General features: G+C 41.6%; 8 protein-coding genes across 13 annotated transcripts in view; 2 read left to right on the top strand and 6 right to left on the bottom strand.

Annotated features, from left to right (window-relative positions):
• LOC110963506 (signal-induced proliferation-associated 1-like protein 1) overlaps positions 1 to 34,039 on the bottom strand; it is a 37,472-nt gene extending 3,433 nt beyond the window's left edge. Inside the window, exons 1-17 of one of the 2 annotated variants that reach the window (XM_022211901.2) lie at positions 33,744 to 34,038; positions 14,923 to 16,042; positions 14,355 to 14,844; positions 14,096 to 14,226; positions 12,696 to 12,884; positions 12,374 to 12,548; positions 11,436 to 11,539; positions 10,450 to 10,607; positions 6,485 to 7,064; positions 5,270 to 5,544; positions 4,907 to 5,158; positions 4,657 to 4,800; positions 4,412 to 4,566; positions 4,225 to 4,304; positions 3,106 to 3,524; positions 1,946 to 2,170; positions 1,180 to 1,342 (exon numbers count right to left, since the gene is read on the bottom strand). In XM_022211901.2, the coding sequence (XP_022067593.1) occupies positions 1,180 to 1,342; positions 1,946 to 2,170; positions 3,106 to 3,524; positions 4,225 to 4,304; positions 4,412 to 4,566; positions 4,657 to 4,800; positions 4,907 to 5,158; positions 5,270 to 5,544; positions 6,485 to 7,064; positions 10,450 to 10,607; positions 11,436 to 11,539; positions 12,374 to 12,548; positions 12,696 to 12,884; positions 14,096 to 14,226; positions 14,355 to 14,844; positions 14,923 to 15,846 (4,464 nt within the window). In that variant the 5' untranslated portion in view covers positions 15,847 to 16,042; positions 33,744 to 34,038. Of the gene's footprint in view, positions 1 to 1,179; positions 1,343 to 1,945; positions 2,171 to 3,105; positions 3,525 to 4,224; positions 4,305 to 4,411; positions 4,567 to 4,656; positions 4,801 to 4,906; positions 5,159 to 5,269; positions 5,545 to 6,484; positions 7,065 to 10,449; positions 10,608 to 11,435; positions 11,540 to 12,373; positions 12,549 to 12,695; positions 12,885 to 14,095; positions 14,227 to 14,354; positions 16,043 to 33,743 lie in introns of both variants that reach the window. The other variant, XM_022211900.2, reaches the window with a different exon arrangement.
• Positions 34,040 to 36,150: 2,111 nt separating this feature from the next.
• gpx2 (glutathione peroxidase 2) lies at positions 36,151 to 38,335 on the bottom strand. Its single transcript, XM_022211902.2, has 2 exons — positions 37,899 to 38,335; positions 36,151 to 37,489 (listed from the first exon to the last, which is right to left on the bottom strand). The coding sequence occupies exons 1-2, from the start codon at positions 38,118 to 38,120 to the stop codon at positions 37,136 to 37,138; spliced, it is 576 nt and encodes a 191-aa protein (XP_022067594.1). The 5' UTR covers positions 38,121 to 38,335; the 3' UTR covers positions 36,151 to 37,135.
• A 304-nt stretch (positions 38,336 to 38,639) lies between these two features.
• Positions 38,640 to 47,800, bottom strand: LOC110963505 (ras-related protein Rab-15-like). The gene is made up of 7 exons (XM_022211899.2): positions 47,598 to 47,800; positions 41,896 to 41,956; positions 41,748 to 41,808; positions 41,586 to 41,663; positions 41,311 to 41,400; positions 39,713 to 39,778; positions 38,640 to 39,584 (listed from the first exon to the last, which is right to left on the bottom strand). The coding sequence occupies exons 1-7, from the start codon at positions 47,719 to 47,721 to the stop codon at positions 39,426 to 39,428; spliced, it is 639 nt and encodes a 212-aa protein (XP_022067591.1). The 5' UTR covers positions 47,722 to 47,800; the 3' UTR covers positions 38,640 to 39,425.
• Positions 47,801 to 49,658: 1,858 nt separating this feature from the next.
• Positions 49,659 to 56,301, bottom strand: LOC110963504 (protein max-like). 2 transcript variants are annotated; one of them, XM_022211897.2, is made up of 4 exons: positions 56,105 to 56,301; positions 53,482 to 53,589; positions 51,258 to 51,396; positions 49,659 to 50,997 (listed from the first exon to the last, which is right to left on the bottom strand). In XM_022211897.2, the coding sequence occupies exons 1-4, from the start codon at positions 56,138 to 56,140 to the stop codon at positions 50,813 to 50,815; spliced, it is 468 nt and encodes a 155-aa protein (XP_022067589.1). In that variant the 5' UTR covers positions 56,141 to 56,301; the 3' UTR covers positions 49,659 to 50,812. The 2 variants fall into 2 exon arrangements, with proteins under 2 accessions (XP_022067589.1, XP_022067590.1); XM_022211898.2 differs by having other exon boundaries at positions 51,258 to 51,381; positions 56,105 to 56,298.
• Positions 56,302 to 58,638: 2,337 nt separating this feature from the next.
• Positions 58,639 to 66,139, top strand: LOC110963500 (sodium/bile acid cotransporter-like). Of its 2 annotated transcripts, XM_051945704.1 has the most exons (7): positions 58,639 to 58,677; positions 58,775 to 58,905; positions 61,782 to 62,218; positions 62,334 to 62,538; positions 62,988 to 63,166; positions 65,469 to 65,668; positions 65,807 to 66,139. In XM_051945704.1, the coding sequence occupies exons 3-7, from the start codon at positions 61,830 to 61,832 to the stop codon at positions 65,827 to 65,829; spliced, it is 996 nt and encodes a 331-aa protein (XP_051801664.1). In that variant the 5' UTR covers positions 58,639 to 58,677; positions 58,775 to 58,905; positions 61,782 to 61,829; the 3' UTR covers positions 65,830 to 66,139. The 2 variants fall into 2 exon arrangements, with proteins under 2 accessions (XP_051801664.1, XP_022067583.2); XM_022211891.2 differs by having other exon boundaries at positions 58,658 to 58,905.
• Positions 66,140 to 66,263: 124 nt separating this feature from the next.
• LOC110963498 (sushi domain-containing protein 4-like) lies at positions 66,264 to 77,216 on the bottom strand. Its single transcript, XM_022211888.2, has 11 exons — positions 77,031 to 77,216; positions 75,636 to 75,777; positions 73,943 to 74,134; positions 73,504 to 73,695; positions 72,955 to 73,146; positions 69,460 to 69,660; positions 69,022 to 69,213; positions 68,431 to 68,625; positions 68,210 to 68,342; positions 67,682 to 68,076; positions 66,264 to 67,597 (listed from the first exon to the last, which is right to left on the bottom strand). Exons 2-11 carry the CDS (start codon positions 75,751 to 75,753, stop codon positions 67,572 to 67,574), a joined length of 1,836 nt encoding a protein of 611 aa, XP_022067580.1. The 5' UTR covers positions 75,754 to 75,777; positions 77,031 to 77,216; the 3' UTR covers positions 66,264 to 67,571.
• Positions 75,825 to 113,842, top strand: fsip1 (fibrous sheath interacting protein 1). Of its 3 annotated transcripts, none has more exons than XM_051945702.1 (10): positions 75,825 to 76,608; positions 77,663 to 77,729; positions 77,806 to 77,975; positions 79,144 to 79,222; positions 79,324 to 79,413; positions 80,056 to 80,195; positions 80,416 to 80,529; positions 84,912 to 85,073; positions 99,301 to 99,453; positions 113,497 to 113,842. In XM_051945702.1, exons 3-10 carry the CDS (start codon positions 77,874 to 77,876, stop codon positions 113,602 to 113,604), a joined length of 948 nt encoding a protein of 315 aa, XP_051801662.1. In that variant the 5' UTR covers positions 75,825 to 76,608; positions 77,663 to 77,729; positions 77,806 to 77,873; the 3' UTR covers positions 113,605 to 113,842. The 3 variants fall into 3 exon arrangements, with proteins under 3 accessions (XP_051801662.1, XP_022067581.2, XP_022067582.2); XM_022211889.2 differs by lacking the exon at positions 75,825 to 76,608 and adding an exon at positions 77,304 to 77,584; XM_022211890.2 differs by lacking the exons at positions 75,825 to 76,608; positions 99,301 to 99,453 and adding an exon at positions 77,387 to 77,584.
• A 2,851-nt stretch (positions 113,843 to 116,693) lies between these two features.
• On the bottom strand, positions 116,694 to 124,880 carry LOC110963503 (thrombospondin-1-like). Its single transcript, XM_022211896.2, has 22 exons — positions 124,703 to 124,880; positions 124,532 to 124,615; positions 123,723 to 124,282; positions 123,548 to 123,626; positions 123,359 to 123,448; positions 123,138 to 123,247; positions 122,652 to 122,777; positions 122,119 to 122,215; positions 121,857 to 122,030; positions 121,586 to 121,762; positions 121,329 to 121,502; positions 120,951 to 121,231; positions 120,646 to 120,864; positions 120,434 to 120,541; positions 119,870 to 120,029; positions 119,651 to 119,769; positions 119,002 to 119,236; positions 118,649 to 118,876; positions 118,284 to 118,555; positions 118,100 to 118,197; positions 117,851 to 117,990; positions 116,694 to 117,754 (listed from the first exon to the last, which is right to left on the bottom strand). Exons 2-22 carry the CDS (start codon positions 124,590 to 124,592, stop codon positions 117,747 to 117,749), a joined length of 3,516 nt encoding a protein of 1,171 aa, XP_022067588.2. The 5' UTR covers positions 124,593 to 124,615; positions 124,703 to 124,880; the 3' UTR covers positions 116,694 to 117,746.
• Between the last annotated feature and the right edge of the window lie 16,619 nt (positions 124,881 to 141,499).

Here is a 141,499-nt window from a genome sequence, read left to right as displayed (position 1 = left end):
TGGCTCCCAACCTTCTTCATCAGTATCCCAATAGGGCCTGGATGAGCTCAAGTATTGCTTCTCGACTGTCATCTTCCAAATGTGTTATCAATAATTAAGACACAACTCCGGTTTAATTAGAAACTGGACATATTTACCGTTGTATAACTCTATAACTAAATGTGCAATATTTTTGATACAACTTTAATATTAATATATAGGTTACCTTACTCAAGGCTACATTTGTGCTTCTTCTACTCCAAGTGGCAGAAGATGAATATTTAAAGCTCTTGTCCATTGGTTTTAGATAAGACAAATCTTTGTTATTTTTAGTAAATCAATTAAAATGCTCAGCCATTACTTTTGGGGCTGACTACATCAACTGTATCTGTATTAATTTTAGCTATTTCAACTATACCTTAATTACCTTCAGCTAATGTAGGTTTGGCCAATACCTTTAGCTGTTGAATTTACATTTGGTCAACTATTTAACTGTGTAATGACTGGCTCCAATTAACTATTTACTAATTATATTCAGTCAAATATTTCATTTCATTTTAAGTGCATTATATTTTATTTCAAACATTTATCTATAACTTGTAGTAATTCAACAATTAATTAGTTTTAGCTAAATATTTTAGCTGTACATTGAATAGCTTGAGCTAACTATTAGCTGCCAATATACATTTGGCTTATAATTTCCCTGTGTGATTATTGGCTTTAAACAACTATTTGTAATGCTTACTTGCTTTTTGACTAACTTGTAGCTCTGTATTTCAATAATGTATTAGTCTTTTCTTCCTAGTTTAACTGTATATTCGCTACCTATATCTAAATATTAGTTGCTGATTTATATTTGGCTTACTATTTTAACCGTGTATTCAGTTTTATAGGTGACTATTTCAACTACTTATCCGGTACTTATAGGTAACTAATTCAGCTTCTCTGCTCTTCAGGCAACCAGTTTCAGTATTAGTATTTATAATCCTGTTTAGCTTTTATTTTCCTGTTTAACATGTGGATACATTTTCAAAATTAAATCTTAATGTACTATTTTTATTTTGTATTTTTGCAGTCGTGTGACCCTAGTACACCACTTACAAATCCCCCTAGGGTACAAATACCCCAGTCAGGAATCAAATCACTAAACTGTGTTATTGGCTCCAGTATAAACAGTGAAGCCAAAGCATTTCTCAGTACCTTCTCTTCACTTGTAGTGGGTGGAGGGCTGTCAAGAGTGATGAGCTTCTTCAAGTCTTCTTCCAAGCTGGACTTGGCAGTGTGCCGCTGGGGTGACTGGGAGCCCCGGAGATTGGCCCTGAGCTGGGGCTGCCCCCCCAGCAGACCATCACTCTGGTGCCGTCTGGAAATAAAAGCAAACCCCAATTTAGACAGAAAACTCTTATATCTAAGTAAAACAAATTATATAGAAAATAAGGAGGTAAAGGGAGCTGCCAGCCAAGATTTCAACACCAGCCATCAAGCTAACAGAGAGCAGATGAGAAAGTCTGCAAATGACAAGTAACCAGCTGCTCGACAAGACACAACCATGTAACTGCTCCACCAGCAGAAACTGTGGTTTGTTGAGAAACCGCATGCCATGAAAACAGCATTTGTCATCCACCACAAATGATGTGAACACCAGATCGGGCCAAATTCAAAGACATATGTTACCTCGAAAAATGAAAAAAGGGCAAGGATGTCTAGTCATCCTTTCCTGCTAACCACACAGTATTGATTTGAGAGAAGCTTCACAGCTCACCTACACCACATGGTGGCACTGCTGACCAAATCTAAAAAAACCTTTCAAGTAAACTGAGAGGTCTCTGGGACCAATATGGCTACATCACTGACGGCGAGATGCATTTCTACACTGAATCACAATCTTTTTACGACATGCAGCGCTGTATCAGAGACACAGTTTTAAAGATGAACAGACGTTTAATAAAAACTTTTCCTATCTCACTTGCGAGTGCTGCCAAAGTCCACAGAGTTGACAGTTCCCCCAGGTTTCCTCCAGCCAATTAAGTACTTTGAGGTTGCTCCCTGACGAGGGTAGAAGCTCTTGGTCCCCGGGGACTGAGAGTTCGGAGATGTGGGTGAGGTGGCTGCAGCACCCGCCTCGTTCTGTGGCGACATGGGCCTGCAGCCCTGTCCCATCGGACTCCCTGAGTGACCAGAACTGATTGTGCTGGAGGCAGGATGAGAGAGAAGGGCACAAAGGTGAGAGAAGTTTGAGTAAAGATAGGTCTGATGCTCATGAAGTCACGAAAAGACACAAACTCTGGGAGCAGATTAAATGAGAGCAACATTGGCACTCCGGTACAATGCATCTGCAGAGTTTCAGCTGTTTAGTTTTGATCTTGGTTCAATTTATATGACTGATGAAGCACCAGATTTTTAATTTCACTAAGAACAAATTCCTCCACATGACCACTTTTCTTTAAGTTCAAAGTGTCAAAAATATTTTAGATGTTGCATTAAGACTGTGGGCAAACAGTCAGACTCTCTTAAAAAAACAATAGTAAACTTATTCCATCATTTCTCCCACCATCTATGCAGACAGGATCAACTGATGAATCATAAATAGAAAATAGGACACAGTGTCCTTGCACTTCATTTCAGACCCTTTAAATAACATTTCCGCATAGTTTGACGTGAAAGCTGGAATTTTCAAACAGCAAGTTTTGTGTGTGTGTTAGCGCGCATGTGCCTGCAAATACTATAAAACAAAGCTGCCAATGTACAGGACTGGTGAAGCTGAGTTATTTCTGGCTGAGAGAAGAAGAGAGGGAGGAAAGCTTTAGTTGATTCAAAGGAAGTGGGATTTAGAAGAGGGGGAACAGTGCTGAGCTCACAGTCTGCATTTCTAGCAACTTCAAGCACTTCCTTTCTAACACGGATACCAGGAGACGGAGATACATACAAATGCAAAACCACACACACATTTCATTCTTCCCCTCTCCCTTTGTTAATGCCAAACCGCAGAGCTTTGGACTTTTCCATCGGGGACGGTACAGGATATATCTGGACTACAATGAATCACTGTCTCTTTAATGAAACATTGATGCAAAGGCACATTTCTCAGCTGCCTACACAGCTGACTGGAAGAGAAGAGCAGCACACCTGGAATGGGAGGCGGCATCGCTCGGGCAGTAGGAGCCGCTGTCGGCACCTAGCGGAAAGGCTGATGGGCTCTTTGCAGGGATGTCAGTGCCTCCAGTGGCGACAAGAGAGTCTGGTGTCGGAGGTGAAGCGTCAGTGGCCCTCTGATTGGCCGCTGGGTCATCCTGCCATGGGATTTTGTCCTTGGCCCTGAAGGCACCGGTAGAGGAAGCTGTGCTGCTTTGGGTGGCAGTGAAGGAGCTGGCATCGATGCCGCTGTCAGTGGAGGCGCCCTGAAGATAGCCGTTGAGCTCTAGTTCGCTCCGTACCCCCGAACGGGAACCGACTTCGTACCACTTCTCATCGCTGTGAGCGGAGCTGGAGGCGTTGCTCGACAGTGTGTTGCTGCTCGACTGGCTTGAAGAATACGGAGCATCTGCCTATTGGTAGAAGAGAAATCAAATGATGAATTTTAAACAGAAACAAGATTTTGTTTAAACGCTAAATATTTTCCAAAAATCCAATGCATTACTTGAATGACTTGGAGACCTCACCGTTGCTCATACCACTGTAATAATTAGGCTAGTCTTGCATATACACACCTATTTCCACAGAGTAGGGGACTAATCTGGCTACATCTCTTTATCCTAATTCTATACGGAACAATGTTCTGCTTGTTTGCATTTCCTTAAACCAAACACAATTATCTTGGGTGGTTTGAAGCCCAAAATGTAGCAACGGTGCCCCTGAAAAATACGGGAAATTGTTATTTTCATTTTAAAACAAACAAGCAGCACCGCCTTACTGCACTTTATAAATCTTAAGGAAAGCTTCAAACTTTTAGTATGTCGGTTGCTTCTCTGAGATGAAAGCCACATGAAATGCATTGTGAAATTGGCAGGTTTATACCCAAAGTCTACATCCGGTGAGGCAGGCTGTACTTAGGCAGATGTTGGAAACATTTTAATTACTGCCCTTGGTGCTGGTTGGTGTATGCAAACTGTTGCTCTTACTCGACAGTACATGATCATTACCAGTCAGTAACAGCAACCCTTTTTGTTACTATGGGGCCTCCCTTATCAGTTCACAATCTGAAAACAGCAGCAAGGCAATTACATACGGTTGTTGATCGTTGCTCACCTTAGTGCTCTTGTTTGGAGACATGTGGCTGCTCTGCTCTGACGGCTGGAGTCGAGGAATTGCCTTGGAAACCACAGCGTCTATAGGATGTAAAGACATACAGATAATGATATTAGATTAGTTTTAGCGCAGTAAAAGTCATGTGTTTTATTAATCTCTAACATCAAGTTGAGAAAGTCTGGCTTACCTGAGCTGGCTTTATCTCCCAGTTTACTAGCTGATTCACCCTCCCCAGTTCGGGACCATCCAACACCTGCGCTAGAAGACCCTTTCATCCCATTGGCTCCCTCACCTGCCCCTTGGTGCACAGATGACACAGGGGACTGGCAGTTGTTGTTAAACCTGGAAGGGACATAAAGAGGATCCTCTTAGTTACAATGAGTTGTTTTCTGGGTACATTAAATTTAAACTGTGAGGGGCATATGAACTTACCCATCAGGTGTAGATTTCTGCCTCCAGTGGCTGGAGCCCATGGTGTCCGTGTAAGAGAGGCTGGAAGGGGAGTTTGTGTTGTGCAGTGTGCGACCCATTACGATGGAGCAGGCAAGAGCATAGTTGTCGTTCCCTGGGGAATATCTGCGAGGACACATATGGAAGCCATCAAAGACACATGCTGCAACCAGACAGATATGAGTTCAGTGCGTCTGCAAGTTTCATAAGAACATTATGTTTATTCTCAGACCTTTTGGGGTTAAGAGGTCGACCATCGCTGGATACACTGCGGGGAATAGCAGCAGAGTTACTGAAGTCTGAGAGCGGAGCCTTGATCAGGGTTCCCCCTGAGCCAGCAGCGCGTGTTTGAGGGCTGGATGAGGTGCGTGGCCACTTGCTGTTGTTGTTGGTGGGGCGAAAGGGGAACTTTAACTCATAGGGCATGCCCTCCTTGTGGTTCTTGTAGTCCACAAGCGGCATGTGGTAGATTTCTGAGCAGCCTCTGTTGGCACATAAAACATTCACAGTCAGAATAGTCGAAAGACAGCCGTGAAAGAGCTTCAAGCCGCTGCTTTAACTCTGTCTGCTCATTCTGTCGATCTTCTATATCTACCTGCGTGGTGTGGAGTCTTCATGTGGGGGAATGATGACCACTTTGACAGTGACGGAGGTTCTGAGCAGGTCAATCATCTGCTCGTGGGACAGTGAGGCCACTGCCACCTTGCAAATCTCCACTAATCGGCTGCCCTGCCTGAGCCCAGCCTGCCAGGCATAACCGTAGGGCTCCACCTCTGCTACAATGCCCTCGAAGTTGACGTGAAAGCCCAGTTGGCCCAGGGCGTTACGACGAAGGGTCATCTCTGTTGTCTGACTGCCCTTGGTTAACAGCTATAGAGGTTATTACAGAGGAGACACAGAGGCAGAGGGAGACAGAGTGCAGGAAATAATGTAAAAAACTTTACCAACAATGTGTTTCAGAGTCACATTCTCTGAATACAAAATATACAGCGATGTTGATAAATTATTTGGTATGCTCCACTGGAACTGACTACTTTAGCACACTCTGACTATGCCTCTCTCTACCTGTTCCAATTCCCTACTGTTCTGATGTCTGTCATGTTGCCAACAACAAAGGCCAAGGACAAGAAAAGAAGAACGTGTCAGTACTCGTAGCAGGCAACAGTCATCTTTTACTTTATTTACCATTAACCAGGGCTGCACTGTCTGATGAATAATTCAAATACCACACCATAAGCACTGTCTTACCTCCACCACATTGTAAACCTCAGAAATGATATCACTATAAGGAAATTACTATGTATTATGCTTTGTGTGACTTATAATCATAGAGTCAACACAACAGCTGTGGCTTTTTGCTGACTGTATAATTGGAGGCTACGCCCTTATGTTGCTATAATAACATGAACAATTCTTATTTTTTTGTACTACTGTCAGGGAAGTGGACAGAGTCGCTATTATAGGACTGGAAGTCTCTGAAAGACTTCAATAAGCAAGCTTTGCCTTCATACTTCTTCACAAGCTACGGGGACATTCCAAAACTTTCTGACCTTTGCACTCATTGACTAAGACTTGTTACATGATTTAGAAGTGTTTATTCTGCTTTGTCACCGTTATCTGTGCCTCCCTGATAAGTACCTAAAATGTAAATATGAGGTTAGAAGTAATAATGCATTCATGATAGTTAGTGTTCACTACAAGGTGCTTGTCAGAGACGGAGAGTTTGGCTCAGCACGACCCCTCATAGCTACAGCAGATGGTGTGAGCTAATGACATGAACTGTTATAGACAGTAGCGGTGCCACACTGACCTCCAGTCTTTTGACAACCTCTCCAAAGTCCTCTGTGTTGTTGTTAATGGAGCGCAGTGATACGCTCTCCCCTCGCTCATAGTAGATCTTCATGGAGGCGGGGCTCCCCGTTGACCAACCAATCACATCACGTGTGGCACAGTTAAACACGACTGCTTTGGCCTCTTGATCCAAAAGGATGATGAAGTCATTTGAAATGGCCAACAGACACTCGCGTTCAGCACCGGCTACCTGATCTTCAGCATGAACCTGCCAAGTTACAGCTCCCAGACTCCTCAGCTCCGCCCCGCTGTACGGACGCACCTTCTCCCGTCGTTTGTGTGCCAGAGAGATGAAGGGAAACTTCCCAGTGGGTTCTACTGGTGTACTGGTGACATGACGCTCTGCCAAGTCCCGCAGATACTCCTGACGTGTGCGTGTTGCCATGGCTCCAAACTTATCCGACTTGTGGGCTGCGTTCTCAGCGTTGATGACTTTAGCCAACAGGAAGTCCCTGAAGACGGTGGACTTTGGGAAAATCACGCCCTTGGGGATTGGTGGGCCAAAAGAGGGGACGTCCTGGGAACGGGTGACAGCCACACTGCAGAAGAACAAGAAAGGTGTGGGGTCACTGCTAGCACATTGAAATCAATGAACATCATCAATCAAACTACTACTTAAAAAATACAGTGTACTTGCAAAAAAATACAGAAAAATAAAAAAAAGATACTTATTACAAAAAACACAGTAAGTGATATGTATAAACAAAGACACATACATTTAAATAAAAATATATAAAATATAAATAGCACAAGAGACAAATAAGATGCTTCATGCATGAAAGTGAAGACAAAAAGTTAACAGTTTTGCATGATTGTCCTATAACTGGGGGTAAAGTTATCATGCAAGGACAAACAGCACATGGGCTTGTTAAAAAGCATAGTGGGGACATCTTTACATAGTTTTCCTTGAGGTATTGTTGCCTTTGACCTGTTTCACTTGTGAGTACAAAGAAGGGCGTTAAAATTCCTACAGGCAAGGCTCTCCTCCTGTTACCCTCTACTGCTCCTATTCCATTTGCACACAATAGCTGCTCTAGAGTTAAATTACTATAAATTAGTAAATAGGTGTACGTAGCACTGCCTCATACCTGTTGTTCATAGGAAACTTGGCTCACTGAGAATGAAATTAAACAAAGGGAGGCTTTAACATATTAAAAAGATTTTACACTGTCAAAGCTTTCTGTAGTATGTTTATACTCTATACTCCACGCTATATGTCTGCTTAACCGCTGATGTAAAGGATGAAGTCTACATGGAGGAGGTGTGTGCATGCATACATACATACAGTCAGTAGCATATACACTAAGAGCCCACAACAAAGTGAAAATGAAGACTTGGTCGCGGCTAAGCCGATGCGACAGTCCTGACAAGTCTCCATCCAGCCCATTAAACAGATAACAGAGCCATTGCCCGTAGCAGAAATGTTGCGAACCATGCCTGACTACACTCAGTGTATAAATACTATACATCCAACCACAGATGACAAGCCAGCTCCCAGTGCTGACACCCTGCCACTCTCTGCTACATCATGGTATGGAGAAGCAGCGCGGTGGCTCAAGCTAGCACGCTCTAACAGCAAACATTTCCTAAACAAAGATCTAGTTATGCAATCCGCCTTGTTGGCCCCGTGTGACTTTGAGGCAGCGGTTGAAAGCAGCAGATTAGCACCCTGCTGGCCTCAGGCCACTTACTCCTCTAATGCTCCGGTCTGGCTCAATATGACCTGAGCATTATCCAAATCTCAGCAGCAGGCAACAGCAGGCTATTAATAACCGGATGACTCAACAAATCATAACGTACTATTTATTAATAGAGATTAGAGAAAACACTGAATGACTGACATGTTATCACGCAAAATATAAAAGACACGAAGTCATAGGAAAGGATGATAAAAATCAAAAACAAACACTCTCTGTGAGTAAATCAATTTTCAAGCTGGTATATGTGATGTAAGAAATTATGGGAGTGTGTTTGTTTGCAAAGGTGGAACTGGTCATCAACAAACAATCCACATATCTTTGTAAGGACAAAGTGAAATTACAGCATGAGCTGTTCTGCATTGTTTTAACCAATACACCGCAACATGCCATCATCAACACAAACAGCTACAACTTACCTCCAGTCTTCAGCGAAAAGCAACCATGACCTTCAGATCATTGTTGCAAAGCATCCTGCTTCTTTGTTACAATCAGTGCAATGTGGTGAAATGATTAGCTGCACCAGTGCTAACTCGGTCCTGTTTTGTAGTTACAATATGACACTCAGGATACACCACTCAGTAGGCTGCAGCAAATCCAAGAAACTGAGCTCTCTTGTGCGGATCCAGATTTTTTCCAAACCATGAGGGAAAGGCATTCAGGGAAAAGCTTGTGACAAACAGCCAGGAGTGAAGTCTTAACACATGGTGCCACAATCCACAGAATATGAGCAGAAACCGAAGGCTGAGACTGTGTAAGTGACTTTGGGTGGGGTAGGTGGGTTGTCCTCAAGGATTCTGTGTCTTGCGCCTCTCCATTTCATCCATTAGGTAAACCAGGAGAACCAGCATTCCACCCTTTCTCTTTTCCCAAGAAAAAAAAAGGGAAAAAAGAAAGGCAAAAAGCAAACTGAGGCAAAAAGCAAACTGAATGAAAGTGTCCACTCGTCAATGGGATGGAGTTAGCTGGTCAGCAAAAAGAGAACTTGGCACAGAGAAAAAAAAAGGGCTCAAAATAAATGAGCCCAAATGAGATGCTGGTCCAAGCCGAGAGACAGAAGGCTGGCCTGACCCGTCCGCTCCTGAGGTGGACTCTGTGAGCTCTGAGGAGCAATGCTCTGAACAGTCCTCCCCACTCACATGCATGTCCGGGTGAAGAGAGCACTTCATGTGCATGGCGCTAACTCCTTCAGACCACTCCGACTCACACTGCCCAAAGGCAAAGTGGCAGGCAGGGAGAGGAGAAGATGGGGGGTTGGGACTGAGTGTGTGAAGAGTGAGCTTTTGAGCGAATTAGCGTATAAGGGCAAAAAGTGTGTGCGTATGTGTGCGTGTAACTGTGCGCATTGTGTGCAAGTGAGCATGAGAAAGAGGTAAAATGGAGAAATGGGAGTACGAGAGTGACCGGGAGCAACTATGTGTGCTTAATATCTGTGTATTCAGAGCACAGAAAGTGTGTTTGTGGTGGTAAAGCAATGCACAAGTGTGAACACCACAGAGCTGCAGCCTGGTCATCACGAGGCCGAGAATAAGTCGGCAGAGGAGAACTGATCGATTTGACAGCGACTGCAGAGATAATGGCTTCTGTTTGATCATAATCAAACAAATTTAAGCTCATGTAGACGTACAGCTGAAACAAACGTGCACAGACCTTGAAGACTGGACACTGGTCAGGCAACAGGCTTTTATGTTTGACCCATGCCTCCCGGTCAGTGCTTTTGTCTTAATGTTACTGCAGGTACCTGCATGAAAACATCACTACTAGCACTCTTAGAGCTCGGCAAGGGGCTTTTACGTGTCCTGTATAGAGGATGTAGTCCAGCGCTGACCAGATTTGGTCAGACTGGCCTACGTAAAATTGGAATGAGCTTCCTTTGTCTGAACATACATTCATGTATATTTAGCAAATAGCTTGTGAGCCAGTGTCAACCTCAGTGTCTCACAGGCCCGTGAGAAAATTCTGTAAGACTGAAAACTAGAAACGCTTCCAAGTCTGTGGTGGGCGGATTTTTACACACTTGTGTTTTTACTAGATGGTTAAACATGCCAACTTTTTCTTTCTTCCTTCTCACCTTCAACAAAGACCACCATATAACATGCAGATGTGTGTTGAAGAAAGAGTAATTTCCATTGCAAGCTTAGGGTCAGCTCAGTGAGTTGCTCATCAAATCACATTGACATCTTTTTGTCTGCTGTGTTATCTCTACTGTTCAAGCATGAAGACCCACCTGTAGCATGTGTTGTCAGAGCAGGGGTTGTGCACCCGTACGATGATGAAGACATGTTGAAAGTGAGAGCGAATGGCCTTGGGGGTGAAGGGATGAGCTCCAGGCTCCTGGAATACAATGGTCACTATGTCGTTCCCAATGTGGCGCTTCCTCAACAGCTAGTCACAAAAAATAATGCTTATTTAGACAATTATAACATTTGAATTTAAAAGCAAGGTTTTATCGGGCTTTTGGTAGATTCCATTCAATGGCAATCAAAAATATGGCACTCAGAAACAATAAAAACTAGAAAAGCACTCGGAGAGCGCATACCTCCGCCATGCCGTGTGTCTGTTTGTTTGTCTGTCCGTGTGTGTGTGTGTGTGTGTGTGTGTGTGTGTGTGTGTGTGTGTGTGTGTGTGTGTGTGTGTGTGTGTGTGTGTGTGTCTGTTTGTCTGTTAACAGCATAACTCAAAAAGTCATGGACGGATTTTCACCAAATTTTTACAGGATGTCCGGAAGAGCAAGAGTAACAATCGATTAGATTTTGGAGGTGATCCGGATCACCGTCTGGATCCAGGATTTTTTTGAAGGTCGAAGGACAATTGAGAGATGGCCGCCAGGCCAATTGTCCTTCGACCTTCAAAAAAATCCTGGATCCAGACGGTGATCCGGATCACCTCCAAAATCTAATCGATTGTTACTCTTGCTCTCCCGGACAGCCTGTAAAAATTTGATGAAAATCCGTCCATGACTTTTTGAGTTATGCTGTTAACAGACAAACAGACACAGACACAGACACACACAGACGGACAGACAAACAAACTCCGGTGATTACATAACCTCCTGGCGGAGGTAATGAAATAGAGTAAAAAGTAGACGTCATCATGCATTCCTGATAAGGACAGAATCTCTTTTTAGGGGTTCTTTGGTGCATCTGTTTACAAACAAAGGAGTTTTCTATTTCCTGATCATTTTACCACAAAAGCCGTGCTCTCCATCTTTACCTGTTGTTTGTTGTTGGGTGTGTAAGGCAGCAGCGTCGACACATGAAACATGATCTCGTAGTCCTTGTATGAAGTGTACAGGGAGTAAGTGCCTGTGGAATCCGCTGCAGGAAAAACAGCAATACATTGTTGAGACCCATTGTACAATTACTGCCATTCATCCTTCTCACATGTGCATTCAGTGTTTTCACTGCTTTCTGTGCAGGACAGGATGCAATTTCACCACAGCCTAAACAACTACACAATGGTGCACTGTGGATCAATGTCAGCCTGTCAAAGCTAAAGCTCATGCAGAAAACAATTAATTGTTTTACTTCTGTATCCCGTAAGTGGAGCACTTTACATTTTTGCTTAACATTGCAGTTTAGAACAAAACACAAGGCATCTAAATAGCCTAAAGAACTAGATATGTGGATGAAAAAGGCAGCTTCCATCATTGAATTAACAAATCTGTGTCTATTTAAGTCAAGCCAGACGGCCAGTAACTATTGATACATAACAGTATATTTATGACTGGTAAAGCTGTCATTTTATGCACTCAGTAGCAGCTTGAGAGAGTATTTTATTGGATACGCTACAGAGAAGGAAGAAAAAGTGAGGCAAGGCTGTAGAGTGAATATTAGGTCCAGTGAGAGGAAATAAAGAATGCAAGATAAAGGGGCAAAGTACAAGAACTATAAAGTGTAATATGAGGTAGGGGAAAGCCAAATTGCCATTCAAGAATCAAGTTCTTACTTTCACTGCTGAAACTAAACGTAAAAACTGTGGCCACAGGCTAAGCAGTAAAATACACATTCTCTCTGCAGCCTTACATGTGATCTTTAACAGGTCAGCGGCTTTAAAGGTGCATCACAGCTTAGGTCAAGAATGTATACGAGCGCAAACTCTGTGAATGCTGTGTGCATGTGTCATCTGTGAGTGTGTTTTGCTGTTGTTACTTTTGGTGTCCAGCTGGGCTCTGTACTTGGTGAAGCCCTTGAGGCGAACTTTCTCCCCCAGCAGTTGGAGGAACTCTTCGAGGGCGGGACCGGCCATCTCGTTGTTGTACATTTCCTCCTCTGTGCTCTGCCCTGCCCTGCAGTACATCACCCCCACTTTCACCTGAAAACTCAGCTGGGAACCAGTAAAAGACACAATGTGAGACACTGTATTTATTTAATAGACTACTGCAGGACTGAGTAGCTTAGAAAGACTTCAAAAAACAAAAAAGTAATTCACACAATTCTAAATCATCTGGAAAGTTGTGCGGTATCCTCCTACCCCTTGCTCATCCAGTTTCATCAGCTGCTCAGTGACTTTGGGTGTGTTGAGGGCCAGTCTAAGGCAGGACAGATCCAGTTCTGGGAGGAGGTACTCCAGGACCTCTTTAATGGGCAGCCCTCGGGTGGTGCCGTGCTTAGAAGTGGAAGGCACTGCATCCTCCAGTATAGATCCTCGCAGGGTTGTGAGCTGGAGGGATGGAAACCGAAAGAAAGAGGAATTTACAGTGAGGAGTGTGAGAAAGGAAGGAATGCACCTCAGGAATTTTTGATTTACTTTGAAGTTCCTCGTGGAGATGAGACACACTGATAGCAAAATTATCTGCTCTGACATAAGCAAAAAAAAAAAAGATATATATACATGGTGGTGATACCAGCTTCTTATTTTACCCTTTAAAGAAGTTAAAAACAAACAGTAAGACAATTATGGCTCAAAGCTTTGGGTAACTAGAAAGTGGAACTGAGGAAGAAGAGGTGGGAGGGTTTGTCTGAGCATTCTGTGTACACAAAGTGCGCATTGTGCTGAGCTCTGGGACTGAACTCAATCACTCGGCTATCATAAGCAGCTGGAACGGACGGAGGCTTTCTCTCTCCTGCAAGCTTGAGGCTGTTCTGGGCCTGTGTTTACAATGGACCTGTGTTCCTCATGCTTGAAAGGTAAAATGGAAGGTGGGGGGGTGCTTAGGTACCTTAGTCTAATGTGTGTTTCTTTTTTTTCTTTTTTTTGAGGGAGGTGGGGGTTAATCGCATGCACCTGTCCTACTTCCATCCACAACAAACAGCCTCGGGCAGATGCCTTTTCCCTCTGTCTGGGAATGCATGTCCGCATAACAAATCCCATAGCCCAAAATTTAAAACCCAATATCCGAAGCAAAACAGGGAAGACTGGGAGGCAGCGCTGCAACTAAATATGACGGTCTATTTTTACTGAAACAGAGAAGTAAAGCTCTCCACACAGCGGTTTTAGGTTGTTGACAGGCCTTGGAGGCTGGAGGATGAGTGCACTTCCTGAAGTTTCTTCACACATTGCTGATATTGGGAGACAGCTGAACAGCCCAGGGGCTGGTTGCATAAGAGGAAACGAGGCTGGTTTTACCTTGAGCTGGTCTTCCTACAACAGCATGTATAGTTGTAACTGAGCTATGCACACTGTCTACAAAGCAAGATCTGACATAGATAAAGAAGATATAAGTTGCAAGTTTGCTGTGTTTAACACTAAACAGCACGAAAGATACTTTTCTCACAGCCAGGCAAAATAATTCTCGGTTACCAAAAATATGAGAGCATTAAAATAATAATGGGTTGTGCTCTTAAAAAGTGCAATTACGGCACAGCTGGAAGGAATAGTGTGATGTGATGCTGAGGTTCAGGGAGTAGGCAGGATGAGGCACCATGTCTGACCTCGCTGCTTCTGAAAATGAGGCGGTAGTTATACTGCTGGCCATGCTCCTTGTCCTCCTCCTGCTTCTCTCTGCGTAAGCTCACTGCCACTGGACCCAGCGCCTCATCTATCCCAAAGTAGTTCCAGTGCTCTGAGGTAGAGGAAGCAGGACAATTAAAACAACATCTGTTCAGGGAAATTTAACATTACTGCTTTGAACAGCAACCACATTCATATGCTGATAAGTGCATGTAATGAAGGCAATTAAATGCATCTCACCCCTAAGGTAGAAGAACTTCCGATAGTAGTAGGCTCCCAGGTCCACATGCTCCACAATGTATTGTTTGCCCTTTTCGCTGAGCGTGCTAGGGCCCTCCTTTGGCCCCTCAAGGACTGCCACTCCAGCATTGGTGCAGTGTGTGCTCACAGATGTTTCGTACAAGTTCGCCTCCACAGTCAGAGTTCCTGAGCCGCTGCTGCCAGCTCCACCCCCCACAAGCCCGTGATACCCCGCTCCACCTGCTCCTAACTTGCGCCTCCCATTGCCGTCAGCACCGATCTCATTGCGGAAGCATGGACAACTTAGTAGCATTTCGTTGCTCTGCTCTTCTCCTGCGTCCAGGCTCGGACTGTCCCTAGAGTTGAGTTCTTCCTGGCTGCCACTGGGGGAGCTGTAAGGCAGGCTGTGGGTGGATGACAGTGTGGAAGTAGCTGACGCTACAGCGGCAGCAGATGCCCCCGTGGTGGTGTTTTTCCTCTTGCCTGCAGTCTGTCGCAACAGAATTACTTCGTTGAGATCAAAAAGTATGCTCTGAACATCATAGTGCGCAAACCCTTTCTGACATACCCAGGGCTTGAGAGGGGGACCCATGTCATCTGTCCGGCTGTCCTCCACATCAGACCCCGCTCTGGGAGAATCCGACTCACCTCGCACGTTCCTAAGTTTACGGAATATAGACTCACCTCCTGTCTCAGACTTGGTGCGTCTCTTTGGAGGTTTATCTCTGTCCTTAGTTTTAGGAAGCTGGCCATCTGGGACATCCTCCTGAAGTTCAATGAGGCCCTGCTTAGACCCAACATTCAGCATGTCTTCCAGTTTTTCTGGAGCAGGGCTACGCTGGTCAACTTTGTCCCCTTGGTAGCCCTTAAGCATTTCAAAGAAGCTCTCTCCCGGTACTCCATGCTGATCTATTGAGGATGTGCTGCCATATTCGCGGTGAATGGGGGAGAATTTAGCTCCCAGTGAAGGACCCCAGTCCTCTCCACTGTCGCCACTGCCTTCCATCTCACTGATAGTCATGTCACTATTGCTGCGCTGACGGATGCGTCTCTGCCGTGGGGTTCTATGTGCAGGACCTCTGCAGTCTCCTGGGGCCAGATAACGGGTGTCAGGGCTGTAATTGTTAGCCTGGGCCTGGGCTCGATTCTTCAAAGTATTGTGGATGTTACGCAGCATTGATGAGTCCTGAGGGCTCAAAATAGAGCCTAACTTAATGTGACTTTTTCCAGCTGAGGACACATAGGAGTTGTCAGATTCTGTAGATGAGTGCCACAGAGCCCCTGAAATGTCTTTCCTTGGGGGCCAGTCAGCCACCCGAGCCCGTACACCCATTTTAGGCACTCCTGTGCTCACAGTGGCATGGACATTGTCTGTGCGGGTTGGGACAGCCCCTCCATTGGCCATACGGAGGTGGCGGGTGTAAAACTCATCAGTGGCGGGGATGGAACCCCCAACGGTGCGCTCCATTGGTGGGCGCTTCAGGCTGGTCATGACACCAGTGCCAAAGGCTAAAGGCACTTAGCAGGTGGACATGGCTGCCTGGGGTATGGGATGCTGCACCCTGACTTCATCAGCAATATGATTGTCTGGAACAGTAAGTGGAGAGGCAAGCCCACCTCTTCAGCACTTAAGCCTGCATACTGCTTCCTGCGGTGACGATACCACTGGGCATTTTTCTCACACAGCCCTGGAGAGGACAGAGGGATCAATTAGTACATAAACTAAGTCATGGCTTACAACACTTTGAGTGCAAATGAGTAAAACCAAGCAGGGTGACAGGCCTTAAATTAATAAGCTGTTGAAATAAGATCTTGCTGTGAGAGAACCACGTTGTACCACTCTGAAAAGTCTTCACATTTATACCTTATCAGCAAGACATCTGAGCAATACTGTGGTTTTAATGAGTCTAGTAAAAATAATTCTGGTATTTACCCTCACACGAGAGTGCATGCTCTTGTGTGAGGGTAGATACCAGAAATTTCATGTGCAAGGACATCTTTACAAATGCACAAAATGTTTCCAAGAGTGATATACAGTATGTGGGATGCACAAATGTGCTTGCAAAACAGAATGCAAATGTTTATTTTTCCTTTTTCCAGTGTGGGCTTTTAATGAGCCAGTGAAAAGTCACTGACATCTTCAATTTCAGATAAGGGAGCCTGCTTTTCAAACCAATTTCAGCATAAGCACTGAGGGGAAACATGGAAATTCAGACAAATTAAAAAATGAGGTTAACAATGTATGTCATTTTTTCCCTTGAAAGTAGAAGCAAAGTGATGCATTTTCCTTAATAAGTTCATTTATCCAAATAGAAGCTGACTTGGCTGACAATTTAATAAACTGAGGTTACATATAAGTGACAGAACTATCTTCTGGATCTATCACGGAAATTCAAAATCTTAATCTGGCAGACCTCTAAACCCCTCTCCAACCCTGTCACTGCCTCTTGGCTTGTGACTTCCCTGACGTCTCCTCGCGTGCCCTTTCAGTAGGCAAACATTAGTGATTTGTATTGCTGAGTTGCAGTTGTCGAGATCAAATACGCCAAGCTGCACATCAAAAAGCAAAGGCGCCCTTTGAAAGTCATCTGAAAAGTGGGTGATGATCCTCTGCCTGACAAATCGGGCCAATTTGGCAGTGAGACACTGGGGGAGATTAAGGCTCCACTCTCACTTGGCCCTGCCTGGTTGTGGCTGTGATCACATTAGCCACCAGCAACGAGAGCACTGTGACGGGCCTACAGCACAGCCACCTTCACACTGCATCAAAACCTCAGGACCAACTTTATGCTTACTAAGACTCATTCATTCTCTAGACAGAGGACACTCAGCATTAGGTTCAGCTTTAGAAAAAAATACACATCAGCCACAACATTAAAACCACTGACAGGTGAAAGTGTATAACATTGATCACCATGGTACAATTTTAGCTGCAATGATTAATTATGCTGTTGTATGAAGTATTTTGATTATTGGTTAGTCACTCTGTGTAATTTTCTTTCCGAAAAAAGACAAAATTCTGGACAAAACAACACATCTGAAGACTTTATCTTGGACTCTGAGAAACACTAACCAACATTATTCAACATTTTGTGCCATTTTATAGACCAAACAATTAATTAAGAAAACAATTGACAGATCAATCAACAATGAACATCATCATGTCACCTCATCCCATGCCAGTGCAACAACAGTACAGAGCGATGTCTGTGTAGGTTCTCATTCATCAGGTCATGGTTATCCAAAGTTGTTTAAATAAATCCACTGGACTTTAAGAAAGTTCCTTGAAGACGTTTCACCTCTCATCCAAGAGGCTTCTTCAGTTCTGGTGGTGGTTGGTGTTGCCTCAGCTTTTAAACCTCTGTGAGGTGTGTCCAGGGCTATTATTCCAACGAGGAATACCAAAACTCGTCTGACTACTCAACGATAGTCGTTGTGCGTATCAGTGGGGTCACAACGACCATCGTTGAGTAGTCAGACAAGTTTTGGTATTGCTCGTTGGAATAATAGCCCTGGAAAGTACAGCGCTTTAGTGGCGGCAAATTATGAGGCAGATGGTTTAAATGTCAAAGCAGATCTTTTTATAAACATAATGAAATTGAAGTTTTCTATTCAAACAAATAAACTACATTTTGTTTGGAAGCAGTACCATGTGACCAGGAACAGTCAATTGAGAGATGGGTCAAATGTTCCCTTGACAACGCGGTTTGTTTGATATATCAACATCAATTTACAAGTCAGGCAAAGAGTGCAAGTGTAAAATCTCAAGGCTCTGCAGATGATTCGGTTTTCAGAAAGCCTGAGGCAAAGCATCCCCAGTCAGCCTTACTTCAAAACAGAAGAGCGTTTTCTGACAACAAATCTTTAAACCTGTAGGTATTATGCAGCAGACTGCCCATCTGCTAGTCCAATGCTGTGCAAAAACAAGCAGCATTAAAGCTTGCAGTAAGAATCACAGGCATAGTTCTTGCTCTAACCCAAAAGATATAACCCAAAATATAATTTAATTTGCAATAAAATTTGATTGGAAATTTGAAAATCACAAACTATTATAGTTAACAAGCTCAAAATGTTGCATGTGGAGCCTATTAACCTTACAACACTGATAATAAACCAATCAGAGGACCGTTTTTTGGAGAAGACTACCAAATGGAAAATTTCATGGCCATTTTCAGATTGAAACTCCAACAGCTGCATGGTTAGAAGGTATAAGCTTCAGCTCTCACCAAGATGCCCCTGGATGACGTTATGCTACCCTCACCTTTTGAAATCTCCAGGCAGAGAAAATTCTAGTAAGATGAAAGAAAACATCCCCACTATAAGCTTCCACAAGAAGGATATCCTGCTGAACACTCAAATGAATGGGCAGCTATTCTTTAGGGCACAGCAGTATATTAAATGTCTGGAGCAGATTAATAAAAACTCTTCAATTAATTAAAAATCCTCATTCATGTCCTACTAACACCAACACACTAGCACTTTCTTTGGCATGAATGAGAGTGAAAATAGTCACAGAATGTAAGCTAAACGGCAGGTCCAGTCCCAGAGGGTGGGGCATCGTTCTCTCATGCTGTCGAGTGTCCGCAGAGACAGGAAGATGAACCAGAGAAACAACACACAACACACGTGTGCGCACACATACGTCCCAGAAAGCAGGCCTTTAATCTCCATGCTGACAGACATGCAGACAGACGGCTGGCTTCGTGGTCTTGTCAGATTAAAAGGAAGGCTATGGCAGTGAAACTGAGAGATTGTGTATGTTTGTCGGGCAGACAGAGCGTTTGGCTGAAGGCAGGGGAAAAACTAAGAGCAAACAAAGATAAAAAATAAGAGCTGCAATATACCGCAGTCTTCAGCCAATAGATCCCAACCGCCCATGACTGATTTAGCACTTTTTCCTCATAGGTCAGTGGGTCATGTCTAGACAGCTCCAGCTTGTTGATTAAAAGAAGTTATCTTTCATAAATTAAAGCTCTGACTACCTACCTGGTCTATAAGGCCTATAAAAGATGAGCAAAGTGCTGGCACAGATGCAGACATAGGGGTGGTGATGTCATGACACACCTCTGAAGAGCTACAATTTGTTGTTCTGGTTGTAAAGATTAGACACAGAGGACTGACAGAGTAACATGAATACTCATCCAACAGTCAGTCAGTAGGACAGATGAATTATGTGATGAATCAGAAACATGAACCTCCAAGTATGAGCCTTTCCTGAGTCATCATCAAAGCACAGTTTGGGCTGCTAAACCAGGTTCTTCTGAAGGAGAGTCCTATTTGCTGAGCTAGCTTGGCTAGCTGCTGTCCCTGAGAGAAAGGGAAACATGCTACAGTTGAAAGAGTCTTCATCCTGAGTCTCCAAACAGAAGAGGGAATGAAGTTTCCCAGTACACTGGGCAAGTGTTTCCAAAGTCGAGACAAAGACGCCGAAGGATTGCTCTACAAGCTTGTAATTACCGCGTGCTTGAATGGGGCTAAAGGGCTGTTTGCCTGACACCATTGCCTTTCAAACAGGCACCCTACCATTTAGTCCATTGGTTCTCCCTGTCTCCTAATCTTTCCCTGCTCTAAGGGCTGACTGGGCTGTTGGGCAGCAGGCACAAAGGTCCCTCTGTCCCGGCTTGGGCAAAACTGGGGCCCCATTCCAACACAGTGAAGTCTTTGAAAATGGCCTGGCACTGGAACCTCACTATGGTTGTGTATATGAGGCCTGCCAGGAAAACCAGATGAAATAAACGCAAGTAGGGCTGGAGAGATAGAGATGGAGCAAACACTGAGCCAGAATCTGGAAACAAACACATCAGAGAAATCGGGGGATACGTATGGGATAAGCTGGGGAAACTAGACGAATGGTTCACCTGGACAGAAAAATAACAACAAGCCCTGCAACAAAAAGCAGAACACTGTCTGTGCTGAGTGTGCCTGTCTGGGAATAATGTCAGGATCAGTTAGCTGTTCTGTAATCCACTGACTCACTGTTGCAACATGTATTAACTGACAGATGACTGAGATTTCAAGAAGTGAAACATGAAAAAGCATTTCCAGGGAATATACATCACATTAATGACAAAAAGAAGCACGTAAACACAGGCTAAAGGCAGATCTGCCGTTAAAGCAAAACCTCTTCCAGAATGAGCAAGCATGCCCACAAGCTTATTCACCAGTCAGACAGAATTACAGCCTCAGAAGAGATAAAAAAAATCTGTAATACTAGTAAATCCACTGACTCCTACACAACACTATTTCCTGTCATGTAGGGAGTGTGAAGGAGTGAGGGGTAAACTGAGGTCTCCGCACATCCACAGAGGTGCAGCCAGGCCATCGCCGCCCATAAGCACAACAGATGCACAGGAAGTAACAAAGCATCTCTGCCACTCCCCTCTCTCTCTGTCTGCTTCGCTCTTTTTGACTCTTTCCCCGTCTGCTCCCTCCTCCCCGCTCGCATAGCTGGCTGAGGACCAGGTACAAACCTGCCCGTCTGATTGAGCAAACCGAAGAACCTGACACCTTTGGGGGAAAAACAGGCAGGCCTGCTGGCAGACAAACGACACAAGCATCATCCAACCGCGAGCTGAGATCCTGGAATTCCACCAATTTCAGTGGAGGAAGTGATGAACGTCTGTGCGAGGGGTGAAGAGAAGCAGGGCATGTTCGGGCAAATACTGAAGAAGAAAGTGCAACACTGGCTGTCAAAGTGATAGTGATAGTTATAAAACACGTTTTATGGTACTCTGCTGCCATGACTTAACAACTACAGGCTTGTCTTGTATCTCTACACTTTGATCAATAAGATACCAGCTTCACATGAAGTAAAGCACCACAACGAAATGAGAAACTGGATCAATGAATTGCTCAAGTGGCCACACAATGCATTGCAGTCCAAACACCACATGTAGTGGGAGCATTTCAAAAACTGGTGGCAGTGTATCGGCATTCATCACGTCCATTGTTCTGTGCTCCTGCTGCTGCTCTGCCCTAACTCTGGGCCCCTCACTATCACTGCAGCACAGTTCAGTGAGTAATGGGCATAGCTAACCACTGGCAAAGTGAATTTCACTCACAGCCTTACACGAGAAGACAGTTCTAGAGGAACGCTGCAATATACTCATTGCCATTATTTCCAGCAGGGTGTCCTCGATCCTTCCTTCTCTTCTTCAGAAAGCGGTCGGCCAGGGTTTCACGTGGGAGAGGCGGCAGAATAAATAGACACTTGAAGCTCTTGACATAGTTTATAGTTAGCAGTGGTAAACCTATTCTATTTCCAATTATCTGGGTGCACCGCAAGTTTGACAAAGAAAGCTTTTGTCCAACTCCTTGAGGGCCATTTACCTCGAAAAAAAATGCTAATTGCACTGCTCACAGCTTCGGTGGTCGACTTCACCAGAGTCGAGAGCAATTACCACTTCTTGCACTCCAATGCTGATGATAACCTGTCAAAACACAAAAATAAAAAAAGATCCACAGGCTTATATTTGATTAATTTAAAGTATATAATGCTACCCACACCATTGTGTGCAGTTACTTGACAACTTTATGGTCCGTAAGTTCATTCAGCCGGAAAAACGGAGCCAGAGTTGGTTTATTAGGCACGCTGTTATAGATGAGTTGACTTTATTGAGAAGGTTCAGATATAATCTCATCAGCATTTAAAAGTTGGGGTTATAAAGAGCAATGGAGACGAAGCAGTGGGCTGCTGCCTGAAGAGGAATGTAAAAAATTCTAATGAGGTGGCTGTCTAGCTGCTGAACTGCGGCGGTTGGGAGCTGAGGTTTAAAAGTGGAAGTCTGCTCTAGGCTGCACTTTCCCTCTCCCAGCCCTGACTCCCTGCCTCCAACCCTAAGACTCCATTAGAGACAGTGAGCTCCAGATGCACATAGACAGGTACATTCACAGACAAAGATCCTCACGCACATGACAAAGCAAAACCTATAAAAGAAATCACCAAACTGTACAGAAGCAACACCAACACAAACCAGGCAATTTGGTTAATGAGAACAATTTCTGGGAAGTCATTACACAACACCTATTTTTAAAACCAAACCACTTTTTGTTTAATCAAAAACAGCCCTTGTCTGTCACATGCCAGCTCGCTGAGAAGACATTTCTGGAAAACTGTTCTCAAAATACCTTTTCTTTAACATCTCACATTTGAAATGCAAGTTATGGTCTGTGCAGAGTCTGCCAAGACCAAAAGGACTGTAGGACTCAATTAGCCTCCTCAGTCTCTCTTCTTAATACAAACAGGCCAGTCACAATTATTACATAAACATCTGAATGCAGTTATTTGAGCTGACCATGATCATTATCTATAATCTTTTCCATTTACCTGTATAAAACAGCTATCTGAAACTAATAGAAATGTCAGATTTCAGTCACTATTACCATTTTGTTTTTCAGTGTTTGTGCCCTTTCTTCTGCTGTGGTTTAATGGCACCAACAGTTTAGTCAAATCACTAAACAGTTAATACTGAATCAATGATTCCCAATTTATATTAACGTCCTTGATTTAGCCGCAAAGTCAAACACCATAGCGCTGTGGACACATTTTAGAGAGCCCAGCAAGGTGGAGGCAATTAAATTGTTAGTTGCAACTATTTGCCTGTAAATGAATAACAAAAAATCCAAAGTATTAATATTATCTAGGGAAAATTTTGCATGTCATGTGGCTTTCTTCTGTGTATGAAATGACTCAATTATATCCTAGAATGCTGCAGTATATCCCTATATGTGCACTGTTATTTTTCTCTATTGCAAACTCTGAAGTGTTCATTTGTAATGAGTATTAGTATATTTCTAGAGCTCAGTAGTAATGTTATATAATATTAGTGTGCACTGGTAACAAATTAGGGGTATTAGTAGTAGAAGGGTGCAATGAAGTATAGTTGCAGACACTGGTCTTGTTAGATCACTTGTGGTCAGAGTTACAGCTGTCACATGTGGATGAGTCAGACATACTTTAGGTTGATCATTAGCAGGTTCAGTGTCCACAAACACAGATGGGCTTTGTAAACTGATGGAGCACCATAAAAATAACTGCAGGAAACCTTGATATGACTGGTGGCATGTCGCCAATATCTGATGATGAAGCCCAAAGTTCACTGTTGACTCTAGCCAGATGCTCACCTGCAGGTACTTGACAAGCACAATACTGTTGACATTTGGTCTGTTGCTACCAAGTAAAACCATCCAAAAACTAATCATATCACATTTTAGATCAATAGTTTTTGATGGTGTTATATTGTGACTGATGGAAAAGATGGAACAACACAAGCGCACACAAAGGGCGAAGGCAAAGCTGTGCAAAATTAAAAACAAGTTTACATTGTACAATCAATTATCTGCTTTTGTTTGTACCTACAACTGGTTATATATTAATTCAAGTGTAAGGCTGAATGTTCATTTAAGGCCACGCTGCCTTGTAACTAAACAGTGAATGTGTCCTTGGCCGCCTGCAGTTTCGACAAATCTGGAAAATCAACCTGCTTAAAGGCAAACACACTTTGATATCAGATGGCAAAACCGAAACAGAGGCTTCAAAAACACCTTAACAAATTTACTTTGACAGTACAGCTCCACACAGAAAACACAGAGACACCCAGTTTCACACAGGCAAACTGCCAACAGTGTACCTTTTCCCAGGAACCTACTGCACCATTTCCTCCGAGCGAACACGATCAGTGATTTACATGGGAAAGTTTGCCTGTGATGTACTGAGAGAGAAAGCTTTGGATCTCAGAATTAACCTTTAGCTCTCTTTCACTTTCTCTCTGACAGTTCCTATAAGGGGCTGCAGGGTGACTCCTTCCTTTGCAGTAATGCATTTGAATTTAACAGCTGTAGTTTCACTGCTTTTATTTTTGAATGTCTGCACCTTTTGCACTATAGTAAAATTGCAGATATTATTTGTGTTTGCCTTGCTGAACTGAGCAACCAGGCCACCAATTCAATGAGAGCATTTCCCAGCAGTGTGCCTTGTTAAACAGGACTGTGTGGGCCGGGCCGGGGAGGTGTTTATGAGGGAACTGTGTTTCCTTTAGTCTCCCTACAAAAGGTAAATTCCCTCTCTTAATATTTGAAAAGCGCTGAACCTATTTGTTACCAGAGAAATACTCCCTCGCTCAGCATGGGGTTGGCACACGCAAGTCCTTGTGCTTAAGTGTATGTGGTGGGATGGAGCAGTTTCCATCAGTTGAGGATTAAAATAGAAGGATGGGAGAGTAGCTGCAGTATAATTAACAGTGTTGATGCAAGGAGGAGGGCTGAGTGAATAGTTTGTGCTCGCTGTCTATAATTCAGCCTCTCCACGCGCCAGAAGACGGGGGATGGGGCTCAGCCAGGGGGCCCGACAAACACTTCCAAGCCTGCTATTACTTCATTCTCCAATCACAGGCACTCGTGAGCACAACAAATCAGAGGAAGCCCACTTTGCTCCTCACACATCTTGTGTATCCAGCGTGCTCGCGTTCATTTCGACTGCTGCGCCGGATCAATGTCACATCACCGTCAGTGGCAGCGGAGTTGTGGAGCTGTGTGAAAGTTTGAACAGGGCTAAACAGAGCGGGTCACGACACATCAATCTCTGGTGCCGGAGATGAGAGTGCAGCGTGCCCCGGTGGCCGCTGGAGGCTGGGGGCATCCAGTGGTCACACAGTGCATGCCAGGGAGCCATGCTGTGTGCATGCGTGTACCCATAAGCGAGTGTTGGTGCCCAGTGCCTGTCCTAGCTGGACACAGGCCAATAGAGCCATTTACTCTGGTGGCCCATGGCTACTAACGGTGACAATAAAATGGAGGCGGTCAATAATATTCCTGAAAATAACCATGCTAAGAGAACTAAAGCATGACACATGAAAATCTATAGTAGGATACCAAACATGTGCCCCTGTTGCTCCAATTGGAAACACACTAATCAATGTTAAAACGTTCACGTTGCTGTCACAGCCATGTTTGGAGTCTGTCCATCCCCGTCCAGTCTGTCCTCCTCTAACAAGGATGTTGTAGCCTTCACAACGTTGTTGGCAAGGCGGCTAATATTATTGAGATGGAAGGCTCCACATCCACCAACTCATTTTCATTGGATTAAGGATGTTTTATACTATTTAAAGTGTGAAAAGATCAGACTTGATGAATGTTTGTGTTTATTTGGAGAATTATATTAATGTACGCTCTCCCTTTTTCTTTTCTTTTTTTTTCTTCCCAGTCAGTTGTGCAGAATTTAGCATGTACAGAGGTTCGGGGTGGTAGCTTAGGCTTTTTTTTTGTTTTTTATTTTTATTTTTTTGTTGCTGTTTTGTTTTTGTTTTGTTTATTTCTTTGGAAAATATTATGTCACTCTTGTTATGACTGTATTTTGTAAAATGGGATAAAGCTTTAATAAAAAAAAAAAAACGTTCACGCTGCTAGTGAGAGCTAAGGGCTCTGAGGATGGTGACGTTAGTTGATTAAACCAGATCAATCTGTTTGGTGTAAGCCTTGTTCTACTTGCCTTCACTATTTTCTGGGGTTTGTGAGCTCCCGGGTCCAAATTAAATTGAGCTGTGTGGATCCCGCTTGCAAATCCAATTTTCTGTATTTATTACCGTGTATCAAGATGCAAAAAGTAAATGAGAGTGTATTTATGAGCGTTTGGGGATGAGGATGAGGTCAGGGGGAAAGCATTTTTGTGTACAACTGTGTACGAGCAGCAAGGTCAGTCAATAGCTTCCTGACAGATTCTCACGGCAGAGGTGTCGATATGACAGATGCCTGCATTGTTTGGAAGTCATCCACTGCCCTGTCCTCTCACATCCTCCGCCTGATTACACAGGTAGCAAACAAGCCAAATCACAGCGAGCTACGAAGAAAGAATCCTGATTAGGTCATCCTTACCACAGTAAAGTGAAGCACATTTTAATAATAAAGCACTAAGCTCCTGAAGAGAAAATTGCAGTGTGTTCCCACGCAGCAACAACATTTTATCTGTTGCTAAAACACAGACACATTAACTGAATGCTCAGATCAGATAACAGCCTGACAGGAAAAAAGCATGAAAACACAAAGAAATAGATAGCTCTCAGAGAAAACTAAAAACACAAAAGAAACTAAAAGTGTGGCGGAAATTGCATTTTAAGAATGAAATACTTGGAAAGGAGCATGTAGGTTTGTTCTTCGTTTTGACGGGGCTGTATGGGCATGTTGTGGCGAAGTGGTGTTATGGAAAACGAGCAGCTGGGACGCTTTGATTAAGCAGTTTGGGAAAGGACAGGACCCCTGTGAGCAAACATGAGGAACATGAGCTCCACTGCAGCAGCAGCACTGACCACAGGCGATTTAAAAGGTCCATAGAGAATGTAATCAAATCCATCATAAGTTGCCCTGCTCATCCTTTAGGGTTCATTATCATCAGTCAAACTGATATTCCGATCGATCAACAGCTGCTCGGCCCATAAGTTTATCTCTGCAGCAATCAAGGCAAAGCACATGAAGTCATTAAATTATGCAGACGGATTATGGGATGCATTTCAACTGAGTGGATTCCCCACAGACTAACATGTGACAGAGGAGCATGAGAGTGCTGCTAGGAAACAACAGGATCCTGAGCTGAGAGAGGAGCAGTCACAAGGAAAGCACAGCCAGCCATCATGGGATGCCAGAGTCAAGGTTACAGCTTGATTAACAACCCCTCACACCGGCCAAATACCTCCTCTGCTGCTACCAGACATTAACTGTGCACCTGAAGTACACAATTATTTTATAATTAGCCTCTTTAAGTTTGCAGGGAGGAGGAAAACTAAGGATTGCTTTTTGCCCCGGTAAGCACTTAAAGAAGGTAGCACAGAGGGCTGCAGTGCTGAGGACAGGGGGAAAGCTTAGGCATGAGTTGACACGAGGACCAGCACAGTAAAGGAGGAGGGGCAAAGCAGGGCCCTCTCATTATCCAGGCAGAAAACCTCAGGGGATTCTCTGCCGTGTCTCTGGAGAGGCCTGGCTTACTGTGTTGTCCCCTTCGGCTTAGAGGGAAGCCTAATTCCCAAACTGAGGAGTCAGTGGAAAAGCTCAGGTGTGCCTCAATAATCAGCATTTTATGTTAGAAATAGCAGGTAGCTTCTAACTGCACTGTTCTGCAGCTGGGACGGCTTGATGAGGACTCAAAACCCAACAACAAAAGCAACACACGTAAACTGTTTCCAGCCATTGATTTTGGCATGTGTCCAGTGCAAAGCCGAGTGCACTTCCAGTCCAATTATAAACAGTCAGGCCGCAAAGTTAATCAATTCATACAGTCATTTGGACACGATAAGTCAGCTAGTGTTGCATAACAGTGGTGCCCTGCTAAATCACAGTCTGCCAGAAAATCATAGTGCAAACCTGCACGGCACGCTGCTGCTGGCTTGTACTGCACTGCACTTATTGGCACACACTCACGCCAGCACTGCAACTGTGGTCTGACATGATCTCCAGCCAGTTCCACGCAAACCACATCTCAATCCAAGCTGCGGTTGAGGGCGCTGGGCTTTCGAATACTTTTCTTTCCCCGAAACACGCCAAAAAATAACACACGCGCTCAAATGCACAACAGCAAAATACAAGCAAATGAGCATCTGCTTTGTTAATCAGACAATATCAGAGTAACTGTCCCATTGTTCCTAATGTATCCACTCCAGCTGGCAATAATCAGGCCTTTGCATCCCCACAAGCCACAGAAGCGGTCAACAGGAGCTTTTTGTGTGCACCTTCCACCGTGTTTGTCTAGTTACTGTTGGGCATTTCGACACCTGATTTGGGTTTTTTAGGTCTGTTGAAAACCAGGCAAAAGGTGAACATCGAGGACAGCGGGCAACAATGTGCACAGGTGCAGGTTTTCCCATTCTAGTAACAAACAGCCACTGGTGACTTCCTCCTAATCAGCATTCAAGTCAAGTATGAGTAGCATGTAAACACAAGCATGGCAACAACAGCACCTTGCCTCCTCCCTAAATGTAATCACAACTGCTGAACTAAGCACCGAGTCTGTTACACAAAGAAGCGGGAAGAGTGAAAGAGGTGGTTAGCACGAGGTAAAATATTCAACTCCGAGAGCACTTACATGCATCTGTTATACAAGCACATGCTTCATATTTACAAGACGGCATTCGGTTTAGGCTGTGCTCCTTGTGCGGCAGAGCTAGGCCGGGTATCCAGGAATACATCAATGAAATACACAGGAAACAGGCAGCAAGAGAGGAAAGGCTGGGAAAGCAGCCATGTTTGTTATTAGCCGGCTCTATCTGCCCTTTGCACCTGAAGCAACATGGAAAAAAGCCTATGACCTAATTTATCACACTGCATGAGCATAAATACTGACTTTTTTCTTTTTCATTGCAATGAATGACTAAGATAGTAATAGTACACAGCTACACATATAGATTATGCTAGAAGTGAGCAGGGAGCTTTCCTCCACACTTCACTCAGTTCACCTGACACTTCTATTTGTTTAAAAAGTCATCTGAATCTTACAGAGGGAGTCGTCGGTCGACAGTGGTCTCATTCTTCCCTCTGAGCTTTACTTAGAGCAGGGCAGGAACTCGCCGGGTGGAAATGGATTCCCTGCTTCCAAAGCAAAGGATGTGGAATTTTTGAGCAATATGAAGAGGGATTTTTGGGGAGTTTCAGTACAGGAAACGAAGCACAACACAAACTACAGCAAGAATGCTTTCACTCTGCGAGAGAGCTTTAAGCTGTTTGGTTGAGAAAAACCTCACGCAGCAGCACACCGTTGTGCCAGCATTCCTGCCTTACTGCACGTTACACGAGAAAAGCAGTTCCTGAAAGTCATGATAACAGTTGTAAGCATGAACAGGAATGAGGACAAGCTGAACAGACCTGTCTACGCACTGAGATCTGTTTTGAGATCAGCCATGACCAAGCCCTCGCGCATTCCTGCCTGCTTCTCAGATTTCTGTCCACAGGAGGGGACAACGGCAAAACCTCTGTGGTTTTTGTATGTGGAATTATTTTCCAAAGCTGCCCACATGAGCTCTGCATGAGGCTCGGGGGGCCTGCAAACTCCACTTGATGTTTTGATTCTTCTCTGAGCAGAGTTCTGTAATCCTTTCCAGAGAGACTGTGCAGGCCAATACAGAGAGACAGTGTAGCAACTGGCAGACATGTCGAGACAATGCCGAGCACGTCATCACTGTGTGGCAGCGGAGATAGCCTGCAGCAACACATCATCATCAGAATCCCAGATTTCATTATGGAACTTTTTTTTTCCCTTCTCTCGCTTTCATTTTTTTCAAGTAGTTGTTTGCCAATTATTCCTTTTTTTTCCCTTTACTTTCTCGTCTCTGTTTTCTGGTCTCCGTCCCATGTCGGACTATTTTCAGCATGTGTGAGGTTTGATGGGAGCAGAAAAGGGGAATTACACAGCGTCTGATCTCGGCATGACTGTGGGTTTTGGTTTAGGGTTGAGAGCTGGAAACGGAGTGAGAGAAACCAGTCCTGTTGCTTTACTTCGTGCACATATAAGTAAGCGACCACCGACAGGGAGACCCAACCATAAGTCAGGCAAAGATCACAGCCAGTAGCAGCACTTTGCACCTGCCTCACTGCTCAACTCCCAATGCTAGTCTCCCGCAGAGGTAATTAAAGTGTCCGGAATACTGTACATTTTTGCAAGGTCAAAATTCCCCAAACTTCATTGCACGTGGGATGAAGAGGAGGGGAATTTTCCTTTGTCTGCACGCATTTGCTCTGTGACAGAGCACTGAAAGGGGGATTACATCATCGCCATTGTGGCTTCCGAGCCCTCTGCTTTCCTCCGTCGGTTGGTATACAGCGGACTGTCCAATCCAGACAAAGAAAGAGCATTCCAACAGTTTAGTAAGCAGGAAACGCAGACCCATAGTCACACCTCATTACAGTCAAACTCATCAACCCTCTCAGTCACCAGTCAAAAGGCCATGAAAAAACCGCCAGAGGCCATATTACCATCAAGTCATTTGACTTCTGACTATGGGCTGACTAATATCGGTCAGATGCATCAGTCATGATAAAACTAGATGGAGCTTCCCGTTTTTTTTCTCCAAAAAAGGTGCTATATTTCAAGCTGTCGCTGAAGGTTGTGTCAAAATTCAGGAATACGTGACTCATTTTGGTGTCTGTCATAGAATAAACACGCAAGAGGGAAATCAGCTTTGTGGCTGACATCGGTCGTGTTGGTACAGCAGATCATCGAGGGCCACTTCTTAAGGTCTGTTTGGCTTCTCGTCCAGTCTGTCATCAGTGACAGGTGGCGAGAGGTGGCTCAGGATTCACAGGAGCCACTCAGGTGGTGTTGCACTTTCCCTAAAGGTGAGCTGGGTTTTTCCTGCATGGAGGAATTTTGGAGGCCTCCCCCAACGAGGTTATAGCTGGCGGCAAAGGAAAATCACCAGTGAAAACATATCTTTTAACTCAAATAGTTAATTGGGGCACACATATTTACTAATCAAATGGACCGTCATGTGTGGTCGTCCAAATTCTGAACTAGAAAAAACCTTGAAAAGTTTGAGAACTTACACAACCTTAAAGTGTGACTTTAAAGAACACGCAGCACGTCCCTATGAAAAGAGCTTAGTCAAAACCTACTTTAATCACTAAGAGCACCGAACCCATAAAGAATAACGCACTTTGACCTTGAGCATTAATAAATAACAATATTCATTACGTAATGTACGCAGTTAATTTAAGCATTTCATGATGGCCACTTAGCATAACTGCAGCCCACACATTCCAGAGTGGCAAATTATAAAGCAGCACAATGCTCCTCTTGTTGTTGCCTTTTATCTTTGCTCAAGCTATTCCCTTCGAGCCAATGCACAGGAGACAATAGAAACATAAGCTCAACTTAGCAACAGGAAGCATCCTTCTGTGAATGTGTGGGCACGTTAGATAGACTTTACTACGAATAAAGAACAATAACAATTGTGTGAGAGATACGATGCAAAGTGAAAATAGAAACACTGTCCTTCAGTAATAAAGCAGGGGGAGGACTGTTTACGCCGATAAAGAACACGAGGAGCGATGTTTTGTTGCCTCGAGTTTGCATCTAGATTTATTCTAATAGCAGTATCACCAGAATCTCTGGACTGATCTTGTCAACCTGCTGTTACTCATATCTCACGCTGCTTTGGTTGCAAACTGGTCTCTCGTCCCCAAATGAGCTGTTGTAGGCCCACGCAGTACTGTCAGCAGATTAAAACAGGGCCAGCGTTCTTTCCCCAATAGTGATATAAAGCTGCTGCATTTGGATGAGATTTATCCTCTATAAAGGAGAATCCGGTCAAAAAAAAAAAAAAAAAAGCAGGGAGCTGTCCGGTGTTTGGCCATTTGGAGAAAGGCAAACGGGACAAAACTGGGATCAGACTCACCAGGAAAAGTGGAGCTGTGTGATCAGTCATGCCCGCCACGGAAGGTCAGCTAAGCCTATCAAGAATGCTAAAAATCCTTGATCCTTGCCCAAAGATAAACTCCAAGGCTTCCTTTTTTCACCTGACTCATGCCAAGCTATCAAGCCTGCTATGATTCATTTAGAGTGCAGCCAGTGTTTATTCTCTTTATTCTCTACCTTCAAAGGAGCTTTTACTGTGAGAACCTGCTATCACCTAATACTACAGATCTCTGCAAAGAAGGCACAAGAAGGAGAAAAAATGAACCAGAAAGCAGGAAATTAAGTATTTGATGCTCAGCTTTTTTTTGCAGGAGGATCTTCAGATGTTTAATGTAGAAACAAAACCTGCATAGATCTCATTGGTTTGTTACAGTTTGATATTTTGTAAATATGTCCCTTTTGGACGCAAAACTGCATGCAACAGAATCTTTTAGGTTAGCACCATGATCTGGTTGTGGCTATCAAAACAAAACTTCCGTCCACATTACCAGATCCTTCTCCTCCTTGTCTCAAGTTGCCACCACTGCACTGATATGTATTCTGTAACAGCGTATGTGACCACAGTGGACAGGGCTGTCTTTGTGTATATTCAACACTGAGCATAAATAAATCATGAAGATGATCATCTGATCAAAATGCCATCTTATTGAGCATTCAGTAAGAGCCATGAGTGCTAGTCATGTACAGAATTTCAAAACCGGCCAAGCTGGCAGTTTTCCACGACACTCCAATTGGGCTTAATGACTGTGGCCGACTGCACTGTCCAGGATCTCCTCCAGACCTCCAACACAGGGGAGGCTTTTGAGAAAATGGATGAGCACAAATTGAACCCAGGCTTGTAAATTAAACTGTTATGCAATAGATGTTCTCACTTTGAACCATAAACACGGTCGGGTTAACCTTTTTGGGAGCCCTGGGGCACAGATTTACTGCTGGGGCCCAGTTCAATGACCCTCCACTACACATGACATGAGAGAAACAGCAGTGATGTTTCATTACTAGCAGATAAACAATCATAAATAACACGCCAGTCTGTATTGATTGCTGTTTTTGAGGCCACAATACAAAATCAAAGGCTTAGTATAGCAGTATCTTGCCTATACATTGGATATGGATCCACCCACATCTACCAGAGACCCAGACATCAACCACGACTTTGTGCTGCAACAATTCCTGTGGGTCAGCTAATTTATTCTAACCTATAATAAACATCTTAACTAGAAATATGTCTGATACATGAACAGAACAGAAGGCATCTTCGCAAGATGGAATAATGATGCAGAAATTCAAACTGAGATGCAGACTTTCAACTAATTTGTTATTGATCTACGGTGAACATGAGGGTTTAGGGGTTTCCACGTGGATTTGAGCAGCCAAGGGGCATAACTCTGGTTTCCCCACACCACAAATCCTCATAGATCCGGAGTTACAGCTTAACTCATCAGTATTTTTGATTGCAATATAAACAATTAATTACAAAATGCATCCCATCAGCGTGGCCTAATCTCTTTAAACCACATTCAAGAGCCAGGCGGGCTGTAAACACACCAGAGCTCTCAGGGTCAGACAGATGTGGCATCAGGAGATCACCAGGTCCCTGACATGCCCCATGGTGTGGCAGCAGCACGGTCAGAGCACGCTGAAACCCCGGGGTGGTGGTGGGGACATCCGTACATGCTGTACGTAGGGATGCCACCTGTGAAACGCCTCCCTAAAGCAGAGCAGGAAACAATGTCCTTGACATGCAGAGCGACGCCGCGGTAGCATAGGTTTTGACAGTCGGGAACAAACGCGTCTAACTACCAGCAGCCCTGTTAGTTCAAAAAAAAAAAAAGGAAAAAGAAAAAAAGACACTGGCACTGACTGCGCACTGGCTTCTCCCTGCACCTTCACCCAGCACAAAGATGAGCTTTGTCCTCCTCGACAGATGTTGTGTTCAGGCACCTTGAGCCGCCGACACCGAGCCCAGCACATGACCAGCACGGCGTTCCGTGACTCACCTTTTCTCCTTTTTGGATGTCACACAAACACGAAGCGGGTTTTCCTCCTTTTGTCTCAACTCGTAACAAGGTGCTGGAAGTCCGAGGTACAAACTACGCAGCTCTCTTCCCTGCCTTCAAGGGGGGAAACGCTCCGGTTCGGACCCAAAACGCCCCGGTGTCCTCCTCCGAAAGGCAACTTGGAAGTTTGATAGAAAGTTACGGGTTTGCCTCGCTGCGGTATGCAGCTGCTGGAGGGATGAGATCATTCAGGCTGCCTCCCCTCTCTCCGCTCTCTCTCACTGCCCCGGAGTCTCGCGAGAAGGGCTTGGAGGGGAAAAGCAAACGTTACCGTGGCAACAGCGCTCACCTGTAGTGGGCAGACCGAGAGGAGGGAAACGAAGAGCTCCCACTCTGCGTTAGAAACACAGGTTTAAAGCTGTGTGAGCTAATGCTAGGCAGCTAAAGGCCTCCAGCTTTCAGTTTCAGCATATTCGTGTATAATTAATACACTTCTCATGTCTTACCGTGTTCAAGTTTAGCTTGTATCTTCCTTGGTTTCTCAGTTTTTTTGCTTAAATTTTTCCTACAGAATATTTGATCACCTAGCTAGCAAATTTGTTTATTATTATTATTATTATATTATTGTAATTCTGTGAACTGATTACAGTCATCTCGGGCAGTGCTGAGCAAAGGCTTGGGTGATCATGGGGGATTGTTTTGGAACCTTTGCACTCAGGGAGATGAAAACTGTCATGAAAATGGTTAATTCATTTAAAAATAAATTCATAAAACTAGCAGAGTTGCTTTTGTATTACTGCAAGATCAAAAGATCAAAAACAAAATGGAAAGAGAAAGCTGTGTGAAATGCACAATCAATGGCAGGCTTATATCTAAAGTCTACATCAAGTCACGCTATTCTGTCTCTGCCTTTAAATACATCTGACATATAGTGCTTTTTTCCGTGTTGATGTTTACATTTTTGGGTCATTTGGCCAAATAGTACTTCATATTATGTATGTACCACATTGCAGAGGGTAACATATGATGGGATAGCTGTTTGCTTCATTTGAGTCCGATTCGCTAGATGTAGATGGGAGGTATAAGCATCCCATTGGCTACACATTTCACGCAGCTTTCTCCTCCATTTTTACTATCTACATTTTACTAGTTTCAAATTCCTCTTCACTATAAGACAAATAAAGATCAACCTCAGAGCAGCAACTTACCACACTGAATTTCTTTTGCAGAGGATTTGGATTCCACAATAAGGCAACCATTCTATTCAGAGAAGTAGAATTTCATGGACAGTCTTCTTCCTAATTAAAGAAATGCAAATAGACCCAAACATTTTGTTCCCTCGCTTATAGCAGAATGATAATGACGTGTAGCCTGACCATTCTGCAGAATGTTCTGACTGCAACTACCTTACATAAATTAAGACATTACGCAAGTTAAGTTTTATTCTATTGTTTCAAACTTCACTAATCGAACTGAGTGATTCATCTTTCAAATGCACACTATCTTTGATGATATTTTTCTGCAAGCTGTGTGTAGAGGGGAGCAGTGCAGAGGGTGCAGGGGAGGCCCCTGGTATTGTTCCTCCAATATTTGCTTCTCCTAATAGGCAGCATTGCTCTTCTTACAGCCAAACACAGACCAGCAAGGCCAGTGGGAAATATATTAATCAAATATCCTCATGTTTCATTACAACACAAATATTGAAATTTGATACACAAGGCCAGTTAGTCGGCTACAGCCACCAGAGCCGCTACAAGGTGAAACAGAAAGCTGTCAGATGTCAGTGATTTGAGTGTTTCTCTGTTGGTAATGTACCCACAGCAACCTGCCAAAGACATTAGGGCAGTGCCAGGCCTGTGCAGCCTGTGGCTCTGACATCATCAGCCGATATCAGCGGATGTGCAGAAAATCCAGTGCTAATCTGCAGACCATGCAAACAATGCATGCAGTGCATCGAAAAGTAAAACTGGATGAGAGCACATCACACAGTAGTCAGGTCGATGCTTTCCTAAATGCATGATTTAGGACTCATCTTTAGGTGTCATTGTGGCAGTAAAGCATTCCAGCAACTGCACGACCTAGTGGTATCAGCACATTTTACTTGGAAATGTACATCTAGTGAATTACTGTAGAGCGAGGACCCCAGTGAATAAAGAAGGAATCAGCAGGCAGGAGCGTGCATAATGCTGAGGAATAGCCTGTGAGTTATTTTAAAGGCTGTTTAAAATAATTCCACATCCTTCTTGCTGTATTTCAAACCTCATTATTATGCCTACACTGAGCTGGTTCAGACATGACAAATCTATTTTTGTCAACCTTGCATCAGAGGAGCTCATCTTAATGGGTGCTCGGTGCCTTGCAGTGTATATATGATCCAATTAAAAAACACACTTCAGTGAGAGACCACTTTAGTTTTTAGGGTTTTATTCCAGCGCAAACATTTAGTGAGAGTGTGTGTGATGAATGTTAATTAATAAAAGCATAACAGAAGTTATCAGCCTGCACCGTTTAATCAGTTGCACCATCTGCTGGCCATGCTAGCACAGAACAAGAACATGCAGGGACATGCAAACACCCAAGTGACCATTTTGCTTAAGTGCATCCCATTTATTTAACCCTCGTGTTGTTCTGCAGGTCAAATTGACCTGCTTTAAAGTTTAAAAATGTGGGGGAAAAAAACAAACATTTTCGCAGTGAAACTTCTGATGTCCACATTTTCAACATTTTTGGGAAATTTTTGAACATTTTTTTGGTGGGAAAAAAGAAATGTTAAAAATGTTTCTTAAGAACATTCACAAAAAAATCAACCAAAATCCAGCAAAATTTGGTTGATTTTTTTGTGAATGTTCTGAAAGAAAATATTAGACATTTTACTGATATATATGTAATTATTTTAGGTATCGTTTTTACTCATTTTTTTGGAAAATTTTTACTCATTTTTTGAAAAATATTTATAAGAATTTTCTTGCCAAAATTTGGGGGATTTATTTTTCAATAAAATTCTTAAAGGAAACTTTTAAGGAATTCTTGGAATTTTCTTCTTGAAGGTTTTGCAAATTTTCAGAAATTTTGGGATTTTTTTTGTTGAATTTTTGGATCTTTTTCAGACAAGGAAACAATATTTTCTGGTGCCCGTAAATGAGGACAACGGGAGGGTTAAACTTGAACTATACTGTAAAACTCCTGTTATCTTTATGACAATATGTTTCCACAAAGTTTGAAAATACATGAAATTATTCATCCACTACTTTTAAGCACTTATAAGGCCTCAGACAATATTCCCTTAAATTTTCAGAATATCACCCTCATGTACTAAGACTTAAAAGTGTGGAAGACAGTGTGCCAGCTCTGACAGTTATGGATGAAAAGTCATTAGGAGGTAGAGGCTATTCTTAGCTCTTAGTTAATCTTAACAGTCTTTGAATGTCAGGCTCTATGTCAATGGTGGGGAACTTTTTGCTGTATCTTTTAAAGGGCTCTCCTTCTGGCCCGATGAGGAACTTCTCAAAGTTCCAGGATACGTCTGCCCTGCTGATCGGACTCCAAACCAGAAATTTGGGATCCTGCATGAGGGTGGTGGGGTCATCATCAGGATAGGGGAGTTTGTCTTTCAGATAGGCAAAGACCGGATGTGTGTTTGTTCCGTTGACATCGCACTTCTCAAAGATGGTGAAGTTGGGCGTGAAGCCGCTGCCGGGACGCACATGATGCAGGGAGTTCAGGATCTCACCGTTGGAGCAGTTCTCCTGCAGAACACCAGTATTCACTTTCATGAGGACATTTATGGTAGAGATTTAAAATCTTACTGCAGTATCACAGCTTAAGTACAAGATGCAGTTTATATGCTATTAAACCCCGCTGTTATTTTGATTCATTTTATTAAGTCATTCTCACTGAGTGAAGCAAATGTGGCAATTCTCAGAAGTGAAACTTGGACTAGCTGGGTTATGGGAATAGATCCAACATTTGATCCGATCAAATAATGGACTGGACTTCAAGTGTAGCTTCTGTTTTGTAAAAAACAAACAAAAAAAAAAAAGTCTTCCAAATCCACAAGTAGGCATGACATATGCCATCATAAAGGCATGTGAAGTAATTTATTTCTTGAGAAAAGCACATTAAGACCAGACTGCCTCAGGAAAACCATCAGCTCACCTGGTATCCAAACTGATTGCAGGGAAAACCCAGGACCACCAGCCGATGGGGGTACTTGCTCTGCAGCTGGTGGAGCTCGCTGAAGTCCCGGGTGGTGGTGCCTCAGAGCGAGGCCACATTCTCGATGAGCACCACCCGTCCCCTGAACACATTGAAGTCCACCGAGTCTCCCTCTAGCGTGGTGGCCCTCAGATCGTAGAAGGTCTTGGCGATGAACGTCATCTTGTCCACTGTGCTGCCACACTGGAGGCAGACGGGATCTCAACGTGCGACTGTATCCGAGCGCTTGGTCAGCTGACTCACTCAGGGCAGAAAGTTGTCTTTCAGGGGTGTCAGATGACGCTGCAGGAAACTGATCTCCACCTGACACACGATACTATTCACAAGCTAGAGGGATGTGACTGATTGTAAAACCACACAGGTACATGAAGTATTTTTCATGATTTACAGCAAGTGTGTTATCCAGTTTAGGAAGAGCTTTCAAAAATGTTTATATTTTATACCAAATAAGTATACACCGCATGCTGTCAATCACTATCCTGACAGTGTATTTCATCCTAAATATTCAAGTGTTTTAGAGATGAAACCAGTAAGTTTTACTGCATGTATTCAGCTTTAACACATCCCTTTGACATGTATCCATTTTCTTAGTCATCAAAGATTCAACATGTGATCCACTGTCCTTCACAGCATGCAATGAAAAATGAATGAATCTGCTATGTGAACTCTCCATGGACCCAATTTCACTCTTCCAGCTCTAATTTAATGACTCAGCAAAGCTCAGTTACACAATTCACTTGTTTGAAACATGAAAATTTACTTTTTTTTTGCAGTAACCTGCACGCATTTGCAAACATTATATTAAAACTCATCTGTGGCACGTTGGCAGAACCTGAACATAATATTTTAAGCAGCAGCAACTCCGCTTCAACGCACAGCACACAGTAGGCAACACTGGTCACATTCATAAAACAAACATTTACATTCAGAATGGTGAATAAGCATGCACTGCATTCAGACAGATCGCTGAACATGGCACAACACTGTCTCCCTTCAGGAAATAAGTGCATTGTGTAAATGAATCCATCCCTGCTTGGGTTGAGTTTCTACATGTAAATAATTCAGCTCTGTCCTCGGGCTACTGTGCTGTTGCCTCTGTAGCCTTGTCACCTCAATGAAAAGATTCGTTGATATGCATCCATACTTTACTTTGTGCAACAACCAAATAATGAAAAAAAAGTACAAGATAGCACACACGATGGAAAACAGTAACTGATGGTGTAGATGTAGAGCGCAAAACTGCATTTTAAGGAAAATAGTGGAGAGTGTGTTTTGATGGTTTTGCACAGGATAGGCCCTCTGCTGGTAGCTGCTGCAAACTGCATCTATCACCATGGAATTTCATCAACTTGCAAAAAGTGAAACCAATCCAGCGCCCTATGGCGGACAAGTCAAAGAATCAAAGAGGGTGAAATTAAGTCACACGTCTTCAGCTATGAGTCATGGCACTGAGAAGGTCCTTTGTCTTTAACAGGTGCAGGTCCTTCGAGTGTTTCCATCATTGTCTTCACTCCGGTTCGCTTCCTCCTGAGCAGCTTTATCCAGATAATCATCCAGAGAGCCGAACAAGTTGTCCACGTCTCTCTTGTGAGCCTGCAGCACCAGTTCTGTCACACGAAGAAATGACTGGAAGAACAAGGAAAGAAAAAATAAATGCACAGACAGATTTTTTTTAAAAGGATCTTGCAGGACGTTCACCACAAAATGTGTCCTTATTTCTAATGTGATAGAGGGTTTGTTTGGAGTTACTCTACCTCACTGATGTTACTGTTGGTGGAAGCGCTGGTCTCAAAGAACTCCATCCCAAAGGTTTCTGCCAGCTATTAGATTCAGATGGATATAGTTAGAAATAAGTTGACAAGGGGTGTTTCATAGCTTCGGTGCTTCTTTTTTCTCTACAAGTAAACAAACCCATAGGAGGCTAGCTGGTAGGGCTCAACGATTAATTGGTTTCAAATCAAAATCGCTATTTGAAACAATGCAATTAGCAAATCGCAAAGGTTGCAATTAATGATCCAGGTTATGCAGTGCTTTGCATCCACTGTTTAAACTGTCTTGGTTTCATGAGGTGACAGTCAAGCTCACCAATTCAAAGTAGTCCACCAACAACATGAAACAGGGAAACATTATATTCATGATGCAGAAAAATGGCCTCCACTGAGCCCAAACAACACCGGGAAAATTGGGCCTGGAGAAAAGCTGGACTTTGCTGTTCTTTTAAGTCATAATAGGATGACCCACTACAGAAAGGTCCTACTATCTTCTTATTTTTTCTTTTTACTTTAGCAAATTCACAGCTTTAGTCATTCTAGAAGTTGCGCACTCTTGGGCCGCCTTTAGCCTTTAGCATTCAGCATTCGCTTTTGCATCGTTTCGATAAGCTTCTGCAATGTCACTGCATTTATTTCTGTCCAGAGATGCGTTCATTTTCTACCAAGATCTTTTATTGATGATGGGAGAGTTGGATCAATGTGCAAAGTCTTCTGCAGCACATCCCAAAGATTCTCAATGGGGCTGAGGTCTGGATTCTGTGGAGGATAATCTATGCGTGAAAAGCCTCATGAATCATCAGCCATTAAGGAAGAAAAACTCCATCGATGTAAAGACCTGGTCATTCAGTATATTCAGGTAGTCAGCTGACCTCATTCTCTGCAAGCATAACGTTTCTGAACCTGACCAACCCCAAATCATAACCCTAACAACCACAGGCACGTGGGCACTAGCCATGATGAGTGCATCACTTCATCCACCTCTCTTCTTACTCTGATATGCCCGTCACTTTGGAACAGGGTAAATCTGAACTGATCAGACAACATTTGTTCCTGGAAGATGATAGTTCACCACTATCCTTCCAGGTTTTAATAACGCGTTGGACAGTTTCTTGACCTGATTTTAGTAGTTTCAGAAATCTCCATAGTTGTTTTCTTTGCTTGATGCAGGCCAATAATTTGACCTTTCTGAGACAGATTAACATCCTTTCTACGACTACAGGATATGTCTTCTGACGTTGTTGAAGAAATGAGAAGCTCTTCTCTGCATCAGTTAGGGTTAAGTTGTTGCAGCTGAAACATATTCATCACTGCAGTGATAATCCAATGGAAGGCTCTCCCCTATTTGCTTAGTTAAATCCAGGTGGTGACTTTTTTTTTTGGCCAGGCAGTGTATTTTGATGGTATCTCAGAGGCTTATGCTACATCACATATTTTAAATCTGTTACACAGTGGCTTAACCTTGAAAAATAAAAAAAAGTCAAATTGCAATTAGATGTTTTCCCAAATCATTCAGCCCTGGGTGGTCTATTTAAATGCTAACAAACACAATCTGTTCATACATAAAATAGGCTTCATCAAACCTTGCTTCCTTGGTCCTTTGTCACTTTCCTCCTGTGCTCCTCATCAGACTTGTTTCCTACTAGGATTGTCTGCACCTTGTCTAGAGCATTCTGTAGGAAAACAGACAAAACAACAAAACAGCACAGGGATAAAGGACTTCCTCATCTTGTCACTCACACTAAGCCACTGAGTGTGCAGCATGCAGTGACAGTTCAGTAAGCAGGAATACAAATACTGGATGACTGTGAAGGGCAGCGAGTGCAAAGGAGTGACATGAGAGCGCTTATTGCCTTACTTCATCCACATCGCTGGACCACTTCTCTATGTGCTGAAAGGACGACTCGCTTGTTATGTCGTATACAAAGATGATACCCTGCACACGAAGCCACAAGAGAAATGATTAAAGATCACACGCAGCATTAGATAAATGTAAGTTTGTTCTGGTGATTGTTCACACCTGAGCCCTCCTGTAGTATTGTTTGGTGATGGTCTGATAACGTTCCTGACCAGCCGTGTCCCTGCAAGAAACACAAAACGCACCATGTGTACATGGGATACTGGAAATGTGTTAAAAAAGAATTATAAATACACCGTTTTCCACATACCAAATCTGTACGCGGACCTTGACTCCATCTATTTCAACTGTTTTCATCTTGAAATCAACTCCTAAAAACAAGAATAACACATTTTATTTCACGGACAAAACAAAAACACAACAAGACCTTCACCAATACAAAGTCAAGCTGGGATCACTTCAGCAACTGTGACGAACTGGTGAAAAATCTCACTTGGTGCTACTTTATATGGACTACTGTGCGTTTGTGAGTGTTGCTCGGAGGCACTATTATCTCTAATGAATAGCACGCAGCACCATGTATAGTGTCCACTTTTAAATCACTGTGTCCTCACAAAGGGGGTGTGACTGATGTGAACTACTATATTATGCTTTCTTCTAGTGCTTGGAGACAGAAGAAAAGAAGTGAAGAAATGTGACTGAACAGCACTGGATGCTGCTAAACAACATCATTCAGTCACTAAGAAGACATTTATTTCTACTCTTCATACTGTACATATTTGATGGTTTTTACAATGTATTTTTTAAAAGTGTTTAGAGGTCTCACCAGCATTGGAAAAAAGATGGCTCCACATGCTATTTAGATTTTTACTTTTAAGGGTTTTAAGATACAAAAGAGCTGCAGCTAACAGTTCTAACTTGATTAGTCAAATCCGCTTTTTAATTATTCCATTAAGAATGTCAGTAAATGGTGAAAAATAGATAAGTAAAGCTTTTGTAAAAGCAGTTTGATATCACATTAAGCAAAAAGAAGCAGCAAATCCCGAGAACTGAGGAGCCATAATGAGATAATTATTGGCATTTTTGCTGAAGAAATGATGGCGTAATTGCAGGTCTTTTCAATGCAGATGCTTTGACTTGACACAGCAGGTGGCACTAATAACATTATTCATTCAAGGGTTACGTTAAGCCACGGCAGTGTCACGGTGAATCAGCATCAGCAACACCCTGAAAACTGAAGCAGCTAAATGGAATCCCGCCTGTTACACCCGTCTTTGTCGCACAAGAAAAAAATAAATGAACAGATTATTTCATGTCACGTCAACTAGTCGACAAAACATTTCGTTTGATTTTGCTACAGCAAACTACAACATAATACACTGTACATACATCCGTGTTTGCTTTTCCTGCTGTGACAGTTTATAGTCCCCATGTGGGATCAATAAAACTTCATCCCATCCCAAACACTGTCGATCACGTGACACTGGAATAGTGACTCAACTAGCAAGCAGGATTTTGTTTGAGACATTTAAGACCTCTTAGTGAGTCAGAAAATGTACCTGAACAAACCAGTGCAATGATGTTGTGTTCGCTGTCAGTAAGTGAGTTGCTCCTGAATTTGCTGTCAGACAACATCATCACTGCAGCCTGTCTCTGATGCTTTTTTTAAGCAATACTGCACTGTTAGTACTTTCCCTCTTAAAACAGCAGCAGTGTTGCTAACTTCTGTCCTCAAACACATAAAGCTTCTCTATCATCTGACACAAGTTCCCCATGTTAAGGTCTATCATTCCGACTTCATTTGTGTATGTTTATGCTGTATATGCAAAGCATGGATGCTCGGACTGTTCGGCCTACATGTCAGTGCTGTCTTGTTCCAACAGCTCTGTCACTACTTGAAGCAGATATAAAGTGACGACTGAGGCTGACAAATGTTTATCATGTGATGTTTTAATCAGGGTTGAAATGAGAATGTACAGTGGACACCCTGAAAATTTTACACAATCTCAAATATTATCATGAAACATTTGTGGAAAAATCTTTTTTGTGTTCCAGAAGGTGTGGCTGCATTAGACAGATACAAATACAAATTAGATTTTTTTGGTTTATTTTTTACAAGAAAAATTAACTAAATTAAAATCTTGACACTTTCAGTATGTCAGTTCTCAACATTGTCGGTATCAAAGTCAACAAATAACAGAGAATGTTTTCAAAACTGAACAAATACTAAACAAACCATCACATCATTAAATTAATATTTGGTAGTCCTGCCATTAGCAGCAGTAGAGCTCTAATCCTGGCTGCCATGTTTCCCACGAGCCTTTCACACTGTTGAGGGATAATCTTGTCCTATTCTTCTTGAATTACTCCTTTTAATTCTTCGGTGTACATTTTCAAACAGACTTTTTGATAATCCACCATAGATTTTCAATGGGGGGGCTCATGTCCTGGGATTGAGCTGGCCACTCTAAGACCTGGATACTGTTCTCCTGCAGACAAGTTCTACTGACTCTGGATGTGTGGCAAGGAGCATTATCTTGTTGAAACATCCAGTTTTGACCTGGACGGAAAAGTGCACATGCAGAAGTGAACTTGTGGGTTTCGAGAATGGCACAATACTTGTCAGAGTGCCATGTGCCATCACAGACAGTGAGACGACCAACACCAGCAGCACCATGATACTGCCTCCACCATGCTTGACAGTAGGTACTGAACATACTGGAGATAATGCTTCTCCTGTCCTTCTGCACATCCTCACAAAAGCAGGAGGAAGATAAAGCTGGAAACTGGACTCATCTGACCACAGAGTCTTATTCCAGTCCCTGGCTGTCCAGTTCTTGTGTGACTGGACCCAACAATGCCGGGCTAACCCCTATCTCTTATTGATCAGGGGCTTCTTGACAGCCTTGTAAGACCTTAAGCCATGATCTGAAAGTTGGCCATGTACAGTGCAGGTGGAACACTGGACACCAGGTTGGTTGGACCACTGCTGCTGAAGCTCCTGTGAGGTGGTTTTCCAGCACATGCAGATCAGGATGTGGTCATTTCTTGTGGAAGAAACTGTTGGACGCCCATATGTTGGTTTGTCTTCCAAGCTGTTGGTTCATCTGTATTTCTGCAGAGTCTATCCAACTGCTAAAGGACTACATCTGTGCGTCCTGGCAGGTCTCCCTGCATGTACAGTCAAACCTCTACAGATGATCCAGAATGCAGCAGCACGTCTGGTCTTCAACCAGCCCAAAAGAGCTCATGTCACTCCCCTGTTCATCTCCCTTCACTGGCTTCCAGTTGCAGCCAGAATCAAATTCAAAACTCTCCTCCTGGCTTACAAAACATTTACAAGAACGGCCCCAGCCTACCTGGATTCCCTGATCCAAGTCTACTCCCCTTCACGCCCACTTCGCTCTGCATGTGAGAGACGCCTGGTGCTTCCAGCCTAGCACGGCTCGATATCTCTAGCCAGACTCTTCTCCTCTGTTGTTCCCAAACGGTGGAACAAACTACCAAACTATGCATTCTGCTGAGTCCCTTTCTACTTTTAAGAGACAATTGAAGACTCAATTGTTCAGAGAACACCTGGGTACTTAATCCGACTCCACCTTAGGGGTAGAATAAGTCAGGTGGTCCAAAACCCATCACTTATTTAGCGCTGACAAAGTTGAAAAAAGGTGGGGGGGGGGGGGGGGGGGCACTTCGTCTGCAACTTAATGGCAACACCTTTGACCAATCGCACTCGAAGCACTTTTTGCACTTACTAAAGTTTTTTCCTTATGTCTGAATTCTTGCTTGTGTTGTACGTCACTTTGGACAAAAGCGTCTGCAAAATGAAATTGTAGAATTGTAGAATCTGGCGGCAGCTGTACCCTTCTTGGCTGAGAATCTGTATCTTCAGGAGTGTTCCCTGCATTAGGTTCCTTGTTGTAGCCATTTTTGTCCCTGAAGAACAAATGTGCTGGCTTTATATAGACATGAAGCACGGCTACAAAAATCGTGTCTTTTAATAAAAAGCATGCTCTTTATTAGTGGATCAGTGGTACCAAAATAACCCAATACTCAAAATGTCTAATGTATTTTTCTGAAAGCAGTCAATTTTAAGTTTTTAATGGCTTTTTTAGGAATCATTTAGCATTTTGGCTGTGACTGCACAAAAATAATTTGCACTGACGACGACCTAAGAGTGATTCTTTATGCTCATAAAGTAATGATATCAAAAAATAATGCAATGTGACAGTCAACCACGCACTGCCGTCATCAAAAATGTTGTGATTATAGTCATAACTAAACTTAACAAACTGCCTTTATTATTACTACCAGTTTAAGAGTCACGGTGTGGCTTTCTAATAAACTGTCTATAAATGACAGATGTAGCCGCTGTCATAAATCCACTGGTTTGAGGACTACTGTTTTGGACTTTGGAATTGACAGTCACCCTCTTGGTCCTCTGAAACCAGGACACTAGGCCAGCTCACACAGTAGCAACTCTATTTGACTCTAAATGGGAGCACGGTTCACAAAAAGAACACAATGCTGTATTGAAGGACACATGAAACTAAGAGATGAGACCACTGACTCATTAGGAAAATGTTTACTGAGGTAGCAAATTAGGTGAGAAGTAGAATAACTTCTCTCATAGATTTCATTACAAGTCAAACATAGAGTCTGTGTTGGCATGTGGGGGACTTAAACATTCTGAGCACTGCAACAATTACAGCAGTGTAATACATAATTAGAGATCACTGTATAAATTATAAATAAGAAGTTCAGTAAATTAGTTTATTTGGAATAAAACCAACAAAAAGTAATGTTTAACTGCATCATTGTACAGACAAAAAGGAGAACACACACACTAGGTAGAGGCAGTGAGGCATCAAGGCAGAGTCCAGTGGGTATGATGCAAAACAACATTTCAAATTTAAACCACAGGAGAAGAATCTAGATCAGAGAGAGGATCAGCCACAGATGACGATGTTTACACATCCCAAACTGAAAATGATTTGCAGCTTCATAGCGCAACACATTCTGTTGTTGGCTGTAAAAAGCGCCATCTGACCAACCTGTTTCAACACATATGTGGGTTTTTTGTTGTTGTTGTTGTTGTTTTTCTGTTTGGTATGACTTCAAGTGTACATCAGTAAGCTATTTAAATGGGGGAAAATCTGTACAATTCACGGACATTCTGTATCAGTTGACATGTCTGCAGAATGGCAGGAAATAAGTCTTCAAATTTGAGACTTCTCTATGAAGCGGAACACCACCTGGCAGATTTGGTGCCTCTCTACATCAACTCTATGGCTACAGCCTTGGCAATAATCACAACTCCACCGATCTGAAAGCGAGGAGATTTCACATACTATGCACTTTTTCAAATAACTGGGTTTATAATCCTATGCAAAGCCTCTCTGACCCTGAATTATGCTCCACTCCACACTACAGTGCTTTCTATTGTAGTCACAGCCGCCTACAGCGTATATTCTGCCATTATGGTATGTCCAGAAGACTTTGTGTTTTTCTGAAGAGGAAATAATCTTCTGTGCAAACCAGCCCCACCACCTTCCTGAAAGTCATTAGTCTGTGACAGAGCCAGGAAAAGAGGCAGCACTGATATGAAGCACCAATTCCTCATCAAGCCCATAAGTTTCATTGTGTGAGGAAGCAGAGAATATAAATGCATCTCCATCCAGTCTACCTTCCATCTACTTTCACTGTCATATTCTCCAGAGTGGTATTGGCTTTCAGAAGGTGGTATTCTTGTTTAGCTTTCAAGTCAGTTGCATGGCTATTATAACCTGAGGCAGTTTGCACTAATCCTCCTGGCTGAGTAGGTCAATTGTTGCACTCTGAACAAAAAGGAAACCTGCAGTGAATTGTGCTGAAAATTCAACTAAGAAGAATTCCCTGCATGCTGTCAGAAACTTCCCCGTGGTGTTTATCTGGTTCAACCTGTGGCTCCCAAACCGCCCCTATGGTGAGTTTAGAGAGAAGCGTCAGCTGGAAACTTGTTGGATGACTTACCGATGGTGGAAATATGCGACGGATCAAATTCACTCTCGGTGAACCTGCGCAGCATGCACGTCTTTCCGACCCCCGAGTCTCCGAGCATGATGAGCCTGAACAGGATGTCGTACTGTTTGGCCATGTCCAAACACTAACATATAGGAGAGAACATGACTGTTTCATGCGGCTCCTGGCTGGCTGATGTCCTCTGCTCTGCTGCCTTCATGGCCCCTCGGAAATTATAACTCTCGGCTCGGGCACGAATGTGTTCTGATAGCAGCGCGACATTTTACAAAAACAAAATTATGTTTGTTTCCATATTTTTATGGTTCATTGTGTTGTTATCAATATAGACTGAAATTATAATATTGATTTCAATAAATTATCTGAGTTATACATCATGTTCCTATGCGGTCTAATACGTCATTCGTGTAATTTCCTACGGCCCTCGAAGGCAGCATACCACCTGCATCCTTGAAGAGGCTGCTTGCTTCCTGCAGCAGGAGTGTCAGGAAACATCACACTGACAGAACTGAGTCTAAATTCAATATTTAACCAGTGAATCGTGTCATTTATTGACCCAATGACAGCCTGAGTAAAGACACATCTCTCCTGATGCTCTGACAGCATCTAATCATCTTTTAAAACATTGCTAAAAACTTTCTATCATGAGCCTTTCTCTAAATAGATTTTTTACAATCATAGTTTTGTGTATTTCTCTGTGTTCTTTGTGTAATTGAGCGTGCTGGTCAACTTGTTTTAGGTATACTTTGCATTGCGGTTGTTTAAATTTTCATCGTTTTATATGCTTCTGTGTGTGTCATTTCAGCAGTGGCACCAGGAGTCAAAGAAATCTAAACAGAAACACTTCTGAAGGTTAATATCCTCTAGTGTTTTAATTAATTGTCCATCTCAGTTCTCCTAAATGTTATGAAAACATTCCAGAATATTTAATTAACTGGAACATGAAACAAGTAAAAGAACCCCTCCCTTGGAAATTGAAGTTTTATTTATCTTGTTAACGTGTCCATATGGTGGTTTTTCTTTGCTGACTGACCTATCATGGTGGAGCATTTCAACTCTGATACTGCAGAGCGCTGATTACTGTCTTAATCCTTAAATGCATAAGTGGGTCAAAAATAACCCGGTGATGTTGTTTACTTGCAATATCTTTGTAATGAAAAGATTTTATCATTTCATATTCCAGCTATTCCTCAAAAAATGTTTTTTATATCATTCCATTTTAATTTTTAAGTTCCCTTTAAGACTTGATATTTGAATTACTACCTCAAGCTCTTTATCACTGATAATAATCATACAAGAGTTGATGCAGTGCACAGACTTGGAGGAACGGAGAGCAGCAACAGCTGGAGGAAATGAGTGGGGAAAAGTCAACAAAACGGATGTGGACATTCTTCTATTGTTGCTCTGTGCACTATTCTTCTTTTTCAGTTATAAAAATGTTCAAATTCTGTCATAATCTGAAAAATAAACCATTTCAAGCATGAAATCTTTCTTGTGTGGGCAAAAGAATAATACAAACAATATTACAAATGATTACTCTTATCCAAAATTTTAAAAAATGTCATAAAAACACACTGATTCTTTTACGGGTCACTTTTGACCCACTTATGGGAGTGTTGGGTCCAATCATTTTAAAACACAGATTCTGACTTCAAGGTCTCATTACACAACAAAACCATATTCTTCAGAATCAGGTTTAAACATATAAGGCTGAATTACGTTGTGTTATATAGGACAGCGTGCTTTTACAGTGTTTGAGCCACACTGTGGGTGAGCTGGTGTGCTCCTGCTGCAGTGAGTGGAGAAAGAGGCTGGAACTTCCTCTATCTGCTCATGCTAAAAGAAGCAACAATGTAGAGCTATATGTAAGACTTTTAAGATAGGGATTATTTTAATGGAAAAGATTATCTAAATGCAGAACTTTGATTCACAGAGGTGAGTTTTTAGTGTTTAATGTCCAAAAAGGGACATTAACTCATAACTTCCTTTTAGAAGCTAACACTGCTACACAAACAATGCCTTGTGAAATGTATTGAAAACACGTTGAGTCACAAATACATCCAAAAAGGATAAAATAGTTTTATTTATAGTCTCATAATAAAGGTATGCCTTAACTTGCAAGACAACCGTTGGCAGTATGTACAACATACCTGTAATTTCCATGGAATGGAACAAACAAATATCGATTACGTACACACTAATTTACCTCTGCAAAAAGGAGAAAAGAACAAAAGAAAGATAAACGTTCCCAGCACAGGCAAGTATTTCAAGGGAAGGCTTTTTCTTTGCAGAACTGACACCATTTAAGAGTATACAGTGTTATATACTACACACTGAAATGGACTTCCATTAACAAAAATAAAGATCACTGCCCTTTAACTGCATTGTGTAACATTCAGTATCCATTAGGGGATTTTTTTTTTTTATACCCACATTTTATTTAATAATATTAATAAAAACAGAGGATTGTTGAACCTGTGAAAATCCACCAAAACAGCAGGTCAACTCATTCATCCTCCCATGTTCTCTGGAAAATCTCAAGCCAAACATAATGGAGATCAGACATAAGAATATATATATAAGGGTAAGAAATTAATTTTGGTGCAACACTATAAATAGAGGGATTCATTTGATTACACAAACATTTCAAAGACAAAAACTTCAGCCACCTACACTGAATAAGGAGGGTTGTATCTTGCATAACAGACAGTCTTTTCAAAAGCAACTTCACATTCTTTTTCTGGAAAAATATGAATATTAAAAAGGTAAACTATCCCTAATTAGCATTTTTCAAAGGCGGGAAAGTTTCACAACTCTAACAGATTGCAGAGGCTGTTCAAAACAACCAAAACAAAGAAAAAGTGATTTTTTTTTGTAGCTTTACTAAAGCCTCATACCTTGTCATTTCCACATTTGATTACGAATGGATAATATGAGGTTTTAAAAGCATCGGGTTCTTCAAAACTGCAGAGCTGCCTCACTTTGGGGATCTTAAAAGTCGTTGCTGGGCCACAAAAGGAGTGACGGGATGCTTGCCAGGAGGATAAAGGAAGGTAGAAGCGTTTTATACATAACAGCACCTCTCTCACACAGTCGCCACCGTGTCTTCTGGACTGGCGTAAGAAGGCAGGACTCAGTGCGGACAGGTCAGAGGAGCTGGGGCTGGTGGGTAAAAAGAGTCTGTCTCAAAAGCTGGAAGCCGCCCGAGTCTAGCTGGCCTCCACGCGCAGCTTCTTTCTGTTGGGCGTCTCGTCTGGCTCTGATTCAGAGCTGGAGTCGGACCCACCGTCGAAGGCCGACACAGCGCTCCCTTTACGGTTTGTGTACAAGCTGCTATCAGAAGAGTAGTTTGTCTGGAGCTGAGTGTTCCCCTTGGCCTTCTCCAGTGAACGAACTGCAAGGAAAGACAACCAGAGGTAAAACACAGTGGCATTATACTGCACATTGTACCTAAAAGACAGTATCAGGGCACCCTGGTAGCTCAACAGGTTGAGCAGGAGACTCATGAACAGAGGGTACAGTCCCTGACACAGCCGCCATGGGTTCGATTGTAGCCCCTGGCCTGTTCCTGTCTTACAATCACTACTGACCCATCAACAAAGCCAAAAAAGTAACTTAAAAGAGAAAAAAAGAACAGTATCATCCTCTACTTACCCTGCTGCTCCAGCAGTGCATTCTGCTTCTTTAAATCATCGATGTCTTGCTGGTGGGTATGGTTTTTTCGCCTCATGTACTGGATGTACTCCGTGGCTTTGTCTAGAATCTGTGCTCGGGAAGCCTGTTTAACAGAATTCTGTCAGCAAAAAATTCACAGAGCCATGGGGCAATGCAGCAGTGTCTCTTTGTTCAGGCAGAACATGATATTCTCACATCCTATCAAGTGTACAGAGACAATGATACAGATCACAGTGTTACACATGCATGCTCTAATTAGATTGAGTCTGGATTATATAAAAAGGTTAATAAGAACTATTCCAGGGTTCATTCACCTTGGACAACCATACCAACAATGGAATATTGCAGAATAGCTTCTGGCACGAGGGAAAAATATTTTTCTTTGTATGCTGCATAACAAATTATGCCACTTCCTGTTTCGCTTTTTTTTTTTTTTTAACCAATTATCGGAATTAACTCAGCATTTAGGTTGGTAAGCAGAAGAGTTCATAGAGCGGCCTACCCAGTGCTTAGATGACAAAGCCTACAAGTATAGGGCAAAGCAATCATCTCTTTTCTCAAGAAAGTCACTATTGTGAACATGTTGGACTCATACATCATGTGTCTAGGAAAACTAGATGTCTTTACAAATGACACTTTTCCCTTTCTTCTAGTCCACACATGGGTCATTCCATCTCAAACCTTCTGCTCCACCACCATTTCATTTTCTTGAAACTTTCACCATCACTGTGGAAACTGTTTGATTGGATCAAAACGGATTATTTTGCTTATCCAGAGAATAAACTGAGCTTTTAAGTCTAATGTCACAAAATGGAGCTGAAAATTAAAATGCAAGTAGATGAAAGAGTTTACCTTCAAGCATTTCTTACAGCGAGTATCTGAATTCAGCAAGAATAACCATTTACTGTAGGGTAACAGCTGACTGTTTTCTCTATCCCACAAAACAAAAAAAATATGCAGATATATAAAAAATCTTAGCCATATTTGAGGAACCATTATAAAACTCCACAACAGCTTTGTTTGTGGTGCAATTTGTCATAACTGCTCAAACAGTAACAAAGTTCATTCACAGTCATTTCATTTGTCATTTTTGTGACCGAGTATTTGACATTTTAAAACATTCCAATTGTTTTGCTTTGTATTATTGTGCCATGCAGCTACATACTGATCAGAAAACATCTCCAGGAGATTTCCCCATCAAAACACATTTCGGTTATTGTGGGCTGAACAATGGGACTTCTTATTAAGGCTGATTTATTTTTTTAAATAACTAAGCTGAAATATGAGACATTATTTGATGTATTTGTCCAGTAAGGCAGATTCTAAATCAATGGCATGATGAGAAATGACAGTGAACATTCCATTTAATCTTTAATAGCTCCTGAGATATTGTTGTTCAAACACAGGAAATGAAAGTTTTTAAAAAAAAAATCTTTATCTTGAAAAAGTAGTTGATATATTTATCAAAAATTTCACAGATATCTTTATATACCTTTTTGAGTGAGAGTCGTGTAGAAACTGTGATATAAATCTGGTGATTTGAGATGGAATGACCAACATATATATAGACGTCACTGGCTTTGATAGCATCAACTGGAATATCTGTGACTGAAAAATGTAAACCCTAAAGACGCAGCTGATGATATAAAACAGGTTTAAACAGCAGGGTGACTTGGTTTGTGTAGCAGCAGCAACACTGCAAGATGAAAAACCTGCTTTTCATCTACCAGAGAAATGCAGCTGTCTCCTGGACTTTACACATTTTCTGACTGTCTTCAGCATACAAATATAAACGTGCACTGTGTGTGCACCAGAGACCTCGAGTCAAGAGGGCTCATTTAAGTAGATAAGGATCTGTGGGTTCATACTGAGCATCTGTTTGCTTTCTGTTTTTTAAAGTCGTGAAGGCACAGCTCAGATCTTTATGCAAAAGTAGCCAAACTACAAGCAAAAGTAACGCACTCAAGGCCTTATTTTAGTAATAGTATAAAAGTCACTGTTTATTTCATATGGAACACGCTGAGGTGACACAACAGCAGGAACTTTAAGTTGGCACTTTTATTTGGAAAAAGGCTGCTGAGCCCTGAGACACGTAGCCAAGGTGACAGGCCTGTATCTAAACTTCAGACCTTTCATATTCTTTGCAAGCAGGCTTAAGGAACCAAAACACAAAACATGCACATTATTTTTGCTTCCTTCTCACCTTCTCCCCTTGTAATGCAGGCACAGAATCTCGTAAACTGTGAAAGCTGTCTTTAATGTGGTCCCTGCGTTTGCGCTCCAGCGCGTTGTGATGTGCTCGCTTGTCCGCCTGCAACGGGACAAGCAAAGTTTGTACTGGTCTGAAGTTTCATACAACAAAGGGTCAACAATGGGAAAAAAAATGCACAAGATAAAATCCATAATGTAAGAAAATTATTTGAGTTTCATGTGATTCTTTAAACAAAAGAAGAAGACAGTGATTTAAGGCTGCAAAAAGCAACGCTGCAGCTTTAAAAGGTCATGGTGTGACCATGAGATAATCCCATTTTAATGACATAACACAGCAGGAACCTGTGGTGTAAGTATAATGTTTACAAGCATGTGATCTCTGTTTGCTTTCGGTTGCTTTCAGTTGGCTCAGCATATTCTGACGGTCTCAACAACTGTCCTTGACAGGAGTTCAGGTTCATCTCTAATGTCTGCCATCTCATTGCTCTTTTATAACAACTGAGCTGAGCAAACAGACGCCAGAAAGTCTTATTTTGTGCCATGCAGCTTCTGAAGAAAAATAACATGAGTGCCTAACCAGCTTGTTTGGAAGCTATGTGGCCACAAAAACTGTCAACTGTCAACATATCCAACATATGCTGTGTGATGTGGAGAGACATTTAAAGTCTAATTCTTGAGCATCTGCTGTAGCTTTACACAAATAAGTTAGCTCAGTCTCAGACCAGACGCTGCTTCAAGGGAGCAGATCTATAAAGATGACAAGATGCTGTCCAAGTTAGACAACAAACAATACCTTTCCTGCCTCAAAACAAGATGCTGATAAATGCACTGTTAAGTATAAAAATACACCATAAATGATCATAAACCTGGTGGTCACTGTGGTTAGAAGCTGCAGATAGTTTTGTTCAGCGTGGCTCAAACATTTCAGACACAATTTTGAACAGTCTGATTCTTATTATGAAGCTGATAACCTGAAGTAAATCCGAATACATATCTTCTTATCTTTACAGTTAGCATGACCTCATTAGAACAATTAGATAGCTCATGGACTTACAAACAGAGGAATTTTGGCAACCCTCCCCAAAATGACACTTTAGCCTGTGACTTTACTTTCTAGAGTTCAATCATGTTTAATGTCCTGACTGAATAATCACCACCCAAGAAAAACCCTGAGGTCAAACATTAAATTTAGTACGAGACGTACCAAAATAATATAAATGTGTTTATTTGAGATATTACCATATGTTTTCCTGGAAGGAAATACAGATTTAGTATCTCAGCCTTTCTTTCAGAGAGGGCTTTTAACTAGAATTACTAAAAATAATGATGCTGGAGGCCTGGATGCATTCACCAACCAGGTCTTTATCAGGCCTAACAGTGCATGTATACTGAGGCTATGAGGATCTAAATCTGGAGATCCCAGCTTAATCGAATGGGGGGAGGGGAAGCCATAGTTCTGAGAAATATGTTCCCATACCGAGGATCTGACATTATTTCAGGCGCACAATCAATAAAAAACACCATGTTACGCTGATTTCCACAGTATGGGGAATTGAAATTAGCATGCACTGTAGGTTCGTTATTTCATTTGCAGTTTTTTTTAAATGCAGTGCAAACTCCTGCAGCACTGGATTCTCGTCGTAGGATAACATTATTAAACACATCCAGAGAGAAGTGCAGGAAAATACGGAAGAGCTTGGCGACACAGCAGCATGAAAACACTCCTCTGCTGGGTTATTTGCGTTACAGGGAGCTGCAGTGAAAAGCTGGTGGAGGGAGGTTTGGGAATACGAAGGATACGATGAGTACGTGGGGAAAACATCGGCTAATTTATGCCTGGTTTGCTGCGTTACATATGTGCACGAAGGATTTAAATACTATTCAAATTAAAGATATAAACAAATATGTAGGAGGTAGGGCATTTTAACCTGCTAGCTACCATCAGGTCTGCTAAATATAGCTGGACTGACGTGAAGGGATTACTTTTTACATACATAAAATATACAGACGCTGGATTTATAATAAAACTATGCTGAATATAGTTAAGAAAAGCATATTGTACGCGTGTAATCCAGTTTATTGAATAAGGAACAATCTGCTCTGCCACCTCGCCGTTCACCTCAGATGAGCTGACCTTGCTTACACCAACAGCTTAACTCCTGTTTATGATTGTCGCATCGATTTTTCAATATGTCTGCAGTTCCAACTGCAAGATAGCGTTTCATTTAAGAGCATCTTATTGAATTACTGGCTCTAATTGAATGTACGACAAGGAGGAGTACTGTACATTTATTAAACAAGTTGTCTTGTGCTGAGCGGTCTCAGTTGTAATCAATGTCGTCCAGTTTTACGCAGCTAAGCAACTCGACTTATTCACCAGGTTCAAGACCTAAACTTTTATTTACAAACCATCAACCCAGAAGTCAAAAAAACTCTTCTTCTAACCCTCTATGTCCCCATTTGTATCAAAATCTAGTGCTGGCCCAGAAATCTAGCTAGCTAGCTAGCTAGCTGCCTAGCTAGCAAATCAGATAGCGTAGGTTGACAGGAATGTTCAAGTTGCTGGCTGGCTAACAAACAGGCTAGCTACTTTTAGAGGAAACCACAACACATACATCGCTGTCGACTTCGATGTCATCGTTTTCACTCATTCTTCGGTAAAAATGTACGAGAAAAGAAAACAAGCAGCTGTCAAAACAAAGTGCAGCGACAACTGGAGGCAAATAATAAAACCTATAGCACAGCACTCTGCTACAGCAGAGACATGACGATCAACGGTTTCTCTACACGTGATTCGCCTACACATGGACGGGAAAACACACACAGCGCAGGCGCGGTAGAGCAAGGCCTTGTGGGAAATGAGGTAACTTGGTGATTTAGCACGATGATTTAGCAACGATTTCCGTTGGAGTTCTTTTAGAAAATTAAACTACAGTTCCCACTAGCTCACGAAACACACTGAAATAGACTGTTATCTCCCACAAGTTGCAAACACAGCATCCTCAGGACCATCCTGTTCTCTCTCTGCTGGACTATGATATTCTAAATTTACGGTAATAAGTTATACGAGAAAACACAATATCTGCATTCTAACATCAGTATTTTTTTTTTTTTTTACAAAGCCTTAAACCTGTACCGTCTTATTCTATGCCACATATTGGCTGTATTTATATTGTTCATGCAAACATGTTGCTGCAGCATACAGCATAAATGCATCGTGCTGCAGTCTTCTGTTTAGATAGTTGTTCAGTGTGCTGCAACATCCACACTCCAGCTTTTCTCCCAGCATATGATTATGAGGCCAGATGGTGGCCCAGCTCACACCAGCTGCCCTCCCCCCAGTTACCATCCATCGCTGTTCATTTGCCTCCATGAGACCTTCAAATAGATTCAGCAGCAAGATATCACTGCTGAGAACTGCAAAGATGTGCATTATTCTGAGGAACGGGCAAAACAAACAAACAAACAAACAAACAAACAAAGCAGGCCTCATCAACAAGGCCAGAAAACTCAATGACGTTGCCTCTCTGGAACCACATTCCACCACAGTCACTGATATGCTACATTAACACACTAAACATTTCAAGTTGTTTAAACTACATACTGTGTGATTTTGCACATTCTGGGCAAATAATTTGCAGATTTCTGCACAATCTACACAACTCTCAAATAACATTGCTAATATTTTTACTGCTTTATTACATTTTTTTAAATCTTTGATTTGCTATACTTGCTTTTAATTTCACTTGTAATGTGTCCTGTTTGTCTTGTAATGTTCAATGTTCATATCTGTTTTTTAATTCTTATTTTTCCCAGCAACACTTGCTTCTTAAAAACAATTATCTTGCAAATTTTGTGCTTGTCATTGTTTATTTTTTATACCCAAACACCAAGTCAGTTTCCTTGTATGTGAAAACCTACTTGGCAATAAAACAGACTGCGTTTCTGATTAATAGATGGTTCCACATGTTCTGCAAAGCATTCAAGCTTTGTCTCTCTCCCGTTATTTTTCCCACAAAAAAAACATTTATCAAGGTATCAGGATTGTGTAAAAATGAACACAACTCTGGCCAGGAAGAGCCTGTCTGAATCAATTATTTCATCTTGTCTACAGAGAAGATGGTTATTGTCTTATTGGCTTCCTATGTTTATATTCAACAACATCAACAACAATAGTAAGAATAATGATGATAATAATAACAATAATAATGCAGTAGATGACCTGATTCAAGCAGACAAGATCAGAACTTCAATTTAGTTATCACATTGTTTAATTAAGGTCACATAAACTATACTAGAAAAACACTCAGAGAGCGCAGTACTGGGAAGGGTGTTCATTCCCCAATAATATGGCATCGTAAGAAATGCAGCATATTTTTTTTAGAAATGCAGCCTTTCTTTTGTAGTTATTGATGATCAGAAATCAATACAGTGATATCGTGCCGCTATCTCTCAATGATATGGAAATCCTTAATAAATCCGTGGATCCAGACATCACATCACTGTGAAAATCTAATCACTTGGTTCTTGTGTCATTTCTGACAATCCCTGAAAATTTCATCCAAATCCGTTATTCTGTTTTTGAGTAATGTTTTGCACAGACAAACAGACGGACGGACAAACGTGCACCGATCGTCACAAAACTCTGCCACGTTCCTTCGCGGAGTGATAATAAGTAATAAGTTTAACACCTGTTTAACATTTGTGTGCGTGAAAGAAGCAAGTCAACATAGCGCAGGCTGTTGGATCTGTAAAGGGCTCTGCTGAATGGCTGCATGTGAAGTGCATGGACATTTTAAGAAGCAGTCCTTTTAATTTCAAGCTAATCTCCAGCATACTTTAGAGATTAGGGCGACAACGTCTCAGTCTTGTGCTACATAGTTGTGTCCTTGTGTTTACAAAAGCACCCCAGGCCCCCTTTTGAGAAGGCTGATAACTCTGCCAGGCAAACATACCCTCTGCCCGATTGCATAATATTAATTAACAGCCTGTGAGGCCAAATGATTAAAGTACGTTTTTATGTGTACAAAAACAATTACATTCTTTCCACATTATCAAGCCAACCAATGCCAGACTTTCCCACGGTTTCCCCATAAAGAAGAGGGGGGAACAGCTCCCTGTCAGGAGTGGGGAGGTTCCAGTAACAGCATTAAAAAGCTGGATTTTCCAGAAGTCTGTGCACCACAGGGTGATGAAAACAACTGCACAATCCACCGAATGATGTGTGACTGGTTGCTTTCACTTTTGGGGCCTGACTGTAATATTTGTACCTACCTTGTTCTCAGTTGGCCATGTGACAGAAAGGGGAGGACAAGAGGGTTCCTACGCAGAGAAAAGGAGTTCGACAGCAGAATGCGAGGGGACAAGTCTGGAAGTGAGCACTGTTTGAAGCTGGAGCCACTGGCCTGATACTGAGGTAAGAGAGCGTCTTTTGAAGTAGCCAACCAGTACAGTATCTTTGACTTCATAGGGGAAGAGTGACACTATTTTATATGAAATACAGTTGTGGAGTTGTGCTAAACTAAACCATTTGTCATGTAGAGCAGCAGTGTGGTTCTTCTATGTGCAGTTGTTAGTTTAGGCATGAATGGATAAGTTGTACGAGCCTACACAGATTCTAAATCTAATTGGTTTAGTCTCTTCTGGAGATTTGCCACTTAAAATAAAAGACAAAATCCTGCCACATTATCTCTAAAGAGGAGCATTTTATTTTTCAAACCACTTTTTATAGGTTTGGAGCATTTGAAGCAGACATTTTATAGACTTCAGTTGCATTTTGGAACAAATAGTCTTTATTTAAAAAATTCTAATGACTTGCCACGACAGATCACCGTGAATCAGGTCCAGAAAAGCACTTATGGGCTGAGAATAGTGCATTATTGCATTGTTGTTTAGACTTATCGTTGTTAATTTAACCTTCTTCAGGCAAATACAGTAATAATTTACAACTTAACAATAGATTAGAAAGCATTTTGACAGTGTGTACTTGGGGTTTTCAGGTAGGAAACATGTTTTCTGGGGCACAGAGCGTATTTCTTTTCTATTGAAGTACTGCTTTAAGTCATTTAGAAAAAAATCTTTCTCTTGAAGATCAGCCGCGTTGAAGGCATTTAAAAGTACTGCTTGGAACGGTGAGAGAAACTCAAAAAAAGTTCAGTTATGTCGTTACAAAATCTGATTATTTCTACTCCTTTACTGCATTATGTATGCATACAAATTGTGTACACATTGTGTGTTGTTGTATCCAGACTAGCTGATATTTAGTGATATTTAGTCATGATGTTCTTCTGATGACAAACTGAACAACAGATGTGCAACATGTTGTTCAGTTGTTTAGTTTAGAGGACTTTAATCCATCAGTGTTAACACTCACTGACATAATGATATGCTTTGGTAGCTCACTAAAAACAGTAGTGGAAGCAGAACACGTCTCTTTTCTTTTAAAGATCCAAAGAAGGAGCAAGATAATAAATCACATGGTGGTTCCTCTTACCAAAAAATGATGCTCCCAATCCAAGTTGCTCATGAGGTAAAATGAGTAAGAACTTCCTCCAGAGTAAAAGCAAAAGCAAATACAACTTACATTTAATCCAGCCCCTAAACTCCAAATAATATGTTTGCTTTACAATCCATTAAATGTTAAATAAACTTGATTTGATGTTTAGGGATTTTTTTCTACTACTATTCAAGGGTTTGACTCATTTGTTCTAGAATGTCACAACTTCTACTCACTGTGGACATAGTAAAATAATGGCTTGTTTTGTTCCTGGAGAGGACGTGATATGAATACTAAGTGTTTCTGGGGAATATGTCTCCAAGTTTCTTTTGCTAGCTGAACCTTCTGCACAGTTACAGAGGAAATCCAAAAGCCAAAAATAAAGTTACACACGTGGACAAAATTGTTGGTACCCCTCAGTTAAAGAAGGAAAAACCCACAATTCTCACTGAAATCACTTGAAACTCACAAAAGTAACAATAAATAAAAATTTATTGAAAATTAAATAATCAAAATCAGCCATCACTTTTGAATTGTTGATTAACATAATTATTTAAAAAAACAAACTAATGAAATAGTTTGTAGATGAAATAAAGTTAAAAACACACGTTCTTTCATGGGCATTGTGGCTTATTTTACATTAATTCCACAAATACAGTCCTGTTACTCTAAATACTAACTAGTGGACCAAGTCAACAGCTGAAACTAGTCAGCAAGAAATGCAGGATTTACACCTGTTTTAAGTGATATTTGAAAATAGCTACAGTTCCCAGATGTCTTGGGAAATGACTCAACAATAATAATAATAAAAATACTAACTAGAAGTTTTACCAAACTTGGACTGCCCGGCGAGGTCACGGCAACCACATTTACAAAGATGACCCCTGTGACCTTGAAAATTGGGTCAAGGTCACCAAATTCGAACTTGACCTGTATCTTATTATGGTACACCTGTGTGCCAAATATGGTGAGGCTACAGCAATATTTCATGGAGTTATCGCACGGAAACCAAAGTGTTACAGACAAACAAGCAACCAACCAACCAAGACCATGCAGCTCAAAACAATACCTCCCGGAAAACGATGTTACATTTTATTTGTAATGCACTTTTCATTTAAGCAAAATCCCAAAGTGGGATTTAAGATATAAAAGGCTAAAAACAAAACAAGCCAGTCAAATAAAAATAAAAAATAAAAATTTCAGGGAAACATTTAATTAAAATCTTTGTTAAAAAAAACATGCTGTGGAGCTCTCAGGTGGTCAGGGAGGGAGGTCCAGATGTGAGGGGCGGTTGAGTTGAAGGCTCTTTCTCTCATGGTCACTTTAGATATTTTTAGGATTTTTTTGGAAGATTTTTACTCATTTTTTTGCAAATATTTACAAGAATTTTCTTGCAACATCTGGGGGATTTAGAAAAAAAAACCTTTAAGTGAAACTTTCAAGGTATTATTAGAATTTTCTTCCTGAAGATTTTGCAAATTTTCAGAAAATTGGGATTTTTCTTGCTGAATTTTTGGATTTTTTTTTTTAGACAAGGAAACAATATTTTATGGTGCTTGTAAATGAAGACAAGAGGAGGGTTAAATGTATGTGTTAAGCATGTAGAATTCCGTGTATGTAATTTGGGTACAAAAAGATGAGCTTTTACGGTTTGAATCAATGATCAGTGAGGGACTTTAATGTGTGCAAACGTAAACTCGTCAAAAACACAAATGCAACTAATCAAATCTTCACTAGAATCAACTATTGGCTGCAAGAAGCACAAATTTAACATCCACGTTTGCTTTGTGTGACAGGTGGAAGCAGCAGCAGAGTAAAAGCACAGCGTTGGGATCAGCGCCACCATGAATGTGACCGAAGTCTACACGGGAATATCCAACATGTATAGTGCAGGAAATGTGTCTGGCAATGGAACCCTGATGATGCCGGACTTCTCCTCACCCATCAACCAAGCCCTTAATGTTTTACTCGTGGTCGTCCTCTTCATCACCATGATATCCCTCGGCTGCATGATGGAGGTCTCCAAAATTAAGACTCATATTTTAAAGCCAAAAGGAATAGCCATTGCCTTGCTGGCCCAGTTCTGCATAATGCCCCTCAGCGCTTTCTTACTGACCAAGACCCTGTCCATGAATCCCCCAAAAGCTATGACTTTGCTCATTTGTGGCTGTTGTCCAGGAGGAACCCTATCGAACATGTTGTCATTGCTCTTAAAGGGTGACATTAACCTCAGGTAAACCCTCACTGATGCATCCGTGTCACACCACAGCCTGTCAGTGAATACAAATAAGGTGTGTTGTTTTACATCAGTCTAATAAAGCTTCTTCTTCTCTTTGGCACTCTCCCAGCATCATAATGACCACTTTCTCCAGCATCGCGGCCCTGGGTCTGATGCCTTTGCTGCTCTATATCTTCTCCCAGGGCATCTACGGTCTGGAAAAGGCTGTACCATACGTCAGCATCATTACTGCTCTCGTGTTCACCCTGGTGCCCTGTGCTATTGGCATTCTGATTAATCACTACAAACCAAACTACACGTCGGTAATCATAAAGGTGAGATTACCGGAATGGAACACGGACATCAGAAGAACAGAAAATCTGACGCAAGCTTGGCCTTGTTCGAGAAGGAAAAGCAGATGTGTTGCAGATGTTATGAAGACTAGCAGAACTCTGAATATGAAGCAGCTACATGGGGATTAGTCATCTGTAATTTCATTGTGTTTTTTCACGCTGTGACATTTCGATACGTCTTTTGTGGAATTTGTCAACAAGTTGCATTTATGAGAAGTGCTCATCACATAGCGTGGGTGTAATTTGTGCTTCAAATAAACAGGCAAGTTTGAGTAACAGGAAAAGATTAGTGTTTCACTGGGAATTTAAACCAGACCTTTCAGATGCCCTTTGATGCATTTGAAAATCAGAAAGAAGGGAGGATTTTTGCTGCTGTGGTACCTAGGGGGAGATAAATTGACCTGTGTGACATGGTTTTGTTTTCTTGACAGGGTGGTCTCAGCATCTGGGCAGTCTCCACCACCGTAGTTGCTATCCTGTCCGGCGTTTTTGTCAAAGATGTAATATGGATGATCTTTGAGCCGGATATTATCTTTGTGGCTGCGGTGATGCCAATGATCGGTTACATGCTGGGATATGTCATGTCTGTCCTCTGCAGACTCAGTCCACAGTAAGTGAACACACAAGTCCATAAACAAGCACGTCTACAGCCATACTGCATACTAAATGTATACAGAGGGCCACAGCACTACACTCTCTCTCATGCTGTTATGTTTCTGCACTACAATCAGTGTCCTTTGATGCTTTGTGCAACTGGAAATGATGGATTGCATGTATGACCAAATAAAGTTCAAACTGAAACTAAATCTGGAACAAAATTTCACAGAGAAGCACAAGTATTGTTTATCACAGTGGCCTAGAATTGTTTAAACTTTGCAGCTGTGAGTGAGTTTTCTTTTTGAGAGAATTATTTACATATTGTTGACTTGTAGTAAAATAGAAGGAACATACCAGAACTGCACCAGACTGATTCATGAACAGTTCAGTCAAACAGCAATATTGATTTGATGGGATTTCTTTAATTTAAGGACTTTTGAAGGTGTCAAGAGATGAAAGTAACTGGTACTGCATGACAAATTTAATCTTTGGATCTGTCTCCAATGTGAATGCAATACATAGTAAAAACCTGCTTACAACGAAAAAAGAGAACAACTGAAAAGAATTGCTGTATTTGGTAACACACAACTGAACCAGGTTTATCCAGATTGAGTCAACAAGTACTATTAATGGCACTGGTTTAAGCTAGATTACCTTCATTCATTTGATTCCTCATAAATAAACAGTTTGCACAGTTGCAACTTTATTTTAAGAAAAGTAAACATGAAGTGTCCAGTTTTTCCAACTTAGGTATTTGCTTGACCTAAATAAAAAATGTAATACATGTTTTTTTTCTCCATTATACTTCTTTTGCTCTATAATCCAATGCTAAATGATTAGGAAGCCTATTTTTCACACTTTGCAATGTCAAATTGACAGGATCCATAAAAGTAGACTTCATATAAGAAAGAAAACATATTTGACTCTCACTACAGCTCAAGTACTTTTTACAGTGTAGATTTTGTATAAAGTGTGGAGTTCATGTGTTTCTCACAGTAGTACTGAAATGTAAATAAGTACATTAACTCAAGCAGTGCACAGGCAAATTTAAAGTAGTGTACTTGACTTCACTGCTTCAAATGAACTCTATTTTATGAAATTTCAGAGGGATATATTGTACTTTTATTGTACAAAAACGCTGATATTTGTAGATCTTAAAGGCATTAGAGGAGATTTAATTTCCTACGACTTTGCAACTATTGGTTGACTCATTGCTTCTTATTTTGCATCTTTAATGTTCTGTCGACTTGTCTTAGAGTATTGAAGCCCTTTTGCTACCTGTCGCCACTTCCTAATGTGTATTTTACCCAGCAAAGTGATGGTTGAGGTGGAATTTGCCAACCTTCTCTGATTTATACGGTAATGGCCTATAAATTGTCAATTTCACGTGCATGCGCATGCGCACATACAACATCTCCCTCACCCCCCCTCTAACCTCCCCCCTCTTAACATTTACGAAGAAACGCCCCCCTCCAGAAACTTGCGTAGCACTCGTTGAGTTGTCTTTTACGGCTGGGTCCCCCTGGATCTTTATCTGCCATTATGTAAAAAAAGATGAGCAAAACAAGTCGCCAGCTAACTACGAAGCTATACCAAAGCAACACATACAGAAAACACGTAAGTCCAAGGCGTACGTAATCTACGTAACTAGGCCTGAGCCGGAAGATTTTTGATTGACAGGAAAGGGAGCAAACCAAACGCCTCGGTCCGAGCGCATTGATTGGCTGATGTTTTTCAGGTCCTGTCATGTCCACAGTTATTTTTTTTATTTTTTATTCTTTTAGAGACCATACATACAAGTCCACTAAAGGTCAGTATATTCATTTTATGTGAATCAGACAAATTAAACAACAAAAAACATCCTCCATAATGCCTTTAAGTGTTGCAATGTTATGAGTTTATGAAATATGAAGCATTGTCAAAGATTTAACGACCCAACACTATAAAAAATAATCAAAATTAGCTTTACAACTTTAGATGTAAATGCCATTAGAAAATATTGTTTTTCTGCATTATGAGCACTTGAAGTTTTGCACATTTTAGTAACAGTACAGTAAGTGCAAATATCAATGTGCAACATATTTTTTAAAGTTGCAATGAAGCTACTTTTTCTTATGTAAATTATTTGAATGGCATGTCATTGTAATACTTCAGCCACAACTTTAAATAATGTCTTAATATGCTAAGAAATGACAAGTTCAGGGTTGGGATCGGCAAACCATTTTGCTAATGTCAGGATACATTGTAAAAAAAATGTCCATGTCACATTTTAATGGTGTAATAAACTAATTAAGAATTATTTCACCACTTTACAGATGCTGCAGAACCATCTCCATGGAGACAGGGTGTCAAAACATCCAGCTGTGTTCTGCCATCTTAAAAGTGGCCTTCCCTCCGCAGGTCATCGGACCTTTGTTTCTCTTCCCCCTGTTGTACATCGCATTCCAGTGCCTTGAGGCCGTTTTTCTGGCACTGTGCTTCAGATGTTACCAAAAATTCAAGCCACATGCTGAGCGTAAGTATCACAGCTGGCTGCTTGTTTTCATAGAGCGCTGCTGGGAAGAGCGGTCGGACATGCACTCGCTCCACACAGTTGTAGCGTTTGAATTCAAATCAAACAAAGCAAGTCTAACATCAGCCTTCTTTTAAACAGATACGTTGGTTAGAGAGCCTTGACAGCATCACAGATGACAGCACAGCGCTACAGAGGAATACAAAGAGGAACCTGGAAGTGCAGCCATTCAGAGCCCTCACTGCCATCTGCATTTTCATCACTCAGCCCTTTGACAGGGACTGAAAGATCGCTGAATTATTTGCAACCACTAATTGTTGAGTTAATCAAGCCTGTTCAATGCAAATTACTAGTGGAGTCTGTTGAAGTAGAACAGTGATTATTGAAAAAGTTACATTTTGTATTTATATTGTATTTGTTGCACATATCAAGTTGACTATTTTTTTGATTTTCATAAAATCACAATCACTGATGTGTCATTTGCCTTTTTAGGACTGGAGAATTGTGTGTTAGTAAAATCTGTCATAAAAGGAAGTTCAACCTTGGATGTGTCAAAGATATGAAAACACTATGTAAAAAAAAAAAAAAGGATACAGGCTATTTCAACACCTCAAATAATATTTAATCAAAATGATCATATATATACAGAGCAAACATAACTTAAAACTGTTTTTTTTACATATATTAAACTCCCATCTTTACCAAAAACAAGCAAACAAAAATTCCCCATTCCTCAGTCCAAAAGTAAACTCCATGGACAGTCAAACAAAGTGAACACTGACATTACACTAATCTGTACACTAACTCTTTTTAAGCGTTGGATCTTCCCAAACACTTTTACAGTGTCACATGTAACGTGCCTGCAGTAGAATTAAAAGTGAAGCGGCAAAGTGAAAAGACCTACTGTTTTAAAGTTTCCATGAGCTGTGGAAGCATAAAAAAAAAAGCCATGGCTGATCAACAGCATTCTGGGCACAAATAAATTAAATACACATTTGAAATTCCCGTTTAGACATGAAACAGGAATTCCAAAGCAGCCTGAATAAATTAAGAAGATAATATTTTCTGGTGTACAAGTGACGTGTCTGACAAAGCCACATAATACCACTAAGCGGTGGAGGCATTTAACTCACATTCATTTTTAAAATTCCTTATTTCATATATTATAGATACCTGTGCATAGAAGTGGAAAGCTAAGGCCATCGGGGAAAAGGGTATGATTAAGACAAAGAAAATCTATCTGAACGTGAAGCGGTTCGGAGGGATGAAATACGCTGAATGCAGGCCCTCAACTCAGCAGAGTGAACTCTTGGACGGACAAGCGGCCTTATACTGCACAGTGACACGTGGAATGATGCGAGTCATGATTAATTATTCACTTAGAATCACAAAAACTCTTCAAGACAATGTTGTGGGCATACACAAACTGGACGACAACCCAGTAACCCGGCCTTCATGCATTTTGCCAATGTTTTAATGAATGGAGGGATGTTTGGTCAAAGAAAAATAACCGTAAACAAGACACGGATGACATTATCAGCTCCCAAAATGAGTTTGTAGCTTTGCTCATTCAACTGAAACCCATCAGTCATTTTTTTCCAACAGCCTTTCAGACACCTTCCTCCTGAAGTGCCCGTTCCTCTCTGTTTTATTTCACAGACGTGAGACATACGAACATAGCGTAGGAATTATTATAAAAATGTAAGCATGTATGTACATGTGAAGCCTTTGTTTGCTCTCCTTTGGGATGGTCAGATGAAATATTCTGAGTGACCCACAGCTTCACTCAGAGCCTCTGTGGTTGGGCCAATCTGTGTTGACAGCTGTGGTAACAAACTCCTGCTCACCAGTACAGGTCAGTAGCAAAGCTAGTCGTCTCATGTAAGTCCAAAGGCTGCAGCATGTTTCAGGCCTCCTTCAGTAATGGCATATCTGTGGACAACGGAAAAAAGCCTGCATAATTACGCTGTAAAGGTTTAAATATGCAGACAAAAATGTGTATAAAATGAGCTTTACCATCAGAGTAGTCCATCTCAGAGTCTAGAGACAGGCTGTGTTGGTCGCTGCCTGCAGACGGCCTTCTTTGTAAGGACGAGGTGCCTCCTGCAGCACCTGCATGATCCAGAACCCAGGTAGAGGATGATGGTGATGAGGAAGATGAGGATGGTGGTACAGGGTGGACCACAGCCATCTCTGACTGCTGCTGTTTGAGGGAAGGAGGCCCAGAGGGGCCAGCCTCTGGTGTTGTGGCATGTTGACCTTCAGACAGCACGATCTGGACTCGAGACTCAGAGCTGAGAGCTGAGGCTGAGGCTCCACCGCCGCTCACAGCTTCCTCATACGAAGGCAGAGTCACCTGAACTCCCTCCACCATGATCGACACAGGCTGGCCCGACACCCCCGGATCACGTCTACGCGTGGATGACAAGAGAGAAGTTCAAATGTGTCAGCTCATTTCTTCTGTGACTAGTCCCCATAATCATAGCCTCTGGTTTCAAATATTAGATGCTGACAGTGAGCAACTGATTTTGAGGGCAGACTCACCGATGGAGAGACTTGAGTTTTGGCTGCAGGAGAACAAACAGCACCACAAGGAGCAGGATGAAAGCCACTGAGCTAGCTGTGGACGCCACTATAGACAAGGCTGGCATCCCTATTGGCAAAGTTGGGTTGCGGTCTGTGAAAAAAAAAAAAAAAAAACCCAGACAAACAGTTAACTTTGAAATTCTAGACTGAATAATTTAAATGCGTCATCTAATCGTTACCTTGCTCCATGACGCAGCTCAGCTTCATCTGGCTGTCCCATTCCCCATACTGACAGGTAAGGTATTTATAATCTCCCTTCAGAATATAACCTTCATCACAGAAATATTCAATCACAGTGCCATGAGAAAGTCTTCGACATGGAGAAGGATGGCAGGTGTAGCCTCCGTTCTCTGGCTGATATGGAGGCTGGCATACTTTCAAAGAGAATAAAAAACACACAAAACCATATTTTACACGAAGCAAATCAGTGATAGCAACAATAAAAAAGCAAAACAAAGATGAAGCGGAAATAATTGCTTCTGAAGCAAAAAAAACAAAAAACAATTAAAAGTCAGTGGTCTCCAGTATACATTTTTAGAGTCATGATATGTGAATTACAAAGCAAGCATCTTAAAAATATCAACAATATTTTTGCCATCAGAATTACTTGAAGTTGTTTGAAGACACAAAACGTGTCTCTGACCTCTGAGGGCCTTGCTTTGTGTGATCTGAGCATCAACATGTCTGACAGCATGCAGGCTACAGAACATATATTGATACCAGGGGAAAGGAAGGTCCTTTTGCCTAAAGGCATGAGAAGTCTGCCTTACTGTCACTGCGTATACAGCGAGGAGGTTCAGAGGACCACTGTCCCAGTGTGGTGCAGGTGAGGGTGCTGGGTCCATCCAGCAGGTAACCAGGGTCACAGCTGTATTGCAGTACTGTGCTCACAGGGAACAGGCTCCTGTTGGTGTCTGTCAGATTAGTTGAGCCATGCTGCACCATAGAGGGTCTTACACAACCTTGACAGAAGAGAGACAACAGCTGAAAATACAGTTCATTGCTGTAATTCAGTTTTTCTAACAAACGTAGTCTTTGTTTATGCAGGATTATTGATGTGCTATAAAGAATAAATGTTCCACAGAGTAAAGCAGGAGTTTTATTAATTAAACTAAGTGGGAACAGATTGCACAATAAAAGTTTGACCTGTTAGACAGTCTGTACAAACGTTTTAAAATACTGAATGTAACAGTTCAGATCTAATCTACCTTTGCCTTGCTCCATGACACAGCTGACTGGCTTGAGGTTGTCCCATTTCCCAAACTGACAGGTAACGTATTTATAATCTCCCTTCAGAACATAACCTTCATCACAGAAATACTGAATCACGATGCCATGAGAAAGTCTTCTGCATGGGGAGGGATGGCAGGTGTAGCCTCCATTTTCTGGTTGATATGGAGGCTGGCATACTGTAGAGGGAAAGAAAGAAACACAATGTATCTAAACACCAGTGCTGCACATAGTTCCACTGAGGTGCCATTGTGACTCATTTTGATGTCTCTGCTTGTAATCAAAACCTGCTTTGTTGCATCCATGGATATTCCTATCAATACATCTATGCTACTTACACAACGTCTTGCTCTTGTTGTGCGTAAATGCTTTTCAGTTTGCATCTGCTTCAATTTTGCTTTACTGATACCTTGTGTCTAATAGTTTTACGATACACCATCTGACAACTGGATTTTACCTTCAGCAGCTTGACTGCCGAGTGACTTGAGAGCAGTTGTGCTGCCTCGGTGGCCTGGACAGCCCCGTCAATTTTAATTACGCACCACAGTTCAAGTGTTTCAAATCCTGCAGAAGTCATGATGGGTCGATGAGAAATTGGTGTGCCTCAGGCAAAGATTTTCACTCTGGAAAGCTAAGAAAGGACTGCTCTTTGTGGCATCTACTGTTAGGACGTAAACAACTACCATTAACTAAACCAACATTAACCACGTTGCTCGCTACCACTGATGTCCCAAACTGGGGTGATACTGTGTCTTTCCTAAACTTGCTAAAGTGGAGGTCAATCAGAATGATACCACGGTCACCTGGAAGAGATTTGATGAGAAGCCAAAACAACACAGCATAATAAAAATAATGATAAAACAATAGGCAGGAAAAAGAGCAAAGCTTAACTTCACCACCTGTATGGCTCCAAAACAAATGTCAACCACTTTCTGAAGTTAGGAAGGACTTGCATGAATGAGAAATGGGGAATTAAAAAGTAATCTCATTCACAAAGAGAAATGTTAACACACTGGAGCACAATGCACACAAGGTTGTAGAAGGTATGCCAGAGATGAAGAACAAAGATGTGCCGTTTGTTGGAGACGGTGCTACCAGTTCAGTAAATGGTGGCATTCCCCTCATGCAGCGATCCAAGTGCCATGGTTAGTGATCTAACAAGGGTCCTCTTCCAGATAACGATTAACCACAAAAGAGTCAAACACGTTAGGCTGTATGTAGCAGATGTTGACATGGGAGAAGGAAATCAGAACTTTTACAACTAAATTTCTCTATGCTTTGTGAGAGCCTACACAAGCTAAAAATACAATCATTTATCAGTGCAGATTTCTAAATTATTGACAGAAGGGTAAATTAATTCAAACGTGTGTGATAAATTTAGGCTGAACAAGACGAATCTAAAAATCTTAATTTGCAACCTTCACAAACATGCAGCGTATTTATTATGTAATAATTCCTTGAATATCCAAAATCTCAACTACAGCTGATTCTTGCAGTTTTTCTGCATTTGGTTCTATAAGGCTACATTTTAAGTCTCATCATCCCTTACCATACATCAGTTTACACCCCTTATTAACTAACTTGCCATCTGTATCTGAATTGTGTTCAGATCTCAGGCACAGTTCTGCAGAAAAACATCAGTCCCATAATCTGAAACATGTTAGTATCAGATGTAAATATGAAAGGAAGTCTCCTTTCTGTCAGTTTTCAGGTCTTACTCACTGATAAATTCTCAACGATTCTCTCCATAAATGTTGTTGATCACTTCAACCTGTCCTGAGAACATGACAACGTCTTCAGAGGAAAACGTCTTCAAAGAGTCCCAAACTATAGTGCCCAATGCTCACCAGATGTACCACCCCATTGTCCTAAACCCCCTACATTAGATCACCACGTCCAAATTGACCCACATTCAGACTACTGGCTTCTAAGCCCTGAAACAGCACCACAGCATCCGCTATCAGTGTTAACTAGCAAACGGGACACCCTGGTCCTCTGCTGTTCCAGAACTGATAGTCCAACATTTAGCAAGTAAAGTAGTTTCAGTCTCAAAGCAAAGATTAACAATGGGAGTGACAACAAAATTCCACAAAGCAAACTTACATTTCCTGAAGGCAAAGTAGTCCAGCTTCCAGCACCAGCTTCAACAACCTAAAACTCGCCGTTAGTATCATCAGATGTGTTTACTAAAAGCACTACCATGTGTTCTTTAAATAAAAGTAAATCAAATTCCTGCACTTAAACAATGCCATTGCTTCTGCTCATTTCAAACTGATCAGAATTAAGCATAAGGCATCATGGAATCACCTTTACCAGGTGATTATGGACCCATTGAGTCCCTGCATCACTGTATTGAGCCTCTGACTAAATGGAGATAGGCGATAAGACTGACATAACCGTCTTTGAGATGAATGAAGAAAGTCAACTCTGACCTTGAATTCCTCTTTCGTGTCACTGAGAGGGAAAGAAATCTTGGTGTTATCCTGGACTCTTATTTAAATTGACATAATCACGTCAAATCAATAACTTTATTAGTTTTCTATCATTTAAAAACATTGCTATAAGGAACTAGACGAGCCCTCAGTAGAGGGCAGAACCACGCCCTCTACTGGCGAAAACCCTGCCATGCATGATACTCTGTATCAATTTTGATCATCCTACGTATATTCCTTCCTACTTGATCTGCTGACCTGTAACTCCACAAGTGAGCAGGGGACCTTAGACTGATCTTCAGTGCCAAATTTGATTATCCTGACTTCAGCACTTGCAGAGATATCTGACCGGACATACACACATACATACTTACCCAGCCAGCCAGAAACCGAAGTGAATGCAGTAACCCCGCTGACGTACGTCAGGCGTGGTTAATGATGTCAGAGCAAGACTTTGAAAGGCCAATCCATTTCTACATTTCTAGTAGATCAGACTCCTACAATGGTCATCTCATAGGGCTTTCAAAACAGACAACTTCAACATATTCAGAATGTTGCTTATCTGGTTCTGACTAAATCTAGGACATATGATTACACTACAAAAGTTATAAAATCCTTACACTGGCCCCTGTCCGTCTGAGAACCGACATTAAAAATCTTACTACTTGTGTATAATCAATGTGTAGGACAGCACCAAAATACATCTCTTACATGCGTGTAACATACAAACCCTCTCAGACCCTGAGGATGTCTGTGCCTGGCCACCTGGGCCTTCCAAGAGTTAGAACCAAACACTGAGAAGCTGCCTTTTGCTGACATGCAGCACTGATATGGAACACCCTCCCAGCTGATGTTCAACTAGTCTGAAATCTATCGACTTGTAAATCTAAGATGAGAACAAAATATTTGAAGGTCCTTTTTAGATAGTCGTTCAATCGACGATTCTCATGTCTGCACTTCTGTTATGAATTGCATAATTTAGTGATCATTTAAATCTGTCTTATGCCGTTATTGTGTTGATAGAAAGAGGTTTGTCTTTACCATCACTGCGTATACAGCGAGGAACTTCAGAAGACCAATCTCCCCTTGTGGTGCAGGTGAGGATGCTGTGTCCGGCTGGCAGGTAACTAGGGTCACAGCTGTACTGCAGTACTGTGCCGACGGGGAATATGTTACTGTTGGTGTCTGTCAGATTAGTGGAGCCATGCTGCAACATGGAGGGTCTAATGCAACCTTAAAAAGAGGACAATAACAAAAAATGCTGTTCATATTATTCACAAGATTTTGTTAATATATATAAAAAAAAACTTTTAGAAACACTAAGACAAAGTGCTTTACTGGTAAATGCAGTTTAACAGAGCGAGCAAGAGACAAACATGTGTGACAACAGCTAAAATAGTGTGAAAATCTGTCTTGAATTTCTATGAAGATGACTCCACAGCTGAGACTACAGACAGTGTTCAGACTATCCCTTTAATGGACTGTTTTGTCCAGAAAAATCCAACATTTTCTGGGATTATTTTGCTGAAGAGAGTATGTTTAATACATTTATTAACCTCTTAACATGTGTGAATTTGAGGACTGACCAACCTTGGCTGACACAGCTGATATGCATGGGGCCATCCCACTGTCCATCCTGACAGGTCAGGTAATTGTAGTCTTCACTGAGAACAAAGCCCTCATTGCAGAACAATTCAATCACGGTGCCATGAGAAAACATCCGACATGGGGACGGGTGGCAGGTGTAGCCCCCATTCTCGAGTTTGGAGAAGGGCAGACAAGCTGATGGGGGAAAAACACAACATCTAAAGCACCAGACCAACTGTCAAGTTGTGTATGCGTGAGAAAAAAATCACTAATAATTTTGAAAAACTTGGGTGACACAGATTTAAAACTTGAAAATAGGTGAAGATGTTTTCACTTATGAAAGACACGTTTGGCTAGTCGCTTACAACAAAACCAATACGACGACGACAACTGCTCAATACAAAACAGATCAAAAGAGAGAACGTTGCACAAAGTATCTTACCTCCACTGCGTATACAGTGAGGAGGGTCAGAGGTCCATCGTCCCAGTGCAGTGCAGGTGAGGATGTCGGGTCCATCTGGCAGGTAACCCGGGTCACAGCTGTACTGCAATACTGTACCTACAGGGAAGGATCCCCTGTTGGTTTCTGTGAGGTTTACCCAGCTGTTCTGAACCATGTATGGCCTCACACATCCTAAGAAGAGGACATCAAAGGAAAAAAATCTGTCAAACTGCTCAGTATTTCAGTATAATTATTAAGGCAACAAACATTTGAGCCTAGATTATCTAATACAGACACAGAGTGACCTATGGTAAGTGTATGTACTAAAAAGGCATCGCAGTGACATTCTGAACAGAGGACGTAAAAATATTAACATCTGAACTACATGCAGTACTCTATTTCAATGTCAAGACAGATGATAATGCTTCGACATATTAATGGCTAGGACAGCCATTCAACACAATATTCACACACAAATTAAAAAATGTTGTACACACATTCAGTATTACATTCTATATTAATTTATTGAAAACAGAAGCAAAACAATATGAAGAACTATATGTGGCAGAAAAGTTTTCAGTGGCACCAAAAAAACCCACTTTTGAAAGATAAATATACATGAAGAAATTAAAGGCTACAGAACAAACTATTTGAATTATTCTCGTATATTTCATTTGTTATCTATATTCCAAAAAAAAACATGTTAAGGAGAAATCATTAACAATGTTAAATGCTGTTTTATATCAATGTTTTTTTTAATGTATGTTAATTGAGCAATACCAAAGGCAGAATTATTATGGTCTTACTGCTCGGGTGGTACCTTATGAAAGCAATACAGAAAGGGTCATGGGGTCAACAAACTGTAGCTTTCCTTCTGAACAGAATTAATGTCATGACAATTCTCCTACAAATACCATACCACTGTGTGTGAGCAGTGTGTCAGGAAAGGCCAGTGGGTTACAGTTAAATACTTCAGAGAGAATTCAGAAGATGAACACAACAAAATTCAAGGCAATTTCACGGAAATCGGTGAAACCTTAGGCAGGCCAAAATCTGAGTCACTTAATTAGGGGAATGACAATGCAGAGAGGAATACCACACAGATACTAATACAGCAAATCAAATACCTTCATCTCAGGTGTTTCCTTTAGAACTGTAACAATAGCTGTGTACAGAAAACCTCGTTTAACTGTCCAAATAAAAGCAGTGTAAGTTACTTTTTATTGTCTGTTTGGCTGCAAAACCAACATGGTCTGATTATACATCAGTCAGGAGGACGATTTGTTTTGTCTATGCAGGATGACATTTTTGAAGATATTTTTCCTGTTTTGGACTCTGCTGTAAAAAGTCTTATAGATTCAAGCAGGGTGAGCAAAACCCTTTATGATTTCCCATAACTATGCAGTTGAATTATATAGTTTATATGTAAAGGGCTGTAATATAAGGGATGTGCTATTATTGCTAAGAAATTAGCTGGTAATCAATGGTAAAAAGGCAGTTGATTAATAAGTCTTCACAGTGCGAGAGTAAAAGCTATAAAATCTTCTCAGTGTCAAGACCCCATAAGATGTACTCATTTGATCTGTGTGCTGACAAAGCTGATTTGAAAAAGTTTCCTCGGAGAAAAGAAAGGCAGAATACAGGAATAATCCACAATTTTTTGTATTGTGTAATTGTAAATTCTGTCTCTTACCTGACCCTTGCCCAGTAGAAACAACAGTCAGTACCACAAGCAACAAGAAGGACCGTTTAGTGGCCGAGGTGTGGGCCCAAAAGGCTTTTGATACTGACTCTATCATTCCATTGCACATCTTCCCCTCCAGAGTCAACTCAACCTGGTATGATCGGAAAAATGAATAGTTAGAAAGCAGAACTCCAGACTAACTTTCCACTAGTAGCACCACCTTGTCACAGTCAAAACACATTACTTGGTGAACATCTGCTTATCGATAGACACCACATTTACAGATGTTCCTTAAACGCCCCACACCGCAGGCTGCTGCTGGGTGGCTGCGGTGCTCAGACAGGTATGTGACCACAACTGACCTTGAAATGAGTGAAGTAGTACTTTCTAACGTCAGATTTGTCCAAGATGAAACTGAGTAATTCTTTTCTACATGAAACATTGTAGAAATTTCGATGAGCAGAAAACATCTCTTGTTCAGTATCTTCCAGCCTCCATTTGCCCTCTGATCATAAGGTGTGTTGTGTTGGACCTCTCTTTGCCCGCCTCCTGTTCCCTCATTTTCTTTTTAAATAATCAGCTGCATATCACTTTATCTTTTTTCAAGCACACATCAACTAAACAGCTTGCTTTATGCACCAGGCAGGGACAGACTGACAGAGCCACCGAAGTTATAAGAGTAATACAGTGACACCAATACAGCTTAATGATCATGATTCTCACGCATGAATGCGACCAGTTGAAATTTCAACTCGCATACGCTCGAAAAATGGTCGCAAATGCGTCTCAGTCTAGAGCCCTGGAAAGGTATAAATGCATAATAATGAAAAGGCAATCCTCCACAGCCTCCATATGATGACACCTGCCTGGCGCAGGTACACTGCAGCTTGGACAGCTGCCAGTGAAATGGGTGTGATGGCAGGGCAGTGCTACAATGACAGGACTGAGAGGAAACCCGTTTTGGTAACGGTGTAAGCATTTGGTAAGACAAAAATACATACAACATAAAACCAATTCTTCTCTAGTGTACCGTTATTTGTCAGTATTAGGAGAGCAGTGGCTTTGAAAAATTACATCCCCGTCACATAATATATAACTATTAAGAGATGGTTCCGTCTCAGCAGCTACACACCCATTTTTAGGGGTTCCTTATTAGCTAGCTTACTTTGAAACCACAAGGCCCAAACAATAGATACCAATAGATACAAACCGAGTACACAATGGTCGTGATAAGTAGTTAGCATCTGTGCTATCACAGATAAAAGAAATGTATATGCAACAGAGCATAACATTACAGGTTTTCATTGTTAGGCTTAGCTGAATACCAGGGTAATCAATATTAGCCTCCTTAGTTTGCTAACGCTAGCTGAACCTTGATGTGGCTCGTTGTTTAACGTTACCTACCACAAAAGCACGGCCTCGAAACCTCCACCGTCCGTGCGTCACACTGCAGACATTTATCAACAGTATCTGAGCTACGCCGAAGGCATTTACGATACTGCGGAAACCACAAAAATATGATTTAACGAGCCGAGCGGCACTACCTCAGCTAAACGCTAGCTAGCTCCTAGCTTGACCGCTACGCTAGCTAGCTGCATTGATTGAAGCGTCAGCCGAGCTCACTCGATTTCGTTCGGTAGTCATAGTAACAAATGTCCATAGTTACAACATCCGGGAGCGTTTGCGTCCATAGTTACCAAACATTTGGCGGAAAAAGGTCCGACTCTGTTGACAAGTAGTGACTACAAATACGATATATATTGTTGATAATATTGTTGTCGCATTAGTTTTAAAATATGGAAATTATCAGAGGTAGTTTAGATAACATATCTCGTCCTGCATCGAGTGAACAAACAGGCAGTCGCGTGTCTAGTGTATCATTGCCTCATAGAGACAGAATCTGTCCTGCAGCTCCATTTTCCCTTGTTGTTTTGTCCAGTGATGCTGCTGATATTCAGGTATGGGAGAAACAAATTGGCACTGCAAAAACTCGGGGTTACAACTTATATGATTTCAGGTAACAATTTTTTTTGTAGATTCACAGCAGCTCTAAAGAAACTGCAGCATCTAACCCTAACTCATCAGTGAGAGATCCTGGTAATGGTAAGTGTTTAATGTCAAATACTATGGAGTAGTACAATTGTCTTGTTCCTGTATGAAATAACTGTGCTTCTTTCAGACAAGTGTCACACTGTTACTACTGAGGAAGAGGATGAAAATTCCAAGCTACAGAGAGCTATTGAAGAAATGAGACGACTTGATGAAATACTGTCTGCAAAAATCTGCAGAGAAAAAGAAATCCAACGTCAGAGGAAAGAACTTCAAGCCAAACTCTGGCAAGAGCTCCTGGTAGACACAATCTTTGTATCCATTCTGTTTACTGAACTAATTCAAGATTCAAAAGTTGTTATTTGTCATGTGCTTATGAGCAGTGAAATGTAAAGCGACTGTTTCACAAGACTGTGCAATAGCAACAAGACATGATTTAAAAAAAACTTTAAAAGAGGAGACAGCAAATTACAACAAATAATGGGGAGTAAAGAAATGGAGAAACTGAAGTGCTGTGTACATTGTGCCAGATGTGCAGTCATCTGTGAATGTGTATGTTTTGTTAATGCATAAGAATGTGTGTGTGTGTGTTTGTGTGTGTGTGTGTGTGTGGGGGGGGGGGGGGGGGCATGTGTGCGAGCATGCATCTATATTTTGTACACATATTTACATTGTGTCAGTGTGCTGTTGCTGTTTGAGATGAGGTGCTATGATTTTGGATGATGATTTTAGACCTGAGGTCAGGATTCACAATCCTGACAGTACTGGAAGAAGGTCGTCCTGAGTCTCTCAATGTTTACCTTGATGTTGCTCAGGCGCTGGCCGGAGTGTAGCCCCTCGAACAGTCCATTGCTGGGATGGTGGAGGTCTGTTTGCCATGGTCATGCTCCTCCTCGTGTAGAGGTCATGGAGGTTTGGGATTAGTGTGCCCAAAACCCTCTCCAGGGCCCTCTGATCATGAGTAGTGCTGTTCCTGTACCACTGGATGATGTTCAAAGTGCCATCTTCACTACTTCAGTGTAGAAAGACCTCAGGGCCTTTAGAGAAATTCTAAATTCCCTCAGCCGTCTAAGTACTTGGTTCACACTTTCACTTTGCAGATAGAAGATCCCTGGCTTTCCCGGGATCTTTCTGCATGGAGTTTGCATGTTTTCCCTGTGCATGTGGGTTTTCTGCAGGTACTCTGGCTTCCTCTCACAGTCCAAAAACATGCAAAGGCTAATTGCTAATTGTCCTCAGATGTGAATGCGAGAGTGATTGTCTCTATATGTAGCCTTGTAATGGACTGGAGACCTGTCCAGGGTGTCTCCTACCTTCACCTTAAGGGACAGGCTCCAGCACCCCGTGACCCTAATGAGGGTTAAGCGGTATATAGATAATAGATGGATCAATGTCTAAGTACTAAAATGGTTAAAATGTGTTCACTCTTGTCACTTATGGAGTTATTATGTGCATTTTTCTGCTGCAGAATAAACCTGAAGGTCACTCTGAATGTGCTCATGAAGCTTTAAACACAAAATTGTTTTTAGCATTGGAAGCACCTGCTGGTAAGTACAGGTCACAGTATACAGATCAGCAGCAGTGTTTAACAGTTCATGTGTGCTCATTGTGAGACATTGAATGTTGTTGTTATTTTTTTATTATAAAGGCACAGAAGAAGAGGACAACTTTGTACCTGTGTTTGAAACTCAGGTTTCAGAATGTGAAGATCACAGAGACAACCAGCATTTGGAGCAAAGTAAGCTTGTGGGAATATGTCTGAACAACAAATGTTTGTTCTCTGTCTTGCTGCCTGTGTTGTGCACTTGATGGCGCCATAAGCCCAGGTAACAGAGCTGATGTGTTTTCACTCCATTGCAGGGAGCTGCAGACAGTCGTGCACTGAATGAGTTATTACAGCAGTTTTCCAGAAGTGAATTCATAACAGTTTGCCAGCTATGTGACTCATGAACAATTTCCTGATCAGAACCTTGTGGCTTTTTATGATATTGATCCCTCAAGGAAGAAAAAAAAAACTTCTTTTCTCCAACACACCAGTTCAGAAACTGAGGAATTCTCCACTTGCTATCAATGGAGAATTGAATCTCTTAAAGTTTGATTAAAGCATTGTTACCTTATTCTATCTGCTATGCTGCTTTTTAGGGTCATCAATGGTCTTATTTCCTTATGAACTGTTTATATTTCAACCTTTTTCAGGGTTATTTGAGCAGCTGCCTCGTGTGGTTCATATAATAGAACAGGAACACACATTTGTCAAGTGACTCCACAAACCACAGAGATTCTGTGATTTTTATCATATTTTGTCTGATGGTTATTATTAGCTTTGACTTACTTTTTCAATATTTGCCTTCAGGAATATAATGTGTACGTTGCCTGACAGGTGAAAAGAAGCCAGACAGCTTGACAGACTCATTGGAAGTTGGCTACAAAGACAAAGCAGAAGGCCAATTTGAATGCAGCCACTGTGGTGTTTCCAAAGGCATGAATAAACAGAAGGACTTTGTCAAAAGAAACATTGAGGTATGTCAAAGTTCACTTCGAACCAAATGCAGTGTTGGGATGTATCGCATGACTTGGAGCAAGTCTCTCAACTGTTTGTTTTTCCAGTAGGGAAAATATTTGTCTCCAGTTTAAAAAAGACATATTTTAAACCTAATGGAGCATCACTGAAAAGAATATTAATGCTATGCAACTAATGACTTTTAATATCTTGTTTTCCAAATGTTCTCTGATGGAACAGTTAGTAAATGGTGAAGGGGGTCAAGTGTTTTTGACCCAGGCAGAGAAAGCGCGTCTGGCTGAGCTCCTCCAAGAAATAGACGAAGAGGACGGTGCCAGAGGTGCAGACAGCGAGGTAGGCTGACATGAAGCCCGAACAGACAACATATGCTGTAGGAAGAGTCTCTCCTTTTCAAGTTCCTTAATACTTCCCCCTCATGTCTAGAGGTCTTATGGAGGGGGCCATCCCATCCAGTGCTGCCTCTACCACCAACATTTTGATCTTTTCTACTTCCTACATTTTTATATATATATTGTGTTTTCATAGTAAATAATGCCTCCTGAGTTAAGTCACAGCATTATGAATTGCTTCTCGTGATATTATTTCTTGAAATGTGTCGAACATTTGGCCTGAATTATGTTTTTATGAAACCCATTGTTCAGCCGAACTTTGACCCTAGGAACAGCACGTAGGTTGGTCACACAGTCGTGTCTTGTTGACTGCCTGGTAGCTGAGACAGCCTTAGGCCAGAAGATTCTGACTCCTCAAAGTAGCTCCGATTATGAACCAGATGTCAGACGCCATATGAGGTTCACGTGGGATGCCGCATGTTACGGATTAATTTTTATAATCACGTTTTCTCAACAATTCCCTCTGCTGTGTTTCAGTGAAAATTCAGAAGCTGGAATCTTTCACATATTCCTACTCTCGGCTCCAGCTGCACAGTGAGACTGTGCTGACAGAGCTTAAGAGAATGAGAGCTTTTGTTTTCCTTTGAGGATTTGTAGGAGACACTGCCACCTGGAGCAGTCCGGTGTTTCACCTACACCATCCTAACTTCACGTGTTTTTATTTCCACTTTTAATTTGCCTAAATAACCCCTTTTGGCAGGTTTGAAGTCACATGAGTTGAAGCCTGTTGGGAAGCGAGGGGGAAAAAAACATACTTGCCTTTAACATGCGTTTCCATTTGGCTTGACCCCGACAGCTCTGCATCCGTAGGATAGCTTGCCAGGTTTTTTTTTTTTTAATGTCTTACTGCTCTATTTATGATGTTTGCCTTGACTTTTAGAACAATACGGCAGTCATTGTGGTAGAAGATACCAAACCGAGGGGAGTGCAGATGCTCTGGGGTTCTTTATTGGCTGGAGGAAGACTTCCTGTTATTGCAAAGCATGCTACTTTGAATGTTCATAACGGAGCATGCACATGATTTATGTCACCAGGACTTTGGCAGTTATGTCTTCAGTTCTGAACACTTCACCCAGTTCTTGGCAGAGTCCCTTGAGACATATCAGCCTCAACCTAACGCTGCTGTTTGCCTCACACACTTCTTTTTTTCTTTTGTGATGTTACTGACTCGCGTCCTAACAAGCTTCACAGTTCTGTGTAGTTGCAGTAAATCAGAAGTAGTCAGTAATCGCAGAATATTTTGGGCCTGTAGTAGAGAGGCACTGACTTTTATCCCTTACATGTGGTGTTCAATTGGTACTATCTGAAATAAAGTCAGTTCTCTTTCATTTTAGGAAGAAGGAATGACTGTTCAGTTCTATTTTAAGGCCTCCTGCAGTGTAAATCAAGTTTTTTTTTGTTTGTTTGTTTTTTTTAACCTGGTTGACATGTCCTTATGGCATTTTTAATGTTCTGGAGGACACATCATCAGTGAAATAAGCAATAGTCAACACTATGTGTATTTCCGCCTTGAAATTGCAGTGTGTTGATGGCAGTTTTAAAAAGGAGAGATTTAGAAAGCTAAAGTTTCATACTTGACAAACCTAAAGAACACATCTTGTCATCTTGTAGGGTGGGGTGGTGTTCGGAAAGAGACGAGGGCTCCATCGATCTGCACATTATAGAGGAAACTGTAGGATAAAGTTTCATCTAAGTCACTTGAATTCCGGAAGAGATTATTTTAGAAAAAGAATGACTTTTGAATATGTAACTTGATAGAAGTTTCTCAGGATTAAACCAATGACCTGAGATGTACTTTAAAATATTAGTCTGGCATGCATTCACTTTTCCAACTACTTTTATATACTGGTATATAATATGCCGCAGCCAGACTGGACATCATTGTAGGTTTGTTCAACTTAGAAACATAACTTCCCCTGATGCCCTAAAAGTATGAGTTAATTGAAATTAGGTTGAATGATGCTTTCAAATTAATCTGAGTTTTGTTATGTAAAACTACTGAGTCAACTGTGCAGTCTCTCTCAATTTAAATCAGTTCTTTATTTGATATGAAGACCTATTAGCTGCAAATGTTGAAACCATTTTATATACATAAGTCAGCATGTGAATCTGCTTCCTGATACGTTGTTTTAAATTAAGTGTATAAGGACTGAATATCCATCCATCCAATATCTATACACCACTTAATCCTCATTAGGGTCGTGGGGTGCCTGAAGCCTCTCCCAGCTGACTTAGAATGAAGGCAGGAACATGCAAACTCCATGCAGAAAGATCCTAGGCCCAGGCTGGGACGTGAACCAAGGATCCTCCAGTGGAAAGGCAACAGTGACCACAGACCCACTGTGCAGCCTATTAGCATAGCCTCGGAACCTTTTTTTTTTTTTTTTTTTTGCAGAGAATCCGATGAAAAGATTAAAACCAATTTTACATTAAATTTGAAGCCATAAGATGGTTAACTTAACTCAACATAAAGACTATAATTGGAGAAAGAAAACTAGCCTGGCTTCTAATGGCAACTATAAAGCTCACCAGTTTCCTCATCATAACTTGTTTATTTAATGTGTGCAAAAACTAAACTGTATAAAGAACAATTTTGTGTCTTACAGAGAAAACCATGCTATCTGTTCAACCTATTTTCTGTATTTATGCTAAGCTAAGGTAGCTGCTGACTGCTGTCTCAGCACTTTAGAAACTATGAGAGGGATATCTACCATCATCTGTCAGTCAGACTATATGTAGCATTCAACTGTGGAATGAATGCAACTTATAAAAGCATGAATTCAATTTGAAAAGAAAAGTATAAAATTAAAGATTATAGCAAAATCAGGAATAAGAAGTGTACGTAAAATGACAAGTTGAAATAAAAAATACATGACTACATATCACAAATATTAAACTTGTTTGATCTCATTTGGGTCCCTAAGAGTGCGAGCAGTTCAGGAGGTTTAAGACTGGATCTATAGATATTACCAAATAATCTGGGCTGAACATCAAATCAGACCAACACCGAGGGCCAGATTTCTTCTCTAGTTGTTGGGGAGGGCAAAATGGGAATAAAATATAAGCCCAGCCTATGCTAGCAGATGTACCTCGGGGATCTGTTATTAAAACCATGTTAGACAAACAGTGAGATCATTTTGAAATCTATAGACCAATAAAAAAACCTCTGTCTGTGAACTCTACAACTTACAGGTAACTGCTGCAGTGATTCTAAAACATGTAATATGTGCTGACCTGCTCAGCACATGGCCAGCTGAATTTTGTGTAGCTTGTAGCTAATCTGGCTTTTTTTTTTTTTTTTTTTTTTGTCGACCAGAAAGAAGAGCACTTTTCTCCCTCATACTGAAGAAGAAAAGTGGCACATTTTGGTCACATTTTGTCCATTCTTATTCAGCTTTACACAAGAAAAGTACGTGTATGTTCCGAAATGAATAAATGCAGTGTTAGTTGAGTTTCCTCCACAGATAAGTGTTCTTTTTTTGCACAGTCTCCAATTAAATACCGAATTAGTTGCCGTGACTTAACCATCAGTGGGACAAATTCAGAGGAATTCTTGGTGAACTATAAAAGTAAAGCTCTTCTCTAAATGTGTGCTTTATATTGTCTAGGATTTCTGCATCCCATGAAAGTGATGGCAGGATTAAATCAAGCTCCGTTTGACGTTTTTAACGTTGTCTGTCGAAAAACTCACATTCTGTCATGCAAGGGTTGGAAAATGTGCATGTGAAAAAAGAGGACATACCAAGATCTGCTGGAAGTCTGGGTTTGAGATATTCGGCCACATCCAAGTAAATCACTGCAGTGGTTGAAACAACAGAATAGATCCACATACGAAGCACAAATCAATGTCATTAAAATTTGTGTGTGTCGTTGGCTTTGTGTTGTGCTCCACCTAGACCCCTGTGCTTGCCGTTTTCTTCTGCCAGTATCCTTCAGGACCCCCTTCCTGGTGTTTAGAGATTACAGCTGTGTGTTTCGTACAGTTACGATCTTCTTTGGCATGACGGCCTCATTGCAAGGTCTTATCTCACCGCTGTGCTGTGATGAGCTCACCATCCACCCATTGTTCCCTGTAGGATTTGATGGGAGTCTCGCTGGGACGAACAGTCACTGTGAGGAACAGGCAATGTCAAATTTTTGGCACTCGATCCATCCAGACGAGAATACCAATAGCTACAGTCAGACTTGTACCTCTTCCCTGTTACAAAGCTTCTAAGTAAGCAATGGGGAGATATTGTTTATCAGCTCCCTATTTAGGTTGCCACAAAATAAAGCAGGCTGATACCCAGTGGACCATTACTTATTCTAATGATGCTTTTCTTCCAGGGGACCATGTGGGCTGTGTCAGTCCTGACAGACGAGGGTTACACCCCCGAGCCCTCCGACTTGGAGCAGCTGATTGACATCGACTCCAAAATTCACCATCTCCATCCTGACAAAGATTTCCACTCCTACACAAGCTCTTACACAAACCTAAGCATGTCTCAGGTATGTATCTAACAGCAGTAGTGTCTCAACCTCCTGTCTTTCTCTTTTGCGGGCACCAAAAAATATTGTTTCTTTGTCTGGGAAAAAAAAATAATTCACCAAATTTCTGAAAATTTGCAAAATCTTGAGGAAGAAAATTCCTATGATTCCTTAAAAATTTCCCTAAAACGTTTTTTTTTTTTAAATCCCCCAAATTTGGCAAGAAATTTCTTGTAAGTATATTCAAAAAATGAGCAAAAATCTTCAAAAAAAACCCTAAAAACATCTAAAATGATTACATATATATCAGTAAAACTTCTAATATTTTCTTCAAGAACATTCACAAAAAAAATCAACCAAAATTCAGCGAAATTCGCTGGATTTTGGTTGATTTTTTTATTTTTTGTGAATGTTTTTAAACATTTTTAACATTTCTTTTTTTTCACCAAAAAAATGTTCAAAAATTTCTCTAAATGTTGAAAATGTGAACATCAGAAGTTTCACTGTGGAAAATTTTGTTTCCCCTCCCACATTTTCAAACTTTAAAATGGTCAATTTTGACCCACAGGAAAACACAAGGGTTATTTACTGTATGAGAGCAATGACAGACACCATCCAGAACTGCAACAAGGCAAGGTCATTAAGTCTTATTGCAAGGTCAGCTCAGTAGGGCACCGATGGAAACCTCTTGTAAAATCTTTTGTTACTGACCCTCAGGAAGTCAGACCCATGTTTGTCAGAGGGGAAAAATAGTATTGTGTAAGCATCTGCACTTTGGAACAGAGGTTCGCCTCATGTTTCCATCCAGTTTTCCACGCTTCCATATGCAGACCATATTTTATAGCCTCTCATGCATTATTTGGCGCTAGTAAACTTATGTAAAGATTTCGCTTTGGCTGTTGTCTCCTGTTTTTAACAGGATTATGGTATTTCCATATGAGCAAGGGAACATTTTTACATAATCAGGCCTTTAGAAAAGCGTCACTGCATCAAAAGGGCAGTTGATTTTCTAGTTGCAGGGCTCCATGCATATTTTTAACACCTTTTGAATTACACCAGCTGGTACTGTGCACCCTGTAAATGCTGTTCACTGAGTCTCGAGTATGATCTGTACATCGCCACCACATTAAACAGTTCAGGACCAACTTAAAAGCTATTCATAACTGTAAAAATTTTCCAGGCCTTGGTCCTGGGTTTGGGCCTCATCCTAGACGTGAGCTCAGTGAGTTATCTCAGGACCATATCTCACTCCAGTTTCAATTCCAGATGGCATGCTCATCATTTGCGTAACCTGTCAGTGGAAAATGATGCTTTTGAAGTCAGTTTTGCGAACGCAGGGTGCCCTTTTCTACTATCAGTACTGGATGTAGACAAGGAAAAACTGCAGTAGCTGAATGCCAGTGCTGGAACAACACTTGATCTCTGTATGTCATAATTTCCAGAATATTTCAGCTGTTCGTTTAATTTTATATGGCTGTTAAATGAAGCTTTGCATTTGAAGTTGAAGTCATTTACTGTGCGTTGATGTGTGAGATAAGCATTTTTAGTATTTCTCCTGTTTTAAGTGGGATTTGACTAAGCACATGTGTAATTTGTTACATTCTGTTTGACTTTGTCACAGTCAATTTGCTTCTTTGTTGTTTAATTCTCAATCTCAAATGTGCTGCTTTTCTTAGTTTTCTAAGATCTTGAACCCAAAACTAAGATAAAACAAGACATTTGCAGACCTTAGCTTGAGATTGTGATGATTAATTAATATTTAAAAATAGTATTGACAGATTGATCAATAAGGTAAACCGCCATTGGCCATTAGAGAGACACAAAAGCTGCTTCAGTGTGAAGTTCAGAAAATGAAGCTGATGATTGAAGAGAGAAATGAATCCATAGCTTGACAGTGGCTCAGTCTTACAAGTTTTTAGTTTTCACATTGAGAGTTGATTGAGCTCACCAGATGCATTTGGTGATGATGACACAGCTGCTTCTTGAAACTCCCAAATCTCATAAGTTAGTAACTGCTTTTATTAGCTAAACAGGCGCTGAGGGCGAATGACTGTAACACCGTCATTCCTCCTTAATTGTGACTGTTGCCTTGAGTTATACCCTTCAGTGCAATTTTGTGCAAGATTCTCCCCACATGATCTGGAGTGGACTTTTGGCCAGTTGTACGAAACTGTGATAATACTGGACAGCTGCTTGTACTACTTAGCAGCCTGCTTTCCCTCCCTTCCCACCCTTTAATCATCTTGCCTGGTCAAAAGGGTTTTTGGAGAAGTAGAATTCCCCATCATCCATCCATCATCTGCTCTCCATTAGTGCTGAAATGGCTAGCGCAGGCATTCCTTTTCAAATGATGTAAAATGTGAATAGGACAATGACACAAAACCTTTGAGTGCTGATGATCCGCTCTCAAACTTCACAGTATTTGAATGTTTTTTTCGCAGTGTGTTAGAAAAATAATGAACTGTTGGTGAATGCGGCACCTTCAAGGGTTTAGAAAGAAATGGTTTCCTTGCTCTGCTTCACTCCTGTCTTGCTGTTGTGGCATATATTAAAAATAAACTGCCAGTATAATAAATCTTTCAGAGCCAATCATTCATTTCACATCAGTGGCCGTAAATCCTTGGTGGTAATAAAAGGAAATATGCCTTTGTTTTGCAGTTACCTTTCTTCTTGGTAATGGCTTGGATTCCTAACTGTGAAACCATTTGGACAGCAGTTCAGGAACCGTCTTGTCCGAGTGTTCATTCCAGAGCAGACTTTAAAGCACACTAAAAAGGACCATCATACTGCATCTCTGTTTGCACCGAAACCGAGTTTTCCCCACTGATATTAAATCATGAGCTAGATTTCCACGTTTTCCGTTGTCTCTTGTTTTCTGGCTGTGTCAGATCGATCGTCTGTCACATTTTACATGGAAGAGGGAGGTATTCACCTCTCCCCAGTGAGCACTCCCTCATAAAGAATCTGCCAGCACTTAAATCTGTGTCTTCAGAACTTAGTGGCGTCCTTTCAGAACATATTGTAATTGATATTCTTCCATGCCTGCAGATTCACCTTAGTAGTTGCTTGTCTCTGGCTACATGAGTCTATAAGGGTGGATGCAGTCTGAAGGCCTGGCACCGGCTGGGATGCTGCCACAGAGGAGAGTTTGTCCCCCCCATCAGAATATAATTACAGACTTGTTGGAGGTGGAGGAGTGCCAGCTCCAGGAAAGGAACATGACTTTCCCTTTCATTTGGAGATATTAACACATGCAAGAAGATTTACTACATATGAAGTCCAGTGTAAAACCAACTGGCCGTGTATTACAGCCTATCTTCTTTGCAGCAATACATATTTGCACAAAAAGCATACTTTGTAATTTTTTTGTACATGACATAGCTGGTCAAGTGTATTTTAGACTTGCATTTTTGGGATCACACACACATCTGTGGTCTCTGATTTGTCTTTCCTTTTCTATCTGTGGCAGGTGCATTTTACACTATACTGACTAATTGATAAGGTGTTTTAAAAAAATCCAAATTGCAATTCAATGGCATAAACCACAGCATCTGTATTTGTGGAAGCACCCTATCATTCATCACAAGGCCATGCCGTGAGTCATGGTGAACATCTTGATGGAAAAAAGTCTTGTTTTCATTGCCTCTGGCTCTATCCTGAAGACCTCTGACGATAGGAAAAAGGTCAGGTAGCTACAAAACTCTCTATTAATGACCTGGATTCAACAGAATCAAAACACATCTCTAAACTGTTTTCCTTGGACACCATCAATATTGTGCTTATGACTGCACCATTCCTTTTGCATTCTCCCATTTTCTCAGGCTTCAGCTGAAATTGCCTTTCTGTCATTGAAAACATCTGTTGGCACATGAGATGAATGTACAGTACACCCCTCCTACTGTACCACTGTGTGGTAATGCCTGCACCACCCACAGCTTAAAGCCAGCCGAGCTGATTCTGTCATGAGAATTAGGTGGTGTTGGGTGTTTGGTGACATGGGTGTGCTAAATGTTGCATGTGTTTGTGCGTGTGTGTGCTTCACAGATCAGAAATACACGTTGTCCCTGTTAAATGTGGGCTTTTTGAAAGTGTGGTTGCCATGAAAATTAACGAATGGTGTCATGGTTTTCAGTCACTGTCACAGTTTGCTTGCACTGAATCCCCCTCGTAATCAGCAGGGTTTCAGCTCCTTCTGTATTTGCTTGGTAACCCCAGCTGTGTTTTTGTTGTGCATCGCTCGGCTATATTTTGATGCGAGACTATGAGGTCACATTGTGCGGTTGCTGATGAGCACCCATGATTTTAACTACGGCAAATGTTAAGTGAGAGAGCAGAGCTTGGGACAGAGAACGCCCTTTTGACCAGCACAATGTGGTCAGCGTGTAGATTGCAAATTGATCTTATTTGGTCCGGTCATATAATTAAAGCTGTGGAAAAGCTCCATTTGTGTTATATTCATCTGAAATGAAGCTTAGTCAGTCAGGACACCAGCTGACCTCAGCATTGTCATAATGTTTAGAAATATATAGATGTAATAAACATGAGCCTTGGCTTCAAAATAGAACTGGAAAGTGCAAGTGTTTCTTTTTAATTGTGATGGCAGCCGTAAAAGACATTGTATCCTCTGAACTAAGGAAGAAACTGTCCTCTCCAGAATACAATGTTCATGTTCCTGCTGAGATAATGAAAATAAGTCGATTCACAACAGAAAATTATGCAACACTGTTTTTTCCTTGCCAGCAGCTGAAGTTTATCAATCAACTTGGCGGAGACTGGTTGTGTGTTTTTTTTTTTTTTTTTTTTTTTTTTATGGTTCATTTGCATGAAAACACTGCAATATATCCATTTTCAGTTTTTGTGTGTGCTATTATGACACATCTAATCTGGTCTATGCTTACATATTGCTCTGGTGGTTGGACAGCTGCGTGGTGGGAACTGAGGTGTCAGGGTTGTCATGTGGCATGCTTGGTGTTTTTCACAAGGTTAACTTGGCTAAAAAGAATAGACTCCCCACCCTTCCCCACCCTATAATTCCCATGAGAAACAGTTTATTGTCTTCTTATAAACGCCTCTCCCACTGGTGTTCTCCACAGCAGCAGTTGTGTTAAGTGGTTTAGAGGAGTTTTTCCTTGTCATGGTTGAGATCTAACTTTTAGCTGTTCCACTCATTGTGGCTCCCCGTGGTGGATAATTTTGTCACATAGTCATCTGTTAACAATAACCAAATCTTTATACAGTGTATTCGCTAATGTGCTGCGATCCAACTCGCAACCTGCTATGGTTTATGTTTTAATACAGAACTGTGCAGAACTCTTGTGCAACAATGACATGACAGTGGCTGCGTTCCAAATCACAAACCTTTTCTTTTTCCTTCAGGTGCGTACTACAGCTGCCCAGTATACATACAATTATGAAAAAACTGCTTCGTCGTGACAATATGCCTTACAATTTGCCAGCCGTAGTCTGTTATGCAAAATGAGCTGTCATCTGTCTGTCTGGTTCAAGCTTGTTTATAGTCACGCAAGACACCGTGACACATGTGATGTAACTGTGTAGAGGATTGTGGGTTGAAATGGTCAAAATAGTGTACTGGCTTGCAGACTCCAAAACCCAACCAGATGTAGTAGCGCATGCAGGTGTTTTTGGGAGACTACATTTGACATGTTCTATGTTGAGACACGACAAATATTTTTCTGGCGTACCTTATATTGTGGTAAGGTAATAAAAATCCAATTTTTTTTTTTACCTTGTTAACATGTGGATATGTTGTTTTATATGCTGGGAGATACACCGTGAGTGAAATAAGCAGTGTCCATCAAGACTGAGCATTTCCACCTTCAAACTGCAGTGTGATGATGAACCAATCCTGTCAGCGTGCAGGCTGGTGTTTCGGTATTAGTGTCCTTATTCAGAATCAGTGTTCAGTTCCAAAATGTTTGGAATGTCTGAACTACTCTAATTTACAACTTGCCATTGTGTAGTGTGGAACAGTTTTTACACTGTTTGAACACAGTTGTAGGTGAGCTGGTGTGCTCGAGCTGCAGCAGATGTGGAGAGGTGGATGGATAGAGGTAGGAATTCATAAATTTGCACTGTAACAGTGTTGTCCCATCTACAGTGGTGGAAAAGAGTTTTTGGACATCCCATGCATTTGTGAAATATTGCATTAAGAATAACTCTTAAGTCTTTAAGTGCAATTTCTTGGAGTGCAGTCACATCCAAAATACTAAACAAATCCTAAAAAAGCCATTAAAAACGTAAAATTTACTGCTTTCATAAAAAAAAAGAAATTTTGAGTACTGGGTCATTTTGGTACCAGTGCTCGACTAATGAAGATCGTGCTTTTTATTGAAAAACATAGTTTTTGTTGCTGTGCTTCGTGTCTATATAAAGCCAGCACATTTGAAAGTTCTTCAGAGACAAAAATGGCTAAGACAACGAACCTAACGCAGGAAACACCGAATGACAAAACAGGAGCTTCAGCTCAAACCAACCTGGTGTCCAGTGTTCCACCCACACTGTATGTGACTAACTGTCAGATCATGGCTTAAGGTCCTACAAGGCTGTCAAGAAGCCCCTCATCAATAAGACAGAGGTTAGCCCGGCGTTGGTGGGACCAAGCACACAAGAACCTGACAACCATTAAATGGAAGCAGAGTCTATAGTCAGATGAGTCCAGTTTCCAGCTTTATCTTCCTCTTGCTAAAGTGAGGGTACACAGAAGGCCAGACGAAGCATTATCCAGGTGAAGCATGTGCAATACCTACTCTCAAGCAAAAATTTAGAAGAATTAAAAGCAGTAACTCAAGAAGAATGAGACAAGATTACCCCTCAACAGTGTGAAAGGCTCATGAGGAACATGGCAGCCAGCATTAGAGCTCTACTGGGTGCTAAAGGCAGGACTACTAAATATTAACTTGATGATGTGATGGTTTATTTATTTTTTGTTCAGCTTTGAACACATTCTCTGTTATTTGTTGACTTTGATGCCGGCAATGTTGGAACGGACATATTGAAACTGTCAAGAATTTTGTTTTTGTTGTAAACAATAAACAAAAAAATATCGTTTGTTTGTGTCTGTCTAATGCAGAAACACCTTCTGGAATACAAAAAAAGATTTTTTTTTCAACAAATATTTCATGATAATATTTGACATTGTGTAAAATTTTAAGGGTGTCCAAAAACTTTTTCCACCACTATAAGTCATTTTAAGGCACAAAGAGTCTATCCTCATGGGGAAAAAAATTTACGCTCTATCCTATACATTGAAATGGAGTTCAACACATTTAACCAATGACTGAAAGAGACTTTAAGCATTGCACAGACAATTCTCACAGTCCTATATTTTTATTTTCTCAACTGAGAAAGTTCCAGCTCATTGTGCAAAACTGCTTGCATGTGAAATGTAGCATTGCACTTGATAACATGCAGCATTTGTCATTGGCAAACAAGAACTGCAGAAGGGATTTTTTTTTCCCCCTTCCAGATGCTATTGATAAATATTGAACAAGGGCTGCTTCTTAAGTTCAAATTTATTTCATCTGTGTCATTATTTGGCAAACCTTAAAATTACTTTTATGTTAGCAAAACGGGTGGAGATGACCCCATGAGTATCTCTTTAACAGTAAAGGCAATAGACTGTGAAGTATTTACAATAGTTTGAAGGGACTGCAGATGCAACAGTGTCTTCCACAATCTGAAATGCTTCAAGCAGATCAGACAGTTTTTTTTTTTTTTTAACTTTGATTGCTCTTTGGATTATGCCCATTTACTGAGAAAGCACAGGTGGTGCGGATACTTTAACACGGCATCACGTTCAACATGCTTCTTTGATTGTAGGACACATCAGGAGGTTTTGATCTATGCAACGATGATTGCTCCAGACCACCCTCAGTTCTGAAAAAGAAAGCAAGTATAAAGTCCAGATGACCCACAAGTGAATCTTCTAATAGCTCAGGAATGTCCACCAATCACCAAGTCATCCAAAATGCTGATGTAAAACATGACCTCTGGAGGGAGACACGACAGCTTGGAGGCAAACAAATTTCATATCTAGGGCATTTTTAACATGGTGATATACAAATACCCCCTATATCTCTTATGGAGCAGCATTTGACTGATATACGGTGTAACTTTATGAACTAGGGAGGGGAAAGAATTATGTTAGACTATGTCTTTGTGTGAGGCGAGTGCTGCGGGGTTGTAAACATTTGTTTGTATTGCTTACCAAAGTGACAGCATCAGACAGTATATGGCATGCGGCACCTCTGTCTGAGAACAGGTCATAGCTGGGCAAAATGTCAGCCCCTAGAGACAGAGAGAGAAATACGAGAGACAGAGAGAAGTAAAGAGACTCTCAGCCATAGCTTCCGAACAGCTTGCTTTCGAGCTCTCACAGGGAGTGCTCGTGGCAAGGCATGTGGACAGGCCTTGGCAGGTAGCCTGGGTCCACGTGGCACAGCCAGAGCTCCTTCTATGCTTCAGATTTGAGGAGATACACAGGGAGAGAAAACAGAGAGACACTGCAAGAGAAAGAAAGGAGTGTGCTGTCCTGAACAACAGCAGGCGTCTCGGTGTGAGTCAGCTTTCTTCGGCTTTCTCTCATCATCGCAGCACTCTTGTTTGAAGTGGAGTCATTAACAAGACGAATTGTTCGCAAATGCAGACGGGTATATTTTCCAATCAGCAGGAATTAATTAGTTGTATTCTATCAGTGTATAATAAGGAGTTGCAGTGAGTTGCTAATAACTGGGGGGCCTTGTCAGTTTTGTTGACGTAGTGTCTCAGTTATTTTGTATATTCCTCTCAGGCTGGATCTAGACCTTTGTATTGTACTGAAAAGTGTTTGGCTCACAGATGTGGATAAAATATTATCCACTAATTATGCAGTCAAATGTAGCCACACTCCACCACTAACTAAAAAAATCACTGCATATTGTAGACTTGATACAATACTTCAGTTATATGCTTAGAAAAGATAGAAATTATAGCAGCGTCATTGGACTGGACTGCACTCCATTTTGCCTAATAAACTAGTAACTGAGAGTATAACAAAAACATGCTGCTTTCATTATTTGTGTAGCCTGTTTTTTAATGACTGGGTGACTTAATGTGACCAACAGACATTTTTAATATAACAAAGAGCCGAGAGTCAAGGCCAATGAGCTATTTTGTGGCTACTGCATGCTAAAACAAACTGCTATTTGAAATGCTGGCGAGCGTCCACATCACGTCTCGGAAGGAAAAACCCAGTGAGTGTTTTTCCCTTTGACTGATTTTTGTGACTCTTTGCATTATATTTACAAAATGCCCCGAAGTCTTTATGACATGTAACTTCCCCACCTCTAAAAGGTATGAAGACATTGACTGAAAAAGCCACACATTGCACAAATGACACTGCAGCACGTGGTAGCTTTCATGATTTTTGCCATTAACACTTCCTTGGCTTAGCTGCCTCAGAGGACGCTGTCCCTGTTTAGCTTGTGTTTAGCGTGTCAACGAGATTATCAAGCTGTCACAGCGGTTTTCGGTCTGGCTTCAGGCAGTCAACCTTAACGTCGAGTGTGAACCTGAAGAACCTGAAGTTCACATGCTGTTGCAAAAAATATGCATATTGCTACAGGATCCATGACGGTGACCTAAATATTTGTGTAGTGTTTATGAGATGTATCTGACATTGCATCTCCATGAGAGGATCCAGCTGTTGCATTTGGCGAGGGGCGCCACTGATGCAGCCCACATTGGAGCAGAGAAAGTTGCACCAGACTACCAATCCCAGAGGCTCCCTCCACTAACAAAAAGTAATATGATTGACATGATGTAATTATATGCTCCTTTAATGGGAGCATCAATGTGCAGCACACTCAATTTGAAGTGAAGTGTTGCATATGGACCCCACTATTTCTCCTATTCCGTCACTTTGGACAACAGCAGGTCATCCATCAAACGCTGCAGCTGTTTCACACTGAAACGCCATGACAGCCTCTGAATGGAATGTATTGTTTCTATTTGAGATCAGAAAATTGATCACAGAATATTAATAATCACTTAATGCACGTGAGGTTTTGCTTCTCTTTATCATGCTGCGGCAAAGCAAAATCTGAACCTTTGGGTTAAACTAGGACAACTTCTCAGGAGTCGTCATATCTCGCGTGAATGATTTTTTCCCTCTTTTAATAACATTTACTCTCTGATTGAAGGTGCACTTGGCAGACAGAGTTAAACTCCCAGTTTTGCAAAGGTGCACTTGATAACTCCTGACACTAATACAGAGTCAGTCGGTGGAATTTATTTGATATTTCATCGGTAGGCTGACATACTTTTATCTAACAAGCTAATTATGTTTGACATGTTTTTCATGCTTAAGGAAAACAAAATCCAGGTCTTTGTGGCCTCCCAGCAATCTCATGACCCAGTTAGATGATGTGATTGTTGGAGATTTTGAGTGTCATGTCAAGTGGCTACTCCAAGGGCCAATTACTAGTATTTTACTGATGTTCAGATAAGCTGAACCTCAGTCTCTCTTCCCTGCTCAGTCTGGTAGTCACTCAGTCTAACCTCATATTCAGTTAAAACTGTCACACATTCCAGAGGAAGACGCAGAAATCCTGTTATGTATTGGAACAATAGCTGGAGTCTGATGAGGTCAAGAAGCATTATTTGCATCATGTCCTCCAAGAAATGAATCATTACTACAATTTGACTGGCACAAGAGCAAAGATTAATTTATTGTTTGTCCTAGCCAATGCCTTTGAAATGGATCTGGGCTTGCTACTCTTGTTTATTAGAACTACTCTATCAGCTGTATTCTTGGAGACATTAGCGGCAAAACATTGCAAAAGTAGAGCATATATTGAACTGAAATGAACTCGGTATCAGCCAAACAGTTGTGATTTCACACGGTTGTCAAAAATCATTTGTCAAAGCGAGCATATATTGACATATTTTAGGGTTTCCAACAATTTCAAATCTGTTTGAATTTACTGTTTCATTTCAAGACTAAGAACAGATCTGTCCAGATAAACCTCTTATGACACTTATAAATTACAGTTGTTGTTTTTTTAAGCAATGCAAATGGTATGAATCTAGGACACAGAAATCTCAGAAAGTTTAGATTTCAGGCCAGTGGTTGTAGTTAACCTTTGGCAACGTTGCCACAGATTTGCAGCAAGATCATACTTTTATATGTGAATTAATTTGACACGCTGAGGTCAATATCTGGCTAACTTTGTAGACAATCTAGGTCATGTTTGCTGCACGTTTGCTCGAATGTTTACTGTTTGCACGGGTGGTAATGTATTTATGTTAATTTTTTTTGCAAGATAGGTAAAAAAATTCCACACTGAATTTTATTATGTTAATATCCCTTGTCTTGGCTCTGTTTTCAGGCTTTAGAAAATGTGGTCCATGATGGGAGATTTTAGCCAATCACAGGGGTTCGCACCAAACAGAAGAGACAGTATAAACAACAGCAAAGTCTTTAGAACAGAATGTAATGTAATGTTCTCAGGCATAGCATAGATTTATCACACCTAATCTGGAAAGGGCTTGATATGGTACTGCTAGTTCTGTGCTGCAAAATGATCTGCCTGCACCTCATTATCATTCTATAAGGGGCAAAAACACTGGAGTTATTTGTACTTCTATAAACCAATCACAGTCACCTAGAGTGCAGCTAAGCCAAGGATGTAATAACGGTGTCCCCTCAAAATATCCATCCATTCATCCTCAATACACCGCTTTATCCTCACTGGGGTCGTGGGGGGTGCTGGAGCCTATCCCAGCCGACTCGGGCGAAGGCAGGGGACACCCTGGACAGGTCGCCAGTCTGTCGCAGGGCTACCCCCTCAAAACAGTGACAGGGGAATTATTTAATGGAATATTTGCCTATTGTAAAATAGTTAAAAATCTGCCTTACTGCTGGATCAAAATCTTAGGAAAACTTGCAAGCTTGCCTGGAGGTTGTTACTGTTTCCTGTAGTAAAGGGGATTTTGAAACCGTAATGCATAGAAAGAGCAAGTATAGGAGAAAACAGGATGACATTTTAAGCTTATACCCACAGTCTACATCCAGTAAGTCAGACTACAACACTGCCAATCAGCCTTGCTGCCAGTTTTTCCCAGTGGTCACATGTGGTATTGCAATTTTAAAAAAAAATCCTAACTTCAGCCTCACAGAGCTGCTAGTGGGACTTAAGTCTCTCTGGAATGAAAAAAAGATCTGACCTTATTAATTTTGTTTGTTGGATCTTTTTAGCTTCATTGTGTCTGCAACGAAAACCGTAAACCCTCAGATCAGCTTGATTTGCTGTTGTTTCATCTCTTACAACACTACTGTGAGACAAGATCCAGGACGCAGACGTAACAAGGGGTTGAAAGCAAAGAAAAATGGTGCTTCTTTGCTGTAATTAGGGTCAGATTAGTAAGGTTTATAAACAGACTTTTGGCTTTCCCCTACTAGTCACCAGAATTTATAGGGTGTTAATTTAACCAGAGACAATTGGTTTAGTATAAAAATATGTAGCAAACATGCCAGAGTCATTGGAGGCGGCCAGTGACGGCTTTATCATTGTTAAACTTTACAGTCTATAGTTTTTGAAAAGTAGGGCAGTTGTCGTTTCCAGATTAAATAAACTGTTTCTCCCAAAGATTCTGGCTTTTTTAGCAACGTGCATTTAGTGGTGTAAGGATGGTGGTAAAGCTAGACTTTAATTTTTATTTTTCCTGGTTGGAATGTTGTGTTTCTCACTCTGGTGCATGACAGGAGTCTGATCCGTCGTGGTCCCAGCTTTTGTAGTCTAGGATGAGTGAGTCTTAACTGAAGGGCTCTGGTAACGACCACTTAAAAGCGGCTTCAGATAGAAGCTGTCATTATTTCCCTATAAGGAGACAGAGAGCACTGCTAGGTGAGGCCACACACACTTAGGAAAACTTTGAGGATTTTTGTTTTTGCCAAGATTTGAATATTATAGTTAAATTACATTGGTACTATTAGGCTGCCTAAAAGTTGTGTAAATGCGATACATGACATTAGCTGAGTAAGCTGTAGTCTGTTTTGCTTATTAGCAAGGACAGAAGCATTCATTCATCTCAATGTGCTGGCTTGACTTTACTGAACTCCCCTCCTACCGTGGATTTAACTGAGATTACATCCTATCATAAATGTGTCACAACAGATTTAGTAACTTGATGTTTAAGTTCATAATTTCTGCTCCGTCCCGCTGTCTGCACTAACCTACCATTTCACCGTACGCAAGTCCCTATTGAGATGTCGACATTTTATAAAATATCCATCAATTTCACCATTATTAGATCATACACACGCCTGTCTGCCATCCAGACTAACCGAGACAGATGCAGATTTCAACCACATGGCGCTGGACCGACACTCCAAAACAGTCCTGCGGTTGGCAGCATCCTCTCAGACCCAACAATTTTTTGACCTAGCTGCTGTTTTTATAGACTTACGGTTTATTTTTAGGGGTCAAAATATGACCTTCGTGCAGGTCACTGACTGGTCATTGTCTGCAGCATTTTTTCCGTCTTAAGTTAGAAAGGAATAAATTGTGGGCGGCGTGGAAGCAAACCCTTTTCAGCGCCTACTGGTCCTCGTGCTGCATCTGCACAAGCTATTCCTTCACCGTGACCTCAGCATCAGCGCTAGCAATTTGTAAGAACCTGACATCTTAATCCGTGTCATTTGGATCTAGTGACTTTAATTGGGATAGCTGTCTCGCTGTTGACCGAGGCCCAAAGAAAAAGATCCATGCTGTGGTCGGAAAGACAAGCTTCTCACTTATCAGCTGTCCGTTGATGGTCCTCCAGGCATGACTCTCCTATTTCCTCCTGACTCGTTTTAAAAGTTTGCTTTGGATGCGGCCCGTGGTTCATTGTGTCGACCCGGTGCACGTGTACGCCATAAATGTGTGATTTATGTTGGACCCCGTGTGGACTATAGCTGAGGTATTGCGCTTTCTCAGGTCTTATAATGAGAACCTGATTTTACTCTGTGATGCCTGTCAAAAGTAGGTAAGAACCATTGGTTTATATTCATCTCCGCATCTTTAGGAGTCCTCGAGGAATGGAAAGCTTCACATAAATTAATTGTTGTGAGCTGTTGTATAATTTTGTCCCTGTTTAAATGCTTCCAAGTGACCTCCTCGAACTGTGAGTGGAGCTCTTGAAGGGTACCCATGTGAAATGAGTTGTTTGATCCCCGTGAGAACCAATCATGTCTGTTGTGTATCAGGGCCCTGGCTCGAGGGCTGGCTGGAAGTGCATTGGGGACCTGCAGCCAGGAGAGAAGGTCCTGCAGGATATAAAGGAGAGGAGAGGGCAGGAGAGGCGGCTCAGAGAGATCCAACAGCAGCTGGAGATCCTGGGCCAAGGCCAGGAGATGACTGTGAGTTCAAAGCAGCTCTGTTCATTTACACAGACGCACACACACAGGAGAACACATGCTCGCATTCACACAAGTGCTTGCATCCACTCAGTATCTGTGTAACACTACTCAGAGTTCATCTGTAGACATGTGTGTGACAAATTATTACAAGCACACAGCTCTTTCTCTGTCATTCTCACTGGGGGACGATGAAATCACATGCAATATTCCCGTCTCTGCAGACCCATATTTTTTCCTTATTTCTTACGTTTTTCTTCTCTTTCTTTAGATCAACAACAAGCTTTCTTCACAGTTTACACTTTGTTAGTATGTTTTGATATCTTTTTTTTTTAACTGTGCACTTACATGTCTTGCTCTACTTTTCTTTGTAATTGGGTTGATCTGAGGACGGAGATGGTCCTTCACTGGGTTTCATTGCTTTCTAACATTCTTCTCCGAGATGCGATGTCCTCACTTCACAGCGTTTCCTAGAAACCGTTTATTTAGCTCCGTCTGGTTTTAGGAGCCTCTGCAGAGTTACAACCAGGGAACTGACCCTCTATTGCCAAGCCTTGTAGCTAAAGGCACAACGCAGGAATGTTGAAGAACAAAGGTGGATGGGCCTGATTTCTGCTTTCTCTGACATTGATGAAGTTTTGCGTGCAAGGAAAGGAAAACATTCTAGATAAATTTTGTGCTTAATTTTGTCATTGCTCAAACAGGTAGCTACTCCCGGTCCTGTGGAACAAACCCTCTGTTGCTTCCTCACAGCTGCAAATATATTGCCTTTGACATTGGTTTTCACACTGATGAAGCACAGCATGATGTATATATGCCTAATTTAAACATAAAAGATGCCGTTTTCGGTGTGGCAATAAAAACACTAAGTGGCAGCCACACCCGTACATCACAAGGCATCGTGCCATGCAACGGAGGCCTAATTTAGGAAACACAAATGGAATTTTTTGCTAATTAGGCCAAGCTCTGTTTGAGAAAACTGTTCTTTCATGATAATCACAAAACATCAAACCCACCAGTCTCTTAACGACTGTTGCTACAACCCACTCTGTGCATTTAGCTGCGTGTCACTGCAATTTATATAGTGTCACTAAGTGACTAAGTGACTTCAATGTAAACAGCACACTCACAGCGTGTATTCTTAGTGCCACCGGGCTTGTTTTGTGGTTAGCAAAGATTTATTTGTGCAGAATTTGTCTGGGAGGACATTCTCAAACAGCTCCACACAGCTGCAGTATTCTCATAAAGTTGATTTGTATAGCATCCATAACTCAAATGCTCTCAGACAGTGTTTTTGCACCTGAAGTGTTTATTAGCTATGCAGACTTTGCGCATAGTTTGGTGTTGTCTGAAATATGAGAGCATGATAACTAAGAGGAGATCAGAGCCTGTGTCTATCAAATGCCCAAGAGTTACGCTTTTAAGAAAGTGCCAACAAGACTGAAAAAGATTTTCCTATGTGTGAACAGTAAGACACACTGTTCTAAATAAGAAATTGCTATGTTGAGAAATTCACAATTTCAATTGTTCAGATTGTAATAGCCAATCAGGAGACAAGGTTGTGATCCAAAGTCTTTTCTTTGCTTTGGAAAGTTCCTAAATAAGTGAGATGACACAGAAATGTCTGTAGTAAGTGGCAGCCATGATAAGAGCAGAGCAGATTTTCTACATGCCAAGAAAAAGTGTTTCCTTTCTTATCTCCTTTAGCATAAGATACACTGTTAAAGATACCATTCTTTATGAAAGGAAGGGAGATAATACTAGCAGCAACATTAATTATCCGGCCATTCATTGAGTACAGTCACATCGGACACTTGATGATGATAGACATATCTTTGGGGATTCAACTGTCCTGTTAGCCTACACACCCACAGCCTCTGTCAACCATAACTACTTTGAAGCACAATCATATTAGAATTTTAAAGTATTTACTGTGTTGTGTGTTCGTTTTTAAGCTTATTATGTGTAGGCTTAAAATCAGATCAGAATCAGCTTATTAACCACAGCACAGAGGAGTTATAAGAAGCTTTTGTCTAAATGATGTTTTTCATTCAGCATGTTTGAAACATGAGAAAAACAAGAAAAGCACTCAGAGTGCAGTACTCTGCCAAGGCTACTCAGTCCAACGGATGAAATCTTTAAACAATTCGTGGTCCGTAGCGGTTGATTTGTAGTAGGATTACAATCATGTGATTGTCAGCAGGCAGCTGAAGTAGTGTAGCCTAGCCGCGCTAGACCCAAGTCTGAAGACACAAGAGTCTAGGAACTCTCGACAGGGAGGGAGGCGGGCTAAAAGGTTGACTTTCAAATCACTCTGCAGCAATTGGGTAGGTATACAACCAATCAGCGCAACGAATAGACCGACGTAGTTCCTAGAGTGCCGGAAATCAGAGGATGCGGTAGTTCGGTGAAGCCTTATTTATACAGTCAATGGGTGAAGCTCAAGTATATTACAGACATGTTAACAGAAAGATTATTCAGAGTCCGTGCTAATGGAGCTCAACGACTGTTGTCATTTTTGTTGTCGACCCTGGCAGAGAATTAAATTCGTTGCCGTGCGTTGTCTAGCGCGGCTAGGCTAGTTGTTTCCGGTTGTTTCTGTCAGAATCGTCGCGCCTCTGTCGTCACTTAGTTACGCCCGCCTTCTGACTCTCCACTTCATGGTGATTCATCGGCCAGTTTTAGGAGCATCCAACCTCGAGGCTTACCGAGGGGTAACTAGACCCACCCTGGCAGAGAATTAAATTCGTTGCCGTGGGTTGTCTAGCAAGGCTAGGCTAGAAGTAGTGTTCACTTGTTCTCGTACAGAGACGCTGTGACGCTATCTCGCAATGATATGGAAATCTTTAACAAATCTATGGATCCAGACTAAAACGATGCATCACTGCCAAAATCAGTTCGCTTGGTAATTGTGTCATTACTGACCTTCCCTGAAAATTTTAGCGAAATCCCTTTGCCCATTTTTGAGTAATGTTGCTAACAGACAGACAGACAACCAATTGCGATTGTTGCATAACTCCACCACTTTCCTTGGTGGAGTAATAAAAACAATAATAGATTTATAGACTTGACAAGTAAGTCCCATTGCAGAAATTAACTGCTTTTTTTTTCATAAAATCGCACTAAAAAATGGGATTAATTTCAATATAAGTACAAAGGAGGACAAGTGTGAGAAACACTGTCAATGAGAACCATCAGATGTAATTTCTGAGAATTGTGGTCTATATTCCCTTTTCAATTTGATTTTAGCCGTGGTAATGGAGTTCTATTTTTGATGGGGTTGTCTCCTTTTTTATACCTTGCATGAAACAACATGAGAAGAATGTATGGAGTGAAGTCTCTCGGACTTTAGTAGTCTATCTGATCATTGTATTTTGACCAATGCAAACCTCCATTATCATAATATCTATATAATTATGGAGCCTAGTTTAAGTGTCAGATTCTCTTAGCACTGTGGTTGTAGGTCTTGTGACTTCTACGTCAGACCTTACCTTCACCTCATGAAGTTTTCCATTAAGCATAGAGTTTTTCAGTCAAGACGCAGGATATAATTTTTTTAACTATTTAACCACAAGTATAGAATGATTCTACATCTGCCGTATTGCATTTCCCTTTAAAAGGCATACTTTTTTTTAGCAGCATGTTATTCTGAAAGAATTCTTTATTCTTTAAGCAAACTGTATTTATGTACAATAACGGTCACTGTGGCTGAGATAAAGCTTTGTCCCCTTATGAGAAATCGTGTTATTTTGTTTAGTTGCAGTGATAGAATGTATTTTAATAACATGTTTGACGTAAAAACATTTTCAGTAGCATATCTACAAACTTATATATTGATTGTTTTGTCTCCTACATTGTGTGGGTGACGACAGGTTGCCCTCTCTGAGTTTGATTTATTCCAGCATGTGATGTTAAGAATTTACCTGTTAGTTTCGAGATGTACCTGAACTACCTTTTTTTGCAGTGATTTATTTTATCAAAGCGGTGTTGACTTGGATTCAGATCTGAGACTCCTTAAGAATTTTCTGCGTCATCTCTGCTTCTCCTGTCTCTCAATCCAAACACGTCCCTTTCCAGAGAAATTCTCCTCATTGCCAAAGTAAAATCTCTCCTCACCTTTGATTATTTTTTTAGTTTCCATTGTTAATATTTGTTTGTGCAGCAGAGTCTTGGCCTTTCCTGAAACAACTCATTATTTGTACGACTGCCATTGTTTTGCGCTAATGATATGGTGACAGCTGATATGGTGCTAGTTTTCCTGCAAGTTCATTTGGCTGCACTCCTAGATCAACTGTAAAAGGAAGGACAGTCCCAGCATTTACTGTAAAGCAGGATAACTCCACGCTGCAGTTTTGTTCTATTCAGGCCAACACTATCAATCATGTTTTCTCTCTTACATTAGCCAGTACAATGTTCTTCAGTGTGGTTTAAGTCAACAGTGCTCTGAAGTGTAAAAATCAAAGTTGTAATCAGGATTTAGCTGGAAGATGTTGAGCAGAGCAGGGTGTTGCATGAGCACACATCTACATCATCTCAGGGTTATGACGGACACACAGCTGCCGTTTCAGGCCACAGCTGGCCTGAATATGTTAGATTCATTGCTCAGGTTCTGCCAGCTCTGCAGTTTCTTGGCTTTTTAATCCATAGAATTCTACCAAGGATGGCCAGAAAAGATGAGCTATGGGAAAACAGGATTTTCTCTCTCTCAGCATCTTTTATTATCTACTTTGCTTTGTTGCATACAGTTTGTCACACTCCAGTTCTCCACTACTGAAATTTATACCGTCTGAGTACACTGCAAAAACTCAAAATCTTACCAAATTTGTGTCTTATTTTTAGTCAAAACATCTCATCCCACTTGAATTAAGATAAGTTCACTTACCAAGTGACCTTTCAGCAAGATGGAGGGACTTGTTTTAAGAAAATGCATATTAATATCTTGTTAAACAATCATGAAATTATCTTGTTTTAACCCTCGTGGCACAGAATTCCATCGCTTCAGTCTACTTCACAGCCAACTGATTTACAGCCACCTGAATTTGTTAAATACGTTACAAAACTGTCTCCAAGAAACAAAAAGAACCTCTCAAAAATTTATAGTTTACTCTCAAAGACAGACTCTATTCACCTACCAACTCACAAATGGGAAGAAGACTTGTCCAAATCCTTTGACTCTGATTTTTGGACCCAGATCTGTGACAACACATTTAAAATGACAAAAAACACCAACTTACAACTGATCCAATTTAAGGTTCTTCATAGAACGCATATAACCCAATATAAATTATATTAAATGGGCTTCTCAAACTCAGACACATGTACTCAATGCACCCAAAACATGGCTGACACATATTTTCACGCTCTTTGGCTATGTACACCCCTCTATTAATTCTGGGCACTAATCACACAGAAACTCTCCGATATTTTGGGCTGTGGGATTCCACATTCCCCGAACATTTGCCTAATTGGTGACCTAACGCTAACGGCCTTACCGGACATCCACATCCGACCCACACTTGCAGCTATCGCCATTGCCAAAAAAACTATTTTAGTTAACTGGAAAGATAAGAAAGCCCTCAACATCATCCATTGGCTGAACCTCCTCACAGAACACATTTCACTGGAGAGAATATCTGCTACCTGGAAAAAACAATTGGACTCATTTAAAGAAAAATGGTCTCCATTTATTAATTCATTAAATATTAATCTATAGCTCCTGCTTGTATGTGGGCGTATGCCACTGCCCCCATAAAAAAAAAATTGTAATACCTGTTCTGTCTGTGCATATGGTCTAACTTTCCTCTGCTTTATTTCAGTTTATTAACCCTTCAACTCTCAAAGATGGATAGCACAATGGACTTCAAGGCCGTGTGCATGCACTGGTGGTGTCCTTTCCCTATGGTTCCCGGGGTTGCTCTCTGGCTTTGCGGAGTCGGGGTGGCTCGTGACCCTCTCCCTGGGGGTGGGTGTCTCTGGTGTCTCCCCCATTGAGCTCTGGGTCTGCTGGGTCTGCACGCTCTCCCAGGGCCTCGGGGATGTCGACGGCTGATCTCTTCTGGGGCGCCTGGCTGGTCCTGGGGCTTGGGGTGGGTCGGTCCCTCCGTTACTCCCCTGTCCCTTCCTGCTCTGCTTCCCTCCTCCTCCCTCCTCTCCTGCCTGCCCGCTCCACCTCACCCCTCTCCCTCTCCTGGGGGGGCCTGTGGCCCCCTGCAGCCAGGGGGTCTGGCATGGGGGCTGGGTGGTCTCTCTGGAGGGGTGGCTCTGGCTCACCTGGGCACAGGCCTGTATCCTGGCCTGCGTGCTGCCACTGGAGTCCAGTTTCTGCTGGCTGGGGGCCTCCATCCGGGCCTGGTGCTGTCCTGGGGTGTGGTGGGGTGGGTGGGGTCTCGGGGGCGCTGCGGGGTGGGCGCCCTGCGTCCTTGGCGTGCCGGCTCCTGGGTGGGCATGGCAGCTTGTGGCCCTCGCTTCCTTGTGGCGCGGCCTGGTCCCCCCCTTCAGGGTGGGGTGCTGCGTGCAGCTGGCCCGTGTTGGGGCTATGGTGCCTGCCGGGGCGCTGCTCTGATCTGCAGCTCCGCAGCAGGTTGTTGCACTGGCTGGGCCAGTTGGTTCATGTGGGCTCTCCCTGGTCCCTTGCCTCTTGGCTCTGGGGGCCCTCTGCATCGGTACTGGTGGTCTTGCTACCTGTCTCCCCCACTGCTCTGTCCTCTTGGGCCGGATCCACACCAGACTGCCTCTTATTGTGCACTTCACATTTTTCACACCTCACTGTAAATAGCAACCTTTAGGAACATATAGGGACACAACAGCTAGGGCCCCAAGGGCAGGTGGGGGTGGGAACGATGGGCAATGTGGTGAGAAGGGTGGCAGTTCGCGTTGCGGGATGTGGGGGCCTTGGGTGTACTGTGCTCGCTCGGGGGCTGGTGCGGGGGGGTATGTGGGGTGCCTCCCCGTTGGCGTCGCCGGGCCCCACCTCTCTGTCCATTTTTGCCCTCTGGACTCGCATTGGGACCCGGCTCCGGTTCCCTCTGGCCGGCCTCCGGTGGTGGCCCGCCCAGTAATGGGTTGGTTGCCGTCCCTTCGGTGGGGCGCTCTGCCCCTGTGTCTGGCTTCCTGGCTGCTTGGGGCCATCAGCCCTCTTGGGGGTGGGGTGGTGGGGTGCGGGGTTCTGGTGGGGGCTGGGGCGGGTGGGGTTGGGGCTTGGGTGGCGGGTGGGTCCTCTTGCCCCGGGCTGCCTGGGTCGGTTCTGGCGTGCTGGGGGTGTCGGTGGCTGCTCCCTCTTGTCTTCGGGGTCCGTGTGGTACACGGTGGCCCCGGTTGCTCTCTGGGGGTGCCGCCTGTGGCTCCTGCTGCCTGGAGGGTTGGGGGGGGGGGGGGCACCCTGTCGGCTTGGCCCTGCATTGCTGTGATGGCTGTTTTAGGCTTCGGGGTCTTTCACACTTGCATGTGCATGTTTGCTCAGGTCCCACCAGCTCCTGTCAAGCTCCGCTGTTGAGCAGTGATGGGACCCGCCAGAATGTGCTGAGACTCTCTCCAGAGTCTAATCTCACACTAAACCCACTCTCCTTTTCTCTAGTATCTTCTTCTGGCCTATTCCACTCTACACTAACATGACATCCAAAGCTATGGTGTTCAGTACTGTCTGGCTATTTATTCATTTATTTATTTATTTTTGTTTGGTTGGTTGGTTTTCTGTTTTTTTGTGTATGCGTTCGTTTGTTTGTCTTATTGATGGGTAATTATGAGTCGGGAATAACACAGCACCTGATATTCTTCAGATGTAATAGCACCGCTAGCTAGTCCCTGTCCGTCCTGTCTCGTCTTGTCCACCCTTTGTTTCCCCTCACATCACCACTGAGGTGTAGCACTGCCCTCCCTGGCTCTTAACAGGGAATTGTAATAGAGTGTAAGCTTAGCTTTCAGGGAGGGCTGGTGATGGTCACACGCTTGTACTAAATAAGATATTTGGCTGCAAGACTAAAATATGCATTAATCTCATAAAGTGTTGACACCCTTTCCATGGAGTTAAACAATGAGAATAAATGCAGACACAAGGGGGGGAAAAAAAAGAAAATGTGATCAATTTCGCAATGAAAGGCGACGCTGTTTGTGGACATACTTGTGGAAACAGTGTCTAATTTTCTGATGGCATTTAACCTGGCAGCCACCGACTGACATTTGGCGTTGGGCTCTGTCAGCTCTCACATGGTTTCATTTATGGAGCACATCTTAGCCTGTGTGGTCCTTGAATGCTGAAGTGCTTATGTGCAGTCAGAGATTTAGGCCGTGTGTTACTCAGCAAGCTCAGAAAGTGAAAGGTGATTCTCCTTGCCTGCTAACTAAGTCACTAATTCCCACTAGATGATACCTTTTGGTCATGTTGAACATTTGCTGATTCATTAGCAGCTCTCTCACCCTCAGTGCTCATTTAGAAAGAACGATGGTCTAGCTAGGTGCTGATGCCAACACAGTCAAAACTCACAGCAACACATTGTCCTGTGACCTCAACACTTGAACCTGTCATAGAAAAACATATGTAGTGTTGAAATCACATATTGGAGTAAGCAAAATCTAACAAAATTGGCCAAGCCACCAATGGGACTGTCCTCTAAAAATCAATGTTCTCAGTCACTGTATACAAAGTGATGCAGGAAAAATAACATTTTGAACCTGTTGCTGCTAAAAACCTTTTTCTACTACCATCCAAAGTGTGCTTGAATGGCTGTGATGAACAAAGGAACTGACACATGGGTCTTACAGGTAAAACACAAAACTAATGTAGGCCTATGTGGCAAATTAAAGGAAAATTAATTGTTTTAGTAAGATTTGGGGTCACCACATGCCTTGAGAGCAGCTTTATTGCACTTTGACATTGACTCAAGTTTTAGGAGGGATGAGCACTATTATCCCAAAAGATAATCCCTCATTTGGTGCTTCATTGATGATGATGGAGAGCACTGTTTAATATTTCAGTCCTCAATATCAGTAGGTGTTTAATTGCTTTAGATCTGGTGACTGTGAAGGCTGTAGCATAGGATTTTCATCATTGTCATACTCATCAACCCATTTAGAGACACCTCATGTCATGCCACTGCCATCCGGATAGAAATGTTTCATTACATGATAAAGGTGATCACTCAGAACTACATCGTACTGATATACAGTGGTCCTTCCCTCTTATCTCTTTAATCATGCCATCAAAATATCCCCCACAACACAATAGAACCACTGACTGTAGGGACAAGAGTTCAGATTTTTCCTTTAATTTGTCACCTGCTTGTAGCTCTGCTGGTTTGCTGACACTGAGCAGGGGAGTGATTAATGTATTTTCATATGTATATTCATACAAAAATGGCTATAGATATTTTTAAAAAAGCATGAAACAATAAACCACAAGCATTTGACAAATGAGAATACTTCAGATGAACTGTAAGTCACGTGCACAAAGACATCAATGACGTGTCCAAATGCGCTTTATTTTCACTCGGTACATGTGCTGGGTGTCTTGTGTGAGATGACAGGGTAACGTGAGGATATTGGGATTCAGCCAGTAATCACTACATTAGACAGACTTTAATCAGTTTGCCCAGAAAGTCCCTGAGGTGAGTTATTATCTGTCTTATCCACATTATCTGACATTTGACATGATGCACACATGGTGATGTCATAGGTATACTATAGCCGAGAGTACTGCGGGCGTGCCTCTTGAGTCAGTCTCCACATCTGAATAGGAGTGTAATGAATAGAATTCCTCCTTGTATTAGTGGAGAACTGGCCTCTGGCTCTGCGGCTGATAAAGCTCAGGTATGTGACTGAAGTCGGTGACCTTGAAAACTGAGCAGCCCACGCTTGTAGTAAACGTGGACCTGCATCCTTTGTGTAGAGCAGCCAGCAGTGAGCTGCAATGAGGGGGTGGTCTATTGCAGGACAGATAGCCAGAGGGCTGAACAACTCTGTCTTTGTCAGATTCCTCTCCTGGTGGGAAACTGACACCGAGAATGACCAAGAATCTTTTACCAGAGGCCTGAAGCTCACCTGTCTTGCTATTGTTTATCAGAAGACTCTGGAGGATAGAGAACATATTTTACTCAGCATGATTTTGCAGCTATTCAAATGCAAAAGCAGAAGATGACAAATGACATTAACCTTCATTTTGTCCTGCAGGTCAAAATTGACCCATTTTAAAGTTTGAAAATGTGTGTTGGGGGGGGCAGATCACAGTGAAACTTCTGGTGTCCACATTTTCATCATTTTGGGGAAATCTTTGAACATTTTTTGGTGGAAAAAAATATATGTTAAAAATGTTTCTTAAGAACATTCACAAAAAATCAACCAAAATCCAGTGAATTTCGCTGGATTTTGGTTGATTTTTTTTTTCTTTAAGAACATTCACATTTTTTGGGAATATTGTGAATATAATATTTGATGTTTTACTGATATATCTATATATCTATATCTATCTATATATATATATATCTATATATATATATATATATATATATATATATATATATATGTGTGTATATATATGTGTATATGTATATATATGTGTATATATATATATGTGTGTATATATATATATATATATATATATATATATGTAATCACTTTAGATATTTTTAGGATTTTTTTTGAAAGATTTTTACTCATTTTTTGAAAATATTTGCAAGACTTTTCTTGCCAAATTTGGAGGATTTTTTTTTTTTTCAAAAATCCTTTTAAGTGAAACTTTTAAGGAATTATTGGAATTTTCTTCCTGAAGGTTTTGCAAATTGTCAGAAATTTGGGGAATTTTTTGCTGAATTTTTGGATTTTTTTCAGACAAAGAAACAATGCCCGTTTGGAGTACCCGTAAGTGAAGACAGCAGGAGGATTAAAGACAATGAATGTCAAGAATTGTTGAACAGGACATGGACAGACGTTTTCCTTCAAGCAAGAGCAAAGGAAGCAGCATGACATGTCTGCAGCAGAATTAATGGCAACAACCAACTGACATATTTAACTTTAAGGCTCCAAATGTGTGTTTTAGAGATGAGTCAGTTGTGATCAATGTTTTGACTGGCTTCTTGCAACGCGCCCGGGTCAGCACCTGCTCTTATTATTCATGGAATAACTGGTATCTATTTACCGCCAACGCTGTTTCCTCATTGACGTGTTACAGCTGAAGTCGTGGCACCTCTCAGAAGCAGCAGTGAGTCAGTGAGGCGGAAAAATGGGTGAGAGTTTAAAACTGCAGCAATGTTTGGATACACTTTAATCAAACGTGATGATGGAAGAGAACATGGCAGTCAAAAAGCAAACAAATATGATGTCACTCCTCCGCTGCTATTTCTGAGTAGTGATCAATAAGTCAGTGTCAGTTAAGCAGAGGAGATAGTGTGCTGTCTTTTCATAAAACTGTCAAAGGACCATAACTTTCCGCGAGGAGGAATTGTCACTGTTACGTGATTCTATAGATTCTCCACCTCCAGCTTGTATTTCACATGTTTATGTCAGAGGATGTATGGCTGGGAAAAACTCCAACACCAGCCTCAAATGTAGCGGCTCGCCCAGCTCCTCTTCCTCTGACTGGAGACTTGCATTAATGCATTTATGTCTTTTCTTGCAGTGTGTTGGACGTGTGCACAGAAGCCACCCAAGACGGCTTCAAAACAAAACTTATCTTTTCCTGCTCTTGCGGAATCGCTCTGATAAGTGAATGCTGTGTTTACGAGCTTTCAACCAAGCCTAACACTGTTGTTCCTGTCTCGGTGATAACCCAGTGGAAGGAGGAGGATACTCTCCAGGCGCGCCTCCATCAGAATTATCATATATTTTCTTTGGACAGCTTTCCTGTAATCGCAGCAATTTTCTCTCCCAAAATTAGTTTGGTACGCACCGGGCAGCAGAAGCCCTCGACTGAAGAGAAGTGAAGGAGTTTGACTGGCAGATAGCGAGCAGACAGACAGACAGTCAGACAGGAAGGTACACATCAGTCACCCACAGACACCCTTGGCCTCCCCACTACTGAGGGCACCTGAGGTCAACCACTTTTGAAGAGTTGTAGCATTTGTCACAGCAGTAAAAAGTCCCGCTTTCTGTCCTCGCTCTCTGTTTCCCTCCTGTCTATTGGAAAGTATTGCAGTTCTCATTTCCAGGACGGCTGGTATTAGTTAGGGGCATTTCTGACCATTAATACTCCAGCCAGTTGCCACATTCATGTAGACTGAAAATACTGAGATGCCTGTAACTGACCAGTGAGGTTTTTTTTGTGCCTCCTGTCTCAAGTTGCAGTAATTACTCACTTATGTTTGTAAAAATGTACGTTGGAGTTGCCATTACAAGCAAGTAACTGCTTTTTGAGCATGTTTACTATACCTTTAAAAGCAAAATAAACATGGAAGGGAGGCTAAGTGGATCTAAAATACCGAGAGACTAATAGTTACCAAGCATATGGGATCTTTCCTTGACCCTCTTTAAGTTTAGAGGTGAAGGTCAAGTCCACAGGCAAATGGCCGAGTCTTGCTACATGCATGTCAAAGGCCGCAGGGGGCACCAGGGTTGGAATGTGTTCGAGGTGGCTTTGGTCTCGTGGCAGTTGATAGAAGATCATATGGTCCGGGTAATTGCGAGGGTTGTCACAGGGGTCTTAAATGAGTAACATGGCCCAAACGGCCATGACCTAAAGGGTGTCATTACATTCTGTAGGACTTTGAACACGGACAGCATCATCTGGTGGAGATATCTATCAGCAACTGGGTCCTGGTGAGAAGCTGGAGGGTTTCAGAAGGTGGTCTGGTCGACAGATGATCGATGAAGAGCATTTGCTCTGGCTAGAGCAGTTAGATGAGACACAGGAATGTGATTTTGTCTGGGGTGACTCAGTGGGAAGACGATGAGGTGAAAACAACTGCATGGACACATTTTGTCAGGACAGAGTGCGTGGTGATGGGTCACCCTGTGCTCTATTTTCCTGATACCTGATTTTGTTACACTTTAGGGTTGTTTTTCTATCTGTGCATCTAAAAACTGCCGCAGTTTTATAACACGGCATACCTTTTAGGAGGTTATAATATGTCAGGATTGTATTCCTTGCGTGTTCCACTGACCGTAAATGGCAAAAAATAAATAAAAAAGACACACTTAATGCTGCCTGAAGAGTTGGATCAGTATTAAGGTCAGAATAACTAGAACAGGACATCCTTACTTGATGGCCAGGGACATTGCGATCAATGTGTAATGATGGCTGCAAACATGAGTGCACATGCTAGGAGTGTGACGACGACGAGTACCATTCATCTCAGAGGTTTAACATTTGGCTCTTCTCGACACGTTTTTGGCAATCTGCTCATGTCAGTGAAGGCAACGAGTTGATATTATTGGAACGAATTGACTGTTGAGTTGCAGCTGTCTAAACAAAGAACGACGCACCAAGAGATGGCAACTGTCTATGATGCACTCGTGCACAGGTACATGATTCACCTCACGTCACTATCAAGGAATTAGAGGCTTACACGGCCAATTCATTAAAAAATCTGAACTGACAGTTGCCAGACTACACATCACTCCCATGAATAGATAGTGACATTTATTTCGCTTTAAAGGCTTTTTTTCTTCATAACCTAGTTTAAGAAGGCTGGCTTTCATCCCTGGACTCACATGTTGCCCTGGGCCGCCTGCAATGAGTCTGGCTTATCTGCAGAAAAACAATACTCACATCCAACTGGAAGTGTTTTTCAGACAGCTTCCAGCTAAGCAGCGGGGACGGCCGCAGCAGCACAGCATGGTATTATGCTGTGCTGCTGCTGGTAATACAACACATTGCCTGGATTTGTCAAAAACTGAGTTTGAAGCCCAGTAAAGGATATTTGTAATGGGAAAAATTTAGGGAGGACATTAGGAAGATGATATTCTGTCGTCACTTCTTAATATTAGCCACATGTGAACTGGATATGGTGACATCCAGACACACACATGCTCTGGGATTTATTTTTCCATGAATTCATCCTTAAAGGTTTTTTTTTTTTTTTTTATCAATGAAATGATAAATATATTTGTGTTTTCTTGCAGGATCGTTTACCAGATCTTACTGAGGAGCAGTTACTTAGCCTGCTGGATGAATGTGAGCTGACTGAGAGATGTAGCCAGGACCTCCAGACGAATGACGCAGCGCCATGAGACGTTAAAAAAGACTCAACTTGAAGCCCTGCTTTCAAAATGCATAATTTCTGGGACCTTACTATGAATTCTCGTAGAGAAGCTGTGAAGCTTTTAGATTGATAAAGATGCTATAACGACGCTGTCATTTACACACTGATATAAAACTCTGAACATTTTACATAATGTGACCATAGCAGAAAAAATGTAGCCCTACAGTTTGGTTGACTGAAAATGAAAGCTGCTATTTTTGTCCTAATTGGTGTCCGTGTTTTCCGTATGCAGCTGGGTTGTAACCCATTGCTTTTATTTGTTCATGTCTCTGCATGAGGAAACAGAGCAGCGGGGCCACTCTTTGTATTAACCTAAGTATCATACATGAGAACAGAAAATTGCTGTCATTAAGTCTAATAACTGGGTACGGCTGCCGCAGAATGTTCTCCTGCGCACAAAAACATTAGCTGATAGTAGCGGTGTCCGTGGAGTGAAGCCTGAACGCTACCATGTATTAACCCTGCTGTTGTACTCAGTTACAGACACACAAAATATTGTTCCCTTGTCTGAAAAAAATCCAAAAATTCAACCAAAAAAATCCCCAAATTTATTTAAAAAATTTGCAAAATCTTCAGGAAGAAAATCTAAAAAATGCCTTAAAAGTTTCCCTTAAAAGTTTTATTTAAAAAAAATCCCCCAAATTTGGCAAGAAATAAAAATGTAAAAAAAGTAAATATTTTTTTAAAAATGAACAAAAATCTTCCAAAAAAATTCTTAAAAATATTTAAAGTGATTCCATATATATCAATAAAAGTTATATTTTCTTTAGAGACACTTTTTTTCTGAATGTTCTGAAAGAAACATTTTTTAAACATTTCTTTTTTCCACCAAAAAATGTTCAAAGTTTTCCCAAAATGTTGAAAATGTGGAAATTTTCACTGTGAAAGTAATTTTTTTCCCCACATTTTCAAACTTTAAAATGGGTCAATTTGACTCGCAGGACAACATGAAGGTTAAAGCTAAGCCCTCTCTTATGAAATGTCATGTGTCTGTGTTAGTAATGTGCATCTGACATGGCTGCTAATGAGGACAGAGGGACGATGTGGAGTGATCGTCCAGCTCCGAGCATTCCAGTCATTCCTGCCTCTATAGGTGATCAGCTTCAGAGTGGGTCAGATTAGTAGGATCTTCTGAAATGAGATCCTGTGTGACCTCTCTTTAAGCTTAATTTTCATTTAAATAAGAGGATTCCGCTGACAAAAGGATGCCAGCTTTGAGCTTTGAGAATGGTTTTTGGTTTGTTTGAGAGATTTGTGAAAGCCGTTCCTATTTGCTGCAGCTTGCACAGCGGGAGTAGCTTGTCTGCACCTGGCCGACCTCGACCCGGAGGCCGTGCCTTTCCTGTCTCCTGGCACAGGACACCTACAGGCCTGTTCATCTCACTCTTCACCTCGGCCACACGTTGTGACCCCATCTAAGCGGCAGGAGTTATCTCACATTCCTCTGGACTGAAAACGCGCTGGCCAGGTGAACCACCAAGGTCAAATCCCAATGAGATCCATGCTATCAGTGAGCCTAGCTGCAGTATCTGTCCAGGAATGAACAGACACCTCAGCACAGGCCAGAGTGTGAAACACTTTTCAGACTGACTGCATTAGATTAAACTTTATCATACATTTTATCATGATTCCACGGATACTTCTGCACATGCTGCGTTTTTGTCCGTTTTCCAAATACCGTGTATGTAACTGACACAATATATTTTCAGAGGGGAAGCTATAGTGCTCCCTTTGAGTAATGGAAACACAGTGAGCTCATTATGGTAAGAATGAGGTCACTTCTAATGTAAAGAGACCTGCGGTATACTGAGACTGTCTGGCTTCTCTGGCACTGGTGCCTTAGATTACAACTCTCTCTGACCCTGTGAAAGATTTAAGTTAACAGTCTGAATTCTGTTTGCAGATGATATATACTTGTGGAGTTTCTTACAGCATAAGCTGTTTATGGATAGGTACTTATCTATTAAGTTATATTTAGACGTTTTTATGAAAACTATGGAATTTCAATGCACATTCCTATAGTCTCGGGTGGACCACATACATAACTTAAGTTCACTTCCTCAAAGTTTGTGAATTTATTACTCTGGAGTGTAAAATTCCCTATGTCTACTGCTCACGTGGACGGCTGCCATTCGAAGGTGTAAGGAGATGCCTGTGTAACGTGTAATCAGATCTGTATGGATGTGCTGCTTAAGTGGGCTATGCTTCATGTTGAGTTTTCCTGCTGTTGACTCCCGAGGATCCTCCCTTTCTCCACGGCTTCACTAGACTCATCTAATAGATTCCAGTCGCTTGACACAACAAGCGTCTGGCTCCTTTTGCTTTTCCAGGGAGAGGACCTCAATCAAAGCAGATATGAAGTCGTCTGAGAAAGAAGCTTCAAATGCTTAACTGTTTGGCCAGAAAAAACACACCAAGAAACCCTGAAAGTTTTTTTTTTTTCTTGAAGAGTTTATTGTTCATTTGACAATACAAAATACCAGATAGGAGTATAAACAGCACTTTGGGTAGAAACTATGGTACAAATGTTTATAGAAAAGCTTCACTAATAATTAAAAAATGACATACAAAAAAAGACAAAATAACAAAGACATCCTCATGTCAGTGTGCAAATGAGTTTATACAGACAGAAACGCATCCATATGAGGCTACGCTTCTAGATAAATTATTTAAATAGCATATATCTACACAAATGAAATAACCTCGACATGACACAAACAGAATAATTTATCAAAACTGCACAGGAAATACATATCGCAATACATAGTCAAGACAACATTTCTTTAATCCTTTCCTGTTCGGGCTTCTTTTGCTACAAAAATATCTTATATACAGAATATAAATGATACTAAAGTCTTGCTTAAAAAAAGAAGCCAACCAATGTACACACTGTTGCTAAGACAAGTGATTCTTGTGTATTGCTGTCCTCAATACAAAAAGAATTAATGAGGTAATATTTGTACATAAAGGGTTTCCTTTTTCTCCCTTGTCAGAAATGTACACACAAGCTCAGGCACACCAGTCATGCACACTGTGCAGAAGCAGAATATTTCGATATAAGTGATGCCTATTTTTTATTTTTTTACATTTTACCGTTTTGGTCAGAGGCAGTTGTTTTATCTTTAGAGGATCTTGATTTTTGTCAATTGGAACTGGGTTGCTGAAAACACTTTAAGATGGTAGGATGCAGAGATGAGCGAGATTTAAAGCTGCTATAATGAAAAAGTAAATACAAACAGCCATGCTTGAAGTAATCTGAGGAAATAGACTGGCCCTCAATGTTTATGTCCCTTGACACATTCAATAAAGATTAGAGATATTAACATAATATGTGCTATTATTACTGTTCCAAAGCAGTGTAGCGTGCCTGCTCTGTGGCCCTGTGCTGTCCTGAATTTTGTGCTCCTTGTTTCTTCTAGTGCTCTTTCCTGAGAAGACTAATGTTTTTGGACCAGCCCTAAGCCTCGGCTAAATACAAGACCTCATATATACATGTCTGTGAGAGGGGTCATCAGAAGAATTGAAATCAAATATTGACTCAGCTGTCTTTGTAACTATGCTTACTGGCACACATGCACAAACACACAAACGACATTCACTCTCTTTGATAGTAACAGTCAGTCCATACTGTCCACGGTCCCTCAACAGTTCCTTCAAAGGGTTCTTTTTCACCCCGGTCTAAGAAAGTTCTCCTACTGCTTTCTTCACACTGTAACACGTATCTTTGAGTCCACAGCAGATGTATATTAATGCTCAAAAATAATAAAAAAGTTTAAAAAACACTCTTCCCTTTGGTCCCTCCTCCACAGAGGAATACCGCCAACAGTTCAGGTGTGCAAAGCAATAAAATGTGGCCCTCTTTCAATGCAGATCGGAGAAAACAGAATGAGAGCCAATTTCTTCTGAGCAGAGCTGCGCTCGCAATTTGAGTTTGGTGCAGATTTGTCATTGAACTTTCATTTGGCTTTAACTCCTGAGGTCTCTTTACCTCATGTTAGGTCACTTGCTCGACATACCTCCGATGTGCAGGAAAAGTTAAACAGAAATCGATCCATGTCTTGTGTTAAAGATTCATATTGATACATTCTTCTGGAAGGCTCTGTGATCCATTTATGAATCTGAAAGAAATTCCAGACAGAAAATGTGTTACAAATAAAGTCTAAAGTAATGAAAAATGTTTTTTTGGGGTGTCTAACAGTCACTTATATGCTTACCTCTGCATTCATATTTGAGGTCTGAGAAGTAAACCATCTCCTGAGAAAAGACATACAAGCCTAGTCGCCCACCAGCGTATGTCTTGTCAAAGATGTTTCCAGAATCAGCCATGATTCTCTTGCCTTCGTACATGACCACTCTAAAAAAAAAAAAGAAAATGTAATCACATGAGTTCATAGCCATTTTAACATAAATTACGCAGATTTGTATTTGAATGAAGGAGCATGCTTCCGAGGTTTTGAACTCACCTAATAAGTCCAGTCTTGGGTCTATGGGTCAGATGCCATCTGTAGGCTGTGAAGTCCTTCCAGCCGATGTTCTTGGGGTCGTGCCACAGAGTGCGGACCTGGAAATGATAAATTCCAGTGGTTAAAATAAGAAAAGTATTGTTAAATTACGTGTCAAATCCTGAATCATCTATTCTATGCTCACCTGTCCTGCGGTGTCTCCAGTGTGCCACAGAGCGTTCCTCAGATGCTCGCCAGGCCCAGTGGTGGAGTTGACCACTTTGATTGACAAACCAGAGTAGCCCTGAGCTCTTGTGGGTGTGTGGGACCAGTAGGTCTGTGTGATCTGTTTCCACATGACTGTATAGAAGCGAGAGCTGGACTGGTAGCCAAACACGAACCCAGCGTAGTCGTCATCTCTGTCAGTGTTGATGAAGAACGTTCCACTGAAATCCACTGCGCTGAACTCATCATAACCTGAGGTGAAACAGAGATGGTTTAGAATCACTTCACCGTCCCTCATTTGTTTCCATGTTCTTGCAGCAAAATGTCTGTCTGTGTGTTACATACCGACAGCAATGCCAGGGTCACAGTTGACAGTCTGCACCAACTCTTTGCCCTGATGGCGAACCACCCAGTTGGGGTCAATTTGAGAGGTGCCCTTGGGGTCCAGAGGAACCATCTGGAATCTGCGGAAGTCGGTTTCACTGATGGCAAAGTTCTCCGGACAAACATCATAGATGTCCAAAACATTGTCTTGGTCAAAATCGTCCTTGCACACATCACCACGGCCATCACCTGAGAGGATAATATGCACATGGAAATCATAAAGATTAACACTGTGAACAAGGTGCTATAAATTGATGATCCATTGGAAAAATGGCACCAGAGTTCTGTAGGATCACACCAATAGACTGACTCACCATCAGAGTCCACTTGATCAGGGTTAAAGGCCAGTCTGCAGTTGTCTTTGTCATCAGGAATGCCGTCGTTGTCGTCATCGTGGTCACAGGCGTCACCCTTGCCGTCCTTGTCATGATCAGCCTGGTTGGCGTTGGGGATGTAGGGGCAGTTGTCCAAGTTGTTCTGGTGACCATCCTCGTCAATGTCCTGGTTGTTGTCGCACTTGTCTCCAATGCGATCTGAGTCAGAGTCGATCTGTGAAAAAACAGAATTCCCTTAGGATGAGATTTTCCAAAGACCAACGCTCACTTCAAATAACTCCCTCCACTGTTTTTCACCAGCTTCGATATGAGAGGTGCTACTCTGCATAGGATTTAAATGCAGCCCCTTGTTTTCAGGTATGCAAGCATTGTCCCTTCAGACAAGTGTCCACTGTCCTTGCACCTCAGCAAAATTACACATTCATATTTTTTTTTCAAAAGGAGAAGAAAAGAGAAATGAAGAGAAGAGGGAGCATTGTACTTGTTTTCCTCAAAGCTGTCACATTCCTTTCTTTCAATAAAGCAGATGCAATTTGTGGCCTTGAGACTGGGAACTTCTACACATTCACATGTCGGATTAAGCTTTATCAATCATGGTGGCTGTAATGTAAAGGTGAAATGTGGTTACCTGATCAGGATTGTGCTCCAGAGGGCAGTTATCGCAATGATCTCCCACCCCATCCCTGTCAGTGTCTCTCTGGTCCACGTTGTAAACATAGGGGCAGTTGTCGTTCTCATTCAGAATGCCTGTTGAGAGAAAGCATATGTATTTTAGCCTTCATGATTGTGGAAATACTTCATAAGGCCAAGAAAAAAAACTTGAATTGAATATGAAGAAATGACTTACCGTCCCCATCAATGTCAACAGCACAGGCATCACCCTCTCCATTGTTGTCAGTGTCGGTTTGATCAGTGTTGGCTTCAAATATGCAGTTGTCACAACTATCCCCAACATCATCCCTGTCTGCGTCATACTGGGCAGGGTTGTACACTCTTGGGCAGTTGTCCTAAAGAAATACAAAAACAGAAATAAGAGTTTGATTGCTAAAATGGGTCATGGCTTGAGGAGATATTTATAGGTACAAAACTTTGCTTTTCCAGGCTTGTTTTTTTCTTACTGTAGCTGGAATGGGATATTCTTACCACTGCATTTTTCTTGCCCAACTTTCCAAATCCACACTAAGAATTATGGGCAACAAGCCACCTTGTCCTCAGTTCTGGGTTTATGCAGAAATTATATTACACTATTTCTGCGCTACTGTCTTTCCACTTTAACTCGCTGGTGAAAGCACACAACCATGAAGACTTTACATTCCTGCTGCCCAGAGGAAGGATGGCTACAGCTGATTGCTATGTCTGGTCTCTGAGGAAAGCACAGTTTTGGGCTAAAAAAGCTGCTGTGATTACTCACCCTGTCATCGGGGATCCCATCATTGTCATCATCATGGTCACATTCATCACCCAGACCATCTTTGTCATGATCTTCCTGGCCAGAGTTGGGAAGGTTGGGGCAGTTATCCTGTAAAGAAACAAAGGAATGGTTAAGGAGGCAATTATCACAATAATGGCGTGCACATGGATAATAACAGCCTTGTGGATTTTGTCCATGTGGGGGGTGGCTACCTTCTTGCAGTGATAGGTGGCGTTCTCCACACACAGCAAGTCAGTGTTGGGCCATCCATCCAAGTCACTGTCCTCTCCGCAAATACGGCCATTCCCGGCATACCCTGGCTTGCACTCGCACCGGAACATGGACTCGGAGAAGACGCCCAAGTAGATGCAGTTTGCATTTTTATGACAGTCGTGGCTACCGTCTTGGCAAGGATTACGGGGAACGCAAACCTAAAGAAAATTACATAGGGTTTAAAAAGAATTCCAAACTACTAACGTACTAGCCACAAACACAGCAAATAAGTAATAATCTAAACCTGTTTTTTAGCAGTCGCCTCTTCCAATCCTCTTCCAAAGGGCTGAGGACCAGAGAAACGTGCAGGGCAGGGCAGGCAATTGTAACCTGGCTCAGTGTTCTCACAGCGATGGACTCCGTTGTGAGTATGGCAAGCATCAGGGACCTCTTTACATTCATCGATGTCTTTGCAGGTGATGCCATTTCCAGTGTAGCCAAGTGGACATCTGCCACACTTGTAAGAGCCATCGGGGAAGCTGGTGCACTTTGTTCCAGAGAAACATGGGTTGGAAAGACAGCCATCTGTGGAGAGAAAGAATTAGCACTATTTAAAAAAAAAAAACGGTCTGCTGTGACAGGAATAGTGTGTTTTAGTAACTAGTAAAGCTTAGATGCTTACCAATAGGGCACTCTTGTTTGTTGCAAATTTGAGACATAGTAGCATCACCAACACAGTCTTTTCCGCCATATTTAGGGGCAGGGTCAGAGCAGAGACGTTTACGGTTCTGGATTCCTCCATTGCAGGTAGCACTGCAGGTGTCCCATGGTGACCAAGGTCCCCAACCTCCATTGACTTAAAAGTAAAAAACAATATTTACTATTTTGCCCTGAATACACACACTCTATCATTAACATTGAAGCTGACATTTAACTTACTAGGACAGGGCGATTTCCGGCAGACTTTAGTTTGACGTCCCTCTCCCTGGCAGTCTCTGCCACCCATCTGGGGTGTGGGGGAGTTGCAGAGGCGGATTTGGGTGATGACCCCCTCACCACAGGTCACAGAGCATGAAGACCAGGGTGACCAGTGGCTCCAGCCTCCATCCTGTTTGACTGTGAGGAATAAATACAGAATTAATTAAAAATGCCCTCAAGCAGAGAGAATGCATAGTCACAATGGCAGTGTCAAGAATATTTAGTGACTTACAGCGCTTGTCACATTCCTGTGGGTAGCAATCACGGGTCTGGACAGAAGTGCCCTCACACTTGCTGTTGATGCGGTCGCAGGAGCGTCCACGCTGCTGGACGCCGCGGCCACAAGTCACTGAACACTGGGTCCATTCAGACCACGCGGACCAAGCGTCCTCTTCTGGATCACGTTCTGGAGGGGGAGAAAAAAAGTATGAGACTCATTTCTTTGGGGGAGTGATCAATGATGAAATTCAGATCAAGTCACAAAGGAAACTTACGGTTTCCACAGCGAGGGCAGCACTCTCCATCGGGCACAGTGGCGTTAGCGCATGAAACCACAGGGCAGGAGATTTTGCGACACACAGTAGCGGAGTACTGGACAGAGGAACAGTTTAATGAGTACAAGAATAATGAGTGAGCTGACAGGCTACACAAGAAACAAGGCTTTGTTGGTACTCCTCCAAGCCTAATTGCTAAATTTCCCAATGGAATGATCTTATCAGGGACATGACACTCCTGCTGTGTTGAAAACATAATCTTTGCTAACACTCCCCCACTAAAATCCAACTAATTACACAACACATAAGCACTCTGTACTAGATGTTGCTATAAATAAAAAAAGGCCCCATGCTGCTTGGTTGATAGTTTCAGACAGAGTGTTGACGGCTTTCAGACAGAAGAAAGGTGATTATAAATGGAGGTGTAAAGGTAAACACTATTATGACTTTGCTGCACCAGGGGTAGAGGAAGTACCGCTTTCCTTGGACAGCTTGTTCAAAGGTTGCATTACAGCTGGTGTGATGACGCTTACCTGGCAGGTGCACTCAGTGCAGCCGTCCACAGTCCATTCTTCTTTGTCTTTGTACATGATGCCGTTGTGGATGCAAACTCCATTTTGGATAATCATGCGATTTTTCAGGGATCTACTGTCCTCAGACTGAGGGAAAAGAGAGAGAGAGAGAGAGAGAGAGAGAGAGAGAAGGGGGCTGCTCAGTATGGAGGATGGAAAACTTTCACTTTGCCAAGGTTCCAATACAAATGAATCACCGACCGACACCGTGATTAAGACATTGCTGGAATCTAGCGAAGCAGTGCAAATGCGACCGACAGCCAAACATATTTGTGTATTCACATGGGTCTCATTAAAGACTTGGCTGGGGGACTGCCATTACAGCGACAAGTGGCTACGCACTGGGAATGCGTTAACTGGAAGCAGAGGGAAAGATGGAGAGGAGAGAGGGGAAAAGAGGGAGTGAATGATGACAAAGAGCAGACCCTGATGGCCCTTCGAGCTTACCACTTTCTGGAGCTCGTTTGACAGCTGCTTAACCACCACATTGAGTCCTTTGAGCTCCTTGAACATGCTGGCTATGTCCTCACAGGAGAAGCCGCAGACAGACTGCAGATCTGGATAGAAGAGAGAAGACTCCAATAAATTATCTGCACTCTTAAAGCGCACAGCTGAATAAGGAGAACAGAGGCACAAATGTGACTCTTTGGAGGGAGGAGGGAGCTCACCTTTGGATTTGTGGCCCGTGTAATCAGTTCTAATGGCAGGGCTGGAGCCATTGACCGGGTTGTCCAGGGTCATGACATCTGTTAAGGCAGCTGCAGCAGGGGGGGAAGAGGAGAGAAAATAAATTACCTTCTGTTCACACACTGAGGAAATCTATTTGCATCATTGTACAGACATCATCTGTTTTGTACCTCCACTGTGGCATCCCTTATTTCTCAGTATGGCATCCAGAGTGGTACCAAAGACAAAGCGCACATTCTGAAGCACTCCCTGAAAAATGATTGAAAAAGAGATAAATTAGACACTCTCAAGCTATTAAATTATTTGATTCACTCCTGAGCCAAAAAAAAAACTACAGATACTTACCATAAATTTGTCCTTCACAGCTCCCTTTCCAATCCTGAGCTTGGCAATGTCTGCCACCTCCCTGGCCAGCACGGTTTGGATGGGCACTTCCATCTCTGACACGTTGATCTCCTCGCAGCCCACGAAAAGTTGCGCACGGTCATCCTGAACGAACAGCGTGATGTTCTTCCAGTGTCCAGTTGCCAAATTTGCATCCTCGATGGACACGACCTGCTGCTGGCTCTCGGTGGAGTACACCACATCCAGGGTGTTCGCCTTACCGTTGGAAATGACCTCGAAAACGGGTCCGGATCCGTCATCCTTCTCGATGGTCAACAGGCTGCCCCTGTTCTTCTTGAACTGCTTCAGGTTCACCAGGAGGAGGAAGCCCCGTTCGGCCTGGATGGAGTCGAGCAGGTCCCTGAAGGAGCTGTCGGGGACGTGGGGGATCAGGTCTGCGTTCAGGACCTTGTACGCGGGGCTATTGGGATCTGCGCCTTTGACCAAACTCACTCCGTTGTGCCTCTTGTTTACCCGGGCCAGATCGAACAAGTCATACACACTGTTATCATCTCTGCTCTCTGCGGTCAGAGGAAACAAAGACACCGGTTATTCTTTCTTTTTTTTTCTCACAGAGAGTGCACGAGAAACAAAGAAAACCACACAGAAACAGTGCGTAATTTTCTACAACAGCTGTGCGTAATTTTCTATAAAAGTTACGATTTTGCCTTTATAGAAGTATTGCTTCAAAATGAGCAACTTCAAAACTCTAACAGCGAGTTTAAAAGCCACAAACATGAGTAAAAGTAATGAATCTATTCCATCCTCACCTGCCAACCGTGCGCCCTCACAACTCCAAAGCATCAATAGCAAAAAGATGCCGCACAGCATTATCTCCAAATCTCAAGTGAGCCCTACAGCAACCAAAGAACAACAGTAAGACCACTAAACACATCCATGTGAAATCTTAGCATCTTTTAAAAAGGAAAAACACTACAAACCTATAAAATGAAAATCCCCCCTGGATAATAAAAAAGTGATATATGAGGATAAAAAGTCCTTGCGTCTGATTATTTATCCCCTTTTCTCGTCTTTTTGCTCTGACAGAAGCTCAGCTGCTGAAGTCTCTGTGAGCTCCCGGTTATTCTGATGCTTCCACTGATTCTACTGACTTATCCCGCAGATATAAGAGCTATTTAAACAGTTGAAGGACATTCTTCAGGTCGGCCCTAAACCAATGAGGCTGCAGCAGCAGAGAGGGACGGACTTGTTTTCTTACCTCACAGCCAGTCAGATGAATATCCGAGACGCACCGAGGGGAAAAAATGCATTCCTGAGCCGAATTTCCATCACCGGACAAATATTTCATACACGCACAGACGCCAAGACTCGATCGTTTCCGATCAAATAAAAGTTCAGCCAAATAAGCTTCAATCCATTCAACCGTCATTTTTGATTAATATACAGGTTAGATTTTTTAATAAGATCCCAAATATGTGGCCCAATTAATCCAGTAGATTGGAAACACAAAACCAGTTATGAGTGGGTTTAAAAGTCACATAAAAGACTAAAATGTATTCCATAAGTCACGCTTTTGTTTGAATGCAAGCTCATATTTATGGCATAGAGAGGGAAACTTGAAGGTTTAGGCTGTGCTTCATGTTTTGTTATGACTGTGGTGGCCACCAGGGGACTCAGTGGGTAATGAACAAAGTGTGCTGTGTGTGAGAGAGTCAGAGAGACGACAGCATAGAGTCTCTAGGCTTCTTTTGACCAGTAATGCGTATTTTTAACAAAGTTCTTAAAGAGATGCCCAGCTCAAGCATGTGTTTGAATGTTTATTGCATACTAATTGCACAATAGATCAATAATCTAAGCATATAAAGGCCACAACTGAATAGGAGAGAGTCTAAATTAAGAGTGATTCTACAATAATAACTGAACTATTTAGTTGCTTCTCAATTTAATTGTATCCATGTGCTGCAAAACACAAAAATGAGGTGTTATTCTGAACAATCATTTCATGCCATTTTTAAATTTTTCTAACTTGTTTGGACAGATTTGACTTCACACCGGTGGCAGAAGCACTCAGATCCTTTATTTAAGGAAACATGCCAATATACTCATGTAAAGATATTACAAGAATGTCAGAAACAGTGTATGTAAAATGTACTCTACCATAAGTATTGGAACTGATAGAAAATGTTGCATATGACTGAAATAATATTATAATCACATGATTAGTTTGGTAATACTAGGGCATCAAGAGGGGGAAAAAAAACATTTTATAGTTCTTAGTGTAGGTGTATCCGGTTTAAACAACTTTATATATAGTTTGGTTTGGGAAAATAAATGTGAGCCGTCATTAGATGATGAATGAGTCAGGAATGAAGAAGAAAGAAGTCCTGTTGTGAAACTTTTTAGTCCTTTTTTGGACATTTTCTTTGCAAAATGATGGATAATTTGACCTCTTTGGCCCTTTAACATTCAACTGAATGAAACTTTGTGAGACGTTTTAATGGGAAATTCCCTCAGATGAGGAACTACTGACAACTTACAGAGATCTGAAAGGAAAAAAAGCTGCCTCTGTGGGGCTAAAAATATTTGAAACCATATATTGAATGTTCGAGAAACTTTATTTTAGCTATTTCAAACTCATAATCTGTGTATAACAATGCAGTCAAATCAATGTTAGATTGATGACGTAGAGTCAGTTGTGGATTATTTAAAATGATTTCTGCCAAGACATGAAACACTCATTACCTTTGAGCAAATTCTCTTCCTGCTAAGTTAAAGGTTAAACTTTATGGCTGAGCATTTAACCTGTGGCCCTTTCTCGCTCTCTCCTTCTTCTCACACCACCACTGAGCGTCTTTATCTTGACACAGACCCGCTTCAGTTCACCTCACTCCAGCGGTGCGTTTGGCTTTTTCCAGTGAAAATCAGCATTTGCAAACTTTTTGAATCGCGCCAGCTTGCAGACTTGTGGATGCACCAGGGAAGCTGAGGGAAAAGAGCGAGTGTGTGACAGAGATGAAAGCCTTCTGGAAAAATGAGGGAACACGGAGGCGCCTGCATGCTGTGATGACTTACACTCTAAAATAGAGGAGCTGTCTAAAGATAGATCGTGGCGTTCTAATTGTGCTGAGCCACAACATCTGGATACCTGTTTTCCAGCCAGTGTATACATACCACAGGAACGCAAGAGTCTCTGTGACATATAGGATTTACAACACGTGCTGCTCACCTTGGTGTAACATAAACCCACAGGAAGTGATCAGGCACTAACTGCGCTTCACAGGTCAAACTGTTACTCAAACGGAAAATGGCCTCGGGGGTTGTGAAATGGGATCGAGGTGGGATAAGACTCTCTGGTTTCATGGAAAAGATTTTTGGAGCTATCATAGGTAGGTGTGACTGGACATATCTGTGAAGGCGTGCCCGTCAGCTCACAGCGTGGGACAAGACTGTGTTGGAGGTGAGGAGGCTTTCCAAGTTCTGATGAACACCCGCTGAATGCAGCCAAAACGGAAACAGCCCATAGATAGCAAAGTGTTTACTCTGAGCGTGTTGCCGAGTATTTCTATCCAACTGGGGGAGCTTAGATACAGTGTCTGTGGGTGGGAGTGCATTTGTGCTCAATCACAGTATCTGTCTGCTCTTTCCTGCACGGATTCGGATACTACATCTGCTAACGGTTACCTCATATTGCTTATTCTGTTTCTTTACCTTGCTGGATAAGCTATGTTCCAGGTCGTGTTTAACATAAATAAAGCACAATAACCGGTGTCATATTCACATAAATAAATCTGTTTTTGCAATCTGGTTTATACCCTTTTACTATACACAGTTCACTAAAACTTTTGTCTTGAATGTTTAAAACATCAGGAAGTTCAGTCCGGAGATTTGTGTGAGATTTATGAGAAAACCACTTGAAACCAGCCGGTGTGGTCAGCATGAGCAGCAACAGCTACACTGATTGTGCTGTAAAAGTTCTCATAGAGTCTGAAAAATACAATGTAGAGGAAGTCCCAAAATATCAAAGTATTCCTCTAAGCACCACCATCTTTAACCCTCCTGTTGTCTTCATTTATGGGCACCAAAAAATATTGTTTCCTGTCAGACTTTTTTTTTTTTAATTCAGCAAAGAAAGTTCCCAAATTTCTAAAAAAAAAAAAAAAAAAAAAAAAATGTGCAAAGCTTTCAAGAAGAAAATTCCAATAATTCCTTAAAAGTTTCCCTTGGCAAGAAAATTCTTGAAATGTTTTCAAAGAATGAGTAAAAATCTTCCAAAAAAAATGAATAAAAGTATCTAAAGTGGTTGCATATATATCAGTAAAACATCTAATATTTTTCTTTAAGAAATTCACAAAAAATCAACCAAAATCCAGTGACTTCCGCTGGATTTTGGTTGATTTTTCTGTGAATTTTCTGAAGAAACATTTTTTAACATTTCCATTTTTCCACAAAAAATGTTCAAAAATTTCCCAAAAATGTTGAAAATGTGGACATCAGAAGTTTCACTGTGAAAATATATATTTTTCCCCACATTTTCAAACTTTAAAATGGATCAATTTGACCTGCAGGACGACACGAGGGTTAGCATAACAGATATCATTAATTACAGATATGTTACAGCAAATAGTGATGAATTAGGTTGATTCATTCTGACATGCAGAGATAAAACTTAGGAGAATAATCATGCAGCGGGCCTGATATACAATTATCCTCAGTAGTTGCTATAGGTTTGAAAGTGACAACAGCTCAGCAGCCAGATAAATCCAAACTAGTGACGCAGACGCTCTATGGCAACAATCTTCAAAACAACAGGGAAAGCTGCACTTCATATTTACACTGTAGAAGGTGATGATAGGTAGAGAAGATCTGGTATTAAAAGGTATCATTGTGCAGTATTTAGCATACCTGTCTCGCATCACAGTGTACTTAAGCTGGTTGAAGCAGCTACATGAAAGACAATCAGGAAGTCGAAATATGAGCTTATAGCTGTAAGATGGGATTTACTGTGTCCTCAGATGGCCTGTCCATATCAGCACTTGTTTGCACCACTTGTTGAGACCAAGGAATGAAATAAAACTGCTTCCTCTTACATATATTTGTTCAGCATATTGCACTTGTGATCTGCATTATTATGAAAACAACTGCAAATCCGACAACTGAAATCATCAAACATGACAGGATTTGATTCTCTATTTAAATGTTTTCTAAAAGCTGATTGCTAACTCTAGGCTCTTTTGTGGTTTCATAAAAGCTTAATCCATTTGTTTTTGGTCGCTCCAAGCTGAACATGCTGATGTGGGGTTTTTCCATCAGCAAAGTGGCATCAGTTATGTGCTTAGGAGTGTATGGCAACAGCATGCCAAACATCTGATGATGGGCAGTTTATAGGATTGGTGTTACACAACGTGTGACGCAGCAAGTCTTTGACTTTACATTGATTGAGACTTTCTCTAGAATTTTACTGTGACTGATTCATTAATGTGGATAGCTTCCATTGTATTATCGCCTACAGGTATCTTTTTTTACTGCAGAATAAATCATGTTTTTTTAAAACAAGGCTGGTGCGTAAAAGGTTAGCATGTATTGACAACTTTTTACTTGGCAAGCAGGCCTTGCTAGGAGGCATCATTCTTCACTTATCAGTCTGAAAACATGCCCAGGGGCATGAGGGTGTGTAAGTCATCTTTTTTTAGGGGAACAAAGCTGGAGAAGGATAGTGGGAAGTGTGAGTAAGACACCAGAAGTCACGCAAAGAACATGAGTCACTGATTAGGTTAGAAAATGTGGTTACTGGTGAAATGGTCACTGGTCATTTTTCATTTTTGGAATTTTGGAAACAGTTCTTGAGTCGTGTTAAAGTGTTGGCAATCATCCTTAAATCCTGCTTGGTCAGGTGTGTGTTGTATAGCCTTGTATGTTAGGTAACAAATGATCTTATCTAGCAAAATGCTGTTCCAAAGAAATCTGGAAATCAAAGATCATTTATGAAGAGAATGAATGCAGAGTGTTGCCAGACTAAACTATTTTTTTAATTCCTTCAGCTGTTTTGTCTCCGGCACTCGCCAGAAAACTAAAATGACTTGGAACTGTTGGCAGCTGTAAATCATCGATGGTAATCCATGCTTGGCCTCAGAGGGATGAAAGAGGGAAATATGGATATTACCGGTAGCTTTGGAGCTGGCGCAGCTTGACGAAGATGATGTTCTGTGAAACACTGTTATATGAGGCTTTCTCTGTCTGTGGTAAAATGCAGTCTGAGAATCTTCTCCATGTAAGCATTTTCCAACATTCTGCACTCATTCCAATGCACCATTAATCAATATTTTTGATATATATATATGTATATATATATATATATATATAGTAGACATTTAGCTGCATGTGCAAAAATTAATTTCACAGTCGAGGAATGTAGTTAGTGAAAAACTGTCACTGCAAAGAAGCAGAGAGGGATTCAATATTCTTGTGGTGGCATTTAGCTAGCTCATCCTTGAATGTATGCATGGAAGAACATGATTAATTGGTTGCAGCGAGTCTGCTCGATTCCGGCAAGTGATGTCAGAGTCTGATTATGTTGGACATGAGCTCCGAAAACTTGTCTTTTCTTACCGTTTCCAGACAGGCACCAAGTCAGCCGTGGTGCTCCTTGCATGCCAGTTATACAAGCGTAAAGCCCCTTAGGTTTAGTGAGTGACGGAGTAAATGCTCGCTGCTGTGCTGTGACGTTTCTGCTGCTAAATGCACACCTTTGACTAATGAGCTGACAGGCCACACACCACTCAGCTGCAAGAACTGTACCCGGGAATGTTAAGGGTCTTTCTGAGAGAAGAACAAGACAGTGTTTGGTTTGTGAAAGAACTGAGGCTCATCACACTGGAGTTCCTGATGACCACACAAGTGGATAATGACTTTTGGGAAAGTGTATCCAAATTCTTCGACAAGTAGTTGAGCTTCATGATTTTTGAGGAAAAGTCCACCTTAAGATAACACTGAGGAAGCATTGTTTTCTTGATTTAGATGATTAATGTTAGACCTTTAAAAAAAGAGAGGAAAATAAAAAAGAGTGGAAACTTGCAGCAGCTGCATTGTCAAGAGGTTGTTTACTGAGATTTAGTGGAGGGTGATAACGGCTTGAAGATTTTTTATGGACAGCATTCCTGCAAACAGTTGCTTATTTACACATCCAGCAGATACAGAATTGCAGTAGTCATTTGGAGTCAGGTTTCACTCTCTTTTTTCTCTGATTTGGTCTTCACCAACTTCTGATAAGGATATCTGACTGACCAAAATCTCTACTGTACGAGTTGCTAACTTTCATTGAGTACCAACTTTTACCAGATAGTATGTTGTCTGCCACATTCTGACAGCTAGCATTCCCATCCATCCATCCATCCATCCATCCATCCATCCATCCATCCATCCATCCATCCATCCATCCATCCATCCATCCATCCATCCATCCATCATTTTCTTCCACTTTACTGGGGTCGAGTTGCAGTGGCAGCAGAGTGCTCAGAGCGTTCCTGACATCCCTTGCCCCAGAGATGTTTTCCACTTCCTCCTGGGGTATCCCAAGATGTTACCGGGCAAATAACATTTGTACTCCCTCCAACAGGTTTTGGGTTTGCCCTTTAGGCAGTTGGAAATTCCGAAAACTTTGTTCCAAAGGTGTCAGCTAAGGTGGTTTTGGGGATCTGATTATGATGCCTCTTGGGTGACGTCCTTTGTTGGGCTTTGGGCATGTCCAACTGGGAGAAGCCCTTTGAGTTCATAATCTTGTCTGTCACAGGAGCATAGGGGAGGGATGGGACATACACCAGCTGGTAAATCAAAAGCTTTTTAAAAGCTACATCTTCACCAAGATGGTTAAGTACAATGCTTGCATTTCTGCTGACACTGCACCGTTAGACACTGTTAGTCCATTTCAAGTTCCATTTTCCAGTCACTCACAAATAAGATCCTCTGCGTGGGGCAGCAGCTCACCCCCAACCAAGAAGGAGCACTCCACCGGTTTCTGGCAGAAAACTATGGCCTCAGACTTGGAGGTGCTGAGTCTCTTCCCGCTTCGCACTCGGTTGCCAACCACCCCCAGTGCATCCTGAAAGCCATGGCTTGATGAAGCCAAAACAACCATATCATCTGCAAAAAGCAGAGATGAGACTTTGGGACACCTTTTCACCCCAGCAGCACCTTGAGATACTGTCCATGAATATCACACCCACAGCTATCATTTCTAAAGGTTAAAAAATAAGTAGAAAAAGGTGTACCTATCTGCACATTTAAAGCTCACTTGTATCTCGTGGGGTTCATGTTTTTTTGGTTGTTTGTTTCGCTCTTTTTCCAGTCTTAATGTTTACCTAAGGTAACTTACTGCAAAGTTAGCTTCATATTTAATGTGCAGATATAAGAGTATCATCTGCTCAATTCTCTCTCAGCAAGGACACAAAAAACGTTTTAACTGAATGTTGAACTACGCCTTAAAGAACATATTTGTAGTCTAAGGAAACAACATGCATCTGTGGGTGAAATCTCAAAAGTCCGCAGGAACAAGTGGAGCAGCTCCAGGTTTTAGCTCGATGACGATTCAGTGAGTCACTTCTCGTCTCTTCAGAAAGAGACCTGAACATTCAGTCCAAGTCAGTCAGTGATGCAACTTTTTTTACTGTCAAACAAACAATTTTTATCACTTCAACTGTACCATTGCAAAAGATTTCACTAAAAATACTTTGAATTGTATTTTTGTTCTTTTGGAAGGACTCTGGAAGGACCACCAGGTAACTGTGGATGAGGTTTTGGTTCATGTGAACTCACTGTAATTTCAACATTACATGGAAATGGTTTGTGATGTTAATGAAAGGAGAACCAGTCTTTTAACAGAGCACCACTGGAGCCTGTCTCTCCCACGATTCCGCAGAAGAAAATGAAGAAAGAAAGTATTTCATTGATGGTATTTCTGCATAGGCCCGTACAGAGCAAACGAAAAGTTAAGAGCAGTATTTCATCCTCCCACACACATACACACTTCCAGTTCAGCTTGCTATGCTTTTCTTGGACCTCTCCACACAGATTTTCGGAAGTGTGTTCTCGGCATGTCGACCCTGAAGGATATTAAACTTCCAGAGAAACAACCTTCGGTGATGGCAGCCAGGTGAGGCCTCCACACTGCCATTTACCTCCCCAGATAATGGAAAGCCATTTACAGCTCGGCGCAGTGTGCCACTTTGCATCTTTCCCATGACATCATGGGTCTGCGATGATGCATGGGGTCTAATTCTGTCAAAATAACTGAACAGAGTTGGACATAAACCCACAGGGAGCCCAGCTGCTCAGTGCTGCTGTAGTGCAACTTTAAACACTTCCAGGTCTTTTTATTTGAGTTTTTACAAGAAAACTGAACTTAGACAAACTAAGCTGAGTGACCCTTGACCTAGTTACTGCACAACTGATGTTGACTAATATTGTATACGTTTTTGACAGACTAATTAATTTTAGGTAAGGCATTCTAAATTTTTTCCAACATCATGCTGTGCAGCTAAATCTAATCTTTTGATTTAGCTGCCCTGGAGGTCCCAGGGTTTCCAAAGACATCCATTACAGGTAAATATGTCGACTGTGATGCACAAGATGCATCATATAACACAGCTGAATGTTATATCTCATAAAAAGCAATCCTTTCTTTTTAGCATGGAGGACAAAGTGTAATGGGTGCATAGTGGTCAGTGGTTAGTACTGTCACCTCACAGCTAGAAGATCCATGGCTCATGTTCCAGCCTGGGATCTTTCTGTGCGGAGTCTGCATGTTGTCCGTGTGCAGTTTGGGCTTTCACCAGGTTTTCCTGCTTCCTCCCACAGTCAAAAAACATGCTCTGGCTAATTGGTGATTCTTGTCTGTGAGTGTGCTTGGATGGATGGATGGATGGATTGATGGATGGATGGATGGATGGATGGATGGATGGATGGATGGATGGATGGATGGATGGATGGAAAAGTGCTTGTTGTTGCAGCACATGGCATCTGTACAACAGAATGGATGTCATGAAACAACCAAGTGCGCGTTATATGGGAAATGATAATGGGAAAATACAGAGTGGAGTCATAGAGCAGAAATCACACATCAGTAACAAATCACAACCCGGTCTCACGGGGATTCGTGAAACTGTCACGTAAGTTTTAGTTTCGGTTTCGTGCGCACCAACACGATTTCGTCATGTTTTTCGTGCCGCTCACCACGAAATGTTTTTCGCTGTGGTAATCACATCTGAAAGTGGTTTATACCGGCGGATTCATGACGATCTAAGCTGTCCATCGGCGTATACTGCTTGTGTGATCGCGTTTGCGGCCGCCGGCCGCCGGACATTCTTGAAATTCCTATGCAAATTGGTAAGTGTACCACCGGCTTATGGTTAGGTTATGGTTAGGTTATGGTTAGGATTATGGTTAGGGTTATGTTTAGGGACGATGTCATGCAAAATATAGCGTTGGATTCGCCGCGGTTTTACATTAAAAATATAATATACACATTCTTTTGAAATACGTTCTGAGTGGCACGAAAAGTCCGCCGTTTAAAATACATTGGTGTGCATTTCGTGGTGAGCGGCACGAAAAACATGACGAAATCGTGTTGGTGCGCACGAAGCCGAAACAAAAATTTACGTGACAGTTTCACGAATCCTCGTGAGATCGGGCTGCAAATCACCCATCTGTGACACATGGCATAAATAAGGTTGCTGATGCTGCTTGTGGAATTTTGTCTGACTCTTCCTCAAGCGCTTGGTGAAATTGGAGCCCATTCTGAGCAGACCATTTTCTTTTTTCACTTGTCATCTATGGCATCAAGTTGCTTGAATAAAGCTGCATTTTCAGGTGATATTTTATAGTCACTAATCAAAGTATTGTCTTTGTTCTGGTCACACTATCTGATCATTGTCCTTTAAAGCCACATATGACTGCAGTTTGGATTTACTCAGTGGTTGAGAATTTGCCACCAACTGAATAGTCCAAAACTATTTTGTGAACATTTGGTTAAATTTCACTCTTTTGAAATCATATCAATAGAAATAACTTTATCTGCATTTTTATTTTCTTGTGGTCACACAGGGTCAGTGTAACAAGCTGTAAACACAGCTTTGATGCATTCATCTCATTACAATCTGAGCAAACATCCTCTTTATTTCACATATTTATTTTTTATTCTGGGTGGCTGCTATTTTGTTATTGTATGAGTGGTCTGGGTTTCTGTGCAGCAGACCTCTTCTGTCCAAGACAAATTCCTCCCAAGGGAGACCAATAAGGACACCTTAACCTCGACCTTGACCTTTAGCTGCTGAATGCGCTGTGTTGTTTTGTGTTCATTAGAGACTTCATAATGTTGCCCCTGTTAATCGGTGCGTGTCTGTTGGCTTAAAATGTGTATACAACTTTTTCATTAAAAACTGCTCCTGGCAAAACAGTAAAGGTGCTTGCTAAAAAGCCAAAACAATGAGCAAAAACATGCTAAAACACTGTGCATTCATTGCTACTGATAAATGGCTCAATGCTTGAAGCTTTATTGTAACCTAAAGGAAACTTAAAAGGTCAAGGAAAACTTTGGGGGTTTCTGTGTCATTTTCCAAACTAGTCCACGCTCATGATTTTGCATAAAGTTTGAATCCGTAGCAAAGAAATATACAACTTCCAAGCAACAAATTTGGAGATATTTCAAGAAAAAGAAGTTTCACTTCAAGACATGCATTCATAGATCACATGTTTGCTGAGTAGCTGTACATACATGTTGCAATCCTGGGCACCAGATTCTTCGAATCACTTTTCATCCCAGGTGTAAAGACTTACTGACGTGTGCATTGAGAGAGCACAGTAAATCAAGCTGAGAACATGATCAGAGAGAATCCCCCACAGAGTCAAGTTTGATACATGAATCTCCTTCGCTTCACCCCTCAATGCAATCAGGAACATTCGGAGGGAAATGTGTTTTTGCAGTTGCCCTATCTTTGGAATTCTTTACATTCTTACAGATGTTTTTGCTGAGTAGAACCAGGTGGGATTTTAATATTTTCCAGTAGCTTTATTGCACAGATTTGCCTTAAGCTATAGGTTATACATGTCAGCTTAATTTATCCTGGAATTCCCAACTCGTGCTGCACACGATCAGTTCGCCTCTCACTGCACAACTTATAGCCTCAAACACCTCATAATAAAGTATATAGTTTTGAATGCAGTTTTTTATGTATATATTGCAAAAATATTAACCTCTCGTGTTTGTTGTCCTTATCTGAACATTTCATTGCATGCAGTCTTGCAGTTTTGCTGCATTTACTTTGAGTTTTCCCCCATTTGGCATCACTTTTAAGGTCTGTTAATGTACCATGGAGTATTTACTGCTGATTCAAAACAGTTGGTTGCATAGACGAAGTGTCCACTGTGTTCTGGGGAGTTTGCCATCTAGAGTCATTCCAGTGCTCCTCTCCTGGAAACCAATCAACAGAGTCTGTCGGGGTCACAGTGGAGAAACTAATTAATGGCAGTAGTTTCTTTTATTATCATCTTTGTGCTTGATAAAGAATTTATTGCCGCTTGTGCTGCTTCTTCCAGTCAGTGGCAACATGTCTGCCAAGTCTAACAGGAAAGACACCAGCTTTAAAGGTCCTGTGGTGTGCACCTTTTTTGACCACATTTCAAATGTTCTCATCCCCATCTTTCAGTTTTTAGCTCAAAATACTACAATTATGGTTCATTTTACCTTGACTACATAAACCTATAAACTGGCTGTTTCAGAATCTGAAGCTTTGAATGAAGATAAATTGCTGCTGTCCCCATCACTTTAAGGAGGAAGACTCTCTCTGTATTTGTGATCAACAGTACAGAGCAAAACGCAGCAGCCGAAACAGACATGAATGAGTGCATGGGACTTTCTTTCGTTACTGTTTCAATGGTCAATAATTTTACGTGGAAATATTGCTGAACTCACAGCACAGCTAATGCTTTTTACTCATGTTTACGTTGAGATTGTCAGACGACATTGTTTTTAGGCTACTGAGCTGCAGCTTGGAAATACCACTTACATGATTAGCATGCAGTCTTAACCCTTTGCATTTTTTTTGGCCTTTTGTTGGCTTTATTAGATAGGTATAGTTGAGAAGCAGACAGGAAAGTAGGGAGGGTAAGACATGCAGTAAAGGGCTGTGAGCTGGAATCAAACCCAGGCTGCTGTGCACATGGGTTGCTCGCTCAACCAGTTGAGCTGTCTGAGCACCCAAATATGGGTCACTTTTGACCCATATTTTGCAGCAAAGCGTTAATGGGCACATTTCAGTTCCTATTTCATACTAATTTCATGGTATGACAACAAATACAGATAAAGTTGAATACATGATAGCAGCTTTGAGGGTAATTTGACAGTTTTTAAAATGCACCATATGTGAGCACAGAGATGAGGAGAGAAGGAAACACTGGCTGAGTTGCACTGAAGCACAACAGGCAACAAGAAAACATCAGCCTTAAAGTTTCCAGCATCTCTGATTGTACCCCTAACCCTTTTACAGACCTCTGACCTGTGAGTATCTGCTCAAAGCTAATGGTAACATTCATCACATTAGGATTTTTCTATTGTTTTGATGAAATTACTATCTAAAATAAAAGTAATCCACTGGTTCTTCAGTTCCTCATATGAGAGGAGTCCACAAATACTCTTGTGTTACTCTTGCAGCCAACAGCAGAACATTTGGTGTGCTTTGCTAATTTTTGAGTTAGCATAGGCAGCATTAGAAAGTAAATAAACCTGGCTTACTGCAACCTGCTCATTGTGAATACCTCACCTAGCAGCAAATCTGAAGTTAGATGACTACAGGTCATCTAACTACTTATTATGTAGAAACTAGATGTAGATTTAGATTCTTACTAACTTGTAAAGCTGTGTGTCCATGTGGCTGGCCATGTGGGGAGCTGCTAGAAGAGCAGCAATAATACATGTCTCCATGTTTCTCAGCTTTTATTTTACACCTTCAAGTTTATAAAGCTTATAAAACAAAAGGAAAATGGATTCTCACCATATGGGATGTTTAACTCAACAAGATTCTTCTGCCATGTGTGTAGTTTATTATTCAAAAAAGATTGTGACTATCTCTGATTTGTTCCATATACTACCTTTTGTTCAGCTGCTTGGACAGTCTTTCATTTGTCAGCACTGTCTTCGACTTTCTGCTGCTGGTGTCTGGGATTGGTGTGAAAAAACGCGCCCAAACAAAGAAATGATCTTGACTAAAATTTTATTTTACTTTTAAAGTCTGCCTGCAAGGGCCTCTAACGGCTTGGAGAGCACTTAGAGGAAATGCTGACTCCTGTTTGCAGCCCCTACATCTTGAAAATCAATTACTGCAATTGTTTCTTCAAGGGGCTGCACAGTGTTGTAGTGGTTAGCACTTTTGCCTTGCAGCAAGAAGATCCCTGGTTCAATTCCCGGCCTGGGCCTGGGGTCTTTCTGCATGGAGTTTGCATGTTCTCCCTGTGCATGCATGGGTTTTCTCCGGGCACTCCGGCTTCCTCCCACAGTCCAAGAATATGCTGAGGTTAATTGATGACTCTAAATTGCCCATAGATGTGAGTGTGATTGTTTGTCTGTATATGTAGCCCTGTGACAGACTGGTGACCTGTCCAGGGTGTCCTCTGCCTTTGCCCGAGTCAGCTGGGATAGGCTCCAGCACCCCCCGTGACCCTAGTGAGGATAAAGCGGTGTATAGAGAATGGATGGATGGATGTTTCTTCAAGCCGCAGCTGCAGGGGGTCGCTGAGAGCTGACGGTTCCCATCTATAGGCATCAAGAATACATAAAGATGAGTTATTACAGTGGTTTTTAGGGCACCATTTCATTCATTTCAGCTTGGTACTGTAAACACAGTAATCTAACTCGTTGATTGTACAACAAATATTAAAAAGAGACGCTCTGCAAGTCGTTTTTACATGACTCAAACCTCTTGTGAGCCAAATGGGTGAAATATATACCCTAAAAAATGACACCTCTCATTGTTATGATCAACCTCACTGCGTTGTTATAAAGTCAAAATGTGGGTGACTTATCGTAATGCCAGGCTCAGCTGTTGAACAGCTCCCATACAATAACTCATCTTAACATGAGTCCTGTTCGGCAGCAGTCCGGGGTGCGAATTGAGCCTCATGTTGTCCCGGTTGCTCAGGAGGGCACTAAAACAGACCACGACAGATTATTTTTCTTGTGGTTCAACATCAGTGAACCGCCACACTGTGTTTAAAATACGGCAGTGCAATAAATACAGCGCCAAGCATGACCATTGGGTAATCAGCCATGTTAAGTTGAAAAATAAAGTGTAGCATGTTGTATTTTCTTCTCATGTTCTCTGCCAACGGTCATTTAATACAAAGCTTGAGATGTGTGGAGAATACTAAATACATAGACTCTTTTTTCCCTGCCAAAATTTATAATGGCTTCTGTTTGAAATCCTGAGATAGAATAAATCCATTTAGCAGGGTAAATATTTTCAGAAATTCCACACAGCCGCAACAACAGGTGCTAACTGCAACCAGGACATTGCGTTACTTTCCTTCATGAAGCGTCCCATGGAGTTGCTATTTTCTGACTAATCTTACCTCCACATCCATAAAAGTAAATTGTTGGCAGGAATTGTAGGTTATGCTTCGAGCCATAGAGATGACTCGGTTACCGGCTGCAATCTGGGCAACATGAATATTGTGAAAACAAATGAATTCTAAGGTCCAACAAAGTTTTTTTTGCAGGTCTCAGAGGGAGTGTGCATCACTTCCAGTCACTTGTAATGTTGGACACGCCAGAACTTGCAGATGTTCACTGGAAGACTCAAAGCTGTAATTTACGTACATCATGTACATCACAGCAGACTAACTGAGGTAATGTCAGGGCGGTTTTGTTAAATATTTACAAAATATCCTTTTAATCATAACTATAATCTATTAATTTTTTAATGGGATCAGTCGTAAATATTTGCATCAAGAGTCATTTCATTTCCGTACAGGTTTAGAGGTGATTAACTCCCTCTCCATGTGTTCACCACATGCATGGTGGATTTCCTCAATAATCAGTCAATAAATACCTTCACGAGATTTATCAAGCTTTTATATCATAATTGTGTGTGGCAGGAGATTTTTTTGGAAACAAACACCACGTGTGCTATAAAAAGAGTTGAGAGTAGAGGAACACACTGAACACTCAGCCAGAGTTCCTAGAACAACCAAGAATCTGAGGAATTTCCCACACATTTTCAGGGTTTTTCCTCTCACTGACGAGCAAAAGATGGGAACTTCTCAGAAAAGAGGATAAAATGTCAGGTCATCACCCTTTAAGAGTGACGGGAACCCCTCTCCCACACGTTATTTCCGTGCCCCCTCAAATCGGAGGTTCCCTCCGCTGGTGGAGTAGTAACTCTTGCTGTCATGTCTGAGTATTTACGGTAAAGGTGAAGCATGCTCGAGTTATGTCTCTGGGGACCAAATGGAGACTCCTCGTTTCTTTTTTTTTTTTTGCCTGTCTGCTTTGAAGTCAGGTGAGAGTGAGCGTCCGTCTGGACAGAAAGGCTTTCCCTGAAGAAAGAAAAAAAGGCTTTGGAGCACTGTCGTCTCTGCAGCTGCATATGATTATGCTGCATACCATGGCATAAATACATTTCAGCTTATAGAATGTTACAGCTCCTGTACAGTGTGTAACTGCTTCTTTCTTTCAAAGTGTGAAGTGGAAATATGCACATGCTCTTTATGACACTTTATCTGCACAGATCTCAACTTGCAGCACAGCAGTTCCTATGGGCAATCAGATAATACCTGATGAACTGCCAAAAACAAACGCTAGGAACCTTATTTTGCTGTGTGATTCGTTCTGCATGTGGGGAACGCTGCGACCAGTCACCACACAGCTGCATGCAACATTTTCCACTCGGGAGCTTTGGCTGTAGAATATAAACATGAACCCACTTAAAAGGCAGTGAACAGATCAGAGAGCTGCATGTGCATTTATTCTGTCGGATTTTGATGCAGGTTGACACTGGACATAGACGAGGAGCAGAACAGGAATCAGTGTAATCCTCTTCCTTTTTTTTCCTTTGTAGCTGATAGAGCAACTAAACAAAGACATATGCTCAGACACATTCCAGCACTCGCCCCACTGTTTCCTGCTGGTTGTAAAAGCTGAATCTTCAGGTTTATTTGGGCATATTGAGCTATAGTGTGCAGCAGCTACTGTACAATTTACCTTCAGTTTGTTAGATCTGAAAACATATCTTGTTCAATTCTTAAAGGCTTTAATGCCGTAAAATGTTTCAGGAAACAATGCTGCCAAAGCATGAAGATGTAACTTGTCAAAATATCTGAAGAGTGGTAGGGTTAGAATCTGAACTTGTTTAAATGAATGGTCCTTATTTCACTGAATATTTTGCATTGGACAGTAGGACAAAGTGTATCTCTGTTTTCTGTCTCAGTTAAGGTCCTGTGGCACGTCCCTGTCCAGCTTCACCTACCAAAACCATTTTCAAAGGTCTAAAGAGATATTTCTTTCGCAGATGATTCCAGACAGAAGAGAAGAAAAGCCTCCATCTAAAGCTTTAAGAAACAGCAACGGATGAGTAATGCTCCAAATCAGAGGAAGAAAGAAGGGTCAAAGCACCTTTCATCAAACTCCTCTAAATGCTGATGAAGACAAACTGCCGAATCAATCAGAGATTGCACTGAGCTGCACTCCTGCACTGAAGACCTTTTGTTTTCCCGACGACTTTGCTCAGCAGCACTGA

Source organism: Acanthochromis polyacanthus, chromosome 1 (genome assembly GCF_021347895.1).
Source record: "Acanthochromis polyacanthus isolate Apoly-LR-REF ecotype Palm Island chromosome 1, KAUST_Apoly_ChrSc, whole genome shotgun sequence".
NCBI lineage: Eukaryota > Metazoa > Chordata > Actinopteri > Pomacentridae > Acanthochromis > Acanthochromis polyacanthus.
The sequence above is the reverse complement of the archived record's forward strand: the minus strand, read 5'-3'. Positions and strand labels throughout refer to the sequence as shown.

What these genes read in the sequence shown, in the direction of transcription:
- LOC110963505 (XM_022211899.2), bottom strand. Translation starts at nt 47,721, where the DNA reads ATGGCCAAACAGTACGACATCCTGTTCAGGCTCATCATGCTCGGAGAC. An exon ending in GTCGCATATTTCCACCATCG is followed by an intron (nt 41,957 to 47,597) that starts GTAAGTCATCCA and finishes TCTTGTTTTTAG; the next exon opens with GAGTTGATTTCAAGATGAAA. An exon ending in GGTCCAGCGATGTGGATGAA is followed by an intron (nt 41,401 to 41,585) that starts GTAAGGCAATAA and finishes GTTTTCCTACAG; the next exon opens with AATGCTCTAGACAAGGTGCA.
- LOC110963504 (XM_022211897.2), bottom strand. Translation starts at nt 56,140, where the DNA reads ATGAGTGAAAACGATGACATCGAAGTCGACAGCGAT. An exon ending in ACATCGAAGTCGACAGCGAT is followed by an intron (nt 53,590 to 56,104) that starts GTATGTGTTGTG and finishes GTCCCGTTGCAG; the next exon opens with GCGGACAAGCGAGCACATCA. An exon ending in CTGCATTACAAGGGGAGAAG is followed by an intron (nt 51,397 to 53,481) that starts GTGAGAAGGAAG and finishes TTTTGCTGACAG; the next exon opens with AATTCTGTTAAACAGGCTTC.
- LOC110963500 (XM_051945704.1), top strand. Translation starts at nt 61,830, where the DNA reads ATGAATGTGACCGAAGTCTACACGGGAATATCCAACATGTATAGTGCA. An exon ending in AAGGGTGACATTAACCTCAG is followed by an intron (nt 62,219 to 62,333) that starts GTAAACCCTCAC and finishes GCACTCTCCCAG; the next exon opens with CATCATAATGACCACTTTCT. An exon ending in ATTCAAGCCACATGCTGAGC is followed by an intron (nt 65,669 to 65,806) that starts GTAAGTATCACA and finishes TCTTTTAAACAG; the next exon opens with ATACGTTGGTTAGAGAGCCT.
- LOC110963498 (XM_022211888.2), bottom strand. Translation starts at nt 75,753, where the DNA reads ATGTGCAATGGAATGATAGAGTCAGTATCAAAAGCCTTTTGGGCCCAC. An exon ending in TGTCATGGAGCAAGGCAAAG is followed by an intron (nt 69,214 to 69,459) that starts GTAGATTAGATC and finishes TCTTCTGTCAAG; the next exon opens with GTTGTGTAAGACCCTCTATG. An exon ending in TCGCTGTATACGCAGTGACA is followed by an intron (nt 68,626 to 69,021) that starts GTAAGGCAGACT and finishes TCTCTTTGAAAG; the next exon opens with TATGCCAGCCTCCATATCAG.
- fsip1 (XM_022211889.2), top strand. Translation starts at nt 77,423, where the DNA reads ATGGAAATTATCAGAGGTAGTTTAGATAACATATCTCGTCCTGCATCG. An exon ending in AGTGAGAGATCCTGGTAATG is followed by an intron (nt 77,730 to 77,805) that starts GTAAGTGTTTAA and finishes TGCTTCTTTCAG; the next exon opens with ACAAGTGTCACACTGTTACT. An exon ending in GCCAAGGCCAGGAGATGACT is followed by an intron (nt 99,454 to 113,496) that starts GTGAGTTCAAAG and finishes GTTTTCTTGCAG; the next exon opens with GATCGTTTACCAGATCTTAC.
- LOC110963503 (XM_022211896.2), bottom strand. Translation starts at nt 124,592, where the DNA reads ATGCTGTGCGGCATCTTTTTGCTATTGATGCTTTGGAGTTGTGAGGGC. An exon ending in GCACTGAGTGCACCTGCCAG is followed by an intron (nt 122,216 to 122,651) that starts GTAAGCGTCATC and finishes TCCTCTGTCCAG; the next exon opens with TACTCCGCTACTGTGTGTCG. An exon ending in CCACCTATCACTGCAAGAAG is followed by an intron (nt 120,542 to 120,645) that starts GTAGCCACCCCC and finishes GTTTCTTTACAG; the next exon opens with GATAACTGCCCCAACCTTCC.